The 144,179-nt window shown below is 44.0% G+C and overlaps 1 protein-coding gene, 1 long non-coding RNA gene and 1 other non-coding gene across 5 annotated transcripts; 1 reads left to right on the forward strand and 2 right to left on the reverse strand.

The window, feature by feature from the left end:
- Positions 1–4,491: 4,491 nt before the first annotated feature.
- LOC746953 (uncharacterized) lies at positions 4,492–17,112 on the reverse strand. Its single transcript, XR_008539668.2, has 4 exons — positions 16,953–17,112; positions 14,890–15,011; positions 12,983–13,139; positions 4,492–5,745 (listed from the first exon to the last, which is right to left on the reverse strand). It is a non-coding gene; the product is annotated as an uncharacterized LOC746953 (long non-coding RNA).
- A 139-nt stretch (positions 17,113–17,251) lies between these two features.
- On the forward strand, positions 17,252–118,153 carry BLM (BLM RecQ like helicase). 3 transcript variants are annotated; one of them, XM_054667945.2, is made up of 23 exons: positions 17,312–17,412; positions 24,018–24,127; positions 47,356–47,457; positions 49,333–50,033; positions 51,751–51,910; positions 54,787–54,914; positions 60,107–60,239; positions 60,554–61,215; positions 62,931–63,122; positions 65,266–65,384; positions 66,880–66,993; positions 69,103–69,201; positions 69,408–69,556; positions 84,080–84,186; positions 86,184–86,344; positions 92,216–92,411; positions 95,734–95,924; positions 99,750–99,897; positions 106,200–106,399; positions 106,846–107,038; positions 111,815–111,937; positions 113,895–114,096; positions 117,792–118,153. In XM_054667945.2, the coding sequence occupies exons 3-23, from the start codon at positions 47,360–47,362 to the stop codon at positions 117,967–117,969; spliced, it is 4,254 nt and encodes a 1,417-aa protein (XP_054523920.1). In that variant the 5' UTR covers positions 17,312–17,412; positions 24,018–24,127; positions 47,356–47,359; the 3' UTR covers positions 117,970–118,153. The 3 variants fall into 3 exon arrangements, with proteins under 3 accessions (XP_510594.5, XP_054523920.1, XP_063650418.1); XM_510594.9 differs by lacking the exon at positions 24,018–24,127 and having other exon boundaries at positions 17,252–17,412; XM_063794348.1 differs by lacking the exon at positions 24,018–24,127 and having other exon boundaries at positions 17,316–17,412; positions 59,937–60,239.
- LOC112205659 (small nucleolar RNA SNORD18) lies at positions 55,219–55,288 on the reverse strand. Its single transcript, XR_002939757.1, has one exon. It is a non-coding gene; the product is annotated as a small nucleolar RNA SNORD18 (small nucleolar RNA).
- Positions 118,154–144,179: the final 26,026 nt, after the last annotated feature.

Genomic DNA, 144,179 nt, shown 5'->3' on the forward strand with positions numbered 1-144,179 from the left:
ATGAGACCACCCACACTATGGGGAATGTTATGAACGGAACACTTGTGTCCCCCCCCAAATCACATTAAAGCCCTAACCCTCAGGGTGATGGTATTTGGAGATGGGGCCTTTGGGAGCAACAAGGGCATATGGGAGCCCTCATTATGGGATTAGTGGCGTTGTAAGAAGAGACACAAGAGATCTCTCTCTGCACCACGTGAGGAAGACACAGTGAGAAGGCAGCCATCTGCAAGCCAGCAAGAGGCTCCTCACCAGAAGGTAAACTGCCTAGCACCTTGACCTTGGACCTTCCAGCCCCCAGAACTGTGAGAAATGTTTCTGTTGTTTAACCAGCATGTGTATGGTATTTTATTATAGTAGGCTGAGCAGACCGAGACAGAGAGCAATTGACTTCACTCAAGTCTACTGATTTAAATGCGAATTTCTTTTTTATTTTGTTTTTGTAGAGACAGGGTCTTGCAGTGTTGCCCAGGTTGTTCAAAACCCGGGCCTCAAGTAATCCTCCCACCTTGGCCTCCCAAAATGCTGGGATTACAGGCATGAACCACCAGATCCCACCTAAATGCTAATTTCATCCAAAAACACCCTCACAGAAACACCCAGAATAATGTTTGTCCAAATATCTGGGCACTTGGCCCAGTCAATTTGACACATATTAACCATCACAGTATCCTAAAAAGGCACGGAAACTGACAGAACCAGGCATCTCTGGAATTGGGAGTGAAAGGAGGTCCAAAATAATGAGAACTGGGTGAAAGCAGTTTGAGATGCAGCTAGATCCTGAGATCCCCTCACCCACTCCACACTTATTAGCAACTGCCCCTCCCTTGTCTCCAAGAAGAGGCATTAGTACCTACAGATGGTAAAATAAAGGTCTGTGGACTGAGGAAACCAGGCATAGTTGAGGATGTGAGTACTGTACCAAAAATAAGGGTTTAAGTGACTACTGCTATTGAATGTTAGATGCTGAGTCCAGCTCTATTCTCCCACTGGGCTCCCTGAGCATTACCAGGAGATTGGAACATTTAAAGAGGCTTCTCTGGGGAATCAAAGCGGCCTGAAACACCTAAATAAAGTGATCCTGGAGGTATCCCAACATAGGGCCTCCCCAGGGCACATGATAGTGACAAGCACAATTCGTAAGCCCTACCCAACTTCCCATTGGTCTTTAGTCCCTCTCTTATAATGATAAGACAAGCAAATATATCCAGATATTTGATATTGTTCCACGGACCTCTGAGGCTTGCCGTATTTTTCTTCAGTCCTTTTTTTCTCTGTTTTTCAGACTGGATCATTTTTCTTGATCTGTCTTTAAGTTGCCTATCTTTGTCTTCTGCCTTCTCTATAAGAAGTAAAGTCCATATTAAATACTTTTTGTTTCAGTTATTATACTTTTCAGTTCTAGAATTTCTTTTTTTTTTTTCTTTTTTATTGATCATTCTTGGGTGTTTCTCGCAGAGGGGGATTTGGCAGGGTCACAGGACAATAGTGGAGGGAAGGTCAGCAGATAAACAAGTGAACAAAGTTCTCTGGTTTTCCTAGGCAGAGGACCCTGCGGCCTTCCGCAGTGTTTGTGTCCCTGGGTACTTGAGATTAAGGAGTGGTGATGACTCTTAACGAACATGCTGCCTTCAAGCATCTGTTTAACAAAGCACATCTTGCACCGGCCTTAATCCATTCAACCCTGAGTGGATACAGCACATGTTTCAGAGAGCACAGGGTTGGGGGTAAGGTCACAGATCAACAGGATCCCAAGGCAGAAGAATTTTTCTTAGTACAGAACAAAATGAAAAGTCTCCCATGTCTACCTCTTTCTACACAGACACAGCAACCATCCGATTTCTCAATCTTTTCCCCACCTTTCCCCCCTTTCTATTCCACAAAACCGCCATTGTCTTCATGGCCCGTTCTCAATGAGCTGTTGAGTACACCTCCCAGATGGGGTGGTGGCCGGGCAGAGGAGCTCCTCGCTTCCCAGTAGGGGCGGCCGGGCAGAAGCGCCCCTCACCTCCCGGATGGGGCGGCTGGCCGGGCGGGGGGCTGACCCCCCCCACCTCCCTCCCGGACGGGGCGGCTGGCCGGGCGGGGGGCTGACCCCCCACCTCCCTCCCGGACAGGGCGGCTGGCCGGGCAGAGGGGCTCCTCACTTCCCAGTAGGGGCGGCCGGGCAGAGGCGCCCCTCACTTCCCCGACGGGGCGGCTGGCTGGGCGGGGGGCTGATCCCCCCACCTCCCTCCCAGACGGGGCGGCTGGCCGGGGGGGGGGCTGACCCCCCCACCTCCCTCCCGGACGGGGCGGCTGGCCGGGCGGGGGGCTGACCCCCCCACCTCCCTCCCGGACGGGGCGGCTGGCCGGGCGGGGGGCTGACCCCCCCACCTCCCTCCCGGATGGGGTGGCTGGCTGGGCAGAGGGGCTCCTCACTTCCCAGAAGGGGCGGCCGGGCAGAGGCGCCCCTCACCTCCCGGATGGGGCGGCTGGCCAGGCGGGGGGCTAACCCCCCCACCTCCCTCCCGGATGGGGCGGCTGGCCGGGCCGGGGGCTGACCCCCCCACCTCCCTCCCAGACAGAGCGGCTGGCCGGGCAGAGGGGCTCCTCACTTCCCGGTAGGGGTGGCCGGGCAGAGGCGCCCCTCACCTCCCGGACAGGGCGGCTGGCTGGGCGGGGGGCTGATCCCCCCACCTCCCTCCCAGACGGGGCGGCTGGCCGGGGGGGGGGCTGACCCCCCCACCTCCCTCCCGGACGGGGCGGCTGGCCGGGCGGGGGCTGACCCCCCCACCTCCCTCCCGGACGGGGCGGCTGGCCGGGCGGGGGGCTGACCCCCCCACCTCCCTCCCGGATGGGGTGGCTGGCTGGGCAGAGGGGCTCCTCACTTCCCAGAAGGGGCGGCCGGGCAGAGGCGCCCCTCACCTCCCGGATGGGGCGGCTGGCCAGGCGGGGGGCTAACCCCCCCACCTCCCTCCCGGACGGGACGGCTGGCCGGGCCGGGGGCTGACCCCCCCACCTCCCTCCCAGACAGAGCGGCTGGCCGGGCAGAGGGGCTCCTCACTTCCCAGTAGGGGCGGCCGGGCAGAGGCGCCCCCCCCACCTCCTGGACAGGGCGGCTGGCCGGGCAGGGGGCTGATCCCCCCACCTCCCTCCCGGACGGGGCGGCTGGCCAGGCGGGGGGTTGATCCCCCCACCTCCCTCCCGGACGGGGCGGCTGGCCGGGCGGGGGGCTGACCCCCCCACCTCCCTCCCGGACGAGGCGGCTGGCCGGGAGGGGGGCTGACCCCCCCACCTCCCTCCCGGACGAGGCGGCTGGCCGGGCAGAGGGGCTCCTCACTTCCCGGTAGGGGCGGCCGGGCAGAGGCGCCCCTCACCTCCCGGACGGGGCGGCTGGCCGGGCGGGGGGCTGACCCCCCCACCTCCCTCCCAGACGAGGAGGGAGGACGCTCCTCACTTCTCAGACGGGGTGGCTGCCGGGCGGAGGGGCTCCTCACTTCTCAGACGGGGCGGTTGCCAGGCAGAGGGTCTCCTCACTTCTCAGACAGGGCGGCCGGGCAGAGACACTCCTCACATCCCGGACGGGGCGGCAGGGCAGAGGTGCTCCCCACATCTCAGATGATGGGCGGCCGGGCAGAGACGCTCCTCACTTCCCAGATGTGATGGCGGCCGGGAAGAGGCGCTCCTCACTTCCTAGATGGGATGGCGGCCAGGCAGAGACGCTCCTCACTTCCCAGATGTGATGGCGGCCGGGAAGAGGCGCTCCTCACTTCCTAGATGGGATGGCGGCCGGGCAGAGACGCTCCTCACTTTCCAGACTGGGCAGCCAGGCAGAGGGGCTCCTCACATCCCAGACGATGGGCAGTCAGGCGGAGACGCTCCTCACTTCCCAGACGGGGTGGCTGCCAGGCAGAGGCTGCAATCTCGGCACTTAGGGAGGCCAAGGCAGGCGGCTGGGAGGTGGTTGTAGCGAGCCGAGATCACGCCACTGCACTCCAGCCTGGGCGCCATTGAGCACTGAGTTAACGAGACTCCGTCTGCAATCCCGGCACCTCGGGAGGCCGAGGCTGGCGGATCACTCGCGGTTAGGAGCTGGAGACCAGCCCAGCCGACACATCGAAACCCCGTCTCCACCAAAAAAATACGAAAACCAGTCAGGCGTGGCGGCGCACGCCTGCAATCACAGGCACTCGGCAGGCTGAGGCAGGAGAATCGGGCAGGGAGGTTGCAGTGAGCTGAGATGGCAGCAGTACCGTCCAGCTTCGGCTCGGCATCAGAGGGAGACCGTAGAAAGAGGGGAGAGGGGAGAGGGGAGAGGGGAGAGGGGGGAGGGGGGAGGGGAGAGGGGAGAGGGGAGAGGGGAGAGGGGAGAGGGGAGAGGGAGCTCTATCTACCACACAGTCCTCCAGTTCTAGAATTTCTAGATGGTACTTTGCTATAATTGACATTTATCTGCTTGGCGGTTTTCTTTTTTTTCTTTCTTTTCTTTTCTTTTCTTTTTTTTTTTTTGAGAAAGAGTCTTGTCGTGTCACCTGTGCTGGAGTGCAGTGGTGCAATACCGGCTCACTGCAACCTCCACCTCCCAGGTTGAAGAGATTCTCCTGCCTCAGCCTCAGTAGCTGGGATTACAGGTATGCGCCACCATGCCCGGCTAATTTTTGTATTTTTAGTAGAGAGGAGGTTTCACCATGTTGGCCAGGCTGTTCTCAAACTCCTGACCTCAGGTGATCCACCCACCTCAGCCTCCCAAAGTGCTGGGATTAGCGGCTTGAGCCACCGCACCTGGCCTAATTATTTAAACATATTTTCCTTTAATTCTTTAAACACATTTTCCTTTAGAATTTTGAACATATAATAATTTCCTTAAAGTCTTTGCTAAGTCCAGCATCTGGACCACCTTGTGGTCAGCTTCTATTGATTGTTGTTTTTGCTATGGGTCATATTTTTCTGTTTCCTTGTATGTTCAGGAATTGTAGATTGTGTCAAGGACACTGGATGATACATTGTAGAGGCTCTGGATTCTGTTATCTGCCTGACCTCTATTATCTGCTTTGCTCTCAACTGGGTAGCAGCCTCTCTCTGGTAACCCTCAGGTAGTCTTCCCTACACATGTACAGCCCAGTTTTCAGCTAAGAACTCATGAGAAAGCCGTGGTGTGGATCTCTGCCTCCCACATAAGCAGCTCCATTCTCTCCAGGGCCACGACTTATGGACTGCAGCGGTTTCGGCAGCCCTTCACTCTGATCTCTTCTCAACACAGCAGGGCATCCCTACTCTGCCAGAATTCCAGCTTGCTATGCTGCAATTGGAAAGCTGTCGCCAGCAGAGAGACAGAGAAATTGTGGGAAACATCTCATCAGTGATCTTGGGGATTACTGTCATGCACTGCCTGTTGTCTATTGTTTGAAAATGGTTGCTCATAGCTTTTGGGCAGTTTCATGGTTGTTTAAGGCAGAAAGGCTAATCTGATAATAAGAATTCCATTATAGGCTGGGCCTGATGGCTCACGTCTGTAATCCCAGCACTTCGGGAGGCTGAGGCAGGAGGATTGCTTGAGACCAGGAGCTCAGGACCAGCCTGCGCAACATGGTGAAAGCCCGTCTCTACAAAAAATACAAAAATTAGCTGGGCGTGGTGGTACATGCCTGTGGTCCCAGCTACTTGGGAGGCTGAAGTGGAAGGATCACTTGAACCCAGGAGGTCAAGGCTGCAGTAAGTCGAGATGGCGCCACTGAACTCCAGCCTGGGCAACAGAGTGAGATGCTGTCTCAAAAAGAAAAAAAAAAGAAAAAAAATTGTATTACAGTTGGAATCCTTACCTGATATGTTTTTCTTTTCTTTCTTTCTCTCTTTTCCCTTTTTGAGACAGGGTCTTGCTCTGTGGCCCAGATTAGAGTGCAGTGGCATGAGCTTGGCTCACCACAGCCTTGACCTCCTGGGCTCAAGCAATCCTCCCACCTCAGCCTCCGGAGTAGCTGGGACTAACAGGTGCACACCACCATGCCTGGCTAATTTTTTATTTTTTGTAGAGACAGGGTTTCCCTACATTTCCCCGGCTGGTCTTGAACTCCTGGGCTCAAGTGATCTGCCTGCCTTGGGCTCCCAAAGTGCCAAGATTACAGCCATGAGCCACTGCGCCGGCCTTGTTTTTATTTTCTTCTAGTATCCTCCCTTCCCCCCGCCTTCAGCCATTTAAGCAATCTATGTGTCTATTGGCTCAGATGAGAGATGAAATGGTAACAAAAGTTTCTGAAAGAAACTAAACCTATTCTTAATAATAGGTAATAATAGGTAAAGTTCTTTAGGGAGACCAGATTAAAAGCCCCTTAAGCAGTGGGAGACAGAAGTGAGGCACTGATATGAGAGAGCAGTGACAAGGTGGCTCCAAGAAAGAAAGGCCTGAGGCCCTGATTCCTGGGCTGCATGCCAGGGAACAGCAGGACCCCAGAGATGGCACTGCATATAGGGTGTTTTGGTTGGCAACGCCACAGGCACTCTAAGATGTCCATGCCCTTGTTTGACACTGAAGCAACAGAAAGATTCCCATGGCCCCCAGGCTGTAAATAGAAGTGGAGGGAGGATGCCCCAGATTTGAAGAAGGCATAGGCACAAGAACAGGCCACTTCTGTGTGACCTATGAGGAAAGATGATTATAAGGAACAACTGCCCTCCAACTCACACCTTGGCACAAGGTAAGACCCTAGAACTCACGCACCATCCAGCAGGAAGGAAAGAAAACTCCAAATTTTGGGCCAGGCATGGTGGCTTACGCCTGTCATCCCAACCCTTTGGGAGGCTGAGGCGGGAGGACAGCTTCAGGCCAGGAATTTGAGACCTGCCTGGGCAACACAGTGAGACCTCTACAAACAAACAAACCTCACATATCTAAGATTAATTTGCTGTTATCTAGCAGACTGGGAACTCAAAACACACGTGAAGTCATTACGTTAAAATAGTTTGTTGCACACCTGATTTGGCAGACTGAGATTATGTTATTATAATAATAAAGGTCACCATTTAGAAGGACTTTACTGAGTTACATCCACTGTCTCATTTAATCTCATCTCATTTAATGGGAGTCTATTCCCTCATACTCCCTGTGATGATTCCTGTAACATGGTAGATATGCATGCCTGAGGAAAAATTAATTTTTCATAGCTGGGTGCAGTGGCTCACATCTATAAACCCAGCACTTTGGGAGGCCAAGGCAGGAGGATCGCTTGAGGCCAGGAGTTCAAGACCAGCCCTGGCAACATAGCGAGAACCTGTCTCTGGAAAAACAATTTTTTTAAATTAGGGGGACATGGTGGCATGTGCTTGTACTCCCAGCTAAACAAGAGGCTGAGGCAGGAGGATCACTTGAGCCTAGGAGTTCAAGACTACTGTGAGCCATGATTGTACCACTGCACTCCAGCCTGGGCGACAGAATGAGACCCTGTCTCCAAAAGTAATAACAGCAATAATAATGTATATTTACTCTATACCAGGCATTATACCAAGGGCCTTACGTCACTTAATCTTCATACTAAACTTATGAGACATGTATTACTATTTCTATTTTACAAATGTAGAAACCAAAATTCAGAATTGTAAAGTGAGTGTGGTATTTAGATTCAAATCTGGTGGAAGCTTTATTTTATGTTACTTGCAATCTGTGAAGAAAAAACTAGATCCAAGATTCTAACAGGAATTTATATAATATGATTACAAAATGAGTTTATTTATAATTTAAATAAACAAAATTCCCTTTTATTTTCTACAACAAACATGCTAAGATTATGTGAGTAATCTCCTCGGCTAAATATTGTATTCTAGGGAGACATTAAACAAGAACTTCGTAGTTAACATTGTTCTTTCTGTTTTATCTTTCTGTACTTACAGACATTTTCTTTCTTTTTTTTGAGACAAGAGTCTCGCTCTGTCACCCAGGCTGGAGTGAGGTGGTGCGATCTCCGCTCACTGCAAACTCCACCTCCTGGGTTCAAGCGATTCTTCTGCCTCAGCCTCCTGAGTAGCTGGGAATATAGGCATGCGCCACCTCACCTGACTAATTCTTGTATTTTTATTAGAGATGGGGTTTCACTATGTTTCCCAGGCTGGTCTCGAACTCCTGACCTCAAGTGATCCACCTGCCTCAGCCTCCCAAAGTGCTGGGATTACAGGTGTGAGCCACTGTGCCCTGCCGACTAATACTTTTTTATTGTATGCCAAATACTGTGTATAAAATAACCTTAAAGGTCAAAGTTAATAATATTTTTCTCTGAATGGTTGACTCTATTTTCTGTTGGCCCATGTACCTCAAAAGAATGATAATTCTATCCAATCAGAAATTGAGCTGATTTTGGAAGAGTTACGGCTTTACTTAGATGTGGTCCACCTCTGTTTTTAATTATCTTGAGAGAGTGAGACCTGTCATGTATTTTTTGCAGGCCCCTCCCTTCAGAGGGACTCCACATTCCAAACTAAGAGACTGCAGATCTTACTCTGCCTTTCCAGCCTAGGTCTCGAGCTTAGCAGCTCTTGGCCCCCAGTCTACCCCAGCACTCAGCAAATATCCCATGGGAAAAAAAGCCTCTTATCTAGGCTCCTTTAGACTCTAATCTGTTAACAATAGCCTGAGAGGCCATCAAAAGTTCAGTGTAAACCACACTCAATCTTCAGCTTTGACAAATGCACCCAGGGAGAAAAATGACCAGCAATCCCAGCTCACCTAGCAATGGGCTCTTCTTTCTCTGATCCCACTGCTCTCTGATGTTCTTATGTCTTTAAAAATAGGACTTGGGCCAGGCGCAGTGGCTCACACCTGAATCCCAGAACTTTGGGAGGCCAAGGCAGTTCAAGACCAGCCTGGCCAACATGGTGAAACCCCATCTCTACTAAAAATACAAAATTTAGCTGGGCATGGTGGCACACACCTGTAGTCCCAGCTAGTCGGGAGGGTGAGGTGGGAGAGTCACTTGAACTCAGGAGGCAGAGGTTGCAGTGAGCTGAGATGGCGCCACTGCACTCCAGCCTAGGTGACAAGAGTGAGACTGTCTATAAATATATACACATGTGTGTGTGATTTGTATAATTTATCCTTTTTTTGTATGTGTGCGTTTTTGTTTTTCTGGTTGTTGTAGCAGGAGTGACAACCTACTGATACCTACTACATCCTACTTGGAAGCAGAAGTTCCTTGTAAATAACAACGTATATTCTCAGAAGAGCGTTGTTCTTACCACTGAATATCTCAGACTGCTTCTAACATATTCTTAGAAAACATAACAAAAGGCAGACTATGTATAACTTTAAGTTTAATTGAGATCTTTCTCCACCTACCTGGTCTCTTAACAGTGTTCTTTGTTTACTTTGCTCCTGAGTGGTTAGGAGTGTAAATATCTTACTAGCACAGTACATTGAAAATTCAATGTATTTGCTATAATAGGATTTGTTCTTCCTAAGGGCTTTATAAAATAAACCTCGAGTTTTTTGTATTTTTAAAAGTCTGAGCTGGGCACGGTGGCTCACACTTGTAATCCCAGCACTTGGGGAGGCTGAGTCAGGAGGATTGCTTGAGGCCAGGAGTTCAAGACCAACCTGGACAACAGCAGGACTGTCTCTACAAAAAATAAAAATAAAATGTCTGTATTTAATATTATTGATAGGTAACATTCTCACATGTTCAAATGTCAAAAAATATGAAAGGGTATACAGTGAAGTATTTCTTTTTTTTGAGACAGAGTCTCACTGTCACCCAGGGTGGAGTGCAATGACACCATCTTGGCTCACTGCAACCTCTGCCTCCTGGGTTCAAGCAACTCTCCCACCTCAGCCTTGGACTAGAGGCGCATGCCACCATGCCCAGCTAAATTTTGTATTTTTAGTAGAGACGGGGTTTTGTCATGTTGGCCAGACTGCTCTCGAACTCCTGGCCTCAAGTGATCCGCCGGCCTCGGCCTCCCAAAATGTTGGGATTACAGGTGTGAGCCATCACGCCTGGCCACAGTGAAGTATTTCTATGACTCGTTCCTCCATCTACCCAGTTCCCACTCCCAACAGGTATTCATGATTATTAGCTTCTTATTTATTAGAAAAGTTTAAATGAATATGCTAGCTGACACATATCCGAATCATTTCCCCCCGTTCTCTAAATAAACATAGCATCCTATGGCTACTGTTTTGCAGTTTGCCTTTTTTTTAAAAGTATAAACGGGAATTAATTGGCTTATATGACTGCAAAGTCCAGGACGTGGCTGCCAGTACAGCAGGATCCAGGGCCTCAGACAATTAATTCCACCAAAACCCAGCTTCTCTCCTTCTCTTGCCTGCACTCTCCTCTCCGGTGGCTGCATCCTCAGGCAGGCTCCCCTCCTAGTCCCACATCCAGGATGACATCTTAACAGTTTGATAACTCCAACAGAAAGGGCACACCTATTACCACATTCCCGGTAGATTCTAGCCAAAGTCCTGTGGAGGGCTCTCATTGGCCCAGCTGGAGTCATCAGGCCAAGCCAGTAGGATATACTGATTGGCCAGGCTGAAGTGGCAGGGCCACCCCTGGTGTTCCAGGCTTGAGAAGTCAGTCCCACATTGGCATGAGTTTCCTGGCTGAATTGAGAAAAGTGGCTCTCCAAAGCCGTGCCAGGGTGCTGTGAGTGGATGATTTTCCCCAGGCAAAGATTACAGATGTCTACTGCAAAAGGCAGTGTTTTTGATGTCTTTTTTTTTGGCTCTTTCATGCCAGGAAGCTGCTATTATGCCAAATGCATCTGTGGCTCAGGCCATACAGGACCAAACGAAAAGCCAAAGTTGTTTACATCTTTCCTATGATCTTGTTTTTGTGGGCGCCCAAAAAATTATATTACAAACCCTCCAACTAGTCCCAAGTCCATACCTCTAACTACCCCCTTTTTCTAACACAAAGCCAGTATTTCCCCTGCCCTAAATTAACCCAAGGCTAGGTACTACAGAACCCCTAGAGATACCGCTAATCTCCAAAACCCACCAGAATTATTCAGGCCAGCCAGTCCCAAACTTTCCCTGCACTGCCTTGCCTTTCCTGCTGAAACGCTAATAAAGGTTCTGGTTTAAGCTTTCCCTTCACTCCCTTCTGCCTCCTGACCAAACCTGGTGCTTCTCCTCCATGTGGCCCTGCATGGCGTGGTGTGTCCCTCCTCTCAGGAAATGTGGATAAATCATTCCTTCAAAGCCACTAGTCTCTCTGTCATCAGTCAGTCGCTTCTATAAATTAAAATCCTACAGGTACAACTGAGAGAGGGGCTGCTGCGACTGAGTTTTCAGTCCTGGAAAACCACACTTTTTTTTTCTGTCTCTGCAAGGCTTTGGCAGTCTCTCCTCTCCACCCCCTTATTAATGCTGGCCTCTGTTTCACAGGTACCGCTCTACACGAGCAGGTGCAAATTATCACTGATGGGGGAAACATGAAACAAAGTCAGATGCCTCCAGGGACACGTGAGAGGCCACATTTGTTTCAGCCTATTGTTCTCTTGAGGGAATGTGGGCCCTGTGATGATGCTAGATCTTTCTTTTCTTTCGTACCTTCCTCTCTTCTTCCCTCTCTCCTTCCTTCCCTCCTTCTCTCCTTCCCTCCCACCCTCCCTCCCTTTCTTCTTTCCTCTTTTTTAAGAAAAACTGAAAATCTATTTCTGTTTTGATTGGAGCTTTTGTGTGTGTGTAAAATATGTTGTGTGTGTTTTTTTTCCCACAGCAACTGCTTTTTTTGTGTGTGGTAAAATACGTATGAAATAAACTGCCATTTTAACCTTTTTATGAGTAGAACTCAATGGCATTAATTGCATTCAAAATGCTGTACAGCCATTGCCACTATTTCTAAACTTTATCATCCCCCCAAATGGAAACTATGAACCCAGTAAGCAATAATTCCTCATTCTTCCCTCCTTCCTACTCTCAGTTCCTGAAATCTCTAATCTACTTTCTGTCTCTATGAATTTGCCTATTCAAAATCTTTCATATAAATGGAGTCAGATCGTATTTGTTTTTTTGTGTCGGCATATTTGACTCAGAATGTTGTAGCATGTGTCAGAGCTTCACTCCTTTTCATGGCCGAATGATACTCCACTGTATGGATATACTACTTTTTTTTTTTTTTTGAGATGGAGCCTCGCTCTGTCGCCCAGGCTGGAGTGCAGTGGCACGATCTTGGCTCACTACAACCTCCACCTGCCAGGTTCAAGCAATTCTCCTGCCTCAGCCTCCAGAGTAGCTGGGGTTACAGGAACACGCCACCATGCCCGGCTAACTTTTTTGTATTTTTAGTAGAGACAGGGTTTCACTATGTTGGCCAGGCTGGTCTGGAACTCCTGACTTCAAGTGATCCACCCACCTCAGCCTCCCAAACTGCTGGGATTACAGGTGTGGGCCACCGTGCCCAGCTTATTAGATATATCACATTTTGTTTATTCATTCATCTGTTAATGAACATGTGGGTGAAATATGTCAATTTTTACTTGTTGCAAAAACAAAACACACCTTTTTTTTTTTTTTTTTTTTGAGACGGAGTCTCGCTCTGTGCCCCAGGCTGGAGTGCAGTGGCGCGATCTCAGCTCACTGCAAGCTCCACCTCCCAGGTTCATGCCATTCTCCTGCCTCAGCCTCCCGAGTAGCTGGGACTACAGGCCTGTGCCATGACACCTGGCTAATTTTTGTATTTTTAGTAGAGACGGCGTTTCACCATGTTAGCCATGATGGTCTCAATCTCCTGACCTCGTGATCTGCCTGCCTCGGCCTCCCAAAGTGCTGGGATTACAGGCATGAGCCACCACGCCTGGCCAAAACACATCATTGTTAAATAACTCCTCAGGCTACCCTTCTCTATGGGAAAATGCAGAGTAAATCAAGCAGATTTTTAATAGCAAAATGGCCAAGGAAAAAGCAGGATAGAGACAACGCAAAGATACAAACAATCTACCAAATTAATAAAGCCACTAATGTTACTTAGGCTCAAACAGTATCCCCCAAAGTGAGAGGCTGGATACTCACAACTCGATAAAGGGTGACATTCAACTGATATTGTTGCTGTCTCACATGGCCTTAATCATCTTATTGCTTTTGTCTTCACTGTTCTTCAATTTTGTGCCCTTCTCTAGTGCCAGCCATTGTGGTAGGCCCTGAAGAGCACCCTCATGGAGAGCATATTCTGTAGAGGAAGACAGGCACACTAATAGTATCAACACAACCAATACAAATGCTGACTGATGTTATGGGAAAACCTAGGAGGGATACACAGGCAGATTTGGAGGATTAGGTAAGGCTTTCCAACTTCCCAACTTCTCCAACAACTTGCAGAGAAGTTGTCCTGAGACCTGAGAGATGAATGAGAGGTATGATTTGGAGGCAAAGGCCAGGAAACTGGAAAGACTATAAAACACCTTGAGGAAATGACAGGAAAATGGGGATGAGGGACAGATGACATATGAGAGGAAGCAGGGACTCAATCGGAGTTTGGTATTCACCTTGAAGGCAAATGGGAGCTGCTGGAAGGATTCTGTGTGTGTTTTTTTTTTTTTTTTGAGACAGATTCTCACTGCTGCCCAGGGTGGAGTGCAGTGGTGTGATCTCAGCTCACTGCAACCTTTACCTCCCACCTGGAAGGTAGATGTTAGCGTAGGGTGGTGAAAGGCTTGTGCACTCATCTTAATCTTAAATATATACCTTGGCCAGGCAAGGTGGCTCACGGCTGTAATCCCAGCACTTTTGGAGGCTGAGGCTGGCAGATTGCCTAAGGCCAGGAGTTTGAGACCAGCCTGGGCAACATGGCAAAACCCCATTTCTACTAAAAATACAAAAATTAGCCAGGCGTGGTGGCATGTGCCTGTGGTCCCAGCTACTCAGGAGGCTGAGGTGGGTGAATTACTTGAGCCTGGGAGGTGGAGGTTGCACTGAGCCAAGATGGCACCACTGCATTCCAGTCTGGGCAACAGAGCCAGACCCTGTCTCAAAAAATAAAAATAAATTTTAAAAAATTGAAAAAATACATATCTCAATGATTGTATGTATATAATGATTTTATATATAAATGATTTATATATTACTTTATATATATTAAATGTCTATATAAGATAGATATGTAATTTCCAGCACTCCATAAGATTTCCTTGGGGAGCTTCCTCATCTACCTCTGCCTCCAGGGGTAACCTGGTATGCACTATATACTCTTTTTTTTTTTTGAGATGGAGTCTTGCTCTGTTGCCCAGGCTGGAGTGCAGTGGCGTGATCTCGGCTCACTGCAAGCTCCGCCTCCCAGGTTCACACCATTCTCCTGCCTCAGCCTCCTGAGTAGCTGGGACTACAGGCGTCCGCCACCATGCCTGACTGATTTTTTTGTATTTTTTAGTAGAGACAGGGTTTCACCGTGTTAGCCAGGATGGTCTCAAATCTCCTGACCTCGTGATCCAGCCTCCTGAGTAGCTGGGACTACAGGCGTCTGCCACCATGCCTGACTGATTTTTTTGTATTTTTTAGTAGAGACAGGGTTTCACCGTGTTAGCCAGGATGGTCTCAAATCTCCTGACCTCGTGATCCACCCACCTCGGCCTCCCAAAGTGCTGGGATTACAGGCGTGAGCCACTGCGCCCGGCCCTATATACTCTTTTATCTACCTCTTTTTGTGCTCAGCATAGTGTCTGAGCTTCATCTATATTGTATGTACCAGTAGTTCATTCTCCTATTACTTTGTAATACAGAAAAAAACTGAAAAAAGCTTTGAAACAGTCTAAAACAGATTACTGGGGCCGGGCATGGTGGCTCAAGCCTGTAATCCCAGTACTTTGGGAGGCCAAGGCGGGCAGATCACCTGAGGTCAGAAGTTCATGACCAGCCTGGACAACATGGTGAAACCCTATCTCTACTAAAAATACAGTAAATTAGCCAGGCGTGGTGGCACGTACCTGTAGTCCCAGCTGCTCGGGAAGCTGGGGCAGGAGAATCGCTTGAACCTGGGAAGTGGAGGTTGCAGTGAGCGGAGATCACACCACTGTACTCCAGTCTGGGTGACAGAGCAAGACTCCATCTAAAGACAAACAACAAAAAAATGATTACTGGGTGTCATTGAAAAACAAGGTGCCCAGCTGTCCAGCTTACTTTTCTAGGATGTCTGATTCTATGAAGACTCTAAACCTTTCACTGTCTTTGAGCTACAGAACAACTATACAAACTATAGACGCTTCTTGTCTATAGAAATGCAAATTGTGGCCGGGCACGGTGGCTCACGCCTGTAATCCTAGCACTTTGGGAGGCCAAGACGGGCGGATCACCTGAGGTCAGGAGTTCGAGACCAGCCTGGCCAACATGGTGAAACCCTGTCTCTACTAAAATACAAAAAGCTAGCTGGGCATGATGGCGGGTGCCTGTAATCCCAGCTACTCGGGAGGCTGAGACAGGAGACTCTATTGAACCTGGGAGATGGTGGTTGCGGTGAGCCGAGCTCGCGCCACTGCACTCCAGCCTGGGCGGCTGAGTGAGACTCCGTCTCAAAAAAAAAAAAAAAAAAAAAGAAATGCAAATTGTTTTCAGTAGAATGCAATTGATTACTAAGCTGTGGATTTCATCAGTTCTGCCAGTTTTTGTATATATTTGTAGTTATTTCATTATTCTTCATTTGACTATGTGTGTGGTACTTTGAATTTTCCATTGAAGCAGTTGTAATCTTTCTGGATATCTCATTCATTAATGAGTTAAATAAAATCTCTAACATTTATTTTATATCTGTATTATATTTGATATTAAAATTATTCTTCAACAGTAGTATACAGTTATATGAATAAGCTGCAATTTATCTATTCATCTATTGGTGGACATCTGGGTTTTTTCCCTTTGGCTATTATGAATAAAGCTGCTATGAGTCTTTTGGTGAATAAAGGCATTCATTTTTTGGGGTAAATATCTAGAAATGGGATTTCTGGGGTATAGGGTAGGGGTAAATTTAATTTCAGTAGAGACTGATGTTTCCAAAGTGGTTGTACCATTTTACACTCCCATCAACACTGTATGAAAGTCCCATTTCTGCATCTTTGCAACTAAGGGAATTGTCAGTCTTTTCATTTCAGCTATTCTATGGAGTGTTTAATAGTATCATATTTTGGTTTCAATTTACCATAGAAGATTTTCAGGAGGGAGGTAACTTGAACAGATTTTTACATTTTAGAAAACTCTTTCTGCGTATTATGTGGAGAATGATTATTTGTATACCAAAGTTCATAGCAGCATTATTCACAATAGCCAAAAGGTGGGAATAACCAAGCATCCATTTATATGGATGAATGGATAAACAAAATGTAGTATACATGCATAATGGAATATTATTTAGCCTCAAGAAGGAAGAAATTCTGATACATGCTACAACATAGATGCTCCTTGAAGACATTATGCTAAGTGAAATAAGCCAATCAGAAAAGAGCAATTATTGTATAATTCAATTTATATGCGGTACCTAGCATTTACAGACAGAAAGTGCAATATCGGCTATAAGGGGTTGTGAGAAACGGGTAACGGGGAGTTACTGTGTAACAGGCAGATTTTCTATTTGGGATAATGAAAAAGTTCTGGAGATGGATAGTGGTGATGGTTTCACAACAATGTGAATGTACTTAATGCCAGTGAACTGTACACTTAAAAATGGTGAATTTTATGTTAGATAGATTTTATCACACACACAAAGAGGAGGGAGGGCGGGAGGGAAGGAGAGAGGGAAGGAAGTAGAGAGGGGAGAAGAGAGGAAGAAAGGAAAGAAAGTAAGATCTGGCAGCACAGGGCCCACATTCCGGCGTGTCAGCAATAGGCTGAAACAGAAGCATGGTTTCTCACGTGTCCATGGAGGCATCTGAGTGTGTGCCCACTTTCCCGGTTCAATGACAATTTGCACCTGCTCGTGTAGAGGGGTACGGGTGAAACAGAGACCAGTATTATTAAGGGGATGGAGAGGAGAGACCGCCAAAACATCGCAGAGACACACCGTCGGAGCCAAGAGAATGGGGTGCAGACGCCTGGCTTGGCCTGTGGGAACTGGCAAGTCTCAGCTCTCAAACGCCCGGGCTTTTCAACCCGCCACAGCCGGGTTCCAGCTGCCTACTTCCTTTAAAGCCTTCACCGACTCTAAAACACCAAAAACAAAGACCCAACTAGCGCCGGAAGCCCGAGAGGTAACCGTAGTCATCTGACCCTCCCGTCCGGACTCTGATTGGGCTTTGGAGATACGCGTCCCTCCCGGCGCTGTACGGCGACCCCGCCCCAGCAGCCTGAGGGGGCGGGAACAGATGTCGGAGTGCGACAGTATTGGTCGGCTTCCCCAGGAAGCAGCCAATCGGAATAGGCAGGCTTCCGGCGGGAAGTGAGCCAGGGCTTGGCGCGGCGGCCGTGGTCGCGGCGCGGGAAGTTTGGATCCTGGTTCCGTCCGCTGGGAGTCTGCGTGCGAGGTGAGTGCCGCGCGCGTAACTACGAGTCGGTCCGCATTGAGCTAGCCCTGCTCTGGCGGCCCGGCCCGGAGCTGGAGGCCGCTCGGGTTCTTCCGTTTCCTGCACTGGTTCGCCTCGGCCCGCTGAGTCCTCTAGTCTGGCCAACATCCTGAGAGGACAGCAGATACATAAATACGTTCCCAAATGGGGAAATAGAGGCCCGGGGCGGGGGCGAACTCTGCCAAGGTCTCCCGGGGCGTCGGAGGCCGAGCATGGGCTAGGACCTGGCATGTTCTTGCCCATGTACTCCAGTGCCTAACATGATGCCCTGCACAGAGTAATCCCAGCCCAGACCTCTGGCACTACTACCTCCGTGTCCCTCCTGAGGAACAACGAAAACACTTCGTACTTTTTCTGTGGCCTTCCATAATCACGAGCTGGGCTACTCTTGTTTTTGAGTGTCTACTGTGTGCCATGTTCCTGGCACCCTTGATCTTACAACTGTAGCTTTACGATATCCCAGCAAAGCGAAGTGCTTAAGAATACTGCATCAGATTGCTTGGGTTCGAATTCTGGCTCCTTCACATTTAGCTCTGTGTCTACTGCACGTTACTGAAACACTAAGTGTCTTGGTTTTCGTCTGTCATATGGGGGAAATGGTCTCTTCTACTTCCTGGCGTTTTGTTTGTTAGGATTAAACGACTTAATATATGCAATAATAAATGCTTCGAAGACTACCTGTTACATAGTACACAGTAAGGGTTCTGTTATCATTACCCAGAGAAGCGGATGAAATTGTCCCCATTTTAGACATGGAGAATCTGAAGCACAAAGAGGTTGTCTCTGTACAGAAAGAGCATTTGGTGATTAAGTGCTAGAGATACAGGATTTGAACTAAGAGCGCCTGATTTTAAAGTATGTCCCACGACATTAGGCTTTCTCCTATACCCCTCACCTGGCCTTAGGTCACACAGAACTTTAGGTACCTCATGGCGTGAGATGGAGCAGGTGACTGACAGCTCCTTGTGCCACCCATGCAGATAAATAACACTGGTGTGCCACTGTCAAGATTAAGGGACAGGAATTCGAGAGACTGCATGAGAGATCAGAAGATGAAGAAGGGGGTAGGCAAAAGTATTCTGTTTGGGGAATAGTAAATAGAATTAATTAAATCAACATTTTGTTAGCTGGGCTGCTTATACTGTCAGACAGTAGCTTATAATCTACTGGGAGGAAATGAAATTTCTGGGTCCTGTGTCACTTTCAATGCCACTCACCATGACAGGTACCTTATAAGTATAGTTTACAGTCCTATCAGTAACCTGGAGAAGTAGTTATTTCCTTCGTTTTACTGAGGAAACCAAGAGTTAAAAAATCAGGAAAAGTGTTAGATGTGCAGTAGAACATCATCATGCTGGGAAGTTCTACACATCCGCTTCAGGACAGGTAGTATTACCTATGAGCAGGAAGGGAAGGGAAAAAGGTAAGGGGAATGAGTGATAGTTTATTGTTTTGATTTTTAATTTTTTATCTGTTTTTTCCTTTTTCATAGTCATTCCTGGAATGAGTGAGTTTGTTTTTGTTTTTGTTTTGGGGGGATGGAGTCTCGCTCTGTCGCCCAGGCTGGAGTGCAGTGGCGCGATCTTGGCTCACTGCAAGCTCCGCCTCCTGGGTTCATGCCATTCTCCTGCCTCAGCCTCCCAAGTAGCTGGGACTACAGGCACCCACCACCACGCCCAGCTAATTTTTTGTATTTTTAGTAGAGACGGGGTTTCACTGTGTTAGCCAGGATGGTCTCGATCTCCTGACCTCGTGATCCGCCTGCCTCCGCCTCCCAAGGTGCTGGGATTACAGGCGAGCCACCGCGCCCGGCCGTGAGTGAGATTTTAAATATATCTGAAATGTGGCCAGTCACAGTGGCTCACACCCATAATCCCAGCACTTTGGGAGGATGAGGCGGGCGAATCACCTGAGGCCAGGAGTTCGAGACTTGCCTCACCAACATGGCGAAACTCCCTCTCTATAGTAAATACAAAATTATCTGGGCGCCTGTGGTGGTGTGCGCCTGTGGTTCTAGCTACTGGGGAGGCTGAGGCACGAGAATCGCTTGAACCCAGGAGGCTGCAGTTAGTCAAGATTGCACCACTGCACTCCAGCCTGGGTGACAGAGTGAGAGTCCATCAGTCAATCTACCTGAAATGTTTTATGCCTTTAAAAGAGAGAGAATAGGGCCGAGTTTAACTTTTTAAATTTGGTTGGTGGGTACATGGGTGTAATTCTATTTTCTGTATCTTTATGTAAGAAATATTAAAAATTAAAAGATATACATATATATTTTAATTTACATATATATGTTTTTTTTTTCTAAGAGAAAAATGGATAGAATAAAGAGGTCCAAGATAATCGTAGAATAATCCTAGGACTTCAGTGCTGAAAGCACTGAAGGGTCTCCACTACCTGTAGGATAAAATCTAAACTCCTTGGCATGATACCAGAGGCTTTTGAGCATTCTGTATCTCTAACACATACTATTCTACCTCAGCCTTTGTACCACTAGTTCATAGACTACTCTTCTTCACAACCTCAGTCCTGTCTGTAAAGTTCCCCTTGTCCTTCAATATCCAATTCAGTGTTCTTTGAAAAGCTTCTCTATCATTTGCCTGTTTTTCCTTAATCTGGGAAGCCATAGTCTTTTAAGAAAAGACTTGATTGTCAGACTTATCTCGTTGCATTGTAATTATTTGTTGACATGTCTATTTTCTGCTAGTCTATAAGCTCCTTGAAGGCAGTAATAATGTCTTTCCCATCTCTGTACTTCAGTGCCTACCATGATGCCTGGCACAGAGTAGTCACTGTAGATATTAGCTGAATGAAAAATACAAGTTGAAGACAGAGAGTGGAAGTTCTTGGAGTTATGACATATGGACTTTGTTCTCTGGAATGACAGGGAACTATTGAGTTTACTTTGTTTAAAAATTCCCGTATTTTATTGAAACATATTCTCAATGTCAAGAAAAATATTCCAGTCCTAATCCTATCTTTCAAACACTTGAACTATTTTTATTTTCCATGAGTCCTTTCCAAATTTCAGCTATAAAATTAGTTATACAGATTTAGCTATACAGATTTCTTAGGTAGCTGTAGCCTTAATGTATTCGTAACTTAGTGTTTTTCTTTTTTCTTTCTTTTTAAACCTGACACTTGAGGAATTTTTTTTTTCTTTTCTTTTTTTTTGAGATAGGGCGCACTGCAGCTCCAACCTCCCGGGCTCAAGTGATCCTCCCACCTCAGCTGGGAGTACAGGGGTGTACCACCATGCCTGGCTAATTTTTGTATTTGTTGTAGAGACGGGCTTTTGATTTTTTGTAGAGATAGGGTTTCGCCGTGTTGTTCAGGCTGATCTCGAACTCGTAGACTCAAGCAGTTTGCCCACGGAGTGCTGGGACTACAGGTTTGAGCCACCGCACCTGGCCTGCTTTTTTTCAATATTAAATTATTTCCTGGCTGGGCGCAGTAGCTCATGCCTATGATCCCAGCACTTTGGGAAGCCAAGGTTGGGGATTGCTTGAGCCTGGGAGTTCAAGACCAGCCTGGGCAACATGGCAAAACCCCGTCTCTACCAAAAAATAAAATAAAAATCTAAATAAATTATTTATTTTAGTGAATCAGTCTTCATGCTTGTCATTTGTCTTATAAATTTTCGCAGTATTCCTCTCTCTTTGGTTTAATAGGTATGAAATGATGCTCCATGTTATTATTAGAAAAATTTCACAATTTTTTCATAGATTTACTTAGTGTCTGTATATTCTGGTGAGCTGTTGTGTTTATATTCCCTGAACATTTGTTCACTGGAACTGGATGTTCTTTATGTGTTTTTAATATTAATCATTTATCTGTTATTTGTTGCTAATTTTTCTTTTCTTTTTTCTTTTTTGAGATGGAGTCTCATCCTGTTGCTGAGGCTGAAGTGCAGTGGCGTGATCTCAGCTCACTATAACCTCCGTCTCCCGAGTTCAATCGATTCTCCTGCCTCAGCCTCCTGGGTAGCTGGGATTACAGGCACCCGCCACCACGCCCGGCTAATTTTTGTATTTTTGGTACAGATGGGGTTTCACCATGTCAGGCTGGTCTCAAACTCCTGACCTTAGGTGATCTACCCACTTTGGCCTCCCAAAGTGCTGGGATTACAGGTATGAGCCACTGCATCCAGCCTAATTTTTCTTTTAAAAATATTTTTATTGGCCGGGCACAGTGGCTCACGCCTGTAATCCCAGCACTTTGGGTGGCCTAGGTGGGCGGATCATGAGGTCAGGAGTTCGAGACCAGTGTGGCCAACATGATGAAACCCTCTGTCTACTAAAAATACAAAAATCAGCTGAGCATGGTGGCACATGCCTGTAATCCCAGCTACTTGGGAGGGTGAGGCAGGAGAATCACTTGAACCCAGGAGGCAGAGATTGCAGTGAGCCAAGATCACACCACTCCACTCCAGCCTGGCGACAGAGCAAGACTGCATCTCAAAAAAAAAAAAATTTTCTTTATTATGACAACCAAGATACATTTGTAAAAATATACATAATTTCGCTGGAAACCAAGAGTTAAAGTGGCTCACGCCTGTAATCCCAGCACTTTAGGAGGCTGAGGCAGGTGGATCACTTAAGGGCAGGAGTTCGAGACCAGCCTGGCCAACAGGGTGAAACCCCATCTCTTTTTTTTTTGAGACAGAGTCTCACTCTCTCTCCCAGTCTGGAGTGCAGTGGCGCAATCTTGGCTCACTGAAAGCTCCGCCTCCCAGCTTCACGCCATTCTCCTGCCTCAGCCTCCCAAGTAGCTGGGACTACAGGCACCTGCCACCAGGCCCGGCTAATTTTTTGTATTTTTAGTAGAGACCGGGTTTCACCGTGTTAGCCAGGATGGTCTCGATCTCCTGACCTCATGATCCACCCACCTCGGCCTCCCAAAGTGCTGGGATTACAGGCATGAGCCGCCGTGCCCAGCGAAACCCCATCTCTACTAAAATACAAAAATTAGCTGGCCATGGTGGCCCATGTCTGTAATCCCAGCTACTTGGGAAGCTGAGGCAGGAGAATCACTTGAACCTGGGCAGCGGAGGTTGCAGTGAGCCTAGATCAGGATCACGCCATTGCACTCCAGCCTGGGCAACAGAATGAGACTCTGTCTCAAAAAAATAAAATAATTTTTAAAAAGTTACATAATTTAAAGAATAGTTACAAAGAAATTACAAAGTTTAGTTATGCATAAAAATTATATTGTATTCATGGTAAATTGAAGACTCATTATAAAATTATAGTTACACATAACTATCATCTAGATCAAGAAAGAAATAGAATATTACCAGGATCCCAGGACCCCAGAAGTGTATCTTTCTGATACCTCCTCCCTATGTTAGGGATAACTATTGTCCCAATTATGTATTTATTTATTTTGAGACGGAGTTTTGCTCTTGTTGCCCATTCTGGAGTGCAGTGGCGCGATCTCAGCTCACTGCAACCTCTGCTTCCTGGGTTCAAGCAATTCTCCTGCCTCAGCCTCCCAAGTAGCTTGGATTACAGGCTCCTGCCACCATGGCTGGCTAATTTTTTCTATTTTTAGTAGAGACGGGGTTACACCATGTTGGCCAGGCTGGTCTTAAACTCCTGACCTCAGGTAATCTGCCTGCCTCGGCCTCCCAAAGTGCTGGGATTACAGGCATGAGCCACCGCTCCTGGCCCTATTGTCCCAATTTTTGTGATAATGCTTTTCTTGTCTTCATAGTTTGCCCTGATCTATGCATCTATAAATAATATAGTTCAGTTTTGCCTGGTTTTGAGCTCTGTAAATGGGATAATACTATATGCATTCTACTGAGTCTTTCTAGTTTGCATTATTATGTTTGTGAGATTCTTCCACATTGTAGATATAGTTTTTCTTTTCTTTTCTTTTCTTTTTTTTAATAGTAATTTTGGCTGTGCATGGTAGCTCACTTCTGTAATCCCAGCACTTTGGGAGGCTGAGGAAGCAAGATCTCTTGAGGCCAGGAGTTCAAGACCAGTCTGGCAACAATGGGAGACTTGTCTCTATAAAAAATTTAAAAAATTAGTTGAGCATGATGGCATGCACCTGTAGTTCCAGATTCTCCAGAGGCTGAGGCAGGAGTATCACTTGAGCTTAGGAGTCTGAGGCTGCAGTGAACTATGATTGTGCCACTGCGCTCTAGCCTGAGTGACAGAGCAAGACCTTGTCTCTAAAAAAACATTTTTTTAAATTGTTTTTCTTAACCTCTTAACAGAGTTTTACATGTATAGTACCACACAGCCACAATGTTGTATGGCAGATCTCTAGAATGCGTTCATTTTGCATTACTGAAACTTTATACTTTTTGATTAACAACTCCCCATTTCCTGAAAGCCCCTACCCTGGCAACCACTGTGCCCCTCTTTGCTTCTATGAGTTTGCCTATTTTAGATACCTCGTTGCAGTGGAATCATGTAGTATTTGTCCTGTGACTGGCTTACTTCACTTTGCTTAATGGCTTCAAGGTTCATCTGTGTCATCTCATGTTGCAGGATTTTAAAAAAAATTTTTTATTATTTAACTTAATTGTATTGTATTTTATTATTTTTCAGACAGGGTCTTGCTCAGCTATCCAGGCTGGAGTGCAGTAGAATGATCGTTGCTCACTGCAGCCTCTAACTCCTGGGCTCAGATGATCCTTCTGCCTCAGCCTCCCGAGAAGGTGAGACTACAGGAGTGCACCACCATGCTTGGCTAACTTTTTTATTTTTTGTAGATACTGGGTCTTGCTTTGTTGCCTAGGCTGGTCTCAAACTCCTGGGCTCAAGCGATACTCCTGCCTTGGCCTCCCAAAGTGCTGGGATTACAAGCATGAGCCACTTCATCTAGTCGATTTTTTTCTTTTTAAAGGCTGAATATTTCATTCTATGCGTATACCACTGTAAAGAAAACTCCATTTCCTCTCTACTCTGTACCCATATAATAATTCCTCACTTCTGTCACCAAATGTGTGGTGTTTTTTTTCCCCACAATAGTTCAGTTCTTTAGCAGACACTCGGTGTCCTACATTTAGCTCAGGTCTGACACTAACTGCCAGGTGTTAGTGCAGACCCCATATGTTAAGTCCTCCCTGTCCACCCCCATTCCAGACCCCCCACTTCAGACTACAAGCACAAGTGGTAAGTCCTCCACATTCAGTCACAGAACAGTTTCCTTACTAGATTATCAGCTTATTATAAACAACTCAGAAGCAGCCAGCTGGAAGAAATACACAGGACAAGGTATGTGGGAAGGGGTGTGGCACTTCCATGCCCTCTCCAGGCACACCAGCCTCCCACCATCTCTACATGTTCTCACCAACCTAGAAGCTCCCTGAGCCCTATCCTTCTGGGTTTTTACGTAGGCCTCCTTACCTAGACATGATTGATTAAATAATTGGCCATTGGTGATTAAGTCACTCCACAGCCCCTTTGTCCTACCCAGAGGAAGTTTTGTTTTGTTTTTTGAGAAGGAGCCTCACTCTGTCGCCCAGGCTGGAGTGCAGTGGTATGATCTTGGCTCACTGCAACCTCTACCAGCTGGGTTCAAGAGATTCTCATGTCTCAGCCTACTGAATAGCTGGGGTTATAGGCGTGCACCATCATGCCTGGCTAATTTTTGTATTTTTAGTAGAGATAGCATTTTGCCATGTTGTCCAGGATGGTCTCAAACTCCTGACCTCAGGTGATCTGCCCGTCTCGGCCTCCCAAAGTGCTGGGATTACAGGCATAAGCCACTACGCCCGGCCCCCAGAGGAAGGTTTTATTGAATTAATTACAAACTGATAGGTCAAAGAGTGTATATGTTTTACCTTACTATGTAATACTAAATTGTTTTCAAAAGTGCTTGCACTCCCACCAATGTATTAGATTTTCCGTTGCTCTGCATGCTGGCTAATACTTTATATTTACATTTTTATTTTCCAATCTGGTATATTCATGTATAGTAGTATTTTCTGGTAGCATTCATTTCTCTGATTATTAGTGAAGATGAGTACCCTGATGTGTTTATGGGCTATTTCCTCTTTTTTACAGTCCCTTTTTTTTTTTTTTTGAGGCGGAGTCTCACTCTGTTGCCCAGGCTGGAGTGCAGTGGCACCATCTCGGCTCACTGCAAGCTCCGCCTCCCGGGTTCACGCCATTCACCTGCCTCAGCCTCCCAATTCCCAAGTAGCTGGGACTACAGGCACCCGCCACCATGCCCGGCTAATTTTTTTTTTTTTGGATTGTTTTAGTAGAGACGGGGTTTCACTGTGTTAGCCAGGGTGGTCTCAATCTCCTGACCTCGTGATCCACCCGCCTCGGCCTCCCAAAGTGCTGGGATTACAGGCGTGAGCCACCGCGCCCAGCCTACAGTCCCTTTTTTTCTGTCTTCTCTATTGAGTTGTCTCTGTTTTATGTACATATAAACATATTTATATATAGTTATCTACATTTTTATGTATACGTACATACACTTGTACATAGGTATAGCAGATATCTTCTACTTTGGCTTTTTAAGTGGATTTAACATAATTTTAGTCAATGATTTTTTTATTTTTACATTTCTTTAAAGTGACATAATTGTACCCCAACAATTTATGGGGTACATAGTGATATTTGGTACATATACTGTAATGATCAGATCAGGGTAATTAGCATATCTATCATCTTAAAACATTTATCATTTCTTTGTGTTGGGAGCATTCAGTGTCCTCCTTCTAGCTATTTGAAACTGTATAGTACATTATTGTTAACTGTAGTCATCCTGTAGTGCTACAGAACACCAGAACTTATTCTTCCCATCTAGCTGTAATTTTATATTCTTTTCTTTCCTTTTTTTTTTTTTTGAGATGGAGTTTCACTCTTGTTGCCCAGGCTGGAGTGCAATGGCAGAATCTTGGCTCACTGCAACCTCTGCCTCCTGGGTTCAAGCAATTCTCCTGCCTCAGCCTCCCAAGTAGCTGGGATTACAGGCATGCGCCACCATGCCTGGCTAATTTTGCATTTTTAGTAGAGACGGGGTTTCTCCATGTTGGTCAGGCTGATCTCAAACTCCTGACCTCAGGTGATCCACCCACCTCGGCCTCCCAAAGTGCTGGGATTACAGGCATGAGCCACCACACCCAGCCAATTTTGTATTCTTTAACAAATCTCCCCCTACCCTTCCCAGCCTCCGGTGTCCTCTGTTCTAGGTTTTACTTCTATGAGAGCAACGATTTTTAGGTTCCACATATGAGTGAGAACATGTGGTGTTTAACTTTCTGTTCTTTATTCCACTTAACACAATGTCCTCAGGTTCCATGTTGCTGTGAATAACAGGATTTTATTCTTTTTTATGGCTGAATAGTATTCTGTTGTATAAATGTACTATAATTTTTTTATTCATTCATCGCTTGTTGAACACCTTGGTTGATTCCATATCTTGGCTATTGTGAATAGTGCTGCAGTAAGCATGGGGGTGCAGATGTCTCTTTGATATACTGACATCTTTTCCTTTGGATAAGTGTTCAGTAGTGGGTTTGCTGAATCATATGGTAGGTCTATTTGTAGTTATTTGAGGAACTTCCATACTGTTCTCCATAGTGGCTGTACTAGTTTATATTCTCACCATCAGTGGAAGTGTAAGAGTTCTCTTTTCTCTGCATCCTCACCAGCATTTGTTATTTTCTGTCTTTTTGATAATAGCTTTGTTAACTGGGGTAGGATGATACTTCATTGTGTTTTTGTTTTTGTTTTTTTAATTTTTAAAATTTTTTGTAGAGACGGAGTCTTGCTGTGTTGCCCAAGCTGGTCCTGAACTCCTAGCCTCAAGCAATCCTCCCGCCTCAGCCTCCTAAAGTGCTAGGATTCAAGGCATGAGCCACTGTGCCTGGCCCTAATTGTGGTTTTGATTTGCACTATTTTTTTAAACATCTTTTATTGTGAATTATTGTATGTTATATTTCATAGATATAACTTGTACATGAATGAGCTAATATAGTAGGCCTGAAACTGTTACCGTCAGAAAAGCCTGCTGGCAAAATTGGTCCCTGGCTGTGTCTGAGAACTTGGCTTTTGAAACCTTTCCTACACTGATCAGGTTGTTTTGCCCACTGTGGCTACAGTGGGCACTAATACCTGTTTTCCTTCTGAGAGTCTGAAATTTTGGTGGGAGGAAGGTGCCTAAGTGACCAGCCCTCAATAAAACCCCTAGATTCAGAGTCTCTAACCAGCTTCTTTTGGGCAGAAACATTGCACACACATAGCTGCATTTTCACTGAGAGAGCGTGCACTTTCTCAGGGGTTAGAGAGCATTGGAAGCCTGCACGTGAATTCCTACAGACACTACCTGATGTGTTTTTTTTTCCCTTGCTGATCTGGTTGTGTATCCTTAAAGTGTTGATGATATAATAAATGTTAGCTGTGAGTACAACTGTACACTGAGTCCCATGAGTTCTTCCAGCAAAATATTGAACTTAGCTATTAAGTTCCTCCAGAAAAAAAAAAAAAGCTGGAATTTTGATTAGAAATGCATCAAGTTATAGATGAGTTTGGGGAGAATTAGCATCTCAATATCGTCTTCCAATGTGAATGTGGTTCATATGATTGTTTCCTCCCTCCTTGACTTCTCTTAACGACTTTCAATTTTCTTTTCTTTTTTTGAGACAGGGTCTTGCTCTCTCACCCAGGCTAGAGCAAGTGGTGCAATCACAGCTTACTGCAGCCTCAACCTCCTGGGCTCAGGTGATCCTCCCACTTCAGCCTCCTAAGTAGCTGGGACCGTAGGCACATGCCACCATGACCAACAAATATTTGTATTTTTGTAGAGACAGGGTTTTGCTGTGTTGCCCAGGCTGCTCTCAAACTCCTGGGCTCAAGTGATCCGCCCACCTTGGCCTCCCAAAGTGCTGGGATTATAGGCATGAGCCACTGTGCCCGGCCCAATTTTCTGAATAGATATCAAGGACATAATTTGTTAGATGTATTTTTAGGTATATATTATTTTCTTTAAATTTTTTTTGAGACAGGGTCTCACTCTGTCACCCAGACTGAAGTGCAGTGGCGTGATCTCAGCTCACCGCAACTGCCGCCTTCCAGGCTCAAGCGATTTTCCTGCCTCAGCCTCCTGGGTAGCTGGGATTATAGGCACGTGCCACTACTGCCACCACGTTCAGCTAATTTTTATATATTTAGTAGAGACGGGGTTTCACCATGTTGGCCAGGCTGGTCTCGAACTCCTGACCTCAAATGATCCACCCACCTTGGCCTCCCAAAGTGCTGAGATTACAGGCATGAGCCACTGCACCCGGCCGGGTATTTACATTTTTGATGTCATCTTAAAAAGTTTTCTGACATTTTATTTTTTGTTTATTGATGATATAGAAAAACAATTTATTTTTGTATATTGACCTTGTCTCCAGCAGTCTTCCTAAACACACTGTCTTAGTTTTCTATAGCTGCTGTAATAAATTACCATAAACTTAGTGGCTTAAAACAACATAGAGGCCGGGAACATTGGCTCATGCCTGTAATCTCAGCAGTTTGGGAGGCCAAGGTGGGAGTATCGCGGGAGCCCAGAAATTCGAGACCAGTCTGGGCAACACAGTGAGTCCCTGTCTCTGTTTAAAAATAACAATAACACACGGTAGCTCACACCTGTAATCCCAGCACTTTGAGAGGCCGAGGCGGGCAGGTCACCTGAGGTCAGGAGTTTGAGACTAGCCTGGCCAACGTGGCGAAACTCCATCCCTACTAAAAATACAAAAATTAGCCAGGCATGGTGGTACGTGCTTGTAATCCCAGCTACTCAGGAGGCTGAGGTAGGAGAATTGCTTGAGCCCAGGAGACGGAGGTTGCAGTTTGCCGAGATCGCGCCACTGTACTCCAGCCTGGGCAACAAGAGAGAAACTCAGTTTCAAAATAAATAAATAAAATAAATAAAAACAACAACAACATAGATTTATTATCTTATAGTTCTGTAGTTCAGAAGTCTGAATGGGTTTCATTGGGCTAAAGTCAAGGTGTTGGCAGGCTGCATTCCCTTCTGGAGGCTCAAGGGCAGAATCCATTTCCTTCCCCTTTTCAGCTTTTAGAGACTATTCGTATTCCTTGACTCTTGGCTTTCCTCCTCCATTATCAAAGCCAGCAACTTTGAGTCCTCCTGAAGTTGCCATCTTTCTGGTCTGTCATCTTATTTCCTCTTCCACTTAAAAAGACACTTGTGATTGCATTGGGTCCATCTGGTTAGTCCAGGATAATCTTCCTATTTTAAGGTCAGCTTATTAGCAGTCTTAATTCCGTATGACAGTAATTCACCTTTGTCATGTAACCAAGCATATTCACAACATCCAAGGATCAGAATATAGACATCTTTGGATGGGTATGGGAGATGGGGATAGTGGTGGTGGTCACATTATTTTGCCTCCTGCATTCACTTAAGATTTTTTTTTTTTTTTTTTTTTTTTTTGAGACGAAGTCTCGCTCTATCGCCCAGGCTGGAGTGCAGTGGCGTGATCTCGGCTCACTGCAACCTCCGCCTCCTGGGTTCAAGCGATTCTCCTGCCTCAATCTCCCAAGTAGCTGGGACTACAGGTACGCGCCACCATGACCACCTAATTTTTTTCTTATTTTTTATTTTTAGTAGAGACGGGGTTTCACTATGTTGGCCAGGCTGATCTCGAACTCCTGACCTCGTGATCCACCCACCTCGGCCTCCCAAAGTGCTGGGATTACAGGCTTGAGCCACTGCATCCAGCCAAGAATTTTAATAATTTAATCTGAAGATTCTTTTAGATGTTCCACACACAAAATTATAGCCTTTATGAATATTAATGATTTTACATCTTTCCAGTTAACACGCCTTTTATTTATTGTTCATGCTCTACTGCTCTGGCTTGGACTTCCAGTATATATCAGATAAAAGTGTTGATAGTGGGCATTCTGGAATTGTTCCTGATCTAAAAAGAAAAGTTTCCTAAATTTCACCTTACTGTATTCTCTCTGTCAGGTTATAGAAGTTCCTTTCTATTCCTGTTTGATAAGAGTTGTGTTTTTTTGTTGTTTATTTTTGAGATGGAGTCTTGCTCTGCCACCCAGGCTGGAGTGCAGTGGCGCAATCTTGGCCCACTGCAACTTCCGCCTCCCGGTTCAAGTGATTCTCCTGTCTCAGCCTCCCAAGTAGCTGAGACTAGAGGCTGCGTTACCGCGCCCAGCTAATTTTTGTATTTTAGGTAGAGACAGGGTTTCACCATATTGGCCAGACTGGTCTCGAACTCCTGACCTTGTGATCTGCCCGTCTCAGCCTCCCAAAGTGCTGGGATTACAGGTATGAGCCACCATGCCCGGCGTGATAAGAGTTTTCATTATGAATGGATTTCACTGTGAATGGATGTTTGATTTTATCATATGCTTATTCTAGAAGTCTTGAGACAGTGATATGGTTGTTCAGCTTTAATGTTGTGGTGAATTATATTAATTGATTTTTAAATGTTGAACTACTTCTGAGTCATTTTTTAGACAACACAACTTGGTCTCGGTATTTTTTATTTTATTTATTTATTTATCCTTTTAGACAGGGTCTCACTCTGTTACCCAGGCTGGAGTGCAGTGGTGTGACTTCAGCTCACTGCAGCCTTGATCTCCCAAGTCATCCTCCCATCTCAGCTTCCCAAGTAGCTGGGACTATAGGCAAGTGTCACCATGCCCAGTTAATTTTTATAAATTTTTGTGGAGATGAGATTTAATCACACTGCCCAGGCTGGTCTCGAAATCCTGGGCTCAAGCAATCCTCCTGCCTTGGCCTCCAAAAGCGCTGGGATTATAGGTGTGAATCATCATGCCCGTGGCTCTTGGTATATTTTATACATGGCTAGATTTACTTTGCTAACATATTGTTTGGGACTTTTGCATCTACATTTATGAAAAAGAATTAGCCTGGAATTTTTCACTGATGAGTTGCCCTTACAGGACTTAGTATCAGAGTTATGCTAGCCTCACAGAATGAGTTGGGGATTTCTATATTTTGGAATCGTTTATGTAAAACTGGAATATTTTACTGCCATAAGTGCTTAGAAGAACTCACCTGCGCCACTCTGGTCTTGATGCTATCTTTGTGGGTAGATTTTTGACCATCAATAGGACTTCTTTAATGGTTATAAGGCTATTAGGTTTTCTGTTTATTTTTGAGTGAGTTTTGATAAGTTAATTTTTAAGGAATGTGTCCATCTCATCTAAATTTTAAAATTTATTGATGCAAAGTTGTTCATAACAGCCTAATGTTATCTTTTAATGTCTATAGCATATGTAATTAAATCTCATCTTTCAATCTCTTCTTTTTTGTCTTTTTACAGAACAAACTTGGTTTATTGATCCTCTCTATTATATATCTATTATTTTTTACTCTTAAAAATTTTTTTAAAAATCCATTTATTTATTTATTTTGAGACCGGTTTATGAAACTGGCTAATTTTTGTATTTTTGGTAGAGATGAGGTTTCACCATGTTGCCAAGGCTGGTCTTGAACTCCTGGCCTCAAGCGATCCACCTGCCTTGGCCTCCCAAAGTGCTGGGATTACAGGCATGAGCCACTGCGTCTGACCCTCTTCTCTTTAAAACTGCCTCCCTTCTATTTTCATCAGGCTTATTTTTTCAGTTTCTTTCTTTTCTAATAATTAGGGTCATCCATTTTCTTGTAACTACTTCTTTAGTTGCATATTACATATTTTTATGTGTAGACTTCCATTATTCAGTTTAAAGTATATTTGAATACTCACTATGATACCTTACTTGACTGATGGCTTATTCACAAGTATATTTCTTGATTTTCAATACAAAGGGGTTTTCTAGATCTCATTTTCTTTATTTTGAAGTTTTAAAAATCTACAGAAAAAAAAAACCTACAGAAAAGTTGAAGAATTAGTGCAGTATATCATCTTCCCAAGTAAACAATTTACATTCATAAAAATAGTTCATATATTAGGTAACAAGGAAAACATTAGTAATTTCATAAAGTAGAAATATTATAATTATGATCACCATGCAACAAAACTAGAAATTAAAAATGAAATTTATAAAAAAGCAGAAAGGCCCTTCCATCTGGAAAATTGAAAACAACTATTGGAGGTAACAAAAACAGAAACTGAAATAAAGGATTTCTGAAAATTAACGAAATGAAAACACAGCATATCAGATTCTTTAAAAAAAAAAAGGTAAGGCACTAGTCAGGGGAAAATTTATAATCTTCAGTACATATTATAAATGAAGAAAGGGAAATAATGAAGTAAATTCCAAACTTAGAAAGTTAGGAAAAGAAAAACAAGTAAATCAAAGGAAAGCACAAGAGAATAAATAATAAAGATAAAAAGAGAAATTTGTAAGAGAACAGGAAAACATCTGATTCAAAAATTAAGATTTTTATCTTGGCTGGGCGCAGTGGCTCACGCCAGTAATCCCAGCACTTTGGGAGGCCGAAGCAGGCAGATCACGAGGTCAGGAGATCAAGACTATCCTGTCCAACACGGTGAAACCCCGTCTCTACTAAATACAAAAACTTAGCCAGGCGTGGTGGCATGCACCTGTAATCCCAGCTACTCAGGATGCTGAGGCAGGAGAATTGCTTGAACCTGGAAGGCAGAGTTTGCAGTGAGCCGAGATCGTGCCACTGCACTGCAGCCTGGGTGACAGAGTGAGACTATGTCTCAAAAAAATTAAAAAAAAAGATGTGTATCTTGAATTGTTTAATGAAGCAAATAAATTAGCCTAATAGAAATTACAAATATACAGAATAAGAAATGGTAAGTGGTAAGTAACCACTGACACAGGATAGTTTTTATAACAGGATTAATTTGTGTACCTTTACGTAAACAAATTTGAAAACTAAAATGAAATGGATAATTATGTGTGAAAGTCTAGTTTACCAAAATTGACTCAAGTAGATGTTGGAAGTTAAATAGCTCAATTTCCATTGAATAAGTTTTTAAAGTTATGAAATAACTATCTCACTGAAAAATAAAAAACATGAGGTCCAAATGGTTTAACAGGAAAATTCTACTACATTTATGGAGTCCAAATAATCCTAATGCTAAATAAATTGTTTTAGAACGTAGAAAAGAAGGAAAACTTCCAAATTCTTTATTTTCTAAATGGCTTGGTATTGTAAATGCTGATTTAGTTGTCTGTCTCCAGTTGTTGAAGGGCTGAAGTGAAATAAAGTAAAACATCTTAAAACACTTTTTAGTTCTTAGACCCTCTTTTTTAAAGTAGCTTTATTGATATAGACTGCACATATTTAAAGTATACAATCTGTTCAGTTTTGACATACACACATCATCACCATAATTCAGTTAATGAACATATCCATCACTCTCAAAAGTTTCCTCATCCCCCTTAATTCTGCCTTCTTGCTCTCCTCTTGCCGGTCAACCACTTATCTGGTTTCTGTCACTGTAGAATAATTAGCATGTTCTAGGACTTTTAATAAATGTTATAATACAGTGTGTATTCTTTTGTATCTCACTTCTTTTACACAGCATAATTATTTTATATCGGTTTTTATGAAGCAAGTATAAAACAAATATTTAACATAAAAATTAAAGGTAGCACAAAGAAAATTACAGATGAATATTATGTATAAAAATTATGTAAAAATTCTAAATAAAATACTACCAAACAGAACAGAATCCAGCACTCTATTACAAAAATATTAGCTCATCACCAAGATGTATACCAGGAATGCAAAGATGGTTTAACATTAGAATCATCAATGTAATTCACCATATTAATTAACCTAAGGAGAACAGTCATATATTTACTTTTATATATGCTGAAAAAGGCTTTGACAAGATTCAACACCAATATATAGTAAAAACTCTTAAGAAATTATATTATAATCAATACTTCTTCTTTTTTTTTTGAGATGGAGTCTCACCCTGTCGCCCAGGCTGAAGTACAGTAGCATGACCTCAGCTCACTGCAACCTCCACCTCCCAGGTTCAAGCCATTCTCCTGCCTCAGCCTCCCAAGTCGCTGGGATTACAGGCGCCCACCACCACACCTGGCTAATTTTTGTATTTTTAGTAGAGATGAGGTTTCACCATCTTGGCCAGGCTGGTCTCAAACTCCTGACCTCAGGTGATCTGCCCACCTCGGCCTCCCAAAATGCTGGGATTACAGATGTGAGCCACCATGCCTGGCCAATCAATACTTCTTAATGATGGTATTCTCTCTCTCTCTCTCTCTCTGTCTCTGTCTCTCACACACACATACACACATGCGCACATGCGCACACACACACACACACACAGAGAGAGAGAGAGAGAGAGACTTTATTCCTAAATCCTGTATTTTATCTAATAGGAAAATACTAGAGGCATTTTTACTAAGATTGAGAAAAAGATAGAGATACTCACCAACTCCACTTGTATTTAACATTGTACTGGGGGCTTAGCCAGTGCAGTTAGATAAATCAATTAGAGGCACAAGATTTGGAAAATAAAAAGTAATATTGTCCCTACTTGCAGGTGATATGGTAGTGTGTCTGGAATACTGCAGAAAATCAATAATGAAACTAACTAAACAGAAAAGGAATTTTATAAGAATATGCAAAAATCAGTAGTCTTCATATACACAACAAGTTTGAATATATAATGAAGGGTAAAATCCCATTTACAGCAACAAGAAAAAGAGAAAATATTTAGGAATTTAAAAACATGTAAAACCTAGGTGAAGAAATCTTTAAAACACTTCTGAATAACAAAAATAGCCTTAAACAAATGAAATCTTTTGTTCTAGGACAGGACAACAACATCATAAAAGTGCCTAAGTTAATATATATATGTATATATATATATACCTAAGTTAATACGTATACCTAAGTTAATATATAAATTTAATGCAATCTCAATATAAATATCAACAGAGTTCTGGCACTAGACAAGTTGATTCTAAAGTTCATATAGAAAAATAAACATATAAGAATAGGAAAACAGAAGAGCTACAAAGAGAAAGTAGACTTCCAGATATTGTAACATGTTGCAAAGCTTCTATCATGAAAATATTGTGGTATAGACCAATGGTATAGAATGGAAAGTCAATAATTAGTCTCCTAAACACATGAAGAAATTTAGTGTATGATAAAGGTAGTTCTGAAATTATTAGGGCAGAGATGGACTCTTTAATAAATAGTGCTGGGACAACTTGTTAGCCACTTGAAAAAACAAAATTATATCTATACTTTATATCAGACGCAGGAATAAACTCCAAATGAACCAGAAATCTAATTTTTTTAAAATTACCTACTAGAAGAATACATAGATGAGTTTTCTGTAACCTGGATGTGGAGAACAGCAATAAAAGAGGGGGAAAAATTGGCTACATTGAAAAGCAAATTCTTGATTACAAAAATGAAAAACACCATAAGCAAATTTAAAAGATAGATGAGAAACCAGGAAAAAAATCTGCAAAATACATTTTAAAGACCTACTATCCCTAGTCTAAATTGAGAGAAAAAAATACTAAAATTTGGTTAAAAAGGCAGAATACATGAGCGGATACAATTTTTAAAAAAGATTCAAAAACCATCCTTAAATATATGAAGAAAATATTCAGTTTCACCTAAACAGGAAGTGTAAATTTAAAGCTGCACTGAAATACCATTTCTCACCTATCAGCTCTGCACTAATTAGAAAGCTTCACAAGAAGCCCCATTGGTGAGGCTGTGAGGAATGCAAACTTGTAAAACCTCCTTTGAGGGAGAAGTTGGCAATCCAGCAGACTACACATGCATTTGCCCTTTGACCCAGCCATTCCACTTGTAGAAATATTCCCTAAAGATACATTTTCTTTTCTTTCTTTCCTTTTTTTTTGAGACAGGGTCTTGCTTGTTGCCCAGGCTGAAGTGCAGTAGTGTGATCTTGGCTCACTGCAGCTCAAACTCCCAGGCTCAATTGATCCCACCTTGGCCTCTGGAGTAGCTGGGACCACAAGTGCATGCCACCACGCCTTACTAATTTAAAAAATTTTTTTATAGAGACGGAGTCTCACCATGTTGCCCAGGCTGGTCTTGAACTCCTGGACTCAAGCAATCCTGTCTCTGCCTCCCAAATTGCTGGGATGACAGGTGTGAGCCACCGTGCCCGGCCTTACGTTTTCAACAGTAGGGAAATATGAATGCACAAAGTTATTTGTTGCAGCATTATTTGTAATTGTAAAATATCAGAGAATACCTTAAATGTCCATACAGGAAATTTGTTGATAAATATCTACACAATGGAGTACTGTACAGCTGTAAAGAAGAATGAGGAAAATCTTTGCAAACGGGTGTAGAGTGATTTCTAACATATGAATGGAAAGCGTACATACAGTGTGCTATTTTTTATGTAAGAAAGAAGGGAAAATATGAGACTCTAATGTCTGCTTATTTTGCAAAAAGAAAAACAGGAAAGATAAATCAGAAATTATTGAAATTGATAACCCACAGGAAGTAGATGGCAAAGGATGGAGAGGGAAGAACACCTCTCTGTGGGGAAAAACAGTCTTTTATGTAGTTTTAACTTTTAGAACTATGTAAATGTTTTATATATTCAAAAATCAAATCCACAAGAACAGTACAAACACAAACTAATCTAATTCAAATGATGAATGTAATCACCCTGAAGGTGAGGTGGGACTGACCAATCAAGTAACTTTTGAATATAGTACTTTAATTATGTACCCTTAATCTAAAGAAAGAAATGCAACTGAATTTTGAGCTCTTCTTAGTAGGTTTTTTTTTTAGTGACAGGAGTGTAGCAATTTGAAGTTACTTCCTATAGTTTCAGATTGAATAAATGAATAAATATATGATGGTTTTTTCTATGAATTTTAAGATAGATGGATAGATCAATGGATGTATAGATGTAGATACAGAAATAGATAGAAGTGTTTATATTTCCTAGATCTGTCTACTAAAAGGGCCTAGGAGCAATGATATGCAAGAAGCAGATCATATCTGATGGCCAGGTCTTAGATTTTAAAGATTTTTCCTCATTAAAATAAATGAAGGCTGTTTGGGGAAATGGTGATTCTATGGCTGAAGCAGGAAAAGTAAACGAAGACCATGAATGTTGTGCCAGGTAATAAGAAAGTGCCTGATGGGAACACTTTAAAGGACAGAGGAACCAATGGATTAAAGAAGAAAACAAGAGACATTAGAGTATATCTTGAGACAATGAAAACGAAAACACAACATGCCAAAACTCATGGAATACAGTGAAAGCAGTACTAGAAAGGAAATTTATAGCTACAAATGCTTACATTAAAAAAGAAAGATCTGAAATCAACAACTTAACTTTACACTTAAAGGAACAGTAAAAAGAACAAACCAAACCCAAAGCTACAGAAACAAGGAAATAATAAATATTAGGGCAGAGATAAACAAAACAGAGACTAGAAAAGCAGTAGAGAAATTGACAAAACAGAATTGATTCTTTGAAATGATAAAAAAATTGATAAAACTTTAGCCAGATGGACTAAGAAAAAATAAGACAAATTACTAAAATCAGAAGTGAACAAGGGGACATTATAACTGATTTACAGAAGTAAAAAGATTTATAAGAGAATATTGTGAGCAAATGTATGCCAACAAATTTGATAACATAAATGAAATGGATAAATTCCTCAAAACACATAACCACCAAGACAGAATCATGAAGAAACAGAAAATCTGAACAGACCTATAACTAGTAAGGAGATTGAGTTAGTAATCAGGTATCACCCAACAAAGAAAAGCTCAGGGCCAGATGGCCTCACTGGTCATTTCTAACCAATATTTAAAGAAGAATTAAGTCCAATTTTCCTCAAGCTCTTCCAATTAATGATATATTTGATAAAGGGTTAATACCCAGAATATATAAAGAACTCCTCAGTACTTTGGGAGACTGCCGGGACGGGAGAATTTCTTGAGCCTAGGAGTTGGAGACCGGCCTAGGCAACATGGTGAAACCCTGGCTCTACAAAAAATTTAAAAATTTGCCAGGTGTGATGGTACTTTGCTGTGGTCCCAGCTACTCTGGAGGCTGAGGTGGGAGGACCACTTGAGCCTGGGAGGTCGAGGCAGCCGTGAGCTGTTGCACTCCAGCCTGGGTGACAGAGTGAAACCCTGTTTCAAAAAACAAAACAAAACAAAACAAAAACTCATACAGCTCAACAAATAACCCATTTAGAAAATAGAGAAACGACTCGAATAGACACTTCACCAAAGAAGATATACAAATGGCCAATAAGCAAATGAAAAGATGCCTATTATCACTAATCATTAGAGAAAGGCAAATCAAAACCAGGAGATAAGACCTCACACCTGTTAGAATGCCTGTTATAAAACAAAACAAAACAACCAGAAAATAACAAGTGTTGCTGAGGATGTGGAGAAATTAGGATGTGGAAAAATGGGAAGCCCTGTGCATTATTTATAGCAATGTGAAATGGTGCAACCACTGTGGAGAACAGTGTGGTGGTTCCTTAAAAATTAAACATAAATTACCATATGATTCAGCAATTCTCAAAAAGATATTTGTACACCCATGTTCATAACAGCATTATTCACAATAGCCAAAAGGTGGAAGCAACCCTAATGTCCTTGAATGGATAAGAAAATGTGGTATGTATCTACAGTTAGATATTATTCAGCCTTAAAAAGGAAGGAGCGGCCAGGCGCGGTGGCTCACACTTGTAATCCCAGCACTTTGGGAGGCTGAGACAGGCAGATCACAAGGTCACAGGTTCAAGACCAGCCTGGCCAACATGGTGAAACCCCGTCTCTACTAAAAATACAAAACAGAAAAATTAGCTGGGCTTGATGGCAGGCACCTGTAATCCCAGCTACTCAGGAGGCTCGGGCAGGAGAATCACTTGAACCCGGGAGGCAGAGGTTGCAGTGAGCTGAGATTGCGCCACTGCACCCCAGCCTGGGCAACAGAGCAAGACTCCATCTCAAAAAATATTAATAATAATAAAGGAAGGAGCCTGGCATGGTGACTCACACCTGTAATCCCAGCTACTCCGGAGGCAGAGGTGGGAGGATCATTAGAGCTCAGGAGATTGAGGCTGCAGCGAGCTCTGCACACAGGAAATTCTGACACATGTCTCACAACATAGATAAAGCTTGAGAACACTGTGCTGAGTGAAATAAGCCAGTCCCGAAAAGGCAAATACTGTATGATTCCACTTACAGTGTGAATACATTATGATTCCCATACTGTATGAGTCTGCTGATGACAAACTATTGTTTTTTTGATAATCTGGAAGTGTCTGTATTTCTTGTGGCTTTTTAAATAACAGCTGTATTGTTTTTAAATTATTATTTGTTTATTTTTTTGAGACAGGGTCTTGCTCTGTTGCCCAGGTTAGAGTGCAGTGGTGCAATCACAGCTCACTGCAGCCTCGACTTCCTGGTTGAGCAGTCCTCCCACCTCAGCTTCCCAAGTAGCTGGGACAACAGGCATGCACCATCATTCCTGGCTAAATCTTTTGTATTTTTTGTAGAGATGGGGTTTCACCATATTGCCCAGGCTGGTCTCCAACTCCTGGGCTCAAGCGATCCCCCCGCCTCAGCCTTCCAAAGGGCTGGGATTACAGGCATGAGCTACTGTGTCTGGCCTGAATGACAGGTCTATTGAAATACATTACACATATAAAATTCACCCATTAAACTGTACAATCCAATGGCTTTGAGTATATTCACAGTTATGCAACCATCACCGCAATCAATGTTGGAACATTTTCATCAGCCCACAGAGAAATTTGCATACCCCTTGCCATCATCCCCAAATCCTCTCATCTTTCCCAACCCTAGGCAATCACTAATCTACACTGTATCCATGGATATGCCTATTCTTATACATTTCATATAAATGGAATCATACACTAGTTCATCTTTTGTGGCTGGATTCTTTCACTTAACATAATGGTTTCAAGGCTCATCATTATTGTAGCATTTATCAGTACTATATTTTTTTGTATGGCCAAATAACATTTTGTTGAATGGATATACACATTTTATTTATCCATTCATCACTTGATGGACATTTGAGTGGTTTCTGAATTTGGCTATTGTGAATAATGCTCCTGTGAACAATTTGTGTACAAGTATTTATTTTGAGTACCCATTTTTCACTCTTTCACATATATAGCTAGGAGTGAAATTGCTGGGTTACATGGTGATATGGTTTGCCTGTGTCCCCATTGAAATCTCATCTTGAACTGTGGCTCCCATAATCCCCATGTGTCATGGGAGGGACCTTGTGGGAGGTAATTGAATCATGGGTTTTTCCCATGCTGTTCTTGTGAGAGTGAATAAGTCTCATGAGAGCTGATGGTTTTATAAAAGGCAGTTCCCCTGCACACACTTTCTTGCCTGCCACCATATAAGATGTGCCTTTGCCCCTCCTTTGCCTTCTGCCATGATTGTGAGGCCTCCCCAGCCATGTGGAATTGAGTCCATTAAACCTCTTTTTCCTTATAAATTACCCACTCTCAGGTATTTCTTCATAGCAGTATGAAAATGGACTAGAACACGTGGTGACTATGTTTCATTTTTTGAGGTACTGCTTGACTGTTTTCCAAAGTGGCTGTGCCATTTTAGAATCCTACCAGCAGTGTATGAGGGTTCTGATTTCCCCACATTGTTGCCAACACTTATCTGTTGCTTTTATTATAGCTACTTTTTAAAAATAACAGCTTTATTGAGATATAATTCATATACCATGAAATTCACCTTTAAAAACCTAGTGTACAATTCACTGCCCTTGATTTGTGAAAGATATTTTTTCTGGGAAAAGAATTCTGGGTTAATTTCTATCAGCACATCGAAGATATCATTCCACTGTCTTTTGATTTTCGTTTTTGCTAAAGAGAAATCAATTTTTTGTCCATATGGTACACTGATATATTTGGGTGTGGATTTCTTTTTATCTCTGCTTGGAATTTTTTGGCTTTCTCAAATCTGAAGGTTAGTGTCTTTAATTAGTCCTGGAAAAGTCCCAGCTGTTATCTTTTCAAATATTAATTCTTCCCTATTTTCTCTTCTTTCTGGAACTCTGGCTAGATTTATGTTAGACTTTCTACTCTGTCTTCCATGTCTCCTAACTTCTCATATTTTCCATCTGTTTTCTCTCTCTGTGTGTGCATCTATTAAGTCAAAAACTATGAAGGGTCTGAGATTTTACCCTACATTTATCCTACATTTATAGCTATATTTATCTTTAACCACTTTTCTGAAGTTCTAATTATCTATTGTTATGACTGATTTTCTTTGGGTTGTGTTGGTATATTATCAAGTTGTCTACATATAATGATAATCTCATCTCTTCTAGTATTTCCTTTTTCGAATATTTTTGCATTGGCAAGAGCATCCAATATGGGAGTGAAAATGAGAGAACAATATTGTTTTTGCTGTTGTTTTTAATGGATTCACCCCTAGTGTAAAATGTATGGTATTTGTTGGTTCTAGATTTTAAACACTTGTAATTTTGTGTTTTAATGTGTTTGTTAGACATGGTTTGAGTTTTATTAGATGCCTTTTCAAAAATGCATTGATAATACATACTGTATGATTCTATATATATGAATCAAGAAGTTTAAGAAACCATGAACGAAGAGAACATATGACATAAAATTCTGTCAAAAATCTCTCTTTGTCTAGAAATTGTGTTTGATGTTTAATTTTATCAGAGAACAGAAAGTTGCTTGCCCCAGTGCCCCAGTTAAGGTAAAGCTGAGGTTCATAAATACCTCAACTTAAAAAAATAGAAAAAGTAGATTTTTTGATTGTTCTTAGTTAGGCTCACCACCTTTGCCCCAGGGAAAGTAACTCCTCCCCTTTGAACAGTCACTGAGTGAGGCTTACAGAGCGAGGCTCTGTTTTTCAGGAACCACCCCCTAAAATCTCCACTTTTAGCAGAAGACTGGAAACAGAAACATCTAAATGTTACTTGGCACTGAATGTCTTGGAGTAGTCTTTTTGGCAGTCTATCCCTTGATAGACTGAAATAGCCATCTTTGACAACAAAATGAATAAAAAGTAAGGTTTGACCTAGTCTTAATTTTGATAGATCCCCAACCAGTAACTTTAGTGTCACTTATTTCAAAGAAAAGGCACTCTTTTTTTCTGCTGTGTTTTTCTCCATCCCATGTCTCTCTCTCTCTCTCTCTCTCTTTTTTTCAAAGGTTTATTGTGTTTACTTTTATTCTTTTTTTATTTTTGAGACAGGGTCTCTGTTGCCCAGGCTGGAGTGCAGTGGGGTGATCATGGCTCACTGAAACCTCGACCTCCCGGGCTCAAATGATCCTTCCCACCTCAGCCTCCTGAGTAACTGGGACTACAGGCATGTGCCACCTCACTCAGCTAATTTTTGTGTTTTTTTGTAGAGACAGGTCTTACTTTGTTGCCCAGGCTGCTCTCCAACTCCTGGGCTCAAGCGATCCTCCCGCTTTGGCTTCCCAAAGTGCTAGTATTACAAGTGTGAGCCGCCGTGCCCAGCCTATTTGAAAAATTCTTAATAGCCAGTTTTAAAGGTAATGCTTGAAGCTTACATTTCCTGTGACTTTTTTTTTTTTTTTTTTAAAACACAGGGTCTCACTGTCACCCCAGCTGGAGCAGTGGCACAGAATTGCTCACTGCAGCCTCGAACTCCTGGGCTCAAGGGATCCTCCCGCCTCAGCCTCCCTGAGTAGCTGGGACTGTAGGTGTGTGCCACCATGCCTGGCTAAAGATGGGATCTCCCTGTGTTGCCCAGGCTAGTCTCAAACTCCTGGGCTCAAGCCATCCCCCCGCCTCAGACTCCCAAAGTGCTGGGATTATAGGCGTGAGCCACCGCTCCTGGCCTGCTTATTTATATTCTTTTGTAATGGCATGATAACTTCTTTCATATATGTAGGAGAACATTTTAATCATTTTCCAGATTGAACTTGTGATTCTTGTGGTCATTCTAATTCATAGGTTTATTTTTTTAGTTTCTGGTTGCTCATTGCACCCAGAAATTGTTCCTTTTGTTAATATTGTGAAACTTCACTAGCCTCAATTTATTTGTTTTCAGTTAATTTTTCTCCTTTATCACTGGTCTTTGTTATTGTGGATGAACAATTTTTTTTAAGAGATGGGGTCTCACAGTGTTGCCCAGGCTATAGTGCAGTGGCTGTTTACAGGTGTGATCATAGTGCACTACAGCCCTGAACTCCTGGGCTCATGCAATCCTCCTGCCTCAGCCTCCTGAGTAGCTGAGACTACAGGCATGTTGGTGAACAATTTTCTTTTTGTGTCCAACAATTGTATCGATATTTTGATGGAGTATGTACAGAAGAGACACCCTTATGGTTCTTAGTACTCACCAACTTCCTAAAAGCATTCCCACTGAGGATTTTGAGTAAGAAAATTATGTACTCATTACCATACTTCAGAATATGATTCTGGCTGGAGGGTGCTACCTCATGAGGAATAACCAAAGAGTAGTGCATTTTAAAAGCAGGAAGAGGTCCCCTGGAGTTAAGGTTGACTGCATGCTAGCTGTGAATCCATAGTGTAATCACTACAGTTATAAAATAGTTAATCAAACAATTGTACTCCTGGGATGGCTAAGTAGACATATAAAACCATGCTGTGGAGTAATGTAGGAAATCTCTTATTAAAATATCATGGCTAGTTTTGATCCAAAAATAAGTAAGTTATGGAAGGAATGTGGGAAAAGGGTAAGTAATGATGCCATAGACCACTTTGTTCTGCTTAGTGTCGTAAGACTGAAGATCTGTGTACCTCTGCCTCCTTGTCAGTAGTCTACTTTGTTGATGTTGAAATTCTGAGAGGGCAATAGTCTGACTTCACTCTTTATCACTTCATATTTATTCATGTGGGAAAGACTCCCACATTGTACAGGACCTTGAAAAGGGGATGCCTCAACGAAAGATCAAGGCTTTTATTTTTTATTTATTTATTTATTTTTTGAGACAGAGTCTAGCTCTGTCACCAGGCTGGAGTGCAGTGGCACAATCTCGGTTCACTGCAACCTCTGCCTCCCGGGTTCAAGCAATTATCCTGCCTCAGCTTCCCAAGTAACTGGGATTACAGGCACATGCCACCATGCCCAGCTAATTTTGTATTTTTAGTAGAGACAGGGTTTCACCATATTGGCCAGGTTGGTCTTGATCTCCTGACCTCATGATCCGCCCACCTCGGCCTTCCAAAGTGCTGGGATTACAGGCGTGAGCCACCGTGCCCAGCCAAGATCAATACTTTTAAACTGGATTCCAAATGGTGAGGTGCTGTAGGAAATGCAGAGATTAAGGTCTTAAAATATTCTCCATTAAAAAGAATCAGGGAGGCTGGGCGCGGTGGCTCACACCTGCAATCCCAGCACTTTGGGAGGCGGAGGCAGGAGGATCCCTTGAGCACAGGAGTTCGAGGCCAGCCTGGGCAACATGGTGAAACCCCATCTCTACCAAAAATACAAAAAAATTAGTGGGGCATGGTGGTGTGCACCTGTGGTCCAGCTGTGTGGGAGGGTGAGGTGGGAGGAACACTTGAGCTGGGGAGGCGGAGGCTGCAGTGAGTCACCACTGCACTCCAGCCTGGGCAACAAAGTGAGACCCTGTCTCAAAAAAGAAAAAGAAAACAAGAATTAGGGATGCTTGATGAAATGGCCAATTCCAAATCTGGTGCAAAAAAATGCATAAGGTAAGCCTGGAACATCTTTTGAGAGGAAAGAAGCTCTCAATGACTCATAAGGTTAAGTCATAAGGACTGAAGAGCCCGCCTGAAAAGACTCCCACTGGCCAAACATGAATCAATTTGAGAATCAATAAGGATGATCACTGTATTGGATTGAAACACACCTAATATGTTTAATCCATGAGTTCATAATGATACTGAAAAAAAATTCATCACTATTTGAAGGTGGTGAAAGAATGAATATCATTTTTATTTATTATTATTAATGTATGTAAGGGATACAAGTGTAGACTTCTTTTTTGTTGTTTTTTGAAACAGGGTCTTGCTCTGTTGCCCAGGCTGGAGTGCAGTGGCACAATCTCAGCTCACTGCAATATCTGCCTCCTAGGCTCAAGCAATCCTCCCACCTCAGCCTCCTGAGTAGCAGGGACCACAGGCCTGCACCACCATGCCAGGCTAATTTTTTTATAGTTCTTTAGAGACAGGGTTTTGCCATGTTGCCCAGCCTGGTCTCAAACTCCTGGGCTCAAGCGATCCGCTCACCTCAGCCTCCTAAAGTGCTGGGTCTATGGGCATGAGCCACTGCTGCCAGCCACGTGAATATACTGTATAGTAGTGAAGTATGGGCTTTTAGTGTACTGCATCATTATTTTGAAACTTACGATAAAAGTCTTACAGCTGGCTACGCATGGCTCACACCTGTAATCCTAGCACTTTGGCAGGCTGAGGTGGGAGAATGACTTGAGCTCAGGAGTTCGAGACCAGCCTAGTCAACATGGTGAGACCCTGTCTTTACCAAACATTTAAAAATTAGCTGGGTTGTGGTAGTGTACACCTGTAGTCCCAGATAACTCAGGAAGCTGAGGTGGGAGGATCACTTGAGCCCAAGAGGTCGAGGCTGCAGTGAGCTGTGATTGAGCCAGTGTACTCCAGCCTGGGCAACAGATCAAGACCCTGTCTCAGAAAGAAAACAAACAAACAAAAGTATTCCTGCTAATGAGTGAAAGAAGTAATAACAGAATCTAAATGTCACCATTTTGGAGGTGGACTTCCAAAATGGTGGAGTAAGGACCTCAGGGTGTATGCATAGCTGAAACAATATTGGATGAGTTGATAATTGTTGAATCTGGGTGATAGGTATGTAGGGATTCATTCCTTCCATCTACTTTTTTGGGGGTAATAATTAAGATATAATTCAGATGCCAATGTGAATTATTCAATGTTTATTAAGTAACTAGCTATATTACCTAAAGCATGTTAAAGAGGGAAAAGAAGCAGAAATAATTCCTTCTGGAGAAAATGGGACAAAAGCTGTATTATGATCATGCTTATAAACATGAAGATTTCTCAATTGGGTGTAACTTAGTTTCTTCTAAATTCTGCTTTTCACTGTTATCTAAAGTCAAGATGGTTGATAGATATGGGTTAATGAGTGGAACACGGCTTACGTGAAACTTCATATTTCTAGAAATATCGTCTAGTGTTAACCCTGCCTCCTAAGATATATGCTATAAAATAAAAGTAGATGTCTAGTAAAGGTAGGGAAAAGGGTTTATGGGGTTATAACTATCAGCTAAAGTGAGGATTTTTTTAACTATGCATGGATTACAGCTAGGATCTTCCTTTAGCCCCAGTAATTTTAAGGTGGTTTAAGCTGTTTGTTATCCTGGGCTATAGCTCAGCATTACCACAGCTTGTTACACAGAGATATAAATGTGCTTGGTAAACGTATTCTTTCAGGTTGAAACTAGATGATTATGAAGCATAGTATATTGCTGGTAAACCTTTGCTCTCATTGGTGGTGGTGTTCCTCCTTTCCCCAGTTCTGCCCTTCTGCAGAATTCAGTTATTCATTTGTTCTTTGGGCTTTCCGTGTGCTTTGATCATTTCCTCCCACCTCGCTCCCTTCCAGCTTCCATTTATCCTTCTAGGCCAGGTCCCATTTCTCTAAAAGCCCTTTCCCAATAATCCCCTCCCTAATGTCTTTTGTACTTATTTTAGCATTGTGGTGGAAGAGAGGGGGAACCTGGTTATTTTGTTATTCAAGTGAGCCTTCGGTTAGTTGAAGATTATATATTTCAAGTGTCACTAGTTGTAAATGTCAAAACAGTCTATTGACCAAAAAAAAAAAAAAGTCCTATTACTCTGGGCACAGTTGGAACAATGCCTGTTTGAATCAAGTCCTTCCTCCCCTCCAAAAACATTGTGATTAATGCAAAGTACCTAACTCCACTGATTTCTTTTTCCCTCACTTTTTAGGATTATGGCTGCTGTTCCTCAAAATAATCTACAGGAGCAACTAGAACGTCACTCAGCCAGAACACTTAATAATAAATTAAGTCTTTCAAAACCAAAATTTTCGTAAGTGTTTTGATTGGTTTGCTGTCACATAGGCACTAACTTACCACATTGTACACATGAGATATCTTCTCTCTAAACTCCCTCATTGTACAGATGAGGAAATGAAGCTGAGAGATTCATTGATTTTCCCACTTTGCCAATTAATGGTAGAGTATGTTTTAGCAGCACCAGGTGAGATTGTGTCTCATCTTTGCATGGTTCCTGGCACATAATATTTGCTCAATAAAGATTTGTTGAGTAAATGAATAATTGATCTTGTAAATTTGGGCAAATAAGTGTTTTTTAAGTTTTGGGGTTTTTTTTGTTTTGTTTTGTTTTGTTTTGTTTTTTCTTCTGAGACGGAGTCTCGCTCTGTCGCACAGGCTGGAGTGCAGTGGCACGATCTCGGCTCACTGCAAGCTCCGCCTCCTGGGTTCACGCCATTCTTGTGCCTCAGCCTCCCGAGTAGCTGGGACTACAGGCACCTGCCACCACGCCTGGCTAATTTTTTTTTTTTATTTTTTAGTAGAGACGGTTTCACCTTGTTAGCCAGGATGGTCTCGATCTCCTGACCTCATGATCCACCTGCCTCGGCCTCCCAAAGTGCTGGGATTACATGCATGAGCCACCGTGCCCAGCCTTTTTTTTTTCTTTTTTGAGACGGAGTTTCCCTCTTCTTGCCCAGGCTGGAGTGCCATGGCACAGTCTTGGCTCACCACAGCCTCCGTCTTCCGGGTTCAAGTGATTCTCCTGCCTCAGCCCCCCAAGTAGCTGGGATTACGGGCGTGCACCACCATGCCTGGCTAATTTTGTATTTTTAGTAGAGACAGGATTTCTCCATGTTGGGCAGGCTGGTCTCAAACTCCTGACCTCAAGTGATCCGCCTGCCTTGGCCTCCCAAAGTGCTGGGATTACAGGCGTGAGCCACCACGCCGGCCAAATATTTTAATATAATTTTATATACTTTCGAAGAACAGTTTATAAGGAAACTACAGCTCTCCAGTTCTGCCTCTCCTCTAAGCTATACTCCAGACTCCTTCTAATGATATCTAATAATAATTTATATTATAAGTGATGCTTTTACCAGGTTGTAGACTCTGTTCTGGGTGCCTGGCTTTGAAGTCACCACTGACTTTGAGATCATTAAATCCAGCAGATAGCCACGATTCCTGTGTCTTTTACTTGTCCTGCAGATTTTAACGGAGTTAGAAGTTTTTAACTCTTTTTTCCCCTTTAAGTTCTTATCAGAGTAGCAAAAAGTAGCCATATTTGAATCTCTTCCGTTTTTCTTTTTTCTTTTTTTTTTTGAGACAGTCTCGCTCTGTCACCCAGGCTGGAGTGCAGCGGCACAGTCTCGGCTCACTGTAACCTCCACCTCCTGGGTTCAAGCTATTCTCCTGCCTCAGCCTTCTGACTAGCTAGGGCTTCAGGCATACACCACTATGCCTGGCTAATTTTTTGTGTTTTTATTAGAGATGGGGTTTCACCATGTTGGCCAGGCTGGTCTCGAACTCCTGACCTCAAGCGATCCACCTGCCTCGGCCTCCCAAAGTGCTGGGATTACAGGCATGAGCCACTGCACCCGGCCTCTTCCCTTTTTCATTTATGCTGTCACCCCGCTCTGGAGATGCTATTAACTAAGGACTACTAGCCTGAGAAGTAAAGCAGTGGGAATGACCTCTCAAAGCCAAATAATTAGCCTCTGAATGGGAAGGACCAAAGAACGAATACAATTTAAGTTACCTGATAAATTTAAAATCCAGAGAGATGGATTCTTTGCTCAGTTGGGATACAATTAATGTAACCTGTGTGAATTAGTTTAAAAAATTAGTTTTGTAGAGTTGGGGGGTTTCTTAAAATGGATCCATCTAATCTAGTTTTTCCATTATTTTTCAGAGGTTTCACTTTTAAAAAGAAAACATCTTCAGATAACAATGTATCTGTAACTAACGTGTCAGTAGCAAAAACACCTGTATTAAGAAATAAAGATGTTAATGTTACCGAAGACGTTTCCTTCAGTGAACCTCTACCCAACACCACAAATCAGCAAAGGGCCAAGGACTTCTTTAAAAATGCTCCAGCAGGACAGCAAACACAGAGAGTTGGATCAAAATCATTATTGCCAGATTTCTTGCAGACTCCGAAGGAAGTTTTATGTACTACCCAAAACACACCAACTGTAAAGAAATCCCGGGATACTGCTCTCAAGAAATTAGAATTTAGTTCTTCACCAGATTCTTTAAGTACCATCAATGATTGGGATGATATGGATGACTTTGATACTTCTGAGACTTCAAAATCATTTGTTACACCACCCCAAAGTCACTTTGTAAGAGTAAGCACTGCTCAGAAATCAAAAAAGGGTAAGAGAAACTTTCTTAAAGCACAGCTTTATACAACAAACACAGTAAAGACTGATTTCCCTCCACCCTCCTCTGAAAGCGAGCAAATAGATTTGACTGAGGAACAGAAGGATGACTCAGAATGGTTAAGCAGCGATGTGATTTGCATCGATGATGGCCCCATTGCTGAAGTGCATATAAATGAAGATGCTCAGGAAAGTGACTCTCTGAAAACTCATTTGGAAGATGAAAGAGGTAACAATTATTTTATCTTCATTTTAGTATGTTCATTGTACTTTTTTATTCAAAGCTAGCCATTGGGAATAGTCATGAATATATAGAGCTTTTGTCCTTAAGGTTGTTAGGGTCTTTAGTGGTGCTTTTTGAATAATCTGTTGGCCACATTTTTGAGGCAGGACGTACTGATGAAATGGAAGGTTTTAGTCTGCTAATATAATTTCCAGGATAGCTCTGTGATTTTATACATGAAGAAAATACAGGAGTTTCCCCTTGTCCACAGCTTTGCATTCTCTGAGGTTTCAGTTACCCGCAGCCGGCTGAGGTCTGAAAATATTGCATCACTTCTCTTGCGCTTTGGGACCATTATTAAGAAAACACAAGCCCTGCGATACCGCGACAGTCAATCTGATAACTGAGACCACTACTAAGTGATTAACAGCAACCCAGGTGGACAGATCAGGTCGGGGCAAGATTTTATCACACTATACTCAAAACAGCTTGAAACTGAACACTTATGAATTAATTTATTTCTGGGATTTTCCATTTACATCACAATGCCTACATCATTCACCTCTCTTCATCTCATCATATAGGCATTTTTTATCATCTTATATCTTTACAAAGGAAGGGTGAGTAGAGTAAGATATTTTGAGCAAGGGAGACCACAGTCAAATAACTTTTATTGCAGAATATTGTTATAATTGTGCTATTTCATTAGTTGTTCACCTTTTGCTGTGCTTAATTAATAAATTAAACTCTATCATAGGTATGTATGTATAGGAAAACACATAGTACTTATCGGGTTTGATACTATCCGAGATTTCAGGCATCCACCGGGGTCTTGTCACATATTTCCTGAGGATAAGGGGGGTGCTGCTGTAAGATCCATAGAGGTTAAAATGGTGGTTAGTGGTAAATTGGAAAATGAAACTAAGCCTTTCTACTGTAATTCCTTTATGGCTTGTTGCCACCTAATATTGATGTATAATGTGCTCTAATTGCACTATTAAAGTATTATAAATTACATTCAAAGTTTTTCCTGGCTAGATCTTGTAATTATTAAATGTCCAAAATTGAGTAACTGAGATTACCCACATGGGGAAGTAACTCACCTTATGAAGCAGTTGCAAATATGAGAGTAAAATTTTTAAACCCCTGAATCCCATTAAGGTTACTCTAGGGTGAGAGAGCACTGAAAAGTGATTGACGATGAGCAAAACTAGTCTCATCAATGATGCCTCTGTTTCTGAAGGGAAAATTTGTTAAAAGATAGACAGCAACAATTTGGGTTGTGTTTTCCCACATAGTCCAAAAGAGAGACTTAAATAACTGGGAAACTTTGTGGTAAAGATGATTTGTACAAGCAGCCGTGTTTGTGTTATTATCAGACTTATCTGTTGCACTTTACCCTTATTTAAATATGAGTGAAAAGTTAAAAACTAGAAACGTCAATAGCAAATACGTGTTTCGTAATTAACCAGAGACAGACATGAAAATCCCTAAGCAAATCTTCGGCCTCAGTCGAGCATTCACTGGACTTAATCCAGTTGACTCAATAATAATCATTTATGAATAAATAAGCCAACATTAGCGTGTAAAGGGAGAGGATCCATACAAAGTGGTGTGATTGTTTGTGACTTGCCAGAAGCACTCATTCTTAATCGCTCATGCCCTGTTCTTTCTGTCTCATTAGTGGTTAACAAATCTATGTTTATCAACTGTTTTACTGTAGATAATAGCAAAAAGAAGAAGAATTTGGAAGAAGCTGAATTACATTCAACTGAGAAAGTTCCATGTATTGAATTTGATGATGATGATTATGATACGGATTTTGTTCCACCTTCTCCAGAAGAAATTATTTCCTCTTCTTCTTCCTCTTCAAAATGCCTTAGGTAAACTAGCTAAATAATTAGCATTATTATTTGTTTCTGGGATACTTTAAATTGTTTAATTTAGTTTATAATATCATTTCTATATAAAAGTATTCTGTGCTTTGTACAATTATTTTACATTCAAGTGAAAGCCTCAAAAAAAACCCTGTTTATACATTTAATTGGTTGCATTCTAAAGATGAAGTCCCATTATGATTAATTACATGAAACTTCAAACAATTTTAGGTAGTTGATTTTTTTTTTTTTTTTTTGAGGCAGTCTCGCTCTGTCACCCAGGCTGGAGTGAAGTGGTATGATCTCGGCTCACTGCAGCCTCCACCTCCCAGGTTCAAGTGATTCTTGTGCCTCAGCCTCCCAGGTAGCTGGAACTACAGGTGCACACCACCATGCCTGGCTAATTTTTTGTATTTTCAGTAGAGACGAGGTTTTGCCATGTTGCCCAGGCTGGTCTTGAACCCCTGAGCTCAGGCAATCCACCCGCCTTGGCCTTCCAAAGTGCTAGGATTACAGGCATAAGCCACCTTGCCTGGCCTTATATAGTTGATTTTGACATAAGGAATATATTTCTAAAAATATTATATTTCCAAACCTGACCTGAACTGACACAAAGCTAACCCATTATATGGGAAGTGAATTAGGACATTAGTACTTTTAAAAAAAATCCTACAGGATAGAACTGGCCATTGTATTTGTTATTCACTCAATTTTAGCAAATTGGTGACATGATTATTGTTAATTGGTAGTATTACGAGAAAAATAGATACTCCACACGACTCATCAACAGCTTAAATTGCTAAGTGTCAATGTTACCTTCGTCCTCATCCCAGTCTCACTCTCAGACCAGTTGAGTGGTAGAGTATAATATATACTAAACTGAGCAAAAGTTTATATAGAGTCTCAATTCTAAACCAGCATTCTCATTTACCAGGTGAAACAGCTGAGGCCCAGGGAGGAGCAAGGAATTGCCCAGGATGATACAATGAATGACAGATGGACTCAGATCCACTGTAGTGCTTTCCCTGGTGTCATACTGATTCCTTGTTGAATGCCTGGCTTTTGTCTTTACTCATTAAAAATGTGTATTACGCAAATAATATAATCATTTTAACAAGGATTCTAAATAAGAAGGAAGGAGCACTGCTGGGTGCGGTGGCATGGTAGTGGCCCATACTCCCATCTACTCAGGTGGCTGAGGCAGGAGGATCCCTTAAGCCCAGGAGTTCAAGGCTGTAGCATGCTGTGATTACGCCTGTGAGTAACCATTGCACTCCAGCCTGGGCAACATAGCGAGACCCTCATCTCTAAAAAATTAAAAAGAGAGAGAGAAGGAATACTAGTAGTCCCACAATTCTGACTGTTTTCTTTATCCATCTTCAGTTTTGATACATGTGTGTTTGATTTCTGCATTGTTGTAATCAACATGTAATTATAATTTTATATTCTACTTTATTTCTCTTAGCATTATTTCTAAATCATTTTCCAATTGCTACATATTTAATTCCTTTTAATGGCTACATAATTTATCAAATTGTCATACCATAAATAAATTTACCTAGAGTCTTAGCAATTAAAAAAGCTTATTTTACAAAGTATTTCCAAGGTAGACTCTCTTTGTACATTTCCCATTGTAACTTAGTATACATATGTGTATATATTATAAAACTGAAATAGAATTTTCACAATATTTTTTGTGCAATGCACAGCTTAAATTCTATGCTACATTTTATTTCAGTTTTAAAAAATACTGGTTGTAACCTCTGAATTTCAGAAGTCAAGTGGTCAGACAGTATATAACAGAGAAGAGAGACCTGTTTTTCAAACTCCTCTTTTCCAAAACCTCTGTAGCTGGCCCTCAAGATTCTCCGTCTTCTGGCCACAATTTACCTTTTTCAGCTTTATCTCCATGTATGCCCTTGCAATAACCCAGTGGTTTTAATGAGTCAAACCAACAATCTAGAAAGCATATCATTTTCTTTAATTATGATGTTATTGTTTAAAAAATAATATTAAAAAGTTACACTGTTTTGATTTAGTTAGAAAGTTGCATTCCAAAATTCTTCTTTAGGAAAATACAGTTGATTCCCAGATGTCAAGCAAATAGAAATGTCCTTTTTAAAATCTTTCTTTCATAGTCTGACACTTTCCCCATACTTGTCATTCAGTTTGCTTAAATCTTATCTCCTTGGCAAAGCCTTCTAAAGTTCCAAAAAATGTTACCTTTCTTTGGATTTCCACAGCATCCTCTCTTTAACACTCATTCAGTACTAATTTATTTTGTTATTTGTAAAGTATTTTTTCTATGTAATCAGACTGACCAGGTTTATATGTTAATATGTTTTTGTATAATCTGTGTGGTGAGGTAATTATATATGCAGACACACAAAAACACATGTACATATATTTGCACAATAAGAGAAGTCCAGAAAAAGTGCTTTGAAATCTCAGAAAAAAGAGACATTAATAATCACTTGCTGGAGAAGTAATGCTTTGGCTGTGGCTAGAAGAACAGGTGTGATTTGGGTACGAAGAGATTGGAATGGCAGGTTTTCCAAATTGAGAGGATCAGTGGCAAAATCCCCAAAATAGGCAATGCAGGGCTTATATGAAGAATGTAAGTGGTACAGTATGACTGAAGATTTGTGTTACTGAAAGGACATAATCGGAGATAATGTTGAAAAGGGCTCTTGGGGCCAGAGGAGGGACAACTTTGAGGACCAGCTAAAGAAGTTTTATAATTGAGGAAATTTAAAAAACTACTTCTCTTTTCTGTTATATATTGTCTGATCAGTGGTAGAAAAATATTAAGGGTTTCAAAATTTTACATTTATTGAGTCTAGCCTGTAGTATGATTGGCTTAACACTTTTTTTATTTGCAGTATGTTAAAGGACCTTGACACCTCTGACAGAAAAGAGGATGTTCTTAGCACATCAAAAGATCTTTTGTCAAAACCTGAGAAAACGAGTACGCAGGAGCTGAATCCAGAAACCAGCACAGACTGTGACGGTACAAGCAATATTTTAGACATACCATGTATTTCAACTACTTACTTTTGAAAACAACGTAACACAAAGATTGTGTTTTGAACCTGTGGCTGTATGTTATAAAATGGCAGATTTGTAGTCTCTTTTCTTCTAATGTCATAACTTTGTTCACTGGTTAGCCAGCATTTGCCTGAACAACTCATGAACTCATGCTCTCACAAGGGCGTTCATTCCCTATTTTGAAAATGCTACTTGTTAGAAATCATCTCTCATACTGAGCCAAGATCTGCAACTTTAATTCTAGGAGATTTTTAAATTTTTATTTACAAATGAGAACTTCCACAAAATCATGTGTTTCAGAAACACGGACCACAGAGCGTAATCTCATCATAATAGAGTTTTTTCCCCCCCTTGACTAAATATTATTAGGTCTTTTAACTCTCCTTGCTAGAAATTGCTTTCTTGACCTTTCATCCTCCGGTTCTCCCTTGTATATACTCTGAGTCTAGGTCTGGGTCTTGATGTTCATTTAAAGCTAAATACTTGTTTGCTTGTTTTGTTTCTAATTCATTTTTTATTTTTTATTAAATATCTAGTGTAAATAATCGGATAGCAGTGCAAGACTTTGATAAACAACAGTCCCCCTTCCCACTCTTGGTGTCTGCTGCTCAGAGGCACCTTCAGTCTGAAAATATACATCCTCCTGTAGACATTTTTCTGGCATTATTTCTTTTTACCTTCTTTTTCTCTTTTTCACTCTTCCTGGAACTTCTATGATTTGCATGTTAGACTTCCATTAATTATCTTTTCTATTTTTCATCTCTTGATTTTCTACTTTTTAGGATATTTCCTTGATTATATCTTTAACTCTTCTATGGAATTTTTAAATTTCTATCAAGGCAATTTCCGAGAGCTCTTCTTTGTTCTCTGAATATCTCTGTCGTGCATTCGAGTCTGAGGCCTGCTGGGCTTTTTTAGCGACGTCTGCATGCATGTGCAGGTCATGTGTGTAGTGTTCTCTGTGTGTTGTTTTTGTTTCCTCCAGTTTTTTTGTGGTTTATTTTGGACTCAATTTATTTTAGAGATATTCAAGAGGTAACTGATGTGCTGGGCGCTGTTATAAAGTGCCTTACAATATTAACTAATTCAGTCATCACAATAAACTACCTCAAACTTTAAGGTAGTTTCCTTTTTTTTTTTTTTTGAGACGGAGTCTCGCTCTGTCACCCAGGCTGGAGTGCAGTGGCACAACCTCGGCTCACTGCAGCCTCCGCCTTCCAGGATCAAGTGATTCTCCTGCCTCAGCCTCCTGATTAGCTGGGATTACAGGTGTGTACCACCACATCTGGCTAATTTTTTGTATTTCTAATAGAGACAGGGTTTCACCATTTTAGCCAGGATGGTCTTGATCTCCTGACCTTGTGATCCGCCCACCTCGGCCTCCCAAAGTGCTGGGATTACAGGCGTGAGCCACCGCGCCTGGCCCACTTTAAGGTAGTTTCTGTTATCCCCATTTAACAGATAATGAAACTAAGGTACAGGAGCGTTAAATAGTTACACACCGTCATAGAATTAGCCTCAGAGCTAGGATCTGAACACAGCAGTCTTGAGGCTTTTGAGTTTTCATTGATAACAACTGCATTATACTGTCTCTGTATCATTAAGTTACACTAATAAAATGGTTAGCTAGAACAGGGGCAAGGACAGAGTTCTACAGCATGTCAATAGAGGCTTCCCTCTTGGCTTACAACAGTCCATTCATCACCACTTCTTGTTCAGCTAGTTACATATCTGTCTTCAGACCATGTTTCTGTTCTTTATCCATGGAGACACAAAAGACTTGACTATGTGACTCCACAAAGTGAGAGGTGTGAGGCAGCAAGAAGGAATGGGTGGGATATTGACTCTAGAGTGCTACAGACCTGTAATAGAAACCTGTCTCCTCCTACTCTTGGCTACGTGACTATGGCAAATAGTTAAACTTCTCTGGACTTCAGTTTTTTCTTCTATAAAATGAGGAGAATGATATCTACCTTGCTGGGTAGTTGTCAGGATTCAAGGTAAAGTGCCTAGTACACTGCAGGCCTTTCATAAATGGTAACTATTGTTATCTGCCAGTCTAATAATCCTTTTAAAAAAGGAAATACATTAAGACGGATGGTTTGTTTTTATGAACTTTTGCTAACTCTATTATTGTTTCCTCCCCCTTAGAGCTCACAAAGCAGCTATTTGATAACAGGCTGTAGAATTTTGCTTTGAATTTACATCAAATCACCAGCCTGTAGTTTTTGGCAATCACTTTCAAATTTTTTGAAAATTAGAACAATGTTTGTCTGTCCTCACTTTCCATCAGTTCTCTTATTCACTAGATGCCTCACACACGTGTCAGTGACAGGGGCTCTGAGATCCTGTTTGCAGGTTTCCTTTGTACTCTGAGGTATAATCTGTCTAGACAAGGAGTCTTGGGCTAGTCTCTGATAGCTAGGTACCCCCTTTTATCTCCCTCTGAGCCTGTCTTGGCTTTCAGTTCCATCAGACCATTGTGTATTCTCTTTCCAATCTGATGCTTGTTTTCCTTGCAGAGAAAACAGAAGTAAGACAGGAATTCAGCAATTCCATTTTACATCTCATACCTCACATTTCTCTCAGTCACCAGAAGTCCAGATTTCCCAGGCCATTCTTGTGCAGATGCCCCTCCTCACCCTGCCATCTTCACTCCCTGTTCTGTCCTCACTTCCTGTCCTTCCTGGCTTGTAAACCATTTAACTGACTGCTCTGTCAGCAATGTCCCTGTAGCCTCATCCTCTTCTCTGATCATTTTCTTCCCCTTCTTTCTCTAATTGTTTTCTGAGGATATGTACTGTTTCCCCTGCAGCCCACCTAAACTGTTTTTTACTCTCACAGACTTTAGGCCTGAGAGGTGGCAAAGGCATCTGTTGTCCTTGCTTCCTATTGCCATTTTTTTTTTCTTTTTTTCATCTTTTTTTTTTCTCGCTCTGTCACCCAGGCTAAAGTGCACTGGCGCAATCTCTGCTCACTGCAACCTCTGCCTCCCAGGTTCAAGTGATTCTCCTGCCTCAGCCTCCTGAGTAGCTGGGACTACAGGCATGCACCACTATGCCCAGCTTTTTTGTATTTTTATTAGAGACAGGGTTTCGCCACGTTGACCAGGCTGGTGTCGAACTCCTGACCTCAGGTGATCCTCCAGCCTCAGCCTTCCAAAGTACTGGGATTACAGGCGTGAGCCACCATGCCCAGGCGCAGTTGAGGTTTTAGATGAAGGAAAGGGCCGGCACGGTGGCTCACGCCTGTAATCCCAGCACTTTGGGAGACCGAGGTGAGTGGATCATTTGAGGTTTAGGAGTTCGAGACCAGCCTGCCCAATGTGGCAAATCCCCATCTCTAATAAAAATACAAAAAAGCCGAGCGTGGTAGCGTGTGCTTGTAGTCCCAGGCACTCAGGAGGCTGAGGCAGGAGAATCACTTGAACCGAGGAAACGGAGGTTGCAGTAAGCCGACATTGCACCACTGCACTCCAGCCTGGAAGACAGAGCGAGAATCTGTCTCAAAAAATAAAATAAAATGAAACCTCTACTGCTTTGAAATTCTATTTATTAGTTATGGCTTAATTTTTAAAATGGGAGTGGGCTGGCAGGATTCAGTTGTTCAAACATCATATCAGGAGTTGCTCTCTCTCTCACTTCCCTTCTCTCTCCTCTCTTCTGTCCCATCTCTCCGGGTCAAACCTCCATTTCTTTCTACCTGCTTTCTACTTTTCCTTTGTATCAATCTTATTTGAAATCTGTCTTTCTTTATAAGGTGACAGAAATGGCCACCAGAATCATATTAAGCTTGGAAAAAGGGAGGTACTTTTTCCCAGTCAGCCCTAAGTATTTCCAGAGTTAATTTTCACTGGGCTGCCTTGTGTCAGATGCCTACTGAGGGAGTGGGAAGGGTAGGTCTAATAGGAAATCTTGGTGCTATACTGTTACCATTAAAGGGAAGCCTGGATTCTAGGCAGATCAGAACAACAGGTAGGGCTCTTGCCTGTCCAACGCTGAACAATACACTTTGTGTTGGCACAGTGAGCTTTGCACATGAAGTTAGTTAAAAATAAAATCATAGTTAACTGATAAACCTTTGTTCCAGCCAATGACCTTGCTTACCCCAAGAAATATTATTTATTAAATATTATGAAATTAAATGAAAACAGTTATGAGCTCTTATGATAAAGCGTAGAGACAACCCAATTTCAAGTTAATTCACAGGAACATATTAGGACAATATATGGTTGTTTATGATCTTGTTTTTACACTGCTTCACATTTTACATATGTGACTTTCAAAATCTTAAGACTTGGCTGGGCACAGTGGCTCACACCTGTAATCCCAGCACTTTAGGAGGCCAAGGCGGGAGGATCACTTGAGCCCAGGAGTTTGAGACCAGCCTGGGCAACATGGCAAGGCCCTGTCTCTACAAAAAATAATTAATTTTAAAAAAAAAAAGAAGAAGATGTGTTGTGTTGCTGAGCACAGTGGCATAGGCCTGTAGTCTCACCTACTTGAGAGGCTGAGGCAGGAGGATCTCTTGAGCCCAAGAGTTTGAGGGTTCAGTGAGCAGTGATTGCACCACTGCAGTTTAACCTGGGCAACAGAGCCCCTTTCTTTCTTTTTTTTTTTTTGAGACAAAGTCTCACTCTTGTCCCCCAGGCTGGAGTGCAATGGCACGATCTCAGCTCACTGCAACCTCCACCTCCCAGGTTCAAGCGATTCTCCTGCCTCAGCCTCCTGAGTAGCTGGGATTACAGACACGCACCACCATGCCCGGCTAATTTTTATATTATTAGTAAAGACGGGGTTTCACCACATTGGCCAGGCTGGTCTCAAACTCCTGACCTCAGGTGATCCACCCTCCTTGGCCTCCCAAAGTGTTGGGATTACAGGCGTGAGCCACCGTGCCCAGCCCCACTTTAAAAAAAAAAAAGAAAAAAAAAGAAATCAAGATCTTAAGACTTTTTTTTTTTTTTTTTTTTTTTTTTTTTTAGTGACAGGGTCTCACTGTGTTACCCAGGCTGGTCTTGAACTCCTGGACTTAAGCAATCCTTCTGCCTTGGCCTCCCCGAAGGGCTGGGATTACAGTCATGAGCCACCACGCCTAGCCAAGACTTTTTTTTTTTTCTCAAAGAAAAATATTAACAACATAATTATTTTATAGCTAGACAGATAAGTTTACAGCAGCAGCTTATTCACGTGATGGAGCACATCTGTAAATTAATTGATACTATTCCTGATGATAAACTGAAACTTTTGGATTGTGGGAACGAACTGCTTCAGCAGCGGAACATAAGGTATCTTAATTTTCCCCCTTCTGGAATATATCTGATTATATTTCTACCACTCTAAGTGAAAAATGGACAGGGCAAAATGTTCAGGCTTTCTGGCCTGGAAATGGCATAAGGATGATCATCATGCCACTATGTTTTTGATTTGTTTACTTTTCAAACCACTCCTTTAACATTCGTATTCATGTTTTTAAGATTGGGAAAAAAGCGAACATATTTTGCTACAATTTCTATTTGGTATGAAAACTACAGATTTGCTTTTGTGGCCTACCAGAGTAAACTACTTATATTTAATACGTTGTTCTCTTTTCTCTCTTCAGAAGGAAACTTCTAACGGAAGTAGATTTTAATAAAAGTGATGCCAGTCTTCTTGGCTCAATGTGGAGATGCAGGCCTGATTCACTTGATGGCCCTATGAAGGGTGATTCCTGCCCTACAGGGAATTCTATGAAGGAGTTAAATTTTTCACACCTTCCCTCAAATTCTGTTTCTCCTGGGGACTGTTTACTGACTACCACCCTAGGAAAGACAGGATTCTCTGCCACCAGGAAGAATCTTTTTGAAAGGCCTTTATTCAATACCCATTTACAGAAGTCCTTTGTAAGTAGCAACTGGGCTGAAACACCGAGACTAGGAAAAAAAAATGAAAGCTCTTATTTCCCAGGAAATGTTCTCACAAGCACTGCTGTGAAAGATCAGAATAAACATACTGCTTCAATAAATGACTTAGAAAGAGAAACCCAACCTTCCTATGATATTGATAATTTTGACATAGATGACTTTGATGATGATGATGACTGGGAAGACATAATGCATAATTTAGCAGCCAGCAAATCTTCCACAGCTGCCTATCAACCCATCAAGGAAGGTCGGCCAATTAAATCAGTATCAGAAAGACTTTCCTCAGCCAAGACAAACTGTCTTCCAGTGTCATCTACGGCTCAAAATATAAACTTCTCAGAGTCAATTCAGAATTATACTGGTAAGTTTAAAATAAATTGAATGCTTATATGAAAACAAAACTGTCCCAAAATAGGAATTATATAAGAAAAACCATAGCAAATCATCATTGCCTGAAAACATTGTTGCTATGCAAATTTCTACTGATGATATGAATTACAAATCACAATTTCAAAAGCAAGTTGCTCTTTTGTCTCTATAGCAGCTATAGTTTTATAAAATGTGTAATTATAACCTATTGTAGTACGGCTCTAAAGTCATTACAAATGTGATGTGCCTTTGAATTAACATTTTTTAGTTCCTAAAACAATAAACTCATGAGGGCCAAGTTTTTAATGATTTTGGGATGGGCAAAAGCAAAAATGGATTCGCATGCTAAAAATGTATTTTAGAATTCTGTACTGATGAGAATCGATTAATACAAAGTAGAGAAGCATGTTTTATGTGTTAAAATGTTAAAATATAGGGTAGTCTATAAAGGATATGAAGTCAGGAGTGTCTTAAATCAGTCAAACTACTTCTTTGGGCCTAAGGGCTCACTGCATGCCATGTGCTATGTTGGGCGCTGATCATTTAAAGATGAATAACAAATACTAAGTAGTTCCTGCCCTCCTGGAGCTCACAGCTTAGTGAGAGAGAAGTTTTGAGAGGAATGAAATTAGCCACTGTTAAGGCTCTGGAGAAAAGCCAAAAATAATTTTAAAACCTTACATCAACCCTATAAAGTTATCAAAAGTATTTTTTAGCTGAAATAAGTTTATAAAGTACAGCCCTCCCTATTTTTGCCATTGATGACTTAATACCACGGAGGTTGTTCTTACAGTTACGCTGCTGACCTTTAAAACAACGATTAATGGATTTATTTTTGTATCATGTTAGAATGTGTCATACTTGATGTTTGCAATTATCTTGAGACAGTTGAGTGTTGGGGTTAGTGTAACTGCCAGAGCTCCGTGAGTACCTCTTGTTCTCTGTGCTGAACCAGAGTTGCGACAGCCAGGCTGCAGAGCAGGGGCACGTGTGAGAGATGTTATGAAAGAAGAGCCTGAGGAAGCTCAGATGACTCCAAGGTTTCAGACACTGATGACTGGGAAAACTGTGACACCAGTAACACAAACAGGGGAGTCAGGAGGCAGAGTCAGATTTGGAGAAAAGCTGAGAAGGGCTAGTTTAAGTCTAGAGGTTAAAGTGCTGGTAAGTCATTCACGTACCGATGTCTTGCAGACAACGGGAGCTGTGTGCAGGACTGGAACTTAGGAGGGTGTCAGTTGGGTCTTAAGAGAGGTGTAGGCATTTGCTGCACACGGGTCATGTTTAAGATCATAGGACTAGGAAAGCTCCAAAAAAGAATGTCTACAGAGCCCAGTCCCAAATATCTGAAAGACTCCCTCCCCTATTTATGGGGCAGATGGAGGAAGTAGAGCCAGGAAAGGGAATTTAAAGTGAGTAGAAAACCATGATTGTCTTGGTGGTCATGGTTGGAGGAAGGGAGAAGAGGAAGGAAAGAATAAAAGTAGTGGTAGGTGCTGTAGAAAAAGTCAAGGAAATACTTGATTTGGGCCTTTGGCAAGTTTTTGGTGGCTTTGAGACTTGTAGGGAAGGAAAGCCAGTAAAGAGTTTAAGAACTGTGCTGCAGGGAAACGTGTGCCAGTGATTCTGCAGGGCAAGGGAAATGCTAAAGCTGTACTTTCACTGTATTCATGTACTGATTTTTCTTAACGTTGATTATTTTCCTAGACAAGTCAGCACAAAATTTAGCATCCGGAAATCTGAAACATGAGCGTTTCCAAAGTCTTAGTTTTCCTCATACAAAGGAAATGATGAAGATTTTTCATAAAAAATTTGGCCTGCATAATTTTAGAACTAATCAGCTAGAGGCGATCAATGCTGCACTGCTTGGTGAAGACTGTTTTATCCTGATGCCGACTGGTATGTATTTTTAGAAGTGAATTGGCAGGAATCCATTGGCAGATGTTAAATGAAAGCTCTTTAATAGAAATAAAAAGACCACCTACACAGTATTTCTATCATTTAGGGACCTCTTAAACCTCCCGTACCATAGTGAGAAAGCATATTACTTTATATCCTTTGTTCTGGTTGTTGACATCATGAAGTTTATAGCCCTGTAAGATTTTCAACTCGAAGCTCATTGTGTTGAACTGATCTAGAATTTTTCTTTGGGAATTTTTCTTTTTTCTAGTCTAAGCAATTTTGGAAATCAAACAGAAAAATCGCTGTCAGAGACCATGACCATTTCTGGCAGTTTATTTGCAACAATCTGGTGTTGCATAGTGGTTAAATCATATATGCATATATGCATAGTGGTCCATCAGCTATGGACCAAAGGCCTGGACTTAAAGAACAGCTCTGCTGCTCAACAGCAGTGTGGCCACATGCAAGGCACTTTACTCCCTGGGCCCATTTTCTCATGTGTGCAATGGTGATAGCAGTAAAGTACCTGGTTCACAGAGTGGCATGAGGATTAAATGAAAATCATTTAGCACGATATTGTGTTGGCCCCACTTTAAAGAGTCTAGGACATTCATTGTGCTGTTAAAGCTTATGACAGCTGTTCAATGATTTATAGTCATTCACATGAGAATATTAAATCAACAGGGCAGAGCGCAAGGAGAATTTGCAGTTTCAGTACCTATGTGTAGTCCTCCCTCTGTCTATCACCTGACTTGTGACCTTTAGCAAGTTAGCTAGTGCTGTCATTATTGTATAATGTTGACTGGGCATCTGAACTTTTTCATCCTGGTTTTTAGATTTAGATAGCCTTGGCTTAATAATCAGCATTTCAATTTTTATTAATTTATTAATCACTCTGTGCCTTCCTTTCAACCCTATTTTGGTGTTTCAGAACTCTAACACTGGAAAAAACCTTGGCAATGATCTAATCCATTGATTTTTTTTTTCCAGGGCTTCCCATTGTCCTTTAGGGTTTCAAGAGGGCATTTTTAAGGTCCTTCCACCCCAATTTCAACCACTTGTGAGAGAGAGATATATATAATATATAATTATATATAATATGTATATTGTATTGTATATAATATGTCTATTATATATAATTACAATATAGATATAGTACGTGTGTAAATATTCCAAATAAGGTTTATTTTATTTTTATTTCTTATTATTTTTGAGACAGGGTCTCTTGATCTGTCACCCATGCTGGAATACAGTGGTGCTATCACAGCTCACTGCAGCTTCAACTGGGTTCAAACAATCCCCCCTACGTTAGCCTCCCAAGAAGCTGGGACTACAGGCATGTGCCACCACACCTGGCTAATTTTTAAAATTTTTGTAGAGATGGGATCTCACTGTGTTGCCCAAGTTGATCTCAAATTCCCTGGGCTCAAGCAGTCCACCTGCCTCAGGCTCCCAAAGTGATGGGATTTATAAATAATAAAAGTAAATAAACATTATATAGAAAGTAATTATTTTAATCCTAGTGTCATTTTTAGAGACTCTTCTACTACTAGAAATAAAAACTTTACTGTATTCCACTACATTTTAAGTTTCCTGCCCTAATTCTTGCCTTTGCTATTATATATGTCTATATAAGATGTCCTAGGCCGGGCGCAGTGGCTTGTGCCTATAATCCCAGCACTTTGGGAGGCTGAGGCAGGTGGATTACCTGAGGTCAGGAGTTCAAGACCAGCCTGGCCAATGTCTCTACTAAAAATACAAAAATTAGCAGGATGTGGTGGTGCATGCCTATAGTCCTAGCTACTGGGGAGGGTAAGGCATGACAATTGCTTGAACCTGGGAGGTGGAGATTGTAGTGAGCTCAGATGGCACCACTGCACTCCAGCCTGGGCAACAGAATGAGACTCTGTCTCAAAGACAAAAACAAAAACAAAAAAAACACTTTTTTTTTAAAGATCATTTTTACACATTATTTAAATTGCCTAAATATAATAGTTTGAGTCATTTGAGTATGGCAAATTGTTGGCACCAGGGACAATATGCCTTGGTGTCCTATTAATGATATGATTTATTTTGTAACTTTTACATTCATGCTCTCAAGACAGAACCTGACAGATATTTTTTCATTGTTCTCTTTCAGGAGGTGGTAAGAGTTTGTGTTACCAGCTCCCTGCCTGTGTTTCTCCTGGGGTCACTGTTGTCATTTCTCCCTTGAGATCACTTATCGTAGATCAAGTCCAAAAGCTGACTTCCTTGGATGTAAGTTATAAAAATACTAATAAAAACACGCCTTAGAAACAATTAAATTTCAGTCCTCTGGATAACCTTTTTATTAAATAGTTCATGATTTGCAAAAAATAAAGCACAGCAGTTAAATTTGCAGTTGAACAGAAGTCTGAAAATTTGATACAGATAACCTGTAGTTCAATCTGATTTTATTCTACAAGAATGTATCTTAGTAAGAACTTTTAACCAATGCTATTTTTTGCTGATGTAAATTTTTTTAACTAATAGAAAATCATTTCTTTTTTCAGTACTGCCAGGTCGGCATAGTTCTCTTTCCCTTATATCTTAAAGTGCATACACACATGCATGCCTGCACGCATATATCTTTTTTTCTCATGGCTGAGTTTAAGGAAGTAAATGAATGCATTCTACCTAACTCTTCACATTGTAGGTGGGGGTGGTGGCTCATGCCTGTAATCCCAGTGACTTGGAAGGCAAAGGTGGGAGGATTGCTTGAGGCCAAGAATTCAAGACCAGCCTGGGCAACACAGCAAGACTTTCTCTACAGAAAAATAAAATAAGCTGGACATGGTGGTGAAAACCTGTGGTCCCAGCTGCTTAGGAAGCTGAGGGAAGAGGGTCGCTAGAGCCCAGGAGTTTGAGGCTGCAGTGGGTCATGATCATGCCACTACAATGTAGCCTTGGTGAAAGCGAGACCCCGACTCAATCACATTGTGATTAAAAAGAACTGTTTTAAGAGTTATGAGTCACCACCCCTCAATAAGACCACTAGTTTGGTTTTCTTCCAAAGAATGTCTTAGTGCAGTGGTGGTAGCCATTGTTCAACCATTTGTCATATTATGGCCCCTTCGTTGTCATTAATCTTTAAAACCCTGAAATACATTTATCTAAAAAAAAGATGCCATACAGTAGGACTGGAATATCTTGTATACCAAATTCATATTTATCTTATTTACAAAGATGAAAAATAAAGCAAGAAAAGGAAATAAATAATGAGAAGACCATTTTGTGTTATGCTTTTTTTTGTTTTGTTTTGTTTTGTTTTAAGACAGTCTTGTTCTGTTGCCCAGGCTGGAGTGCGGTGGTGCAACCTTGGCTCACTGCAACCTCTGCCTCCCAAGCTCCAGCAATTTTCCTGCCTTAGCCTCCTGAGTAGCTGGGATTACAGGCACCTGCCACCACGCCAGGCTAATTTTTGTATTTTCAGTAGAGATGGGGTTTCTCCGTGTTGGCCATGCTAGTCTTGAACTCCTGACCCCAAGTGATCCACCTGCCTCAGCCTCCCAAAATGCTGAAATTACAGGCGTGAGCCACCACGCCCTGCCTGAGTTACGCTTAATAAGGGTTTTTTAAAATGTATGTACTTACATACTTGTTATATTGAGATATGTATTTCCTTTGATAGGTTTGATATGTGACTAATAAAATATTTATAAAACCTAAGGACAAATGTAATTTTGTCAGGTTAATGTATAAAATTGAAATTGTTTACTACTTTTATACTTAGATTCCAGCTACATATCTGACAGGTGATAAGACTGACTCAGAAGCTACAAATATTTACCTCCAGTTATCAAAAAAAGACCCAATCATAAAACTTCTATATGTCACTCCAGAAAAGGTTTGTATTTATATCATTATTTTAAAATATATTAAAGACCACTAGAATACATATATTTTTAAGATTTTAACAAAATTTTGTATACGTAGTGCAAAGAATTTTTATACAACTTTCATCCAGAAACCCCAAATGGTAACATTTTACTATAATTGCTTTGTATTCTCTCTCTGCATATATTTTCCTGACACATTTGATTGAAAATTGCAGACATGGTATCCTTTTAAGCCCTAAGTACTTCACTGTACATTTCCTAAAAACAACGTATTCTCTCATATAACCTCAGTACAATGATCAAAATTAGGAGATGTACATTGATGCAGTACTATTACTTAATCTGTAAACCTTATTCTCGTTTCACTAGTTGTCCCAATAATGTCCTTTATAGCAAAAGAAAATCCCAGATCATGCATGCATTCCGTTGTGCTTCTCTGTAATCTTGTAAACAGTTTCTCTCTCTTAATATCTTTCGTGATTTTGACATTTTTGAAGGCCAGTCGTTTTCAGAATTGTCCCTCAATTTGAGTTTATCTTGCTTCCTCCTGCTTAGATTCCCGTTACTCCTTGAATATCACAGAAACAGTGATATGTTCTCATGCCCACTGTCAGGGGGCACTTGATGTCGATTCGTCCCATTACTGACAATGTTAGTTAACTGATCGCTTGGTTGTGGTAGTGTCTGATAGACTTCTCTGCTGTAAAGTTACTCATTTCTTTTTGGCCTTTGTAATTAGTAGATATCCTGTTGTGGGATGCTTTGAGACTATGTAAATACCCTACTAGTGATCAGAATTTTACCCACAAGTTTTAGTATCCATTGATGATTCTTCCCCAAATCAGTTACTACTGTGATAGATATAAAATTATTTTTTAAATGTAGTTGGTGTTTTGCCATAAGGAAGAGTTTTCCTGTTGGTTACACTTTTTTTTTCTTTTTTTTTTTGAGGTGGAGTCTCACTCTGTCACCCAGGCGGGAGTGCTCGGCTCACTGCAATCTCAGCTCACTGCAACCTGGGTTCAAGTGATTCTCCTGCCTCAGCCTCCCAAGTAGCTAGGAATACAGGTGTGTGCCACCATACCTGGCTAATTTTTGTATTTTTAGTAGAGATGGGGTTTCACCATCTTGGCCAGGCTGGTCTCAAACTCCTGACCTCAGGCGATCTGCCCACCTCAGCCTCCCAAAGTGCTGGGATTACAAGCGTGAGCCACTGTGCCCAGCCCACAAATTTATTGATACTAGCATGAACTCGACTTCTTAATTTATTCAATGAGTTACATTCAATTATCAAGTATTTTGATGTTCTAATTGTCCTACATGTGACCAGTGAGACATCTCTCTCAAGCTGGCTTCTCTGTCCTTTTGACATGTGCCGGTCAAGATGTGAGTGCTACATGTGCTCGTTGCTACTGAGATGTCATTGCTTCTAGGCCTTGTTATGAAGAGAGCTATAAAATATATAATTTTTCCCCCAGCCAACACGCATCCATATAACCCAGATATGTAACCCTGTTGCCAATGTAAATGTATGGTGGCCCTCAGATGTCTTGAAGCACACAAAAGTTTGAGAACCACTAACCTGCTAAATAAGCTCTTTGCTTAATGTTGGTGAACATTCTAAAATTTGATCTGCTATTTTCTATTACTTCTGCTGTTCTCTTCATAGATTGAAATAAGAACCAATTTTATATGGAGGTGACAAAATGTTTTTGTTTTTGTTTTTTCGAGACCGAGTTTCGGTATTGTTACCAGGCTGGAGTGCAGTGGCACGATCTCGGCTCACTGCAACCTCCACCTCCCGAGTTCAAGCGATTCTCTTGCCTCAGCCTTCCTGAGTAGCTGGGATTACAGGCATGCACCACCACGCCCGGCTAATTTTGTATTTTTAGTAAAGGTGGGGTTTCACCACATTGGTTAGGCTGGTCACAAACTCCCGACCTCGGATGATCCACCCACCTCGGCTTCCCAAAGTGCTGGGATTACAGGCGTGAGCCACCGCACCCGGCCTTATGGAGGTTTTAATACAGCTTAAGTTGTGATGGAATTTGAAGACCACAGAATCATAAGGTGATGTGTTTCAGTGTTTTTACATGTCTAATATATTTCTGGCCTAGATCTGTGCAAGTAACAGACTCATTTCTACTCTGGAGAATCTCTATGAGAGGAAGCTCTTGGCACGTTTTGTTATTGATGAAGCACATTGTGTCAGTCAGGTAAATACTGTTTTTTATATCCGGAAATACCGATAAATACATACTACCAACAATATATGTATTTACTGAATAAAAACCCACACTGAGTGAATGAGTCTCCTATTTTACTGAAGAATAAGGTAGTTCTTAATACATTGAGCAGTGTTGGCTTTTTATAGAAGGAAGCTCGAAGTAGTCTGAAAAGCAGTATTTTTTTTTCCAACTAGTGGGGACATGATTTTCGTCAAGATTACAAAAGAATGAATATGCTTCGCCAGAAGTTTCCTTCTGTTCCGGTGATGGCTCTTACGGCCACAGCTAATCCCAGGGTACAGAAGGACATCCTGACTCAGCTGAAGATTCTCAGACCTCAGGTGTAAGTTGTTGCACGTCACGTATTTGAGAACCCTGGGGCAGTGACTGCCAGAGCTGCTACATGTTAGAATCACCTGTGGCGCTTTAACGCCACCACCCCACCCCCACCCCACCCCCATGCCCAAGTTGTAACCCGATGGCAGCTAAATCAGAACGTTCGGGGCTGAGAGCCAGTATTTTTTTTAAAATCCCCAAGTGATTACAATGTGCAGCAGAGTTTGGGAACCAGAGTCCTAGGGCTTTTCTTCACTTACTGAAATTAAAACTCCTTTTCAGTACCTACTTTGGAAGTAGGGATAAATTGCATGCCATATCTATCATCCCTGGTATAGTCCCAGTAATAAATTAATTTTTACTTATCTAATTTTGGCTTCCATATATCCTAGAGTATACTTCTTGAAATGAAAGATGACCCTGCTTTGTCATTTCCCCCTAAGGTCCCAATTGAATCCAGGATGTTGAAAATAGTCCAGATATTATGTCGAATAGCTTTTTTACTTTGTTTTCTTCTCAACAACAAAATGCTTCTTGTTGCCACCACATCCATAATTCTTCAGTAACAAAATCTACTATAAAAGAAATCCACCCCCACTTTTTTTTTTTTTTTTTTTTTTTGAGACGGAGTCTCGCTCTGTCGCCCAGGCTAGAGTGCAGTGGCCTGATCTCGGCTCACTCCAAGTTCTGCCTCCCGGGGTTCACGCCATTCTCCCACCTTAGCCTCCCGAGTAGCTGGGACTATAGGCGCCCGCCACCACACCAGGCTAATTTTTTTTGTATTTTTAGTAGAGACGGGGTTTCACTGTCTTAGCCAGGAGGGTCTCGATCTCCTGACCTCATGATCCGCCCACCTTGGCCTCCCAAAGTGCTGGGATTACAGGCGTGAGCCACCGTGCCCGGCCAATCCCCACATATTTATCTAGGCTGTACTGGATTATTTTATACTTCTACCTGAGTTTGTAGAGATATGGATTCTTTGGTAGGTTTATTCACTCAGCAAATATTTATTTAACAACTGTTGTGTGCCGAGGTTAAAGTATTTTTTTCTTCTGATTTATTAGTGTGCACTTTCGTTTCAGATGTAAACATTAACGTGGTATGCCTGAAGGAGTAATGACTGAATTGGATATTGAGGTGAATTTTTAAAGCACAGCTTTTGTTCATTTGAAAATAAAGACAAGCTGGTGCTATAAATATTATAAGCAGTGAGAACAGCAACAGTATCTCTTAGAGGGTTATGAGAAGAACTGAAGGTTCCTTACGAAGGAGATGAATGGGTCATGAGATTAAGATAGCTACAAAAGCTTTTGCAGGTTAAACTGGCAGCTTCTAAATTATCTGATCTAAATCAAGGAATTCAAGCATTTTGGGTTTCTTCCAGCCTTTAAGTTGTTTGGTTCCAGCCTAGAATTATTTTATTGCTAGTAGCACTGTTATATAGCACTAATGACCATACTCAAGTGCAAGGATTTTAGAGTCCTCAGAATTTTGTGTGTGTGATCACAAAGTTTGGAATGGAATATTGTAATTTAATCTCACTTGCAGAGGAGTATTTGTATTAAATTTGGGGAAAAATATTTTGCTTCTATAATTGATATGCATTATAATGCTATATTTAAGATGTCATATTAGGCTGGGTGCAGTGTCTCATGCCTGTAATCCCAGCACTTTGGGAGGCCGAGGCAGGTGGATCACCTAAGGTCAGGAGTTTGAGACCAGCCTGGCCAACGTGGCGATACCCCATCTCTACTAAAAATACAAAAATTAGCCGGGCCTACTGGCGTGTGCCTGTAATCGCTGCCACCCAGGAGGCTGAGGCAGGAGAATTGCTTGAACCCAGGAGGCGGAGGTTGCAGTGAGCCAAGATCACGCCACTGTACTCCAGCCTGGGCGACAGAGTAAGGCTCTGTCTCAAAAACAAAAAACAAAAAAAAGGATGTCATATTATACTTTAGATTCTAATAAATAACCTATTTGCAAGTAAGTACTTCTGTAAGTACTACATTGATCTATAATTTTTTTTTTTTTTTTTTTTTTTTTTTTGGAGACAGGTCTTACCATGTTGCCATGTTACCCAAGCTGGTCTCGAACTCCTGGGCTTAAACAGTCCTCCCGTCTCAGCCTTCCTAAGTGCTGAGATTCTTCTGTCCTCTTATGCCAGATGTAATCTACTGTTCTTTTAGATCAGTTACATCAATGGCAAATGCCTATAGTTAAATGATAAAAAAAATTTCTTTTCCTTTTGAATGGCTTTTTGTAAGTATAGGATTTGTGATTTATGTTTGAGTAAACAGTGTACATATTTATTTATTTATTTAGAGGCAGGCACCTTGAATCTGTTTTCTTAGTACTGTGGGGAAGAGATCTGCCTGGGAAAGCAAGCTTGTGGATTTCCAGTCTCCAGCACTTGGTACATAATTGGCACTCAGTAATAATCAATAAATGAAAAATGTGAAGGAATTTGGGTAAATGTAAAAATGTAGGCATGTCTGTTGACTCCTTAATGTGTTTGGCACTTCTCTGCATTTGGAAGTAGGAAATTTTAAGGAATACTTTCTGGGACTCTTGTTTCCTGATCTTTTCTGCCAATAGGCCCTGGTTTGGATTAAATTTGCTCAACTGCTGCTATGTCGTGGCCCTGGCGAAGTCAGGTATTCCTAAGATTGAAGCCACAGCCCCTGTGCTGCTCTCCTCCTGCCAGTCTGTAATAATATTCTTCCTCTTTGGGAAATACAAGGCACACAAAAAAGGCTTTATTCCATTTCCTTAGGGCCTTAAAATATGAACTGGAAGAGAGCAAAGAGACAGGCACATAGAGTTAACTATAATAGAACACTAATAATAGCTAACACTTACATATCCAGCCTACTCAGTGTGCCAGGCACTGTTGTCATTTTATGTGTATTAACCTCCTTGTCCACACAAAAGCAAGGTAGGTACTCCTATTTTCCTCATTCCACAGGTGAGGAAATTGAGGCACAAAGAGACTATATAACTTCATATGCCTAGCAAGGGTTGGAGTGAGAACTGAAAACCCCGGATAGCTGGTTTCAGAATCCTTTAAATACTAGGTCAAATTGCAGAAAGAAGAAAGCAGTGATTTGAGATGTAAATTACAGCTGCAGGAACTGAAGAAGACAAGATAAGCTAGAACCCCCAGTAACAGCTGTTACGAGGAGGGGTCAGATCAAGTTTTGTAAAGGCACTGGGCATTGTAGGAGGAGTAGTTTATTTAAAAGCATAGGCTGGGCATGGTGACTCACACCTGTAATCCCAGCACTTTGGGAGGCCGAGGTGGGCGGATCACCTGAGGTCACGAGTTCAAGACCAGACTGACCAACAAGGAGAAACCCCGTCTCTACTAAAAATGCAAAACTAGCCGGGCCTGGTGGTGCATACCTGTAATCCCAGCTACTGGGGAGGCTGAGGCAGGAGAATCACTTGAACCCGGGAGGCGGAGGTTGCAGTAAGCCGAGATCGCACCACTGCACCCCAGCCTGGGCAACAAGAGCGAGACTGTCTCAAAAAAAAAAAAAAAAAAAAGATAAAAGCGTAGACAGCAGCCGAGCGCAGTGGCTCATAGCTGTAATCCCAGCACTTTGGGAGGCCAAGGGAGACGGATCACCTGAGGTCAGGAGTTGAAGACCAGCCTGGCCAACATGTTGAAACCCCATCTCTACTAAAAATATAAAAATTAACCAGGCGTGGTGGTGGGCGCCTGTAATACCAGCTACTTGAAAGGCTGAGGCAGGAAAATTGGTTGTACCTGGGAGGCAGAGGTTGCAGTGATCCAAGATCATACCACTGCACTCCAGCCTGGGTGATAGAGCAAGACTCCATCTGAAAAACAAACAAACAACAAAAGGCTTAAACAGCTGTATTGAAATAAAATTTACATACCATAAAATTCACCTAAAGTTGACACTTCAATGGCCTTTTTTTTTTTTTTAGTTTATAAGGTTGTGCAGCCATCACCATTATCTAATTTTAGAACATTTTTGTCTCTGTTGAAAGGGAGAGTATACCCATTAGCAGTCAATTCCTACTTTCTCACTTTCCCCATTCTTAGGCAACCCCTCATCTACTTTCTGTCTCCATAGATTTGCGCCTATTCTGGACATTTCATATAAATGGAATCACATAACATGTGGCCTTTTGTGACTGACTTCTTTCACTGAGCATGTTTTTAAGGTTCCTCCATGTTGTAGCCTGTTTCAGTATTTCATTCCTTTCTATTTTCAGATAATATTCCATTTTATGGATCCTATTTTCTGTTTTATTTACCCATTCATCATTTGATGGATGTTCAAGCTGTTTCAATGTTTTGGTTTTTTTGAATAATGCTGCTGTGAACATTTGTGTAGAAGTTGTTCTGTGGTCATCAGTTTTATTTCTCTTGGGTTGCTGGGTCTGTGGTAACTGTATGATTAACCTTTTCAATTCAGGACTACTAAACTAAGTTTTCAAAGTGCCTCCATCTTTTTTTTTTTTTTTTTGAGGCGGAGTCTCACTGTGTCACCCAGGCTGGAGTGCAGTGGTGCAATCTCGGCTCACTGCAACCTCCACCTCCTGGGTTCAAGCGATTCTCCTGCCTCAGCCTCCTGAGTAGCTGGGACTATTTTTGTATTTTTGTATTTTTCTAATTTTGTATTTTTAGTAGAGATGGGGTTTCACCATGTTGGCCAGGCTGTTCTCAAACTCCTGACCTCAGGTGATCCACCCGTCTCGACCTCCCAAAGTGCTGGGCTTATAGGTGTGAGCCACTGCACCCGACCGCCTCCATCATTTTATATTACCTTCAGCAGTGTATGGGGGTTGCAGTTTTTCCACATGCTCATCAACACTTGTTACTGTCTTTTTTTATTACAGCTATATGAAGTGGTAGGTGAATGGCATTTTAGCAGGCAAAGAGTGAAAATTCAGGGCTGAAGTTTCTGTTATAAAAGTACAGGTCAGGCCAGGCTCGGTGGCTCATGCCTGTAATCCCAGCACTTTGGGTGGCCAAGGCGGGTGGATCACCTGAGGTCAGGAGTTGGAGACCAGCCTGGCCAACATGGTGAAACCCCATCTCTACTAAAAATACAAAAATTAGCCGGGCGTGGTGGCATGCACCTATAGCCGCAGCTACTCGGGAGGCTGAGACAGGAGAATTGCTTGAAACCAGAAAGCGGAGGTTGCAGTGAGCCGAGATCATGCCACTACACTCCAGCCAAAAAAAAAAAAAAAAAAAAAAAAGTACAGGTCAGGCCCAAGGAATGGTGAATAATCCATTGGATAAGTGGAGAAACATAGAGAAGGGATGACCCTGACAAGGTGGCTTGAGGCCAGATCGTGGAGGGTCTTGCATATAACGATGGTAAAATGTTTGGACTTTATTCTTTTGGCACTTTAACCTGGGAAGTGGCTTGATCTGAACTGTGTGGATGAATGATAACCCTGGTAAGAGAATAGAGGAGAGGATGAGTGAGAGAACAGAAAGTTAGAGGTAGAGCAGCAGCCCTTCAGGAACCTATTGCCTGTTGCAGTCATTGAGGAGAGATGATGCTGGTGGAAACAGCAGAAGTGGAAGGAAGAAACAGAGTCAAGAGAGAGGGCAGGAATGGTAACTAAATGGAATGAGAAAAGTGGATACAGTTGAAGTTTATACTAGTTCCTGGGGCAGGTGCCTAGAACCATTGACCATAAATGGAACGGAGGAAGGAAGATGAGTAATAAATTTGATTTTAGATGCATGATGCCTGGGATGTTTAAGGGATGAGTGGATGACCACGATAGCCATCTTCATACCTTCTTTGGTCACATGTACTTCCTGAAAAAATCCTGGAAAACTATGTACCTCCTGCATATATACATATATGTTTTAAATATATATATAATATATATGTATTATATATGTGTGTGTTTTTATTTTATATATATATGTGTGTGTGTGTGTGTGTGTGTGTGTTTTAGACCAAGTTTCGCTCTTGTCGCCCAGGCTGGAGTGCAATGACACGATCTCTGCAATCTCCACCTCCCGAGTTCAAGTGATTCTCCCGCCTCAGCCTCCTGAGTAGCTGGGACTACAGGCACTTGCCGCCATGCCCGGCTAATTTTTCTATTTTTAGTAGAGACGGGGTTTCACCATGTTGGCCAGGCTGGTCTCAAACTCCTGACCTCAGGTGATCCACCCGCCCCAGCCTCCCAAAGTGCTGGGATTACTTGAGCCACCACGCCCGGCCATAAGCATACATTTTGATTGAGAATGTATCTCTTAATGAGATAGGCCTTTTGTTTGTTTGTTTGTTTGTTTAAGAGATGAGGTCTCGTTATATTGTTCAGATTAGTCTGGAATTCCTGGCCTCAAGTGATCCTCCCACCTTAATTTTCTAAATAGTGTGGACTACAGGTCCACACCCAGCTAGGACTTTTGTTGTTCACTTAGTTGACATATCTGGACGAATTGGGTCCATTTATATTTCTTATTTTTATGGATGTAAGCACTAAGAAATATTGCTCACATAAACATGTAGATGGGAATGGAAGGCATTTTTTGTAGCTGTAACAATTATTTGAATTCCTTCTGATGTATATGCCAAGGTTACGTAATGATCAGTCATCAAAAATTATTTTTAATTATCTGTCAATTGACAACTCAATTAGGTCTTTCAAATTTGTGGTAAGCAAAGAATTGGAAACTCTCTGGGAAAATAAGCAAGATCAATCGTTATTCACTTTACTTTTTCTAGGAAAAATACCCTAAAAAAAAGCTTTACCAATACTTACCTAATGACTATTAAGTAGTCTTATTATTCTTTCAACAAGAATCTTGTTCCCTGTATCCAATATGTATGGAAGAGTTGGGGAAATCAAAATACTGTTAGTTTCAGTATACCTTTCCAATATGATATTTTTGACAAAATACTTTTATTGTGTGATACGCTTTTCTAATAACTTTTTTGTTGTTTTTTGAGACAGGGTCCCAATCTTTCACCCAGGATGGAATAAGTACAGTGGTGCGATCTCGGCTCACTGCAACCTCTGCCTCCCAGGCTCAATTTATCCTCCTGCCTCAACCCGCCAAGTAGCCAGGACTACAGGCGTGCACCACCATGCCTGGCTAATTTTTATGTTTTTTGTTTGTGTTGTTTTTTTCGTAGAGACGGAGTTTCACCATGTTGCCCAGACTGGTCTCGAACTCCTGAGCTCAAAGGATCTGCCTGCCCCGGCCTCCCAAAGTGCTGGGATTACAGGCGTGAGCCACCATTCCCAACCATATTGTGTGACATACTTTTAAATAGAGTTTTGTCAAAACTGTGGCTATAGATTAGCTCTTTCCAAAAATGGGAAATGACCACCATATAACCTAATTGGTAAAGCCAGTCTTTATTGCTAAATTAGACTTCTTTTCTTTGTGGGTTTTGTTTTGTTTTGTTTTGTTTTTGTTTTTGTTTTGGAGATGGGGTCTTACTCTCACTATGTTGCCCAGGCTGGTCTTGAACTCCTGGGCTTAAGTGATGTTCCTGCCCTAGCCTCCTGAGTAGCTGGGACTACAGGCACATACTACCATGCCTGGCTGGCTTCATTTTCCTTTTCTTTTTTGAGGGGGGTGGGGGGAATGGAGTTTCACTCTTGTTGCCCAGGCTGGAGTACAGTAGCTCACCGCAACCTCCACCTCCGGGGTTCAAGTGATTCTCCTGCCTCAGCCTCCCAAGTAGCTGGGATTACAAGCGCCCGCCACCATGCCCAGCTAATTTTTTGTATTTCTGGTAGAGACAGGGTTTCACCATATTGCGCAGGCTGGTCTTGAACTCCTGACCTCAGGTGATCTGCCCGCCTCGGCCTCTGAAAGTGCTGGGATTAGAGGCGTGAGCCACTGCACCTGGCCTCATTTTTCAATTCACATAAACTATTTAGTACACATCCCATGACAACTATTGTCAATTCCAAAAGCAACAAGCTGAGCTCTAATTGACTTTGTTTCCTCACACAACACTTTGAAAAGACATGAGTTTGACACCCCAAACAGGATAATATTTACCATTTTAATGGTAATATGCAGCAGAACCTTAGACAAGAAACAGTAGAATCTAACTTTTAAGAAAACTTTATTAAAATGTAATTCACACACTATAAAATTCATCCATTTAAAGGGTACAATTTAGTGGGTTGCTTTTTTTCTGTATTTTCACAGAATTGTACAACCATCCCCAATATCTAAGTTTAGAGCATTTTTATCACCCCAGCGAGAAACCTGGTACCCATTAGCAGCTGCTCCCCATCTTCTCCCTCTTGTTTGTGCCCGGCTTCTTTCACTGAGCATAGTTTTCAAGGGTCATCCGTGTTGTAGCATTGGTCAGTAAGTACTTCATTCATTTTTATAGCTGAATAATATTGCAGTGTATGAGTATTTTGCATTTTATTTATCCATTTATCAGCTGATGGGAACTGTCTGTAACTAGATATTTGGTAATTCCAAACATCTTATTTTCCAACAGGCAGAGTAAGATTTGTTACATGTAATAAACTCCAAGGGTCTATTAACTTTTTCATTATAACAAATTGTGTAAATATTGCTTTCAGTTAGTTACCCACAGTCCTTTTGCAGTAGAGATAGTTGTCTTGGTTTTAATTGGATTCGTGATCTACAACTTTATGTTCTAATCTCATGTCATTTTTATTATTTTTAGTAAAAGTAATTTGTTTGACTAAATTAACTGGTAAACAGTTCTGAGCTTTTTCAATTGTGTCTACAAATTTTAAGAAATTCAGATTATGTGCCAGATGTTTTTAGTAACAGCTTTGTTGCGGTATAATCCACATACCATACAATTCCCATATTTAAAAAGTACAATTCAAAGTTTTTAGTATATTCAGAATTGTACAACCATTGCCAGAGTTTTAGAACATTTCATCACCCTCCAAAAACACCCATGCCCATTGCTGTTCAATCTCCTTTTCCCCTCACATCCCCATCCTGCCAGCCCTAGGCAACCACTAATCTACTTTCTATGTATAGATTTGCCTACTCTGGGTATCTCGTGTAAATAGAATCATCCAATATGTGATCTTTTTGTGACTGTCTACTTAGCATAATGTTTTCACGGTTTATTGGTGAATAATATTCCATTGTATACGTATATGACATTTTATTCATCAGTTGTTATTGGGTTGTTTCCATTTTTATTTTTTACTATTATGAATAATGCTGGTATAATCATACATGTATAAATTTTTGTGTGGACATATGTTTTCATTTCTCTTAGGTATATGCCCAGCAGTGAAATTATTGGGTCATATAGTAACTCTATGTTTAACCTTTTCTTTTTTTTTTTTTTTTTTTTGAGACGGAGTCTCACTCTGTAGCCCAGGCTGGAGTGCAGTGGTGCGATCTTGGCTCACTGCAACCTCCACCTCCCAGGTTCAAGTGATTCTTCTGCCTCAGCCTCCTGAGTAGCTGAGACTACAGGTGTGCGCCACCATGCCCAGCTAATTTTCGTATTTTTAGTAGAGATGGGGGTTTCCCCATATTGGCCAGGCTGGTCTTGAACTCCTGACCTCGTGATCCGCCCACCTCAGCCTCCCAAAGTGCTGGAATTACAGACATGAGCCACCGTGCCCAGCCTATGTTTAACGTTTTAAAAAAGAACCGTCGCACTGTTTTCCAAAGTGGCTGTGCCATTTTACATTTTCACTAGCGATGTATGAGGGTTCTAATTTTTTCATATCCTCACCAACACTTGTTTTTGTCTCTCTTTTTGACCCAAAGATTTTTTTAAATTAATAAAACACTTTTCTGAAAATAAATATATTTTTTTAATGTGGGAAAAAGCAATAAGGCCATTATTATGCCCAGTCACCATAGCATTCCTATCAGTGGGGAGACTCATGCACCGTTTCCAACTTAAGCCCAAATCAACTCAAATGCATTTTAAGATTTTCTTCATCATTTGTATTCCTAGACAATTCTTAAATCTACTACCTTTTTTGCCACAATCTGCTACACATTCTGCGTTTTCAAGCACTAAAAGGACTCTAGGAGTTTTTTGCAAAGAAATGCTGTCATAAGAGTGGTGGTATCAAAGTATTGTTTAACGGTAGTCTCAAAGACTTTCAGGGTAATGCATTCTGTGATTATAGAGATGAAAGAAACAACATCATAAAGTGAAGGTCATCTTCATTCCCACCACCTTATTCTCAGTATATCTAAAATCAGAACATCCTAATAAGGGCCAAAATACTTTGTTCCTAGTTATTCTTCACCCTTAACAGAAATAAGTAAAACACCTAAAGATATGAGGCCCTCCTACCAAGGATTTCTAGTGCTTTAATTAAAGAAAATTTCACCTACACTCATACTATTTTTCAGTTTGCTTTGTTTGGTGTCCTGGAGGTTTTTACATCCTGGAACAGTGCACAGTGGTAAAATTCAGAATGGATGAAAAGTAGGATTGGTTTGTTTGTTTTCAGGAAGTGAGGCAATTGTAAAAGGGAAAAATGGGAAAGGCGAAACAAGCAGGATGTCTTTTTTTTTTTTTTTTTTTTTCTTTTTAGACAGAGTCTCACTCTTCACCCAGGCTGGAGTGCAGTGGTGTGATGTCGGCTCACTGCAACCTCCGCCTCTCAGGTTCAAGCGATTCTCCTGCCTCAGCCTCCTGAGTAGCTGGAATTACAGGCACGTGCCACCATGCCTGGCTAGTTTTTGTATTTTTAGTAGAGACAGGGTTTCTCCATGTTGGTTAGGCTGGTTTCAAACTCCAGATCTCATGATCCGCCCGCCTTGGCCTCCCAAAGTGCTGGGATTACAGGCGTGAGCCACCGCGCCTGTCCAGGATGTCTTTTTTTTAAATAGAGACAAGGGTCTCACTTTGTTGCCCAACTGGTCTTGAATTCCTGGGCTCAAGTGATCCTCCTGCCTTGGCCTTCCAAAATGTTGAGATTATTGATGTGAGCCACCGCCCCTGGCCAGGATGTCTTGTCTGTGGGAGCATTCTCAGATCAGTCTTATGAAAAAGGACAGCCAGCCCTTCGTATCTGCAGTTTCTGCATCTGCAGATTCACCCAACTGTATATCAAAAACATTTGAAAGAAAAATAGTTTCTGAAAGTTTCAAAAAGCAAGATTTGAATTTGCTGAGCACCAAGCGCTATGCTGTGTCCACATGAATGAAGTGATGTGTAGGCATACTCTGCTGTATCCTCCCTCCAGGACAGAAGGAAAATGTCACATAGTTACTGACAGTACAGTGTAGCAACTATTTACATGGCATTTATTTAATACATTGTATTGAGTATTATAAGTAATCTAGAGATGGTTTAAAGTGTACAGGAGGATGTGCATCGGTTATATACATATACTACACCATTTTATATCAGGGACTTGAGCATCCTTGGATTTAGGTATCCGAGGAGGCCCTAGAACCAATCCCCCATGGGAAACCAAGGGATGTGAAAATTGAGGGTCTGAATTTGTTTAAGATGATCTTTGCTCATGTATACACAGAAAGTCTTTGTGAACCCCTAGGAGTGTATGCATCCCAATTTTAGACCACTGGTCTAAAAAGATATTGAAATGTGGTTTAGAACTCTGAAAAGAGGTCTAAGGTGAGGGCAAAAGCTGGGACACATGGGACTGAAATTTGGGTGCTGTTTAAAGCAGTGAGAGTGCTGAAGGAGATAATGTAAGAGAAGAGAGCCAGATGTCTATGGGGTGATTCTCACTTAAGGAGTGAGCGAAGGAAGAAGAGGCGGAAGTGGAGAAACCAGTGATGCAAGGGAGAAAATCCCATGGGAATATAAAGTTGTAAGACAAGAGAATTTTCAGTAAGGGTAGCAACAGTGTAGAATACAGGCCAGGCGCGGTGGCTCATGACTGTAATCCCAGCACTTTGGGAGGCTGAGGCGGGAGGATCACCTGAGGTCAAGAGTTCAAGACCAGCCTGGCCAACATGGCGAAACCCCATCTCTACTAAAAATACAAAAAATTAGACGGGCGTGGTGGTGGGTGCCTGTAGTCCCAGCTACTCGGGAGGCTGAGGCAGGAGAATCACTTGAACCTGGGAGGCAGAGGTTGCAGTGAGCCGAGATCGCACTACTGCACTCCAGTCTGGGGGATAGAGCGAGATTGTCTCAAAAAAAAAAAAGAAAAAAAAAAAAAGTAGACAGAGAGGCCAGAGAGAGCAAAGTCTGAAAGAAGACCAATCTTTGCATATACCAAATGCAGCAAAATCACTTCTGCCTATTGCATGGGCCCATCTAGTTGGATTTAGATACAAAAACAGAAAGCCAGTGGTTTTATTCCTCATCTTTTCTTCCTCTGATCCTGTATACAGGCAGTCCCCGCGACACAGGTTACTGCAGTTTATGGTCTTTTCTTCTGTCTACCCAGGCATGGAGATGTCTTTGTGCTCTATCCTTACCATGTTCCACAGTGTTCTCTCTCCTTCTGTGGGCTGGACATAATTGAAATGTGGAGCAATGGGGGTACCTGGAGGGCAGGACCCTATAACAATTCTGTCACCTTTCTTTAGTTTTAAAAGCCTTGAAAAAAAAAATTGGCAGAATGATAGAGGCAAAATTGAGAATAGAAAATAATGATAATTGAAATTGAATGTATAGTTAGTTGGTTGGGAACATAAGTATCTTCTGAGAAACTTGCCATTGGAGGAAAAGAGAGAGGTTGATTAGAACAGAGGGTCAACAGAGGCTTTTCTTGGAAAGGGTGGTCCTAGAACGTATTCAGAGACAGAAGAAAAATTCACAGAACAGACTGAAAAGACAAGAGAGGAGATAATGGAGAGAACAAGCTCACTGAGGAAGTGGGAGGGAGGAAATGGGGCAAGAATGGTAGACCAGAGGAAGAGGAGGAGCACATCTGTCTCAGAGTCAGCCACATTTTATTTGGGGCCAAGAACAAAAATAAAGTGACCGTGATCAGTAGGGCTTTAACTCCTGCTGTCCTGCAGTTAGCTCTTTATGTATCCCGGGGTGTCCAATCTTTTGGCTTCCCTGGGCCATATTGGAAGAAGAACGATTGTCTTGGACCACACATAAAATACACTAACTGGCCGGGTGTGGTGGCTCACACCTGTAATCCCAGCACTTTGAGAGGCCAAGGTGGGCAGATCACCTGAGGTCAGGAGTTCGAGACCAGCCTGGCCAACATGGTGAAACCCCATCTCTACTAAAAATAACAAAAATGAGCTGGGCGTGGTGGCGGGCACCTGTAATTCCAGCTATTCAGGAGGCTGAGGCAGGAGAATTGCTTGAACCCAGGAGGTGGAGGTTGCAGTGAGCCAAGATCACACCCTTGCACTCCAGCCTGGGTGACAAGCGTGAGACTCCCTCTCAAAAAAATAATAATACACTAACAGTAACAATAGCTGATGAGCTTTATAAAAGAATCACAAAAAATCTCACTGTTTTAAGAGAGCTTATGAATTTGTGTTGGACCACATTCAAAACCATCCTGGGCTGCATGTGGCCCGTGGGCTGCGGGTTGGATGAGCTTGAGTACCTGGTCAAAATTTGGGAACATTGATGGCCTAAAAATATGTATATTTCCTGTATGATTTCCTTAATATTTTAAATAATGTTCTAACCATCTCTGCTTTTAGTCAGCCTCATCTTGGAGTCAAGAGACTGGGCTCCTGACTTACTTTGTCTTTCTATATGTTTTCTCTTCCACAATCCTAATTTTTTATCATCTAGTCCCATAAACATTCCCTCTTTATCACCATTCTTTTCTTTAACCCTTAGCCTTACTTCCATTTCAGTGTTCTATTGTGTAAGCTGCTAGTGACAATATTCAACTTAAGACTACTTGGTAGGCTGGGCCCGCTGGCTCATGCCTGTAATCCCAGCACTTTGGGAGGCCAAGGCAAGTGGATTGCTTGAGGTCAGGAGTTCGAGACCAGCCTGGCCAACATGGTGAAACTCTGTCTCTACTAAAAATACAAAAATTAGCTGGGCGCGATGGTGGGCATCCATAATCCCAGCTACTTGGGAGGCTGAGGCAGGAGAATGGCTTGAACCCAGCCGGCAGAGGTTGTAGTGAGCCAAGATTGTGCCACTGCACTCCAGCCTGGGCGACAGAGTGAGACTCTGTCTCAAAAACAAAAAACAAAAAACAAAAAACAAAAAAAACCTACTTGATATTAGCTTGGGCTGCTATGACAGAATACTGTAGACTGGGTGGCTTAAACAACAGAAATTTATTTCTCTTGGTTCTGAAAGCCAGGAAGTCCAAGATCAAGATGCTGGCAGATCCCATGTCAGATGAAGTCCCTCTTCCTGGTTTGCAAGTGATAGTATTCTCTTTGTATACTGACATATGCAGGTGGGGAGAGCCAGCAAGGTCTCTACTTATTTTTGAGCACTTATCTCATTCATAACTCCACCCCTCATGACCTAATTATCTCCCGGAGGCTCCAACTCCTAATACCATCACATTGGGGGTTAGGATTTTAGGGGGACACATGTAGTCTATAACAATACCTAAAGTCATATTTTCTCATAATAACTAAATTTTATGTTTGGGGCTTTTTTAGGTTTAGCATGAGCTTTAACAGACATAATCTGAAATACTATGTATTACCGAAAAAGCCTAAAAAGGTGGCATTTGATTGCCTAGAATGGATCAGAAAGCACCACCCATGTGAGTACAGCCGTGTGATTAGCTGTCTAGAAGTAACAAATGTCTTTTTAGTACCACAATAAGATATATAAAATTGCATATTAAACATTCCTTTTTGCATTATGACAGCACTAACTTGCCCTTTATAGAGCAGACTATTGCAGCTCTCTCAATTCTGGAAATTATAAAATCTCATTTGGTTTAATAACAATAAATTCTAACAAAAATATATTAAATACTCCCTCCTACACACGTATATTATAACTTTTGGTTTCAATGTCTTCCCTCAGGCTTCTATCAGTGTTTGAATTATACAGCTTTTTGTTTTAGTGCCTTGTCCCAAGCCTGTCTGCCTTTGCATTATGTTAACTAAAATGAGATTCTGAAATTCATAGTAGTTTTCCATGTAACCCCCTTTCCACTTTTCCATGGAGAATATTTTTGGTATTTCTATTTTATTTTTTAGAAATTAGTATACATATTTGTGTGGACAAATCAGTCAGTAGAGATCTACCAAGAAAAAGTCAGTGATTTCCCCGCTCAGACTCACCTCCCCCAGGCAGCTAATGTCAATAGCTTCATGTGTATATCTAGACCTTTGGCTCAGTCACAGAGAGATGACTTTTCCTTTAATATCTTTTAATTTCCATTTCTAAAAATAACACACATAATAATAAATATAATATATGCTCATTAAAGAAAATTTATATGGCCAGGCACTGTGGCTCACGCCTGTAATCTCAGCATTTTGGGAGGCCGAGGTGGGTGAATCACTTGAGGTCAGGATTTCAAGACCAGCCTGGCCAAAACGGTGAAACCCCATCTCTACAAAAATTATCCAGACGTGGTGGCACGCACCTGTAATTCCAGCTATTCTGGAGGCTGAGGCAGAAGAACTGCTTGAACCCGGGAGGCAGAGGTTGCAGTGAGTTGAGATCGTGCCACTGCACTCCGGCCTGGGCAACAGAGCAAGACTGTCTCAAAAAACAAAAAAGAAAATTTAGAAAGCAACAAAAAGAAGAAACAAAAGACAAACATCACTCAATGAGCAAAATCACTGTTATGTTATTATTAATTTCCAGTATTTTTCTATGCATTTTTTTCTGCTAGCATACTATATACGTTTCTACCATTAATCTACTTTATATATCATGAGCATTTTCCCATGTCTTTTAAAAACTTAGAAAACACTTTTGATAGTTACAGTATATTTTATTTCACAGTTCCCTGTATTTGTTTCCCTAATGTTGCTCAGTAAAATCTTTGTAATTTTTAAAGTTTGAAGTAAAACTTTTGTTTATGTCCTTGTATCACTTTATTTCCTAATTTCCCAGAAGGAAACTGAGTCAAAGGTATTTCTAAGACTCTTGATACATACTGCCATATGCTTTTGACAAAGTTTGTGCAAGAATGGCTTTTTTTTTTTTTTTTTTTTTTTTTTTTTTTTTTGAGGCTGAGTCTCACTCTATCTCCAGGCAGGAGTGCGGTGGTGCGATCTCGGCTCACTGCAACCTCTACCTCCTGGGTTAAAGTGATTCTCCTGCCTCAGCCTCCTGACTAGCTGGGATTACAGGTGCCTACCACCACACCTGGCTGATTTTTTTTGTATTTTTAGTAAAGATAGCTTTTCACCATGATGTCCAGGCTGGTCTCGAACTCCTGACCTCAAATGATCTGCCCTCCTTGGCCTCCCAAAGTGCTGGGATTACAGGCATGAGCCACCGCGCCCGGCCGAGGATGGCTTTTTTATACCCACATGTATCTAGTGTGAAGTAGAGCCCAGAGTTCATCCAGGTCCACCTCACGAGTCATTAGCAGCGACAGGATTAAAAGCCACATCTCATTTCCAGCACACATGAATTCCTTGCTTGAATTATTCACGTGTGTGGTCTTCCAGCAGTATAAGAACACTACGGGAGATCTATTTATGGTTGATATATTTCTGAAAATGTAGTGTAAATTGTGTTTTTGTTTATGTTAAAAATTCTTGTTTCTCAGTACTCTTGGTTTCTTGGCAGATGATTCAGGGATAATTTACTGCCTCTCCAGGCGAGAATGTGACACCATGGCCGACACGTTACAGAGAGATGGGCTCGCTGCTCTTGCTTACCATGCTGGCCTCAGTGATTCTGCCAGAGATGAAGTGCAGCAGAAGTGGATTAATCAGGATGGCTGTCAGGTAACATTTTTAAAGATAAACAAATAATAGAAATAATATTTTATAGCATATAACCAAACATGCACATGTAGAATGCAAACTGTTTTTACCTTGAAGGTAGTAAACATCAAAATAAGACTGAAATTTAAAAAACAGATTTTCTTTGAGACTTTAAAGTTGCTTTTTCTTTCATAAAAAAAATCTGCTTGAGATATAATTCACATGTCATAAAATTTATCCTTTCAAAGCAAACAAGTTAGTACTTTTTAGTTTATTTGCAAAGTTGTGCAATAATCATCACTATCTAATTCCAGAATTTTTGATCACCATAAAAAGAAACCTCATACCCAGTCACTTCCCCCACCCCCTAATGCCTGGAAACCACAAATCTACTAACTACTGCTAACCTGTTTCTAGAGTTTATTACTCTGTACATTGCATGTAAATAGAATCATACAGTATGTGGTCTTTGTGACTTTTCTTTTTTTTTTTTTTTTATTTCCGGAGACAGAGTCTCACTCTGTCGCCCAGACTACAGTGCAGTAGAGAGATCTTCGCTTACTGCAACCTCTGCCTCCCAGGTTCAAGTGATTCTCCTGCCTCAGCCTCCTGAGTAGATGGGATTACAGATGTGCGCCACCATGCCCAGCTGATTTTTGTATTTAATATTTTTAGTGGAGACTCGAACTGGTCTCGAACTCCTGGCCTCAAGTGATCCACCTGCCTCAGCCTCCCAAAGTGCTGGATTATAGGCATGAGCCACCTCGCCTGGCCTGTTTGCTTTTATTTAGCATAATTTTTTCAAGATTTATCCATATTTTAGGATATATGAGTACTTCATACCTTTTTATGGTCAGATAATATTCTGTTATATGGATATAACACAGTTTGTTTATCTACTCATCAGCTGGTTAGACATTTGGCTTGTTTCGTTTCTTTTTTTTTTTTTTTTTCTTTTTTTTTTTTGAGACAGGGTCTTACTCTTTCATTCAGGCTAGAGTGCAATGGCATGATCTCTGCTCACTGCAGACCGTACCTCAAACAATCCTCCCACTTCCCAAGTAGCTAGGACGACAGGCGCACCACTATGCCTGGCTAATTTTTTTATTTTTTGTATAGACGAGGTCTCCCTGTGTTGCCCAGCCTGGTCTTGAACTCCTGGGCTCAAGTGATAATCCTGCCTCAACCTACCAAATTCCTGCGATTATAGGTGTGAGCCACCATCCCCGGTGTGTTTCTACTTCTTGGCTACTATGAATAATGGCTTTGTGAGCATTCACTTACAAGTTTTTCCACGGACATATGTTTTCAGTTCTTTTGGGTAGACACCTGGGAGTGGACTTGCTGGGTCAAATGGCAACTCTTTGTTTAACTTTTAGAGGAACTGTGAAACTGCTTTTCAAAGTGGCTCTGCAGTTCTGCATTCTTACCAGCAATGTATGAGGTGCCAGTGTCTCCACGTCTTCACCAATATTTTTTATTGTCCAGCTTTTTTAATGTGTTCGTCCTTGTGTGTGGGAAATGGTATCTCTTTGTGGGTTTTTTTTTTATTTACATGGAAGACCACACACGTGAATAATTCAAGCAAGGAATTCACGTCACCCAGGCTGGAGTGCAGTGGCGCAATCTTGGCTCACTGGAACTTCCGACTCCTGGTTCAAGCAATTCTCCTGCCTCAGCCTCCCAAGTAGCCGGGACTATAGGCACATGCCACCACACCCAGCTTATTTTTGTATTTTTAGTAGAGACAGGGTTTCACCATATTGGCCAGGCTGGTCGTGAACTCCTGACCTCATGATCCGCCCACCTCAGCCCCCCAAAGTGCTGGGATGACAGGTGTGAGCCACCACGCCTGGCCCTCTTTGTGGTTTTGATTTGCATTTCCCTAGTAACTAACAATATTGGGCATCTGTTTCCGAGATGAGAAATTTGCCGTCACCCAGGTGGGTGGGGAGGAAAGCTGAAAATACTTTAGGCATCTCTTTTTTTTTTTTTCTTTTTTTTTTTGAGACGGGAGTCTCGCTCTGTCGCCCAGGCTGGAGTGCAGTGGCGCGATCTCAGCTCACTGCAAGCTCCGCCTCTCGGGTTCACGCCATTCTCCCGCATCAGCCTCCTGAGTAGCTGGGACTATAGGCACCCGCCACCACGCCCGGCTAATTTTTTTTGTATGTTTAGTAGAGACGAGGGTTTCACCACGTTAGCCAGGAGGGTCTCGATCTCCTGACCTCGTGATCCGCCCGCCTCGGCCTCCCAAAATGCTGGGATTACAGGCGTGAGCCACCGCACCCAGCCTACTTTAGGCATCTCTTATTGTGGTAAATGCCAGCCTTGGATAGATCCCTCTAAATGAAAGGATGAATTTCAGCAAAACAACTAATAATTACTTGGAGCCAATGAAAAGTTTCAGCTCAGGAAAAAGTATTTACTTTGAAGATTCAGAGGAAAAATATCTCTCAAAATTGTTTTCTCTGGGAAAACAGAAAATTTTAGAGGATATCAGTTTAGTATCCCGAGAAAGATATAAGAAGACTTAATATACGTGAACTAGCAACAATTTCCATAAGATCACAGGGTGAGATGAAGGGAGAAATAAAAATCCAGTTTATGGCCAGGTGCAGTGGCTCACCCCTGTAATCCCACCACTTTGAGAGGCCGATGTGGACGGATCACCTGAGATCAAGGAGTTTGAGACCAGCCTGGCCAATATGGTGAAACCCTGTCTCTACTAAAAATACAAAAATTAGCCGGACGCGGTGATGGGCATCTGTAGTCCCAGCTACTCAGGAGGCTGAGGCAGGGGAATCACTTGAACCTGGGAGCTGAAGGTTGCAGTGAGCCGAGATCGTGCCACTGTACTCCAGCCTGGGAAACAGAACAAGACTCTATGTCAAAAAAAAAAAAAGAGGCCGGGCGCGGTGGCTCACGCTTGTAATCCCAGCACTTTGGGAGGCCGAGGCGGGCGGATCACGATGTCAGGAGATCGAGACCATCCTGGCTAACACGGTGAAACCCCGTCTCTACTAAAAATACAAAAAAATTAGCCGGGCGTGATGGTGGGCGCCTGTAGTCCCAGCTACTCGGGAGGCTGAGGCAGGAGAATGGCGTGAACCCGGGAGGCGGAGCTTGCAGTGAGCCGAGATTGCGCCGCTGCACTCCCGCCTAGGCCACAGAGCGAGACTCCGTCTCAAAAAAAAAAAAAAAAAAAAAAGAAAGAAAAATTCAGCTTATCCAAGTAAGAAAAACAAAACTAAGAGCAGAATTATATATTAAGACACAAATGGAATGACTCAGTCTCAGTGGAGACAATAGAATCAGTGATGTAGTGAGTAGCTTGAGAATGCAAGGGAAAAAAGAGATTAAAATGGGGTGGGATGGAAATTATCTTTGTTGACAAAAGGAGGTAAGGATTCAGCCTAAGAACAGTAAGTGTACCCAAGCAAGAAAGCAGGATAATTGAAACAGATAAGTGTGTTATAAATAAATACATAACAAATATATAACAAAAATAATAGGAGACTGTCTTCAGAATTGGAAGAAGGAAGACTAGGACTGAAGAATTTCATACCCAGCTCATTGTCATTTATGTTGAAACCAACAAAAGGTCATTTTCAGATATGCAAAAAGTTTAGAAATACATCACTCATTTGTCTTCACTGAAATACTGATTTTAGTCTTCCCAAATTAGTTTATATATTTAACCCAAATGCCAGTGTTTTGTTTTTGTTTTTTTTTTTTTTTTGGTTTTTTGTTCTTTTCCCTTTGATAAACTTTTTCTAAAGTTTGCCTGGAAGAATATTCAAGTGAAAATAACTAAGAGAGTTTGGCAAAAAACCTAATAACACAGGAACACTGGTTTGCAGTACGTTATAGGCAGATCAGTGGAACAGGAAAACATGTAAAAACAATACATGATAAGGAAAAAGTTTGCATGAAAGGGCCAGGCATGGTGGTTCACACCTGTAATCCCAGCACTTTGGGAGGCCAAGGTGGGAAGATCACTTGAGCCTAGGAGTTCAAGACCAGCCCAGGCAACATGGCGAAACCCCATCTCTACAAAAAATACAAAAATTAGCCTGGCATGCTGGTGCACACCTGTAGTCCCAGCTACTCGGGAGTCTGAGGCAGGAGAATAGCTTGAACCCTGGAGGTGGAGGTTGCAGTGAGCCAAAATCACGCCACTGCATTCCAGCCTGGGCAACAGACCGAGACTGTCTCAAAAAAAAAAAAAAAAAAGAATGATTTTTTTCAAGTGCTTTAAATGGTTATGTATAGTATAAATAATCTACAGTGGAGATATATATATATATATATAACTTTGATAAAAAATATGGTTAAAAAATAGTGAGGGGTTTATAAAAACCTAATTATTTCTGCTCTCAGACTAATTAGTCCTTACAGTCAGCATGTAATATTAGCCTACACCAGCTCGACAGACTTGATCTCGTTAGATTCATGAGACAGAATAAAACTTGGCCATTATTCTTCACAAAGAATGATTGTGGCTTGAAGTTTTAAAAGCGCAGAAATAAAGAAGGAAATCACAATTAAACAAAGCCACTTTTCCCAATTTCAAGAAATAAGAGCTTTCAGAAAGAGTTGGCAGCCTCGCATCCTCATCTGGAGGCTGCAGGCGGTGCCTCACAGCCCTGTGCCCGCCCTGATACTGGGAGATGCACCTGGACTTCATGGAACCCTGTGGGTCATGCTTCCGGACCTGTCGGCTGACACATCTTGCTGTGCAGCTTCTCCACCTGCTCTCCATCACTAGAAGCTACAATAGTCTTTCTGTTTCCAAGGAGATTTGCCTTGGATCAGAGTGCCATAAATGTAGATGGATAACTAACCGAGAGCGCAGGCCACTCACCGCCATTCCTGGTGTTGATAAATGTACCCCTTTACTGTCCACATACTCCAGAGCTTGCAGTTCCTTCCGCTGGTACTCACAGTTACTGAAATCATGTCATTAGTCTCAGTCTGCCTGCCAGATATTTCAGATGCCTTTGAAATACTGTTCTTGCAGTAGCAATTCATTTTTTTAAGTGCTAAAAAAAACTTGCAGTTTTATTTGTGAAGTGTAATTTTGCCTGGAGATATAACATTTTGGTCTGGGTTAAATAGCTCCTAAATTCTCAACTGAAATGGATATCCTTGAAAACTGATTTATCAAGCTCCTGAGAGTGAACTATCACCTTGCTTCCACTAAGTAATTTGTAAGGTCTAAGATCCGCAGTCCCTAGTGGTTTTGTTTGTTTGTTTGTTTGTTTTTTGGTATAAGTAGCTCTCAGACTTTTACCCACATGAGTTTCCATTAAAATTGTACAAGCTTTGACTTTAAATCAGCTGATGAATAGAAGGAGTTGATGTGTGATCAGCTGGTGCTATTGGGAAAACTGATGATAAGCAGTGGAGCAGGTAAGAACGTATTGTTCCTGAACCATTGGAGGAACTAGCAGCAATGACCTCTGAGGAGCCCTGGGAACACCCTGGAGCTCCTGAGCAACACGTTGCTTGTGATCACTGACCTGGATATCGTGACTGTGTGAGCAACACCCCCCACACCTCAGTAGCAAAAACAGAGAACAGTGGTAGCACATCGTGGGCTGACTGCAGTTGATTCTGGCTCTCTTACATGAGAATGCCAAGTCATACAAGAAAGTGCCTACCATGCTGAGCTTCTCTTTACCTTCTTGGGTTTTAATGGCATTGCAAGTTATCAGTATAAAAACTCATATTAGTTATACTAAATAGTGGGACCAAGTTAAGATATTAGGTTGTTATGTAGTGTGCATTTTAAAGTAGAACAAATGATAGAGCTTTTAGAAGCATCTGTTATGAAAATGTTCCTTCAAGTCTGTGCCTTATGAATCTAATAAGCTTTTGCTTTTATATCAGGTTATCTGTGCTACAATTGCATTTGGAATGGGGATTGACAAACCGGACGTGCGATTTGTGATTCATGCATCTCTCCCTAAATCTATGGAGGGTTACTACCAAGAATCTGGCAGAGCTGGAAGAGATGGGGAAATATCTCACTGCCTGCTTTTCTATACCTATCATGATGTGACCAGACTGAAAAGACTTATAATGAGTAAGCTGGGCTCCATTGTAGAGACATTCTGTCATCTTCGGCCTCATGATAGTAATCTACTCCTGCTATTGTGGTACTTCTGGTCCAGTTTTCCTTAAATAATCATAGAAAAATAGAGGTGTTTATACAGATTGGCAATTTTATTTTAGTTCATTTTTATTATAAAAGTGGTAAGTGCTTATTATGTAAAACTCAAATGATACAGATGTGTACAAGGCAGAAAATTTACAAACCATGCCTTGTAGTTTTGCCCCCAAAATAACTCTAGTTATTGGTTTCCTTTGTATCCTTTCAGACCCTATTTCTGCATGCATTCTTGCATGTAACACGTATTTCAAACATGCAGGAAGATAAAAAGGAGAAAATAATGAGCTGTCATATACGACCATCTGGATTAAGAAATAAAACACAATCAATCGAGCTGAACCCCTCCCCACCACCCCATAGCCTCTCTTGTCTCATCCGTCCTCTCCCATTAGAGGCAGGCAATATCTTGTATTTGGTATGTACCTTTTCCAAATGCACATATTTTAAAATATAAATGGGATTATATTATACATACTTTATATATATAATGACCCAATTTTTTTCAGTCAACAATAGGATGTAATTATCATTCCAATGAATACATACAGCCTGACTACCTAGAATTCCATAGTATGGTTATTCCATGGTTATTAAACTAATCGCCTCTTACTAGATCTTGTTTATTGTTTTTCACTGTTATCAACAATGCAGTATTGAACATCCCTCCCTATACAAATATCTTTGGGCATTTTTGCAGTTACTTATATAAGATTTTTTTTTTTTTTAAGACCAAGTCTCACTCTGTCACCCAGGCTGCAGTGCAGTGGCAGAATCTTGGCTCACTGCAACTTCCACCTCCCGGGTTCAAGCGATTTTCTCACTTCAGCTTCCAGAGTAGCTGGGACTACAGGCATGTGCTACCATGCCCAACTAATTTTTGTATTTTTAGTAGAGACGGGGATTTCACCATGTTGTCCAGGCTGGTCTCAAACTCCTGACCTCAGGTGATCCGCCCACCTCAGCCTCCCAAAGTGTTGGGATTACAGGCGTGAGCCACCACGCCCGGCCTTATAGGATAAATTTCTAGACTTAAACTTGCTGGGTGAAAGTAAATACATATTTTAGAATTTTATTACATTCTTTGCTCACTTTTCTCCTGGGTTGTGAGAGTTAAATATATTTCCTAAATATATGTATTTCTTCTGAGACCACTTTTTTTTTCTTTTTTTTTTGAGACGGAGTCTCGCTCTTGTTGCCTAGGCTGAAGTGCAAAGGCTGGAATGCAACGGCACGATCTCGGCCCACTGCAACCTCTGCCTCCCAGATTCAAGCAGTTCTCCTGCCTCAGCCTCCTGAGTAGCTGGGATTACAGGCTCCCACCACCACACCAAGCTAATTTTTGTATTTTTAGTAGAGACAGGGTTTCACCACATTGGCCAGGCTGGTCTTGAACTCCTGACCTCCAGTGATCTGTCTGCCTCAGCCTCCCAAAGTGCTGGGATTACAGGCGTGAGCCACCATGCCCAGCCAAGACCACTTTTAAATTAACTCTGTCAGAAGTACTGAGCGTGGGAAATGGCACTTACCAAGCACTGTGCCCAACACTGCATATATCACCTCATTACCTTATTTGTTCAAAACAACTAACTTGTGATGTAGAGGTACTCCCATAAAAAGTGAGCTTCGGAAAGGTTTTGTAACTTTTCCCCAGGATCACTGATATGGCAGGAGCAATAAGAGTCGTTGTAGTAGTAGTATAACAATGGTAATTATTATAGATAAGTGTTTATTTAGCACTTCCTATGTGCCATTCTAAATGCCTTACATGTATCATCAACTAATTTCATCTTCACAATAACCCTCAGAGATAAAACCTTTGCTTTCCTCATTTTACAGAGGAGGAAAATGAAATGCAGAACTAGTAAATGGTAGAGCCCTGACAGAACCCAAGTTTGTCTGATTCCAAAGTCCATGTTCCTTGCACTATACCAAAGTGATTCTCAGTGAAGAAAATGAAATATTTACACTTGGTTTGCCCATTTGTGTTTTTTTTTAAATCTGTATTAAAGCTAGGCCCAAACATGGCCAGGCATGGTGGCTCACACCTGTAATCCCAGCACTTTGGGAGGCCGAGGCCAAAAAAAAAAAAAAATTTAGGCCCAAACAATTTAATAGATATTTAAGTCCTGATAACAGCAACTATTTGGGGGGAAAAATACTCATAAACTGGAAGAAAAAAATAATATTTTTAAAAAATTATTTTCTTTTTTTTTTTTTGAGGCGGAGTTGTGCTTTTGTTGCCCAGGCTGGAGTGCGATGGCACGATCTCAGCTCACTGCAACCTCCACCTCCTGGGTTCAAGTGATTCTCCAGCCTCAGCCTCCCGACTAGCAGGGATTACAGGCTCGCACCACCACACCCAGCTAATTTTTGTATTCTTAGCAGAGACAGGGTTTTGCCATGTTGGCCAGGCTGGTCTCAAGCTCCTGACCTCGGGTGATCCGCCCACCTTGGCCTCCCAAAGTGCTAGGATTACAGGCGTGAGCCACTGTACCTGGTGTTAAAATTCTTAAGTAACAACAGTTGCTTACTGATGGAAAGTACGCCACTGCTGTTCTCACACATTGGAATCAAATCAGACACTGCCACCCTCATTTCCTGTTTCACATTGATTTTCTTGAGATACTTCTTTTTATCATAGCAACTGCCGAAAACCCAGCTTTGCAAAGATGAGATATTGCTAATAGGAATGTAGCACAATCTAATGTTAATACCATTAACTACCTCAAGCTAATAATTTGGATGATGTTCAACAGATGTTAGGCATTGCTGTGTTTCCCTTCATGTAAAATATTCTGTCTCTGTGAGTTCACCACAGCACCCCAGGGCTTGTTGGCACACAGTTTTGGAACCACTGGTGTAACTACTTTGACCTCAGATACTCAGAGAAGTGCATGGCCACTGCCGTAATCTCAGGCTCTGCTTCCTCAGGATGTTCAGTTCGGTGGATGCTCGACTGATAAATACAGCAAATATAAGTCAAACCATCATCATTGGGGATAATGAAGATTTGAAAAAAAAACAACCTAACATTTATTCCTATAATACTAAAATCTTGAGGATGAACATTAATACTCAGTTAATTATAATATAGAATGCCATGTTGACATAATGCTGTTAACAGTAATTTTCTTATTTAATATTTAAAGTTATATGAATCTATTCTAAATATTTCTATGATATGCTCTATTTTTCCCCTATAAGTATGTCTTACTATATTCTTCATCTCTTTTAGTGGAAAAAGATGGAAACCATCATACAAGAGAAACTCACTTCAATAATTTGTATAGCATGGTACATTACTGTGAAAATATAACGGAATGCAGGAGAATACAGCTTTTGGCCTACTTTGGTGAAAATGGATTTAATCCTGATTTTTGTAAGAAACACCCAGATGTTTCTTGTGATAATTGCTGTAAAACAAAGGTAAAAAAAGAAGTTTTAAAATTCTTTATAATTAAATTTTTTTTCTCTTACTTTAAAAATGTAGATACAAATTAGATTGCAAAAGGTGGTCTCTGACAGATTAACAGGGGAAAGACAGCTTCCTTCCAGTAGTAATTTGGAATGGAAACATTTAAAAAGTAATTTCATGCGGTATCTTTTCTTTATAATTAGCACCCTGTTAAAAAATATAATGGACATCAGCATATCCAGAATATTGAGTTTATATATGTGCACTGATGATTACAGAATATTTTAGAAATATTAATATGCAAACATCCAAAAAGATCCAACATGGGCAGGTAGAATATTTTAAATTTAATATATTAATGTTATTAATATAATACATTATATTAAAATTTTAATTGATTAAATTAAATATATTAAAATTGATGTATTAATATTTAATATTTTAAATATTTAATTAATATACTAAAATATCTCATTCTCAAAAGAATAATAACTAGTGTACTGTATGTTTGAATTCAAATCAATTACATTACTCTTTTTTTTTTAACTATAAAGAATAACAGTAACTGCTTGTGGATAAATTCACTATTATCTGTCCTAAAATACCCTTGGAAGGTTGTTAAATTCAGTCAATAGGTACTTATTTTACCTATCTTGGTAATTCTACATTTTAATGTCTACTGTAACCTACTGCTTACTGAGCATTTTTACGTTTGGTGTATTATTTACCTATCTGGGAGTATTAGAATTATATGTGCAAGATGCTGCAGAGCCACAAGTGACCATGGTATGGACCAATTCATAGACTGGAGTGGAGACCGACATACATGTGTTCATAGAAGTTTAACACTCTGGCTTGGCACAGTGGCTCATGCCTGTAATCCCAGCACTTTGGGAGGCCGAGGCAGGAGGATCACCTGAGGTCAAGAGTTCAAGACCAGCTTGACCAACATGGTGAAACCCTGTCTCTACTAAAAAAATACAAAATTGGTCGGGTGTGGTGGCCCATGCCTGTAATCCCAGCTACTTGGGAAGCTGAGGCAGGAGAATCGCTTGAACCTGGTAGGTGGAGGCTGCAGTGAGCCAAGATCATGCCATTGCACTCCAGCCTGGGCAACAAGAGCGAAACTCCATCAAAAAAAAAAAAAGTTTAGTACTCTCAGTAAGTATAGTTAAAAAATACGCAGCACAGGGCAGAGCAGAGGGTAGTCTCTCTCAGTGTGGAACTGGCAAATTCATGCCATCTCCTCCCACCCCACCCCATCCCATAAACATTGCTATCAGTTCCCTCATTCAACAGATATTTGTTGGGCTGTGTAACAGGCACTGTTGTAGGAATGTGGGATACATCACTAAACAAAATTAAAATCCCTGCCCTTGTGGAGCTTACACTCTAGCAGAGGGAGGCCAGTTACAAACAATATACACAATAAATATACGTGAAAGGATAAGAGCTGTGGTGAATGGCACAGCAGAGTAAAAAGACAGGAGGAATGGGTAGAGTGCAGGATGCAGTATTAGACGGGGTGGTCCTTGGAAGTCTAACTGAGAAGATGGGAGCTGAGGAAAATCTTGAAGAAGGGAGTTAGCTGGCAGCTCCCTGGATGTGAGCTTTCCTGGAAGAAGCTTTGGCTAGAGCAAAGGCCCTAAGGTGGGGGTGTGCCTGGTGTGTTCGAGAGATGGCAAGGGAGCCCATGTGGCTGAGCAGGATTAAGAGCCAGCGAGGGGGAGAGGTGATGGAGAGCCATAGCAGTCACTTGAGGGCTAGAGTCCCAGAGTAACTGGAGGCCTGAGTAACTGGAAGGATGGAGTTATCCTTGGCTAAGATGCAGAAGGCTGGTTGGCAGAGAAGATCAGGAGCTTGGTTTGGGTTACCTAAATTGGGAATCTAATATTGAATTACATATGAAGATTCAAAAATTCTGAAAACAGACTGGTGGCACATGGGTGATATTTAAAGCATGGCCATCAGCTGACAGTCGGGATAAGAGAAGGGATGGAAGAGAAAGGAGAAAGTATGAAATAGTTGTCTAGGACAGGGGTCACTAAACTTGCTTTTAAAGGGCCACAGCGTAAATATGGTACACTTCGCAGCCATAGTCTCTGTCACAACGACTCACAGCTTTGCCATTGTAGTCTAAATGCAGACATAAACAATAAATACACCAGTTTTCTAGTCATCTTCCATGGCTGTGTTCCAATAAAACTTTATGCACAAAAACAGGCATCCAGCTCCTGGGCCATAGTTTGCTGACTTCTGTTGTGAGAGAATGGAGGAATGATAGGCTAGGGAAGTATAAAGATAATGATTGCCTACAGCATTAACAGTCCATTCGAGCTTTGTGGCCACGTAGTGACAGTGAAAATGCCAAGTTCAGCCACATAGGTACAGGGACAGCATAGATGGAGAATTGGATCCATTATGTTTTGCCAGGTAATATGTTGAAGTGATCTAAGGGCAAGAGAGCTGAGGGTCTATGAGAGGTAGTGATTATAATGATTGACTGTGGAATTTCAGCTGAGTTAGGAGGACATCTGAGGTTGAGGATCAGCAGATGGGCATTCCCAGGGGATTGTTGGAGTCAGACTACCACATGGTATGAGTTGGAAAGATAGGATGTGGTGGTCTGAGAATGGAGGAGTTGCCATTATTAGTAAGCTTAAGGTAGGAAGTGTGAGTGGCTGATGTATGTGGAGGACAGGATCATTGGAGCAGAGGAGATCAAGAACCAAAAGACCAAAGTAAGAGGATCAGCTCTATATACCTAATCACCAAGAATTAAGGTAGATGGCCAGGTGCAGTGGCTCACACCTGTAATCTCAGCACTTTGGGAGGCTGAGGCCAGCGGATCACCTGAGGTCAGGAGTTAGAGACTAGCCTGGCCAACGTGGTGAAACCCCATCTCTACTAAAAATACAGAAAAATTAGTCGGGCATGGTGGCAGGTGCCTGTAACCCCAGCTACTCAGGAGGCTGAGGCAGGAGAATCACTTGAACCTGGGAGGTGGAGGTTGCAGGGAGCCGAGACTGCGCCATCGCACTCCAGCCTGGGCGACAAGAGTGAAACTCCATCTCAAAAAAAAAAAAAAGAAATTAAGGTAGGAATGGAGTGACAGGGCACTTTTTCTTGATGACTCTAGATAGGGCCTCAGAATCACTTGCAGTTGTTAGTGTAAGACCAGAAACCTGTTCATCTCCAGGTTATTGGTGTGTGCAAATGACAAGGATTAGAAGGTAGGGAGAGCTGCATACACAGAAGCACCAAGCATGATGCAGCTTTTTACACCTGTGAGTGGTCAGTATTGATGGTAGAGAGAACTAGGAGAGAGAAAGGCAAAAAGTCATCTAGTAACAGGGACTCTAAAAAGTGGGCAAAGTTTGGGGATAGCTGAAGGAAATGAGAAAGGAAACTGGCAGGAGATGATGAAAAGAGCGTTGACTGTGGCACCAAAGACCCCGGAGGGGTTAGAATCCGTGGATTTACGTGGCACCCCACAGGTTCCCACCCAGTATGTAACAGAGCACTATTCTAGGAGGCATGGAGGATTTAAATTGTGTGTTTGTGTATGTGTCTGTGTGTTACATATGTGTTTCTACCCACAGAGTGCTATCAGGTAGTTGAAAAACAAGACGTATCTCTGTGAAACAGTAACAACATCGAGTGGTAGTTGTTCTAGAACTTAGATAAGAATGAACATTTGAAATTTCTGTAGGTCTTGGTCTCGGTATTGGTCTGGAAATGGGTTATGATGAATCTACTATAGTTAATATTGAACCCTAGTAATCTAGGCATTGTTACCTTAATTATAGCAGAAAGTATTCTCTTTTTATTCATAGGATTATAAAACAAGAGATGTGACTGATGATGTGAAAAGTATTGTAAGATTTGTTCAAGAACATAGTTCATCACAAGGAATGAGAAATATAAAACATGTAGGTCCTTCTGGAAGATTTACTATGAATATGCTGGTCGACATTTTCTTGGGTAAGTCATCTGTTTTGAATGTTTGAGTTACGTCAATTGAAATTGAACATCTAAAGATTTATTACAAGTACATGGAAAAAAATCACTTTTGTCTATTTTCTTATAAAACTTGAGTTTCTGAATAAAACTTCTAAGTAACAAAAGAAAGTCAATTGTTATACTGTTTTATATAATGTATATGTCACTAAGTTGAGATGGTTTCACATACAAAGAAGAAAATAATAAAGCTTATGCAAGTTCATCTGAGTGAGTGGAATGTAACTATTAAAATGTCAGTAAGGAAATAAAATGAGGATTAGACCCATAACAGCATAGAGAATAGGAGAGAGACTATTATCAGATTAGTGCCTTAAAAATCTCTCAGGGGCTGAGCACAGTGGCTCACACCTGTAATCCCAGCACTTTGGGAGGCCGAGGCGGGCGGATCACCTGAGGTCAGGAGTTTGAGATCAGCCTGGCCAACATGGTGAAACCCTGTCTCTACTAAAAATACAAAAAATTAGCCAGGCGTGGTGGCATGCACCTGTAATCCCAGCTACTCGGGAGGCTGAGGCAGGAGAATCGCTTGAACCCGGGAAGTGAAGATTGCAGTGAGCTGAGATCGCACCATTGCACTCCAGCCTGGGCAACAAGAGTGAAACTCTGTCTCAAAAATAATAAATAAACAAACAAACACAAAAATTAGCCAGGTGTGGTGATGGGCACCTGTAATCCCAGCTACTCGGGAGGCTGAAGCAGGAGAATAGCTTGAACCCGGGAGGCAGAGGTTGTGGTGAGCCGAGATCACGCCATTGTACTCCAGCCTGAGCAACAAGAACGAAACTCCGTCTTGAAAAAAAAAAGATTAGGAAATGGATGGAAGCATGTTAACAAATAGAACAAAATGCAATAAAGCCACAACCCAAAATGAATGTAGGGAAGATTTAAAACAGAAAAGGTCCCATCAGCCAGGCAAAACCCCAACACTAAGCATCAGTCTGGAAGTCTAGAGGTACGAGAGGATAGGAGTGAAACCAGGGGAGCCAAAATTAGGAAGTGGGACTAGACATGGTGGCTCACACCTGTAATCCCAGCACTTTGGGAGACCTACGTAGGAGGATTGCCTAAGCCCAGGAGTTCGAGACTAGCCTGGGCAACATGGCAAAATACCGTCTCTACAAAAAAAAATTACAAAAATTATCCAGGCATGGAGGCACATGCCTGTAGTCTCAGCTACTCAGGAGGCTGAGGTGGGAAGGTTTCTTGAGCCCAGGAGGAGGAAGTTGCAGTGAGCCAAGATCACGCCACTGCACTCCAGCCTGGGCGACAGAGCAAGACTCTGTCTCAAAAAAAAAAAAAAAGAAAAATAGAAAACGTGCCCACAAAAGAACTGCATAGAATGCCTGGAATTGACTCAAGAACAAAAATAAATGAAGTGATTGCCTAAAGAGTAGAAGGGCCGCTGAATTAGGGGTCAGAGCCCCTAAGTGGCATTTGGCAACTGCCTGGCCTACCTAAAGTCTGGTCCCACCTACTTACCCTAAAGCAAACCTGACAATTAAATATCCCCATTCAGGGAAGGAATTTGGGAGGAAGTAAATCTAGATAGAAAATAACAGAAGAAACCCACCTAAAAAGTTTTACCTAGTCCCTGAAAGTTACATAGAAATGAACGGTAAAGGCTGAGCTTGGTAGTTCACGCCTGTAATCCCAGCACTTTGGGAGGCCAAGGTGGGCGGATCACAAGGTCAAGAGATCAAGACCATCCTGGCTAACATGGTGAAACCCCGTCTCTACCAAAAATACAAAAATTAGCTGGGCGTGGTGGCGGGTGCCTGTAGTCCCAGCTACTCGGGAGGCTGAGGCAGGAGAATCGCTTGAACCTGGGAGGTGGAGGTTGCAGTGAGCCAAGGTCGCGCCACTGCACTCCAGCCTGGCAACAGAGCGAGACTCCATCTCAAAAAAAGAAAGAAATGGACAGTAAAGAGGAAGACCAAATAAATAGAATATTTGTCCCTAGGTGATAGAAATAATTGAAAATAGTAGTTTGGGAGAGAGGGGAGAGAAGACTCCTTAGTATCGTCTTAAAGAGTTTTTAAAATAAAGACTCAATAATTGAATAATGGAAAAGAAATAAAAATGAGAAAGAGCTGTCAATTTTAAATGATTGACAAAGTAAATTTAGTGGAGAGGTTGGAAAATAAAGTCAAGAAAATTTAGGAACTGATCAAAATGATATATGGAAAATAGAGAAAGCATAGAAAGTATTAATCCTCAGTAGATGTAAAATCTGACAAAAATTTTGGAAATAGAAAATAAAGGGAATTATCAAACCAATGATCTAGGAAAACTTCCTAGAGTGGAAGAGATAAAAGTTTTGGATTAAAATGCTCACTGAATGCCAAATAAGATGCCTGTAAAAAAAAAAAAAAAAAAAAAAAAAAAAAAATTTAAGACATATGGCCACGAGATTTGAGAATACTAAGAGTTAAAGACATGTCAAAGAGGAAAAACTTTTCCTCAACCCTCTTAGGTTCAGTGATGGGGCCTGCAAATTAAACCAACAAAAAACAGATTAGCAAGGGAAAAGACAGATTTAGTCATGTGTGGATAGGAGTTCACAGAAAAATGTGGTTCAAAGGGGCAGTTAGAATGTGGGGCTTATATACCATCTTAATAGAGGAAGGGGAGAAGGAGGGGGGCACTTATGGAAAAACAAATGACTGTTAGGAAAGACAGATGGACTGTTAGGAGACCAGATGGGAGATACAAAGTTTTTATGACAATGTCTGTTTAAGTGTGGTGTGAAGTCTTATCTCTGTTTAAAAGGGTCAGCCTTCCCTGGTTTTTCCCAGGGAGGCAATTTATGACAACTGAGTTCTTTTGGGAGGCCCTGCTTTTTGGCAGATAAGAGATTTCAGATGCCTTCTGCTCAAAATAATTTTTATGCCACAGTGGCATATTCTGGACCCCTTCAGAGACAATTCTGAAAGCTCCGGAAAGAAAACAGGAACCCAAACCAGACTGACATCAGCTTAATATCAGCAATCCTGGAGACTAGCAGGCAAAGAAAGTGAGCACAGGTCGTGATTTGATAAGTGGTGGAACCCACCCATGGGTCCAGTGAAGAAAACCCATAGTCACAGTCAGGCAGCAGGGCCAGTAAGCAATCCATGCAGACTAACAAAAGTCAGGAGGAGGCTGGGCACGGTGGCTCACGCCTGTAATCCCAGCACTTTGGGAGGCTGAGGTGGGCGGATCACAAGGTCAGGAGTTCGAGGCCAGCCTGACCAACATGGAGAAACTCCGTCTCTACTAAAAATACAAAATAAGCTGGGCGTGGTGGCACACACCAGTAATCCCAGCTAGTCGGGAGGCTGAGGCAGGAGAATTGCTTGAACCCGGGAGGCAGAGGTTGCAGTGAGCCAAGATGGTGCCATTGCACTCCAGCGTGGGCAACAAGAGTGAAACTCCATCTCAAAAAAAAAAGAAGAAGAAGGAACAGGGCCCACCCAACGTAGAGAGAGAGTAAGAAAGGAATGGTTTTATTGATAACAGTGAAGAATGCAAATGTTACTTTTCAACCAAAAAAAAGGAGAGAGGCCCTTAGAAACTCCAGGGAAAAGATTATACAAGAGAGCAAGATCAAATATAAAACAAAGGAAGTTGTGGCCAGGCACAGTGGCTCATGCCTGTAATCCCAGTACTTTGGGAGGCCAAAGTGGGTGGTTCGCTTGAGGTCAGGAGTTCGAGACCAGCCTGGCCAACATGGCAAAACCTCATCTCTACAAAAAAATACAGAAATTAGCCGGGACTGATGGTGTGCACCCGTAATCCCAGCTACGCAGGAGGCCGAGGCAGGAGAATCACTTGAATCTGGGAGGCGGAGGTTGCAGTGAGCTAAGATCGCACCACTGCACTCCAGCCTGGGTGACAGAGCAAGACTCCATCTCAAAAAGAAAAGTTGTAAAAAAAAAAAAAAGTTGGTAAAATGTACAAAAAAGTCATCCATTTGACATGATGGGTAAACATTCTCCTTTTGGTTCCATAAGAGTCATGACATTGTTCCAATTAGGGAAGGAAATTTGTCATCATGTAAACAACGATTGAAATCAACATACAGACCTAAATAAGGTTACAGGACAGAACAAGATGTAAATGTTAATATTGATGATATAAAAGTAAAAGTACAATCGCTAAAAGTAAAAGAAGGCATACAGGGAAGGCTTGGGTACTAATAACATCTCACATTGTGGGAAGGGGTAGTGGTCAGAAGTTCTATTGAAAGTTAGAAACATAATTAGTACATGACCCAATAGTATCATATAACTAGCAAAATTCAGAGAAGAATAAAACAAAGTGGGGGTGGTATGAATGAGATAAAACCTCATCTTTCATAATAAAGGGGCAAGGACAATAGATAAATGTCAGGCTTTTGGACAGAAGGCAAGATTTCAGGTCCTTCTGTGTGTAGGTAACCACCTGAAGAGCTGAAAACAAAAACTGTTTAAAAAGCAATTCCCTTGGGGAAGGGAAGGATGAGTCAGGGGAATGTTGCTTTTAATTATAAACCTTTCTGTCTGGGTACAGTGGCCCATGTCTGTAATTCCAGCACTTTGGGAGGCCAAGACAGACGGATTGCTTGAGCCCAGGAGTTCAAGATCAGCCTGAGCAACCTGGCGAAACCCTGTCTCTACCAAAAATACAAAAATTAGTCAGGCATGGTAGCACGCACCTGTAGTGCCAGCTACTCCAGAGGCTGATGTGGGAGGATCACCTGCGCCCATGAGATCGAGGTGGCAGTGAGCTGTGATCCTGCCACTGTACCCCCAGCCTGGGCAACAGAGCAAGACCCTGACTCAAAAAAAAAAATTGTATTTCAGCCAGCTTTCTTAGTTGTCCTCAGCAGTAAGGTTGGTCCATACCATTCAGCCTATCATTAGCAGAACGGTAGTTCTGTTTCTGTAATGTGGCCTTTCAGGGATACAAATTACTTAAAGAAAATTTTGAATAATTCAGGATATATGGCCAGAAGCCATTTGAAATTGACAATAATATAATTATTTGGAACTCTTTAAAACAGAGCTAAAGCTTTACATAATAACCATTAATTCTGATTTTTATAAATGTCACAAGGTCTCTTAAGTAGATTGTTACAATAAAGTTGTGTTTATAATGAAGACATTAGCAGTCACAGCAGCTTATGAATGAAACAAAGGATCCAGCCAACTGTGGCTCTCGGCTAGTAAGAGAAAGAGGGAAGTGTGTGTACATATTCCTTTCTTCATCTCTCCCCTTGAGCATCTTATAGGGTGTTGTGCTTTTCTTTTAGAATTTGAATAGTCTTCATTAGTGAGGGTGACAAAAAGAATAGACTTAAATACTTGGATTATAAACTAGTAGCAGTTTTGATAACCAGGGCCAGGGATCGTATTTAGAAAACTGATTGTCAAAAATTGTTTGTAGCCAGGCTCAGTGGCTCATACCTGTAATCCCAATAGTGTGAGAAGCCAGGGTGGGAGGACTGCTTGAGGCCAGGAGTTAGAGACCAGCCTGAGCAATGTAGTGAGACCCTCGTCTCTACAAAAAAATTAAATATTATAAAATAATGTAAAGAGTGTCATTGGATTGTTTGCAACTCAATGGATAAATACCTGAGGGAATGGATGGCCCATTCTCCATGATGTGCTTACTTCACACTGTATGCCTGTATCAAAATATCTCATGTACTACACAAATATATACACCTACTATGTACCCACAAAAATTTAAAAATTAATAAATACTAGATGCACTTAAATATTTAAAATTTTTAAATTAGGTGGGTGTGATGGCCTGCACCTGTTATCTCAGCTAGTCAGGAGGCTGAGGCAGGAGGATCACTTGAGCCCAGGAGTTTGAGGCTGCAGTGAACCATGATTGCACCACTGCACTCCAACCTCCACAATAGAGTGAGACCCTGTCTCTAAAAAAAAAAAAATATATAGATAAGTAATGCACAGTTATCCTAATACATAGCACAGTGATAGGAAGCTATTATGGTTTATGTAAACTCTTTCTTTGATTTATTTGCTCCAATGTAATTTTGCTGCTGTTTTTTGTCCATGTGTATTGTAAAAAGATAAGGAAAAGTGCATACAACCATAGAAATTTTAGCGTTCTACTCAAATACTTTCATTTAACAGAAATGAGTGTCTGTGCCAGGGGTTTGTGATCTATTCCATCTGTCCAAACCTGTCCATAAATGACTTTTTAGCCTCTTCTATTTGAGGGTGATGATATACGTACATTTACTCATCTTACTTCCTGTATCTTCTTATCAGGGAGTAAGAGTGCAAAAATCCAGTCAGGTATATTTGGAAAAGGATCTGCTTATTCACGACACAATGCCGAAAGACTTTTTAAAAAGCTGATACTTGACAAGATTTTGGATGAAGACTTATATATCAATGCCAATGACCAGGCGATCGCTTATGTGATGCTCGGAAATAAAGCCCAAACTGTACTAAATGGCAATTTAAAGGTATAGTATTTTTCATGTTTATTTTATTATCTCACAATGAGTGAACCAAAATATATTATTGTGAAGTATAGTGTCTTTGTCCAAGCTTATAGATACTGAATTTATATATACTGTTCTATATGAACATATTCTGTTCTTCTTAAATTGGAAAGAGATCTTAAAATTCAACCCAAGTAATATGACACCTGTCAAAAGTAATTTAATGGGTTATCAGGTCACTAAATCTTTATATATTCATTAAAGAAACATTTATCAAGAGGCTATTCTATGCTTGACACTGGAGATACAAAGATGGAGAATGCACAGCCCCTGTTCCCAGTGGGCTCACTATCTGCATGACAGAATAGAATTACCCCCAAAAAATGCAATTAAGCATTAAATAAAGCCCCTGTATGGGTACAAGTGCACATATACCCACTCCTATGATTTGTTTCTCTCTCATAAAGGTAGACTTTATGGAAACAGAAAATTCCAGCAGTGTGAAAAAACAAAAAGCGTTAGTAGCAAAAGTGTCTCAGAGGGAAGAGATGGTTAAAAAATGTCTTGGAGAACTTACAGAAGTCTGCAAATCTCTGGGGAAAGTTTTTGGTGTCCATTACTTCAATATTTTTAATACCGTCACTCTCAAGAAGCTTGCAGGTGGGTACGCATGTATCCTTTGTTACGTGGCACAGATTAATAGGCCGAAAGTTAATCTTGCTAGGGAACTCCTTAAGTGATAAATATATCTCAGTGGTTTGTTTCTTTTTGGGGTTTGTTTTGAGACGGGGTCTCGCTGTGTCACCCGGGCTGGAGTGCTGTGGCGTGATCATGACTCACTGCAGCCTCAACCTCCTGGGCTCAAGTGATCTTCCCACCTCAATTTCCCAAGTAGCTGGGACTACAGGTACACACCAGCATGCCCAGCTAATTTTTGTATTTTTTCGTAGAGACAGAGTTTCACCATGTTGCCCAGTCTGGTCTCGAACTCTTGGCTTCAAGCAATCCTCCCTCCTTAGCCTGCCAGAGTGCTGGGATTACAGATAGGCGTGAGCCACTGAGCCTGGCCTCAGTTGTTTTAATTATTTTTATTTAATCTCTGGATTAAAATCTCAGAGAAACAATTGAAACTTATTCTTTTTTTGTTTGTTTTTGAGACGGAGTTTCACTCTTATTGCCCAGGCTGGAGTGCAGTGGCGCGATCTCAGCTCATCACAACCTCCGCCTCCCAGGTTCAAGCGATTCTTCTGCCTCAGCCTCCCAAGTAGCTGGGATTACAGGCATGTGCCACCACGCCCGGCTAATTGTGTATTTTTAGTAGAGACAGGGTTTCTCCACGTTGGTCAGGCTGGTCTCAAACTCCCGACCTCAGGTGATCCACCCACCTCGGCCTCCCAAAGTGCTGGGATTATAGGCGTGAGCCACCATGCGCGGCCGAAACTTATTCTTTTTTTTTTTAAGGACATCTGAAGACCATTGAATATTAAACTCATTCTTAAGATAAAATATGTTCTTTAACATATATATAGTACTTTGTTATATATGGTATAATGGTACCCTATGTATGTTATATATGGTATAATTTTAATTATAGCTCTGTGCCTATATGAAAAATACATATAATCAAAGTAAATGGTGGGTGCATGCCTGTAATCCCAGCTACTCGGGAGGTTGAGGCAGGAAAGTAGCTTGAACCCAGGAGGCAGAAGTTGCAGATATTTGTATATAACACAGCTAAACACTATAAGGCAGGCAAATAATCGGCACAAATAATGAAGTGATGTCTGGTTTTAGAAATTACAATGATCTGGCCGGACACGGTGGCTCACGCCTGTAATCCCAGCACTTTGGGAGGCCGAGGCAGGTGGATCATGAGGTCAGGAGTTCAAGACCAGCCTGCCCAAGATGGCAAAACCCGTCTCTACTAAAAATACAAAAAATCAGCCAGGTGTGGTGGTGGGTGCCTGTAATCCCAGCTACTTGGGAGACTGAGGCAGGAGAATCACTTGAACCCGCGAGGCAGGGTTTCACCATGTTGGCCAGGCTAGTCTCGAACTCCTGACCTCAGGTGATCCCCCTGCCTCAGCCTCCCAAAGTGCTGGGATTACAGGCATGAGCCACCGCATCCGGCCGGATTATTGTAATTTCTAAAACGAGACATTACTTCATTATTTGTGCTGATTATTTGCCTGCTCTGTAGTGTTTAGCTGTGTTATGTACAAATATCTGCAACCTCCGCCTCCTGGGTTCAAACGATTCTCCTGCCTCAACCTCCCGAGTAGCTGGGATTACAGGCATGCGCCCACCATTTACTTTGATTATATGTATTTTTCATATAGGCACAGAGCTGTGGATAATAAAAATCAATGTCCAAATCAGTAAAAAAAATTATTTCAATAAAAGCACTGTGTCATAGTTTAATTAGCAGAATTTTTTCTTCCTTAATAGTCCATAAAATAACAGTATCTTAATATAGTTGGCATCTTAGAGTCAATGAAATATTGTAATGACCAATTGTAATATTGTAATGGGCTGGGGGCCGTGGCTCACGCCTGTAATCCCTGCACTTTGGGAGGCTGAGGTGGACGGATTGCCTGAGGTCAGGAGTTCGAGACTAGCCTGGCCAACATGGTAAAACCCCGTCTCTACTAAGAATACAAAAATTAGCCAGGCGTGGTGGTGGGCGCTTGTAATCCCGGCTACTTGGGAACCTGAGGCAGGAGAATTGGTTGAACCCAGGAGGTGGAGGTTGCAGTGAGCCAAGATCGCGCCACTGCCCTCCAGCCTGGGTGACAGAGCAAGACTCCATCTCAAAAAAAAAAAAAAAAAAATCTGCAATGAAGAGCTAGTTTCCTTATGAAGACATTATGTTTTATGCTTCTTTGAATCTGGATCTAGCACACTGCTATGTCTTTAGTTAATAAATACTTACTGGTCTGAGTTATTTCCATGGGCAGATAGCCCAACCCAGAATTTCAGTAGTAGAGTTCCTGGAAAACAACGTCTTCATATAGTTGACCAGCTGGGCTATATTACCTTCCATATTCTTCTTCATAAAATCTCATAATCATCACCTTCTCTCTTCTTCATTCCCTCTCCTACCATAATCGGTCATTACAATATTTCACTGACTCTAAGATGCCAACTATATTAAGATACTGTTACTTTATGGACTATTAAGGAAGAAAAAATTCTGCTAATTAAACTATGACACAGTGCTTTTATTGAAAAATTGTTTTTTACTGATTTAGACATTGATTTGTATTATCCACAGCTGTGTGCCTGTATGAAAAATACATATAATCAAATTACCGTAGGTACTTATAAAAGTTCACATTCAAAGCCTGACTCTTCTGAGTCACTTTTTGACTGAGTCGTCCATGTCTTTGTTTTTCCCTATGTCATCACTAACATTCTCATTAGCCATAAGGCATTTCCAGAGTGTTCCACTATTTTCCCCAGGATTTAATCGAAATCTCTGTTATCAGTTCTGTTTTGAAGGTGGTGGTTTCTTGATGATACCAGAAGGTGTCAACAGAAGGTTGTACATCTCTCAGCAACAAAAATGTAATGCGGCCTCATCTACTTTGGGCATCTTCTTTCTTAGGTCACGTAAAGCACTTGGTTGTACTTGCGAGAAACTATGGAATTGGGGGCCTGTGTCCTCAGAGACAAATAGTGCCTGGGTTTTTTTTGTTTTGCTTTGTTTTGTTTTTTTGGAGATAAGATCTTATTCTGTCGCCCAGGCTGGGTGCAGTGGTTGAACACAGCTCACTGCAGCCTAGACCTCCTGGGCTCAAGTGATCCTCCTACCCCAGCTTCCTGAGTAGCTGGAACTACAGGCATGTACCACCATGCTTGGCTAGCTTTTTTATTTTTTTGCAGAGACAGGGCCTCACTGTTACCCAGACTGGTCTCATACTCTTAGGCTGAAGCAATCCGCCCTGTCTCAGCCTCCCAAAGTATTGGGATTACAGGCATGAGCTACCGCGCTCAGCCAGATAGTGCTTTTCTTAATACCAAATGTATTCCCTGCTACTCTGTTTCAGAACTTTTCTGCATTCACAATCACTTTTTTAATGCTAATCACAGTATAGTCTTTTTGAAGACATGTCGTGGCAGTTAGACTCAATACATGAGGTACAAACAGTGCAGTGACTTTGTTGACATGCTGACAGTACTAATAGCTATGACTAAGTTCTCACAAGCATGAGCAGTAACAACCGCAAGGCAGCTGCCATTTAGCCATCAGCAGTTCTAAGACATATCTTGACCTCAGGAATGCTAAATTGTGAAAAGGTGTGTGTCTTAGAATTGATGAAATTTGGTATTTTATGATATGTTATTTCTAGGCGATTAGTGTAGTTTCTTAACTGTCCTCCTTACCTCCAGCTGTGAATGTGATGTACATTTTAATCTTTCAAAACCTAGTAAAACTACAACAGCTTCCCAGATAAAGTATACATTTTATCAAGGGTCTACATTTCTTCCTGCCTCTCCTACTTCATCTTTCATTAAACCCCCTTCATAAACCTTCTGTTCTGTCCACAGTCTCTTGCTTTTCCTCTAAACATGGGAATGATGTGAAAATCACAGATGGGAAAGGATTTGAAATCCACTCTTTGCTCAGCTCAAATACATAGGAATGGTTACTCCCTCACTACCCAGAGCCAGTGCATCCGTCAGTCCTACAGAGCCAGCCTCCAAAACTCACCCAAGCTTGCTTCACTATGTCTCCACTACTGCATTCCAGTTCACTCCATCCTCACTCGCTCCTGCAGTGGCTTCCACCAGGCTCCCGGATTCTACTCTTTCCTTTACAGTCAAGTTCTTAAACAGCAGCCAGGGTGACCTTTAAATGACAGGCTTGTCTAGCTGCAAGACTGATATGCGACCTCTATGCAGAGGACTCAGCTGGCTGCTTGTTGCCTCAACCCACATGGGGAAAGAGTGGAGGAAGAAAAGTTTGTGCTGGAGGAAGTAACAATTTGGTTATGCCATCTAGGGTGGGGTGTACAAGTCTGGAGTGCAGAGAAGAGGCTGGAGCTGGAAATAGAAATGCAGCGTTCTCAGTAAAGAGAGGGCACACCAGTCTCAGCTAGATGAGTACTGGCCATGGGAACAGTGGGCAAGAGCAGATCTGCTCCACTCCACGCACATGGCACAGGTCCCACCCTCGGCTTCCTCCTGCCCTGGCTCTTGCCCTTGCTCTGCCCTGGCCTATGCCGCTGGAATTGGATGGTGGGTTCCTGCCCTCTGTGCCTGTCTGCTGCCTCTGAGGGGCTAACTTTGCCTTTTACAAAATTGGCCTGTGTTCCCAGTACCCTGCAGTTAGTTGGCACTTAGCAGACGTGTGCTGAATGCGTGAATGAGCCTGAATTCAGTGGGTTTTCTATGGGTGATAATTTAAATTCCTAATTTTATGCCTTTGCACAGAATCTTTATCTTCTGATCCTGAGGTTTTGCTTCAAATTGATGGTGTTACTGAAGACAAACTGGAAAAATATGGTGCGGAAGTGATTTCAGTATTACAGAAATACTCCGAATGGACATCGCCAGGTTAGTACACAGCCATGTGTGTTCTCTAAAAGCCTGTTTAATGTGAAGCGACTCGTCTCACTGAATTAGAAGGATGCAGTTTCCGGGTTGTGTGAATGCTTCCTACACCTCGTCACACTGACATCCAAGTCAGCCCCCAGTGGTGTGCCAGTCACCTCTGAGAGGACACTAGTGCTTATGCCCCCTGTGAGTGCCAGTTCTGAACTTACTCATAGGATCCAAAAGGGGACCTTTGGGCCCAGGGGTTGCTGGTTCCCGTAATGCAGGTGCTCAAGGGATCAGAGCCCTGGGTGCCCGTTCCAGATCTGCCACCACGTCATGCTGTGTGGTCTCTAGCAGGCCACCAATAGCCTCTTTGTGAATCAGATTCCTCCACCAAGGAAGGAACATGTTATCTGACAAACATGTCTAAAGATAAAATTTAAGACTAGTGTTTAAATGTTTTGGAGAAATGAGCATGCAGCTAGAATGTTATTATTGTTAGTCATTGATAGAAGCTGCCTGAGTGCATCATTATCAGACGTTCCCGGAGTCACGTTAGGCCTGTCCTGTGGCACCTCTAATCATGAGCTTCATCATCATTACAGCTTTAGAAATCATTGACCTGGGGGAAATGAGAACAACAAAGCATTTTGTTGTAGGAAATATTGAGAGCACAGAAGTCTTCTGCCCTCTGATAACATCACCACGTAATAGGACACAACAGACAGGCCCGGTTCAGTGTTCTTCCTGCTTCCAGACAGGCAGTGTGGGGGTCTTCCCAAGGATGATGGAAATGATGAGCAGGATGAGATAGTTCAAGTTCTCTCTTTACCCAGTCGCTTTTTTTTTTTTTTTTTGACAGAGTCTCACTCCAGGCTGGAGTTCAGTGGCACAATCTTGGCTCACTGTGCCTCCCAGATTCAAGCAATTATCCCACCTCAGCCTCCCCAGTAGCTGAGCCTACAGGCATGCACCACCACACCTGACTTATTTTTGTATTTTTTTGGTAGAGTTGGGGTTTCACTATGTTGGCCAGGCTGGTCTCGAACTTACGACCTCAAGTGATCCACCCACCTCAGCCTCCTGAAGTGCTGGGGTTACAGGCATGAGCCACCACACCTGGTCATGTTCTCCTAAATTCTTCTATATGGTAATTAGTCCATTAAAAGCCTTGTTCCGAATACATTTTGACAGTGAGCCAGGGTTGGAGCAGCCATGGTGGAGTCCTGTGCCCTCCATGCTGCTCCTGTAGGGTGGCCTGTAGGACAAGGCAGACCAGCCAGGAAATGGAGACTGGGTCCCCGTGTGACCTATCTATAGGGAGGTTTCATGCTTTTTGGGTGCCTTGGGATGCAAATACTTATGGAAATTACCATCTTCTTTGCAAATGTGTGCTTTCATGCGGTCTCACCTCCCGCATAATATGTGACATGTTCAGCCATATTGTGCAAAGACAAGTTTTTTTGTCTGTAAAGAGTAAAATAGGATCTAGAATTTTCTTATGTTCATTTACTAAGAAACTATTGTTCAAAGATGAGATACAGGACCGTTTGTTTCCCTTATATTGAGCTGATTTTTTCAGCACATTTAAAATAAGTAAAATTGCCTGCCATCTTTATAGCAGTTGATACTTTCTGAATTGCCTACCAGAACTAACTGCCCAATCAACAACAGGAACACAGGCCATATGCGACAGTATGAGCTAAACCTCATGTCTCTAGTTAACTTCAAGACTATCACAAATTTTTTAAATGAATTCTGATTCTCTTTTGTTAAAAATGAATTGCCATTGAACACTTTGGGGCTTTGTGAAGTAAAAAAAGGTTTGGTTCTTGCTGAATTGTTGAATCCATATGGCAGGGAAGCAGCTAGGTATCTGCTAAAATGGGCCCCTGCAGTGTGTCTCTTCATATACACTAAAAACACGTGGACCAGTGCGACATCACCTGTAAACATCTGCATTTTCCATTTGTAGCTGAAGACAGTTCCCCAGGGATAAGCCTGTCCAGCAGCAGAGGCCCCGGAAGAAGTGCCGCTGAGGAGCTCGACGAGGAAATACCCGTATCTTCCCACTACTTTGCAAGTAAAACCAGAAATGAAAGGAAGAGGAAAAAGATGCCAGCCTCCCAAAGGTCTAAGAGGAGAAAAGCTGCTTCCAGTGGTTCCAAGGCAAAGGGGTATGTTTTGTGACATCTTTTGCAATATAGGGGACAAGGGAAGAAAGGACAAAAGTGCAACAGCTCTGCCTTGCTTTGAAGGATTTATTAAAATAAGCCATTATTAAATATTGCTAATGGAATGACAGTTGTTAATGGAGTGACAATTAAGGTTTGATCCAAAACAAAAATATTTGCTTCAAGAAACAACAAAAAATAGTTGCTTCAGATGTTTAAAACATCTACTGACTAATAGTTATGACTAAAGTTTTCTTTCTTTTTTTAATCTGGGGACAAAGTCTGGCTCTGTTGCCCGGGCTAGAGTGCAGTGGCGCAATCTCGGCTCACTGCAACCTCTGCCTCCTGTACTCAAGTGATCCTCCCACCTCAGCCTCCTGAGTAGCTGGGACTCCAGGTGTATACCATCACTCCTGGCTAATTTTTGTATTTTTTGTACAGATGGGGTTTCCCCATATTGCCCAGGCTGGTCTCAAACTCCTGAGCTCAAGTGATCAGCCCACTTTGGTCTCCCCAAAGTGCTGGATTACAGACGTGAGCCACCGCACTCAGCCTGACTAATGTTTCTTGTTTGCAAAGATGTCTTCCATGTTGATCTTCCCTTAGATATTTGTTTGCCTGTTTGGGATGATTGCTCTTCTTAAGAGACTTTTCCACCTAAAATACTATAAATCATACACTAGCTGAATAAATAACAAAGGGTTTTGTGTCCTCGTGGCTTTTACTATTCTGTCAGTACTTGCTCCGCTGCTTTTATTGCTGCAGAATCCCATGGATCTCCACCTTGAGGCACGTGCACACTCCCTGCCTTTCATTAACACCTGGGAGAATCGACCTCCCAGCCTTTGCAGGGGTAGTGAGAAGAAGCCACAACAGAGAAACCAAAAGTTTAGTCAAGCCAGGCCTCTTTAGGGGTTGCGTAAATGGCTTCTGTCTTCCCCTTCCCACGTTTTCCTGGGCCGCTCGTCTGGGACATGTCTGTTCTGGGCGCTTTCTGCACACCAGGGGAACAACAAAGACAGCATGGTCTGATATGTGTGATGATCTTGGCAGTTTCCTTCTTTCTTCATAATTGCATTGTTTCTGACAGCCCCTTTTCGATTTTCTGCCAGGGCACCCTCTGCCTTCTGGCTAGTAGGTTAGGCCTGGCAGGAGGGAGACCATTCCATCAGTCTTGAGAACTTGACCCCAAAGTAACTGTATATTGTAACAGAGTTGCTTGCAGAAAAAAGAAACCAAAAAAATGTCCACAGTCAACTTTTGCAAGCTGTTGTGTTTTCTTTTGCAGTTTTTCTACCTCTTGTCCTTCTGAGTAATAAAAAACAAGAACTGAGTGGGGAAAGAGAAAGGAAGGCAGACATTACCAAATTGTCATTTTCTTGTTAAGTCCATAAACAAAATCTTGTATGTGCTAATCCTCCTGCCAGAGTACCGAAATGAAAGGCATTAGAAAACGTTAGTTTAATTTTGTGGTTTTGAGTGCGCAAGTGATCAGTAAGTGCTCCTCAGTGAGAACATTTTCTTATTTCCATCATTTATTCCTCCACTTTGGGAAATACTCATTTCCTCAGTAACTCACACAGAGCTGGAGACCTTAAAAGGCATCTGGCCCAACACCCCGGGTTTTTGAAGAGGAAGCTTAGGCCTGGCCTGGGGAGGGCTTATCGGAGGACAACCCTGCCCGGTCTCAATTTCAAAGGTAGAAGCAGACACTGGCCTGCCCACACCTGCCCGGAGCACGTTCACTTCTGCATGTTGTCTGTGGAGACTCCTAAAAAACACGCATGGTCTCCCATCTCATCTTTATGTATTAGAACAAAGCAAACCATATTGCTATTGGCTCCCTTATTTAATTTTCACAACTTTTGTTTGTAAGAGTGAAGCACTTTGCAGCATCACCTGGAACCTAATCTGATAAGAAGCAGTAAAGCTCACACTTGTACCCATTTCCATGCTTGTTTTCAGTGAGCCTGGGTGTTTAAGATGGGATTTGTTGTTGTTGTTGTTATGGAGTTTCGCTCTTGTCACCCAGGCTGGAGTGCAGTGGCACCATCTCGGCTCACTGCAGCCTCTGCCTCCCGGGTTCAAGCTATTCTCCTGCCTCAGCCTCCCAAGTAGCTGGGATTATGGGTGCACGCCACCACGCTGGGCTAATTTTTGTATTTTTAGATGGGGTTTCACCATGTTGGCCAGGCTGGTCTCGAACTCCTGACCCCAGGTGATCTACCCACCTTGGCTCCCAAAGTGCTGGGATGACAGGCGTGAGCCACTGTGCCCAGCCAAGATGGGATTCTTTTTTAAGCCCTACCAGCTAAAGCCAGTGCACTGTGTGACTTTGTGTTACCCTTGGAGCAGCCTCTTTTTGCTCCACTCTCCTTTCCACCGACCCAGTCTGCTCCCCGGATTGAGAGTCCCTATGCAGTGAAAGAATAAATGTGGCTCTCTGCCAGCAACCTCACCTCCCCACCCTACCCTCAGAGTTTCACATCTTCAGAACAACACACAATGAACCAGTTGTGTTCTGGGCTCTCTGAGTGGGAGTAAATGGATGGCCCAGGTGAAATGGAGGCTGCTGTTGGCAGATTCATTCTGTAAATCAACATAAACAGCAGATTTTCTCTCTGGGCTTAATTTCTCAGCAGGAAATCAGCATAGGGAAACTTCAGGCTGCATCTCTGCCAGTCTAGCAGATCTCTGCCAGTTCTGCAGTAAAACTGCCTTGGAGCCAGAGTTTAAGTCATGGAGCTCCACCAGAATGTCATTACCCACAGGCTGTGACCCTATACCCTCAATTCAGACGGGAGGCTACTTGTATGCCCTGGTGCCATGGAATTAATGTGGGGCCTGACATCAGCCGGTTACAGAGCAGCAGGAGAGGCTTCTGCGGGTAATGCTGCCCACAGCCATCACTGTAAACATGCCGGCCCCGTGGTTTTGTTTGTTTTTATTTCATTTAGGGGTGGGAAGGGAGCTGTTATCTTAAGGTCTGCAAGGAAAGTGAGATGCTGGAAGGACTTGGTAATCGGCTCTGGCGGCTTCTTCCTTGGCTTTAGAAGGCAGCGAGTGGGAGGGAGAGCTGGCAGATCTCTGGGTGTAGGCAGGTGAGCCAGGGAGCTGCTGGACATGGTCCTAACAGAAGGCCGCATCTGCAGCCTTCCTGGGGCTTCCTGGGGCTGGCCAGGAAGACGCCCAGCTTTGCCACTCCTGGCCACCCAGCTCCACCCCATGCATGCTCACCCCACAGCTGCCTTGCTCTGGACTGTGCAAGTCCAGTCATTCCGGGGTGCCTGTCAGCAGGGAGCTGGGGCCTTACAGCAAGGTGTTTCACCTCTTTTATTTGGTCAGAATAGATGAGGACACGTGGACCTCAGCTCCTCTCGCAGGCTCTGGTTGTAGGCTGCCGAAGGTGTGGGTGGAGAGAGGGGCGGTGGGCTGGTCACAAGTCAGAAAATTAAGAAACAGTCCTGCACATTTCAGAAAGACAAATCCAGAACAAATTTATATGAAGGGCCACGGTCCTTTATTCCATAAGTAGTAAAGGAAACTTACCTTACCTAGGGGGCTCGTAGGCAGAAAATGCACGAGGACACATTAGGCCCAGGGAAGTGGTATTGTAGCTCTGTGCAGGTTGAGAGGAAGAAGGTCATTCATTTTTGGTTTCATTTAACATTTTGATTTTTTTCTTTGTCACATTTCAGGGGGTCTGCCACATGTAGAAAGATATCTTCCAAAACAAAATCCTCCAGCATCATTGGATCCAGTTCAGCCTCACATACTTCTCAAGCGACATCAGGAACCAATAGCAAATTGGGGATTATGGCTCCACCGAAGCCTATAAATAGACCGTTTCTTAAGCCTTCGTATGCATTCTCATAACAACCGAATCTCAATGTACATAGACCCTCTTTCTTGTTTGTCAGCATCTGACCATCTGTGACTATAAAGCTGTTATTCTTGTTATACCATTTGAAATTTTTACTCGTCTCTATTAATATTTAAATAAATGCTGGGGGGGTGATAGTTCTTCTTTTTAAAATAAACATTTTCTTTTGAATAAGCATGTTTTGCTGCCGCTGCAAGTGTTGTGGCCGTTGTTTCTCAGAACGTCTGAGGCAGCAGCTGAATCATCTCAGTGCAAGAGCTTCTGAGCATAACACGAAACCCAGAAGCCAAAGGAAGAGCCACGCGTGGGCCCTTGTGAAACTAAAGCTTTTCGTGTAAGACAACACAAACAAAATTAAAAGACAAATGACGGGGAAAAGAGGAGAAAATATATTACAAAGGATTAGTATCCATCATACCAAATACCCGTGAACCAGTCAGAAACATCCCAGGGGGCAGGTGGACCAAGGATGTGAACAGGCTAGTCTCAGAAGAAGAAATACACATGATCATGGCCCGGCACTGTGGCTCACGCCTGGGATCCCAGCACTTTGGGAGGCCCAGGCAGGTGGATCACGAGGTCAGGAGTTTGAGACCAGCCTGCCCAACATGGTGAAACCCCGTCTCTACTAAAAATACAAAAATTAGCCAGGCGTGGTGTACAGGCATGCCTGTAGTCCCAGCTACTCAGGAGGCTGAGGCAAGAGAATCGCTTGAACCCAGGAGGCGGAGGTTGCAGTGAGCCAAGATCGTGCCACTGCACTCCAGCCTGGGTGACAGAGCGAGACTCCGTCTCAAAAAAAAAAGAAATATACATGCTCTGCAAATATGTGAAAAAGGTCAATCTCCATGAATAAAAATATGATAAAACCATGTGAGACCATTCTTTTGCCTACAAATTATCAACACTGGATAATATCCCAGTATTTGGGGTCAGCGAGAAAGATTGGCAGATTGGGTGGATGTATGTGGCAGTTGCTGTAGTCCTTTGGTATTGTGGTGGCCTCGTTTTTCAGGATGCTCCATAATGGGCCAATTGGCCCCAGCATCTTTGGTAGGATTTTGGCCTCTCTTGCCTGAACTCCAGTGGCCCCATTTTCGGAGACATGCGTTTCTCAGCTGTAGGTCACCTTTGTCTGGGTGCCACGCAGCGAGGAAGTGGCATAAGACAAAACACACACCTCGGCCTGCCCTTTGTGTGGTGTTACCTGTGACGTTACTCAGGAGGGTGTAGCTGGGAAGACCCTGCCTGTGCCAAAGCCAAAGGTGTGAAGAGGGGGTTGATGGGAAGCCGTGTGGCCTCCGCCTGGGGACTCAGTCCTGAGAGGGACCCTGCACCCACCCTGAGGACCCACCCTTGTGGTAGCACACTGACTTCCTGCCTCCTCGGCTGCCTGTGAGCCCCAACTGCTGCCTGTGGGCTTTTGGCTCCGTGTTTAATGGGGGGGACTGGCCAGGCGAGTTTGCTGAGGGCTGAGTGCCATTAGCACGGATGCGTTCCGGATCTGACATTTTCAGAGGTCATCCTTCTGGCCAGAAGAACCTTCTCTGTGCATGAGAAGTGGAAAGGAGACAAAGTAGCCAGAAGTTGATACCCCTGGGGTAATGTCCCCAGCATGAGGCGACCTTGGAGAGTTGCTGATCCAGCCAAGGCATCTGGCAGGAGGCATGTCCATTCCACCTGCTGCAGCAGCTCTGGCCTTGGTGGTGGGGGTGGACTCTGGCACAGACAGGTCACCGCTGGGCTCTGACCTCATCCACTCGTTCCTTCTGGAGATGGAGCTTATCCCTCAGGGTCGCGGGCTGTGCCTCCAGGAGCTCCCAGGGCTGTGGGGGAACAGATGAAAATAACGTGCATGGGGCCTGAAGGTGGAGAGCAGAGCCATGTGGGGCCCACACTACCTACAGCCCTTCCCCATGTCCTGGGAAGATGACAGGTTGACCCACCCCTGCCTCCCAGCAAGGAACCTGAGGCCTAGAGACCTCTGATTTGCCTAAGCTCAAATGACCACAAGTGGCAGAGCCAGGCCCCACACCCAACTCTTGAAAACATTCTAGGTTGGAACAGGCTCTGCTCAGTTTCTCAGGACCCGGGAGCAGGCACAGAAAATGCAAGCAGCCTCCTTCCTCCAGCTCATCTTCCAGTCCTCTCAGACCCCCAGGGAAGCTCTGCATTCGCCCAGCGCAACCCCAGGAGGGCAGGAGCAGGCAAACTTTCCCTGAACTGATGCCAAGGCTTTGAAGCCAAAGACGGGTCCATGATACAGCAAAGCTGCTCTGGGCTGGGCCCTGCTGGTGGCCCTCCATGGGCACAAATCGCCACCACCTGGGATAGGAGAGGGCACAAGTCCACCAAGGAGTGCCAGCCTGGGACCCATCATGGGCCCATCCTCCCCTAGGTACACGAAGGCCTGACTCTCCCACACTCACTTGCCACCCTTCTGGAGGGCACAGGCAGGATTGGAATCTGGCTCTGTAGCTGCACATATGCCCTGCTGAGGCCCTCACACTACAGAACGCTGGCAGGCAGGCCCTTGCTCACCTCCAGGGACAAAGAACCCACCACTCTCAGAGGAAAAGAACAAGCACGGAGAGCCCCTCACCCCACCGGCTCCGTGCCAAGGGCTGTTTTGGGAACTCAGGTAATTCACTTCTTCCATCCCTCCCGCAGCCCTGGGAGGCAGGCACATGATGTTGGCCTTTTTTATGCAGAAACCAGAATTCAGAGAGGTTATGTAACTTGCCCAAATCCACGCAGCTAGGAGGTGGTAGTAAGTAGGGTAACACACATCTCGATTTGCCCTGGAGTCCCAGTTTACATCCATTGTCCTGGTGTGATAATTAACACAGTTTATTTTCATTCTCAAAAGTGCTCCAGTTCAGACAACAAGTTCAGTGGCATCAAGAATCTGAGCTCTTTCCCTGAACTATCCAACCTCTTCTCCCAACCCCGCTTTCCACCCAGAGCCTCAGGGGCCACCTGCTGTCACCTGTTCGAAACTCCCAGCTTCTGCTGCAGGCTCCAGGGACAGAGGCTGCAGAATTATCAGCCAGCATCGCTGAGCTGTGGCTTTTCTCCAGAAGAGGAAGCGGAGGCTGTGGTCCAAGCCTTCTCGCTCTTCTTGAGAAACTGCTGCTTCTCCCACTCCTGCAGCCGTCTGGAACTGCTCTGAGGCCCCGAGGCCCACCCTGTCCTTTGGAGGCTCCCAGAGTCCCAGCCCGGCTCTTTCTCTGGCTGGGAGCTGCTGCCTGGGTGGGGAGCAGCAGGCAGCAGCTGTCAACCTCCCCCAGCCTGGGACCCGCCGCTGGCAGAGGCCTCTGGGCAGAGACAATGGGCGATGGGTCTTCTGTGGCAGCTGGGGAGGAATCCCCAGGGGCTCCAGCAGCCACTTCTCCCTCCGTGCAGCTGCCACAGCCCCGTGTGGCCTCAAAGCCAGGGCTCAGAGAAGCCAGCTGGTGGGGCGCACCCAGGGGACCCGAGCCTGGCCCAGACCCTGCTAGGTGCTCCAGTTCATGATGCAGCAACCACTAGGAGGCAGGGGCTCAACTCTGCAGCTGTGCAGGGCAGACCCAGGACTTCGGGGACAAGCCTCTCGGCATGCAGTAGGCTCCTGCTTTCCAAAACGCACTCACTCTGCTTCTCGGAAAGGCTTCTCGGCTGGCCCACGCTCCCTGTTGGCAGGAGACGAAGGAGGAAGGGAGAAAACCCTCCCTGGCTGGGGTGGGCTGTGTACCCTGCCCCACAGGGTCACCACTGGGAAGAAGGACAGGACAGGAAGGTAGACAGAAGCCAGAAGTAGAGTCCAGAAAGCCCCAGCCATGGTGAGGCGTCCCCGCACAGGCCTGAGGCTGTCCCTGCAGCTAGCCAAGGTGAAGGTCGAGGTTTTGGCATCGTCACACCTCAACTGTGTGGTTCCACGGCCCCACAGAGGGTTCGGTGACCCCTGGGAAGGTGCCGGGATGGCACTCTGATGGTCTCTAGGCTCAGATCTATTCAGGATGTGGGAGTTCACCCCAGAGAGCCTGTCTGTCCCCATGGGTCCCACACACAGGGCCTGTCACACACACAGGCCACAGGCGTCTGCCTGTCCTGGCCCCATCTACTCAGTCCCTGCAAGGAGCCACAAGGCCCCATGAAGGTCAGGCCCTGGCACCATGCCTGGGCCAGGAGTGGAGCAGAGAGCTCAGGTCCCTGCTTCCTGTAGGGAAGACTCTCCTCGGTAGGATAGAACCTGGAGCAGGGACTCTTGGGGTGGGAGGTGGCAATGGTGCCCCGGGAACTGCTGATGCGGAGTAAGGGTCTGAAGAGCCACCACTACCAGACCTGAAACACCCGCCTAGAAGGAAGGACATCAGAGACACTGAGAGACTCCTGGACTTCTGCCCAGAGCCCTACTCGGGCTCAGAAAGGGGTGGCCCCCTGCGCTGTGGCCCCCACCACTGTGGGAGCGTTGAGACGCTGTGACAGGGAGGCAGTTAACACTGCTAACCTCAAAGATGAACTCAGCAGTCGGCACCAGGGAGATCGGAGGTCAGCCCACGCCAGCCCCACCACAGACACCCGCCTGCATGGCTGGATGTGCATATGAGGACAGAGACCCGTGCGGCCACCGTCGCCACCAGGTCCCTTGCACCCAGTGAGAGCCAGTCTGGAGTGGGCGGGACCTGGCCCCTTCCTCAGCCATGGAGTGCCCTTGGCGAGTTCTGTGGCCTCTCAGAGTCCCAGTGTCTCATCTGCACCATCAACATGCCACTTGGTCCTGGCCTCCGGGGCTGCTGCAGCATCCTTTTGGTCAGATATTCCACAAACATTTCTTGACCAGAGCAGAGCTCCAGGCATGGTTCAGCCTTCAACCAGGGCACAGGCAGGGAGGGAAACGCCCCGGGGGAAGGAGAGAGCAGTGTTGGAGTAAGTGGGGTGAGGGTGAAGACCCCAGGGCACCTGGGCCAGCAGGAGTTGGGGAGGGTGCCCAGGAGGCTGAAACGGCCAAGTGACCTCCAGGCTGACCATCCCAGTGTCCAGCCACCCCCGCTGAAGCCACCCTGTGCTCTCCTTTGTGGTCCCTCCTCACCTAGGAAGAGCAGAAAGGACACAGCACCCACCCGCGGGACCCCTTTCCTGAGCAGAAAGTGCCCTGTGCCAGCCTGGCCACCGCCTCACTGTGAGGATATGCACACTCTAGGCTGGGCCACCTGGCTGTATGAGCCCTAGCCCAGCGAGCGGCACAATGGGGATGACCCCAGCACACCTGCCAGGACCCCCGCCCCACAGGGCCTGCCACTCCCTCCACAGGCCTCAGCTTAGGGTCTGCACCTTTGCCCCAGATCTGGGTTCCAGCCCCAGGGACTTGGCACACAGCCGGTGCCTAATAACAGCTTGTTGGATGGATAGATGAGCGGATGGGCGGGTGAGTGGGTGAAGGGGCGCTGTGAAGACATCTGTCTCATTGCCTTCTCATGGGAGGATAAGATAGGAGGAGGAGACGGGGCCTCAGGCTGGCAGGGCCTTAAAATCCTGCAGCCCCACGGCCAGCACCAGGCAGTGGGGATGGTGCCCCAGGTCACCGAAGTCTCCCTTGTTACTTCTGCTGGCTTCATCTGGACAAACAGAAGCCGCTTGCCAGCTGGCTTCAGTTTTCACTTAGATTTTCTTCTTCTTCTTTTTTTTTTTTTTTTTTGAGACAGAGTCTCACTCTGTCACCCAGGCCAGAATGCAGTGGCGTGGTGGCATGATCTTGGCTCACTGCAACCTCCGCCTCCTGGGTTCAAGTGATTCTCCTGCCAAGTAGCTGGGATTACAGGCGTGCACCACCACATCTGGCTAATTTTTGTATTTTTAGTAGAGACAGGGTTTCACCATGGGGGCCAGGCTGGTCTCACACTCCCGACCTCAGGTGATCTGCCCGCCTCGGCCTCCCAAAGTGCTGGGATTACAGACGGGAGTCACCATGCCCAGCCTAGGTTTTCTTTTCCTTTCTGTTTTTTATTTTTGTTGCTGTTGTTGTTGTTGTTTGAGATAGTCTTGCTCTGTGGCCCAAGCTGGAGTGCAATGGTGGGATCCTGGCTCACTGCAACCCCTGCCTCCTGGGTTCAAGCAATTCTCCTGCCTCAGCCTCCCGAGTAGCTGGGACTACAGGCGCGGGCCACCACACCCGGCTAGTTTTTTGTATTTTTAGTAGAGATGGGTTTTCACCATGTTGGCCAGGCTGGTCTTGAACTCCTGACCTCTCAGGTGATCCACCCGCCTCGGCCTCCCAAAGTGCTGGGATTACAGGTGTGAGCCACTGTGCCTGGCCTAGGTTTTCTTTTGCTTGTGTACCAATGTTTTTGGCTGGTTGGCGTCTTGTTTGTGCTGAAATAGCAAGCCAGTTTTCCTCACTTTGGAGCTGCATTGTCTATCATGTGAAGATGTTCATAACCACCAGTGTCTGCTTCTAGCTCTTTCCTATCCTTTGCTTCCGGAGTTTACTTGTGTGTGAGGAAGGCTTTTGTGGGGACCAAGGTACATGGAGCAGTTGGGAGGTGAAAGTTTGTCACTGGGTCCTACCTGTGCAGAATTTCAGTCCCAGCCGAGAAAGCAAGGGCCAGGGCAGTAGTTCTCAAACTTGTGTTAGCCTCAGTCACCTGGAGAGCTGGTTGTGGCATGGCTTCCGATGCAGCAAGTCTGGGGTGCGCCCCAAAGGTGTGCATTTCCACCGGGTCTCCTGGTGGTCCCGATGCTGCCAGCCCCAGGTGAATACAAACCACAGCTGCCGGGAATTTTAGCATTGAGGTCTTGGGCAAGGCATTCTCCTCTCCTTCATCCTTGGTTTCCCATCTGCAAAAGTGAGGGAGTAGGGTGCAGTGGCTCACACCTGTAATCTCAGCACTTTGGGAGGCCAAGGTGGGAGGATCACCTGAGCCTAGGAGTCTGACACCAGCCTGGGCAACATAGCAAGACCCCGGTCTCTACAAAAAAAATTTAAAAATTAGCCCAGCTGGTGATGTGCTTCTATAGTCCCAGCTACTCAGGAGGCTGAGGCAGGAGGATCTCTTGAGCCTGGGGAAGTTGAGGCTGCTGTGAGCCGTAAGCCATGACCATACCACTGCACGCCAGCTTGGGCAACAGAGTGAGACCCTGTCTCAAAAAAAAAAAAGTGAGGGCATTAGACTCCGTGATGGCTGTCACCTCCATCCTCAAGTTGGACAAGCCTGTCGGGGTGGGCTGGGGATCTGTGGGAGGGAGGGTGTTTGAGAATGTGGAAGTGGAACAGCCTTGCACGGGAGCTGTTTTCAGGAAAGGGACTCATGACAAAGCCAGGGTTCTAAGCCCCTTCCAACACCAAACGGCCTCTTAGAGAGAGACTCAGAACTTAAAGGGAGACTCGGCAACCAGGAAGCAAGTAGCAAAGCATCACTCCAAGCAGGCATTTTGCAGTGTATGAGAGGCAAAGGAAACCTCCTTTAAAACTCTGGAAACAAGCATAAACTGATATTTCCCAGGCCCTGCCAGCCTGGGAGTCAAATGAGGTCATGTTACCACCCAAATCTGCCTGAGAACAGAGTCCTGTCTCCCTGCCGGGCCAGGCAAATGCCACTTCAAGATACAGTCCGTTGAGAACCCCTAGACTGGGACCTTAGGCTGCAACGTGTGATGAAGGCTTTCTAGAAAAATGCAATTGCAGGGTTTGTCTAGAGCCCGCTTTTCTTGCCTGGGCCCCAGCAGGATCCAGTGGCCTGAGCGGGGAACAGACTCAAGTCCCAGAACAGGATGGGGGACAGCCTCACCTACCAATTTCCTTTCTATTCTTTTTTTTTTTTTTTTTTTTTTTGGAGACAGGCTTTCGCTCTGTCACCCAGGCTGGAGTGCAATGGCGCGACCTTGGCTCACTGCAACCCCTGCCTCCTGGGTTCAAGCGATTCATGTACCTCAGCCTTCCAAGTAGCTGGGACTACAGGTGCCAGCCACCACACCCAGCTAATTTTTGTATTTTTAGTAGCGACAGAGTTTCACCATGTTGGCCAGGCTGGTCTTGAACTCCTCACCTCAGGTGATCTGCCCGCCTCAGCGTCCCAAAGTGCTGGGATTACAAGCATGAGCCACCATGCCAGACCTGCAATTTCTTAGACTATTGAATGGCCCTGGAGTCAGATTGCTTGGGGTCAAAGGCCACTTTTACCACCTGCTGTGTGACCTTCAGCCCTTGAGCAAGTTATTTAACTTCTCTGTGCCTCAGGGAGCTCATAACAGCATTATACTGTGGGGTGGTGCCAGATCTGTCCCATAGACCCTGGCCAATGGATGAAATGAGTTCTCAGACACAGGTATGCAGCATAAGAGCAGCTGGGTGACTGCCTGGCTCACGTGGCCAGAGAGCAGTCCCAAGAAGCTGGAGCTGCTTGCTTTTATTCAGTGCAGGCACAATGCGGAAAACCTGGAGCCGACACGACCTGCAGGTAACTGACAATTACTGTGGCCAGGCACGGTGGCTCACGCCTCTAATCCCAGCACTTTGGAAGGTCGAGGCAGGTGGATCATGAGGTCAGGAGTTCAAGACCAGCCTGGCCAAGATGATGAAACCCCCACTCTACCAAAAATACAAAAATTAGCTGGGAGTGGTGGCACGCACCTGTAATCCCAGCTACTCGGGAAGCTGAGGCAGGAGAATTGCTCGAATCCTGCCGGGGTAGAGGTTGCAGTGAGCCGAGACAGTGATACTGCACTTAAGCCTGGGTGACAGAGTGAGACTCTATCTCAAAAAAAAAAAAAGGTATTGTTCCCCTTTCAGGGAACCTCACACCCGCATGATCAAAGGTCAGTTTCTGGACAATATAAACAAACAAGCCTTTTAAGATAAATTCCCCCACACTCCCTTGTACCTACTCCTTGCCCTCTGTCTCAGGGTTATAGAACAGCTGCCTTCAGTTATTCTCCCCCAGGGCTCTGCAAAACCTTCTGACCTTTCGGAAGGTTTGCATCCTTTCCCTATAGTTTTTCCCACCACTCTGACAGATCCCCCACAGGGTCGACTGGGGGATTATGAAGACTAAGAGGATAATGCCTGCTCAGCCCATAACGGAGTGTCTGGCTCTCAGTGAAGGTTATTGTACTGTAATACGTAGACACTGTATGTACTCATTGTTTGCTGCATATATTTGTGCAGAAGTTGATTGGTGAATAAACAGGACATCGTTTTCACTCAGTGGGTCTCAGCCATTCTCAACCTAATCCTTTTATGGAATCAGTCTCAAAAAAAGAAGCCTCCTTCAGGCATGGCTACACCCAGCTATCCAACCATAATGTAAGCATCCAGGTTTTGGAGCTCTAGAAATTGGCAGAACAGGTAGACAACACCCCATAATATAGGTCTCAATCCAGGCTCTAGGAACCCCTGGAAAATCCTGAAATAGATGTCAGAGGGTATCTAAACCCCTCAAGTGCATGTATTATTCTTGTGTGTCTCTGCAGATTTCTGGGAAAGGGACCACCATTTTTCTCAGGTTGTCAAAGAAGCCAGCAACCCCCGAAAGTTGTAAGATTCTGCCTCAGGGAAGATGATGCAGGCCTCAGCAGGTGCCCTCAACAGCACAGACACTCCCAGGGACACCCCGGGCACCCCAGGCACCAAAGCGCTGGGGCAAAGATGAGAGTGGCTCACTCCATATCTCCTTTGCTGAGAGCCAAGCCCTCTCCAAAGCCAAGAGAAAACAACAAAATCGGACGGCAGTGCACACTCAGAAGCATGAAACCCTGGCGAGGAAGCATCATTACAATTAGCCGTGACGACAGGCTGCCTATGATCTTAGGACGCACAGTGGTTCTGCGTCATCACAGACAGCAAGGGGTTCAGGAGGCGGCCGGTCGGCAGCGGACAGGACATGGTGAGAGGTGACAGCGTGCTGGCAGCCCTTGCAGCCCTCGCTCGCTCTCGGTGCCTCCTCAGCCTTGGCGCCCACTCTGGCCGTGCTTGAGGAGCCCTTCAGCCCACCGCTGCACTGTGGGAGCCCCTTTCTGGGCTGGCCAAGGCCGGAGCCGGCTCCCTCAGCTTGCTGGGAGGTGTGGAGGGAGAGGCGCCGGCGGCAACCAGGGCTGCGCGCGCCGCTTGTGGGCCAACGCAAGTTCCTGGTGGGCGTGGACTCGGCTGGCCCAGCACTCGGAGAGGCCGGCCGGCCAGCCCACAAGCCCGGGGCAGTGAGGGGCTTAGCACCTGGGCCAGCAGCTGCTGTGCTCGATTTCTCGCCAGGCCTTAGCTGCTTCCCCGCAGGGCAGGGCTTGGGACCTGCAGCCCGCCATGCCTGAGCCTCCTCCCCCTCCCCACCATGGGCTCCTGCGCGGCCCGAGCCTCCCAGACGAGCGCTGCTCCCTGCTCCATGGCGCCCAGTCCCATTGACCGCCCAAGGGCTGAGGAGTGCGCGCATACAGCGCGGGATTGGCAAGCAGCTCCACCTGCGGCCCCGTGCGGGATCCACTGGGTGAAGCCAGCTGGGCTCCTGAGTCTGGTGGGGACTTGGAGAATCTTTATGTCTAGCTAAGGGGTTGTAAATGCACCAATCAGCACTCTGTATCTAGCTCAAGGTTTGTAAACACACCAATCGGCACCCTCTGCCTAGCTCAGGGTTTGTGAATGCACCAGTCGGCACTCTGTATCTAGTTAATCTGATGGGGACTTGGAGAATCTTTATGTCTAGCTAAGGGATTGTGAATGCACCAATTGGCACTCTGTATCTAGCTCAAGGATTGTAAATGCACCAATCAGCACTCTATATCTAGCTCAGGGTTTGTAAATACACCAATGGACACTCTGTATCTAGCTAATCTAGTGGGGACGTGGAGAACTTTTGTGTCTAGCTCAGGGATTGTAAATGCACCAATCAGCACCCTGTCAAAACGGACCAATCAGCTCTCTGTAAAATGGACCAATCAGCAGGATGCGGGTGGGGCCAGATAAAAGAATAAAAGCGGGCTGCCCGAGCCAGCCGTGGTTGCCTTACACACTATGCAAGCTTTGCTGTTTGCAATAAAACTGGCGGCTGCTTGCTCTTTGGGGCCACACTGACTTTATGAGCTCTAGCACTCACCATGAAGGTTTGTAGCTTTACTCTTGAAGCCAGTGAGATTAAAAACCCACCGGGAGGAACAAACAACTCTAGTACGCGCCGCCTTAGGAGCTGTAACACTCACCGCGAAGGTCTGCAGCTTCACTCCTGAGCCAGCCGCACCACGAACCTAGCAGAAGGAAGAAACTCCGAACACTTCCGAACGTCAGGAACAAACTCCGGCCACGCCGCCTTTAAGAACTGTAGAACTCGCTACAGCACTCACCGTGAAGGTCTGCGATTTCATTCTTGAAGTCAGTGAGATCAAGAACCCACCAAGTCCGGACACAATGGGACCTGTATGCAGTCTATGGGGCAGTTCAGACCAAAGGGCTGGGCGTGGCACCACAGCTGCCCCGAGCCCTTGGCCTCTCTGAGCTTTTCTCTCTCACCTGAGAAATGGGATTTCAAGGAAAATGAGTAGCGGTAACTTACCCACCTTACTCCACGGTTACTGTGAAGCGCCCAGAAGAGAAGCCATGGATGTGGGCGACGCATTCGAGGTTAGCTTCAGAAGCAGCGGGCGCTGGGTAGCCACATTGACACCCGGTACTAGCGCTTCCTCCTGGGGGTTCCTGGGTCCAAGGGGGTTGTGACAGTCCTTGCCACAGAGATGCAGAGTCTGCAATGTCCAAATGTGCTTCGTGTGCAGTGGGAGCCTGGCAAGCTGTAACCCTTGTCATGATTCACGCGTCCCAGGGACACTTGGGGGCTGCTGTGGGCAACGCCCCACACCCCGCTTTTGGTCAGGGCTGTGCCAGCAGAAGGCTGGGGCTGGACAATAGAGGGGATGTTGGGGCCGGGTGGGAGGCGGGAAAGGAGAAGGAGGGAAATTTAGCAAGGAAAGAGCAGAAACGTCCCAGAGAAATTAAATTTTAGTTTCGTGGTGAACAGCTGGATCCTTTTTCCCATATCCTCACCAAAAAATTCCAATACAATCTTTGTCACCTTGTGTCTTGGATCTATTTTGAGCTCTCTCGCGGTTCCTGAGCTCCTGTGCTTAGAGTGCACCAGGCTCTGCCTTCCGGGTTCAAGTCATTTTTTTTTTTTTTGAGATGGAGTCTCGCTCTGTCGTCCCAGGCTGGAGTGCAGTGGCATGATATCGGCTCACTGCAACCTCCGCCTCCCGGGTTCAAGTGATTCTCCTGCCTTAGCCTCCCAAGTAGCTGGGATTACAGGTGCACGCCACCACGCCTGGCTGATTTTTGTATTTTTAGTAGAGGTGGGGGTTTCACTGTGTTGTCCAGGCTGGTCTCAAACTCCTGGCCTCGAATGATCCGCCCAATTAGGCCTCCTAAAGTGCTGGGATTACAGGTGTGAGCCACCGCGCCCGGCCTTGCGATTTTTGTATCTCAGCTCAGCTCTTCACACGAATTCATCCTCACAACCGCAGGGGATTGGGAGGGGTCCAGTAATTTTTCCCTTTTCACAGCCAAAGCAGCTGAATCACCAAGGCCATGAAACGAATGAGGATCTGCCTGATGTTCACCAGGCTGGCCCCTCCAGATCACTGCAAAGTGGGGCAAGATGAGAACAGGGCCAGGGGCTGATGACACCCAGGGCGCCCCAGCAGGACATCCTGGCCCAACTGCCCTCCAGGGTCCCGGTCAGAGGGCCAAGCTTTGCTGCTAGTCATGGCCCAAGTAGCCTGTAGCTTCTTCCCCGGATGGATGTGGGATCCTCCCAGAAAGGCCTGACCCGACCTAATCCCAGTCTCCCCACCTTTTCTGATACTGCTTCCTTACCTGGACCTCTCCACCCACTGTCCGGCCCACACTCACCACTGGGCTCAGCCCTGCTGGGACACTGCTGCCCGGATCGTGCGTGGATGGGGGCGGGGCAGGGACCAGGGGAGGTGGAGAGGTCACTGCTCCCGGGAGGGCTGGGAGTGGCAGTGAGCCGTTGGTCTGGCCATCCTCCCTCCGTGAGGTTCAAGATCAAAAGTTCCCATGGGAAGGCCACAACCATTTCTTCTGTGAGGCCCGGAAATGATAATGGGTTCCTCATACTAAAAGACTTTCCTGGCCAGGTGCGGCGGCTCGTGCCTATAATGCCAGCACTTTGGGAGGCCGAGGCCGGCGGATCACTAGAGATCAGGAGTTAGAGACCAGCCTGGCCAAGATGGTGAAACCTTATCTCTACTAAAAATACAAAATTAGCCGAGCGTGGTGGTGCATGCCTGTAGTCCCAGCTACTCGAGAGGCTGAGGCACGCGAATTGCTTGAACCCAGGAAGTGGAGGTTGCAGCAAACCGAGATCATGCCACTGCACTCCAGCCTGGGGGACAGAGTGAACTCTGTCTCAAAAAAATATATAAAAATTTAGCCTGGTGCAGTGGCTTATGCCTATAATCTCAGCACTTTGGGAGGCCGAGGTGGGCAGATGACGAGGTCAGGGGATCGAGAATATTCTTGCTAACATGGTGAAACCCTTTCTCTACTAAAAATAGAAAAAATTAGCAGGGTGTTGTGGCACATGCCTGTAGTCCCAGCTACTTGGGAAACTGAGGCAGGAGAATCACTTGAACCCAGAAGGTGGAGGTTGCAGTGAGCTGAGATTGCGCCACTGCACTCCAGCCTGGGCGACAGAGCAAGACTCCGTCTCAAAAAAAAAAAAAAAAAAAATTAAAATTAAAATTTTAAGACCTTCCTGCTCCCTGAAGTGGGCCACCCTGATCCCAGCCCCTAGGTCTGGAGTCACCATTTCCAGTTCTTCAAACCTGCCTGTTGCCGACATGCTGGGTGACCTTGGGCAAGTCACTTCACCTCTCTGTGCCTCAGAGGCCTCACCAATAGAATGACCCTCACTGGAAGCTGATAATCAAGTCCGCCCACCCACTTGGACATTCCAGGACTGTTCAATTTCAGTGCCATATAGACTTACATAAGCAGGGCTGCATTTCTTTAATTTGAGTAAAATGCAAATGCTCCTGGTGGATGAGTCTGCACTTCTCAACCCCAAGCCTGCTTAGGTGCATCACTTGGGCAGGAGGGAGAGGTCCCGCCCAGACCCACGGACCTCTGCTCTTGGGGTGGACAGGCCCTGGAGATTGGCATTTTGCAGAGCCTCCTGAGGAGGGGAGTTCAGACTTTAGAAGGCAGAATGAGGGGTGAACTCCCCAACCCCAATACCTGACCACATGCACAACAATGACAAATTTTTGGGAAAAGAGTGAGCCAACAGGCCAAGGTGGGTGGATCACCTGAGGTCAGGAATCCAAGACCATCCTGGCAAACATGGTGAAACCCCATCTCTACTAAAAATACAAAAATGAGCTGGCTGTGATGGTACGCGTGTGGTCCCAGCTACTCAGGAGGCTGAGGCAGGAGAATTGCTTGCACCCAGGAGGCGGAGGTTGCAGTGAGCCGAGATCTTGCCACTGCACTCCAGTCTGGGTGACAGAGTGAGAAGGGACCTCCAAGGCTATCGTGTTCAGCTGCTGGGGTGAGGAGTAGGGCAGAAGGGGCTGGGCACAGGATGTTTAGGGGATGACAGGACAGAGAAGACCTGTGGCCCCCAGCAGGGTGGCCTCAGCCGGGGGGACTTTCCCACCCACCTCTGCGCACTCAGGCTACCCAACTGAAAACAATGCAGCCTCAAAACTGCCCTTCTGCGGGGAAGACAGGAAGGTTCCCGTAGCAGAACAAGTAAAACGTCAGGAGTTAGCTAACCGAGCAAGATGAAAAAAACTTGCAACGCCTCCCTACACGCAAGTGCCAGGAAAGGGAAGGAAATCACACGGGCGCACAGCTGAAAGCCAGCAGAGCCAAGGACCTGAGCGGCTTTCTTGGAACTGATAGCTTCGCGCTAGACAAAAGTGAATGAGAATATGAACCAGGTATAAAAAGCACGAGCCGGGTGCAGTGGTGCGCGCCTGTCAGGCCCACCTGCTAGGGGGGCCAGGTGGGAAGATCACTTGAGCCCAGGGGTTTGAGACCAGCCTGGGCAACCTTGTGAAGCCCCATTTCTTAAAAAAAAAAAAAAAAGTTGAATGAAAAGAGCACAAAGAAGAGATGACAGGCCAGGCACGGTGGCTCATGCCTGTAATCCCAACACTTTGGGAGGCCAAGGCGGACAGATCACCTGAGGCCAGGAGTTTGAGACCATCCTGGCCAACATGGTGAAACCCTGTTTCTACTAAAAATACAAAAATTAGGCGGGTGTGGTGGCGGGCGCCTGTAATCCCAGCTACTCAGGAGGCTGAGGCAGGAGAATGGTGTGAACCCGGGAGGCAGAGGTTGCAGTGAGCCAAGATTGCACCACTGCACTCCAGCCTTGGTGACAGAGCGAGACTCTGTCTCAAAGAAAAGAAAAAAAGGAGAGATGACCAAAAAAAAAATATATATATCAGGAAATGCGAAGAAACTGCAGAGGGGAGGAAACGCATTAACCAAAACAGGACCATGACACATCCAAAAACAGAGTTACAACATAGTACATGCATCTGAAAAGCAAGGGAATAGTGTGGGAGAGAAACTTGAAATAATTGCAGTGAATTTAGAGAAAAAGACAAAACAATTAGAGAGAAAATGACCATTATGGGTCCCAGACCTTCCAACATCAGGGTGACTGCACTCCCTGAAGTAGATTATCCAACAACTGAAACAAAAAGCTATTTAGAGAAAGTCTTCCTGAAACAAAGAACCAACTCTACAGACTGCGAGGGCTTGACTACTCCAGGGAAGCAAATTCACAATGACCAACGTAGGAACATACTGGCTGAGTTAGTGAACTTTTTTTTTTTTTTTTTTCGAGACAGAGTTTCGCTCTTGTTGCCCAGGCTGGAGTGCAATGGCAAGATCTCGGCTCACCACCACCTCTGCCTCCCCGATTCAAGCGATTCTCCTGCCTCAGCCTCCCGAGTAGCTGGGATTACAAGCATGTGCCACCATGCCCAGCTATTTTTGTATTTTTAGCAGAGACAGGGTTTCTCCATGTTGGTCAGGCAGGTTTCGAACTCCCGACCTCAGGTGATCAGCCCGCCTCGGCCTCCCAAAGTGCTGGAATTACAGGCATGTGCCACTGCGCCCGGCCAAGTTACTGAACTTTAAGGATAAAGAAAAAACTCTTCAGGCACCTAGACAAAATGTCATTAAAGAATGGAATGGAAGTCTGGGTGTGGTGGCTTAAGCCTGTAATCCCAGCACTTTGGGAGGTTGAGGCAGGCAGATCACCTGAGGTCAGGAGTTCAAGACCAGCCTGACCAACATGGAGAAACCCCCTCTCTACTAAAAATGCAAAATCAGCCGGGCGTGGTGGCGCATGCCTGTAATCCTAGCTACTGAGGAGGCTGAGGCAGGAGAATCGCTTGAACCCCGGAGGCAGGGGTTGCCGTGAGCAGAGATCGCGCCATTGCACTCCAGCCTGGGTAAGAAGAGCAAAACTCCATCTCAAAAATAAATAAATTAAAAATAAAAATACAAAAATTATCCAGGCGTGGTGGTGCGTGCCTGTAATTCCAGCTACTTGGGAGGCTGAGGCAGGAGAATCACTTGAACCCGGGAGGCAGAGGTTGCAGTGAACCAAGATCACACCACTGCACTCCAGGCTGGGCAACAAGAGCAAAACTCTGCTTCAAAAAAAAAAAAAAAAAAGAATGGAATGGAATCTATTTCAATTTCATTATAAGGCTAAATGCTGATAGCCAGGCATGGTGGCTCATGCCTATAATCCCAACATTTTGAGAGGCCAGGACGGGTGGATCACTTGAGGTCAGGAGTTCGAGACCAGCCTGGACAACATGGCGAAACTCTGTGTACAAAAATACAAAAATTAGCCAGGCATGATGGCCAGTGCCTGTAATCCCAGCTACTGGGGTGGTTGAGTAGGGAGAATCACTTGAATCCGGGAGGCAGAGGTTGCAGTAAGCTGAGATCACACCATTGCACTCCAGCCTGAGCGACAGAGCAAGATCCCATCTCAAAAAAAAAAAAAAAAAAAAAAAAAGCGGCCAGGCATGGTGGCTCACGCCTATAATTCCAGCACTTTGGGAGGCTGAGGTGGGTGGATTACTGGAGGTCAGGAGTTCAAGACCAGCCTGGCCAACATGGTGAAACCCCATCTCTACTAAAAATACAAAATTAGCTGGGCGTGGTGGCGTGCGCCTGTAATCTCAGCTACTCAGGAGGCTGAAGCAAGAGAATCACTTGAACCCGGGAGGCAGAAGTTGCAGGCAGAAAGAGTGAAACTCCTTCTCAAAAAAGAAAAAAAAAAAAAAGACTAAATACTGGGAGAATTATGGTTTTAAAGTAAAAGTGTTAGAAACCTTGACAAAATCTGAGCGTGGTGGCTCACACCTGTAATCCCAGCACTTTGGGAGCCCAAGGCAGGTGGATCACGTGAGGTCAGGAGTTTGAGACCAGACTGAACCCAGGAGGCAGAGGTTGCAGTGAGCTGAGATCATGCCACTGCACTCCAGCCTGGGTGACAGAGCTAGACTCTGTCTCAAAAATAAATAAATGAAATAAAAATAAATAAACCTTGACAAAGTAAAAATATCAGCATCAAAATCAGAGCTGGGGTGGGCAAGAGGAAGAGGGAGGATGTTTGAGGAGAGTGGTCACCTTTTTTATCGCAAGAAATGACTGATCCTGCTCAAAGTGAAACATCTGAGTTTTTACCCCAAGACTCCAATGTCTTAATTAATTTCATAATCTTTTCTCTTAACCATGAGAAATTCATTATGAAGTAATAGCTCTTGTGGAAAGTAAATATTTATCTAAGATTCAGCAAGTTTTCTGGGTTTTTTTGCCTTTTTTTTTTTTTTTCAGATACAGGGTCTCACTGTGTTGCCCAGGCTGGAGTGCAGTGGCACAATCATGGCTCACTGCCCCTCTGAACTTCCGGGCTTAAGTGATCCTTCCGCCTCAGCCTCCTGAGTAGCTAGGATTACAGGCGGCACATGTTCCCACACCCAGCTAGTTTGTCTGTTTATTTGTTTGTTTGTTTGTTTCGAGATGGAGTCTGGCTCTGTCGCCCAGGCTGGAGTCCAGTGGCACAATCTCAGCTCACCGCAACCTCTGCCTCCCGGGTTCAAGCGATTCTTCTGCTTCAGCCTCCTGAGTAGCTGGGACTACAGGTGCGCACCACCATGCCCAGCTAATTTTTTGTATTTTTAGTAGAGACGGGGTTTCACCATATTGGCCAGGCTGGTCTCGAACTCCTGACCTCGTGATCTGCCCGGCTCGGCCTCCCAAAGTGCTGGGATTACAGGTGTGAACCACCACACCCAGCTGACACCCAGCTAGTTTTTAAAAATTTTTTTTGTAGAGACAGGGGTCTCACTATGTTGCCCAGGCTGGTCTCAAGCTCCTGGGATCCTCTCACCTTGGTCTCCCAAAGTGCTGGGATTACAGGTGTGAGCCATAGCACCTGATCTGTCTTTTTTTTTTTTTTTCTGTTAAACTCAAGTAAAATAGAATATATTTAGTTTAAAATAGAACTGGTACGGTGCAATCTAATCTAAAATTGTTTGGACTTACCTTTCTCTGAACTGCAGTGGCAGAAGGAGGGTGATCCCTTTTCTCCCCATGTAAAGGGTCATGACCGGCACCTCTATTACAAAAATCAAGTTAACAAGAGAAAAAAGAACAGGCTTATTACATGCACATGAGACATACAAAATATGAACTCAAAGAGGGGCCAGAAGGTTGAGGAGAGGAAAAATGGAGAAATGAATAGGCTCAGTGCTCAGACAGTGGTTAGCAAATGACTGTCTGGGAGCTGAGTGGGACAAGTTATGGGAAGGGGAGGGCGGAACTGCAAAGGAACAAAAGTTGGATTTGTTTGTTTGCTTGTTTGTTCTGAGACAGAGTTTCACTCTTGTTGCCCAGGCTGGAGTGCAATGGTGCGATCTCGGCTCACTGCAACCTCCGCCTCCCAGGTTCAAGCAATTCTCTTGCCTCAGCCTCCCGAGTAGCTGGAACTACAGGCATGTGCCACCATTCTCGGCTAATTTTTTGTATTTTCAGTAGAGATGGGGTTTCACCAAGTTGGCCAGGCTTGTCTCAAACACTCTTTACCTCAGGTGATCCACTCGCCTCGGCCTCCCAAAGTGCTGGGATTACAGGCATGAGCCACCGCGCCCGGCCAAGACAACCACAATTCTTTTATTGTTGTTGTTTTTTGAGATCTGAGTCTCCCTATGTTGCCTGGTCTGGTCTCAAACTCCTGGGCTCAAGTGATCCTCCAGTCTCAACCTCCTAAATAGCTGGGATTATAGGTGCATGCTGCTGTACCTGATTTTGCAATTCTTTTGGAAAGAAGCTTTCTTAGTCAGATAAGGAATTCCAGGAAGAGTCCCTCCCTCCACTCGGGGGTAGGGAGGGTACAAGACAAGGTTAGGCAGCTTTGCAGGCCGCTCAGCATGTCAGAGCCCCAGTCTGGGGTATCACTTTCTGATCCCCAGCCTTCCTATCCCTCTTCATCTCTCCAAACTTCTCTGTGTAGGTGGCATTCCCCAAGGTTAACACGAATAACGGGCTATAGTAAGCATGTACTGAGCACCAGAAGTTTTAGGTGCAGCACAGAACAGAGCAGATGAAACCCCTGCCTTCATGAAGATGTCATTCTTTTTCTTTTTCTTTTTTTTTTTTTTTTTTTGAGACGGAGTCTCACTCTGTCGCCGAGGCTGGAGAGCAGTGGCGCGATCTCGGCTCATTGCAACCTCCACCTCCTGGGTTCAAGCAATTCTCTGCCTCAGCCTCCCGAGTAGCTGGGATTACAGGCACCCCCCACCACGCCCAGCTAATTTTTGTATTTTTAGTAGAGACGGGGTTTCACCATCTTGGCCAGGCTGGTCTTGAACTCCTGATCTTATGATCCACCCTCCTCAGCCTCCCAAAGTGCTGGGATTACAGGTGCGAGCCAATGCACCCGGCCTGAAGATATCATTCTAATGGGAGGAGTTTGTTACTTCCTTCTTTGTACTTTTCTGAATTGCTTGTTTTGTTTGAGAGTTAGCATATATCTTTTTTTTTTTTTTTTTTTTTTGAGACAGAGTCTCTCTCTGTCGCCCAGGCTGGAGTGTGGTGGCATGATCTCGGCTCACTGCAACCTCCACCTCCCAGGTTCAAGCAATTCTCCTGCCTCAGGTGCCTGAGTAGCTGGGATTAACAGGTGCACGCCACCACGCCTAGACAATTTTTGTGTGTGTGTATTTTTAGTAGAGACAGGGTTTCATCACGTTGGCCAGGCTGGTTTCAAACTCCTGACCTCAAGTGATCCACCTGCCTCGGCCTCCCAAAGTGCTAGGATTACAGGTGTGAGCCACTGCGCCCATCCAGCATACATCTTTTTTTTTTTTTTTTTTTTTTCTTTTCCTGAGATGGACTCTTACTCTGTTGCCCAGGCTGGAGTGCAGTGGTGTGATCTTGGCTCACTGTAACCTCCGCCTCCTGGGTTCAAGCAATTCTCCTGCCTCAGCCTCCCAAGTAGCTGAGATTATAGGTACGCGCCACCATGCCTGGCTGATTTTTGCATTTTTAGTAGAGACAGCATGCGCCACCGTGCCAGACCATATATCATTTTTATAAAAACAAAGGCCGGGCGCGGTGGCTCCTGCCTGTAATCCCAGCACTTTGGGAGGCCTAGACGGGTGGATCACCTGAAGTCAGGAGTTTGAGACCAGCCTGACCAACGTGAGGCAACCCTGTCTCTACTAAAAATACAAAAATTAACCAGGCGTGGTGGTGGGCGCCTGTAATCCCAAATACTTGGGAAGCTGAGGCAGGAGAATCACTTGCACCCAGGAGGTGTAGGAGGTTGCAGTGAGCAGACATCATGCCATGGCACTCCAGCCTGGGTGATGGAACGAGATTCCATCTCAAAAAAAAAAAAAAAGAAAAGAAAAGAAAACAATTTACCTTCACACACTCATAAACACATCCACGGAGGATGATTCTTCTGAACAGCTGGAGTTGGGAAGCACTACATTTGAAGCTGGATGAGTCATTGACACTCTTGTGTAAACAGGGTTTTCAGGAAGACAGCGTGGGGACCTAGAGTCTCTGGAGGTCCCAGCTAAAGATAAGATTCCCTGCGGAGCAGCTGACCCTGGGAAGAGCTGAAAAGGGAAGCTGGTTCCCCTGGGTTTTTAGGCTCTCTTGGAAGGAACAACCATCCAGGCTATCTCATGAGGCGCTCTTGCCAGAGATGCTTGTCCCAGTCCTGATCCTAAGCCCCTGCCTCGTTGGCATTGGTGAGCCCCGTAAGCCCCATCCACTTCCTCCCCCTCATCACCCACCTATCTCTTAAGCAGGGCCCTGACTCCTGCCCCGTCCACTGTGCCCTCACTCTGGCCACACAGGCCTGCCCACTGCCTGGCTATTTTTTTTTTTTTTTTTTGAGACAGTCTCTCACCCTGTCACCTAGGCTGGAGTGCAGTGGCACGATCTCTGCTCACTGCAACCTCTGCCTCCCAAGTTCAAGTGATTCTCCTGCCTCAGCCTTCCGAGTAACTGGGACTATAGGTGTGTGCCACCATGCCTGGCTAATTTTTGTATTTTAGTACAGACGGGGCTTCACCATGTTGGCCATGCTGGTCTCGAACTCCTGACCTCAAGTGATCTGCCGCCTCGGCCTCACAGAGTGCTGAGTTACAGGCGTGAGCCACCACACCCAGCCGACCACTGCTTGGCTTTTGCAGGTGCTTTTACCTCCACCAGAATCTCCTTCTCGCCCCTAGGCTTCGAGGCCTCCTTTTCTGGAAGGCTTCCGTGACAGTCCAGACCACCTGGCTCTGCCTTGTTCCAGTGACTCAGAGGCTCAGAGCCGGCGAAGCCTTGGGGCCTTGCACCCGGGAGGCAGGAAGGCACACGGGCCCTGCCTACTGGGTGACCTTGGCCAAGTCCTTTGCCCTGGATGACTCTGTTTCCTCATCGGAAAGATAGGGGCATCATGAGCTGCTTGATAGGAATCAAGAAGATAACGTGTGAAATGTTAGCTATTTTTAGTTTCGGGTTTGTTGGAAAGAATGACAATGAGATGAGCTTACAGGAAGGGGGAATGAAAGGGGGAAATCAAGTCAGTAAGGGAAGAATGTGATAAAAAGCTTAAATGGAAATTTAAAAAACCTCACTTTTCTGGGAGGACGGAGGCTCCCTGTGGAGCCAGTTGAGGGTCTGTGGGGGTCACGGGGGCACCGTCAGACACTGTGGGAGATGCTGGACAGGGCTGGGTCCAGGCCTCCAGGCCCGGTGGGACCTCCCTTCTCAGCCCCCTTCTCTCTTTTTTTTTCCTTTGAGATGCAGTCTCACTCTGTCACCCAGGCTGGAGTGCAATGGCACAATCTCGGCTCACTGCAACCTCCACCTCCCAGGTTCAAGCGATTCTCCTGCCTCAGCCTCCCAAATAGGCAGGACTACAGGCATGTGCCACCACGCCCGGCTAATTTTTGTATTTTTAGTAGAGATGGGGTTTCACCATGTTGGTCAGGCTGGTCTTGAACTCCTGACCTCAGGTGATCTGCCCGCCTCGGCCTCCCAAAGTGCTGGGATTGCAGGCTTGAGCCACCGCGCCCGGTTCAGCCCCCTTCTCTTTCAGCTCAGTCCCCCCTGCCCCTGCAGAGCCTTGGGAAGTGTCACCCTACACCAACTCCACCAGCTCCTACGAAAGCACCCCCAAATCATACCCTCTAGGCACCGCAGCAAAAGCAGCTTCAGGGCAATCCCCCAGCACAACCTCACCCCTTCCTGAGACTGGTGGGTGAGCTGAGGTCACCCGCCGCTGCCAACAGGGCTGGGTAAATCTCGGGGCAGGCGGGGGCGAGGGCGGGGGCTGTCACCGCGGTGTTGCCTGACGCACCCTCCTCCCCAGCTCAGGAAATTGTGAGGTGAACTCTTCCCCTCCAGAGTGCTGTCTGCTGTGAAGGTGGCTCAGGCCCCCAACACACACATAGCAGGTGACAGGTAGGGCCCAAGCACTGGAGTCCCCGCTCCTCCCTGAAGACCTATCAGGGCATCTCTGGGACTCTGTTCCTGCTCTCCCTGCTCTGCACGCTCCCCCACCCTACAGTTCCCACGGGGCCAAACTTCGGTCAGAATCACCTTTATTGCACAGTCGCTCTGTACGCCAGGTGCTCATCACACATACAAGGTCGGTGGATTGTCCCCATTTTACAGATGAGGGAGCGGAGGCAGGGCGTGCAGAAGGGGCCACTCGTGGCCACGGAGCGGGGACTGGCAGGCCCATTGGCTTCAGCGGACTCCTCAGCCCCAGTGCCAGGCAAGGACTAGAGCCATGGAAAGCAGGGACGCTGAGTCTCTGGGGCGTTTGGGGCATCCCCAGCTGATGCATTTGTTGCAGCCTCTAGGGGCACGGAATAGGCAAAGTGCCCACATGGGGGTGCAAGAACTGATGCCCCCACCCCCCACTTTGTGAGTACACCCCATGGAACCTCGTTCTTTTTTTGAGACAGAGCCTCACTTTGTTACCCAGGCTGGAGTGCAGTGGCATGATCTTGGCTCACTGCAACCTCCGCCTCCTGGGTCCAAGCGATTCTCCTGCCTCAGCCTCCCAGGTAGCTGGGATTACAGGCATGCACCACCACGCCCAGCTAATTTTTGTATTTTTAGTAGAGATGGGGTTTCTCCGTGTTGGCCAGGCTGGTCTCAAACTCTTGACCTCAGGTGATCCGCCTGCCTCAGCTTCCCCAAGTGCTGGGATTACAGACATGAGCCGCTGCACCCAGCCCCAAACCTCATTCTTTTTATGGGGTCCCAGCACTCTATTGTATGGACGTCCAGAATCACCAATCCCCTACTGTTGGACATGCAGGTTATTTCTAGTCTTTTGCTAAGACAAGCAGTGTTGTGATGACTACACTATCCTACATCCCTTGGCATGTGGGTGTGTGTAGGATAAATGTTCTGGGCACCAGGCTCCAGCAGGCCCCACGAACAGGACTCTGGGCCTTATGCCAGGAGGGGGAAGATTCAAAGAGAGCCCCTCACCTGGGTCTGACCCAAACCCACACCAAAGCCAGCAGGTCATCCAGAGCTGATTCCCTGGGAAGCCTGCCCAGGAACCACCATCCGTCGGGCTTTCTTATTGTAAGAGCTTTTTTTTTTTTTTTCTCCTTTGGCAGAGCACAGCGCTGGGCTCCAGCCCTGATGCAGAGGTACAAAGCTCGTCTGGGCAGATTGTTATGCAAATCAAAAGAGGAAGCAGAGCTAGGGGAGCCGAGGTGCTCCTGCTGGGCTCTGCCAGGGAAGAAGCCGCAGTAGGAGCCCCTACGTAGGCCCTGTAAGAGGCCTGGCGTTCAGGAAAGGGCCCGCTGACCATCCAGTGCAGGGAAAGGAGTCCGGCTCTGGCCTCTGCCCCTCAGCTCCACCTCCTGCATTCCTAGGAGTTCTCCAGAGGATCTGATGGGAGCTCAGAACCGGTCCCAACAGGTACTGTGACGTGATGGCCATTTTCCTTCCCTTTACCACTGGGCCCCCCCTCCCCCCACTGCAGGGACGTCCCCTGGGGCGTCTCTGTGCCCATGCCCCATTGGGCGCCTCCTCTCAGCCCAGCCCCCTCCACATTGTATTGTCTCCTTAGCCGTGAGCTCCATGAGAGCAGGGTGTGCCCAGGTCACTGTTGTCTCCCCAGTGCCTGGCACAGTGCCTGGCACATCATAGATGCCCCGTGCTCCTACACCAACGAACTCCCCTGACAGCACCACATCCACGGGGAGCTGGGCCTCAGGGAACAAAGTGGTGCCTGGCTGAGGCACCCATGCAGGGCCTGTTCTTTTGTTTGAGACGGAGTCTCACTCGTTACCCAGCCCAGATTGCAGTGGCGCAATCTCGGCTCACTGCAACCTCCACCTCCTGGGTTCAAATGATTCTCCTGCCTCAGCCTCCTGAGTAGTTGCAATTATAGGCGTGCACCACCATGCCCGACTAATTTCTGTATTTTTAGTAGAGATGGCTTCACATGTTGGCCAGGCAAGTCTCAAACTCCTGACCTCAGGTGATCCACCCACCTTGGCCTCCCAAAGTGCTGGAATTACAGGCGTGAGCCACCGTGCCTGGCTCGGACTTGTTCTTGAGGATGACGGAACGGGGGTTTTGCTGTTAGGCCAGCCAACAAAATGGACAAGAAAGACGGGGGAGAGAAGTGAGATCCTTCCCGCCAGAGCCTGAGGCTGAGGCAGGCCATGCTGGGCCTCATGCTCCAGGCCAGCCTGGAGGAGCCCAAAGCCAGTTTCCTTCCAATGCTGCGTATATTACCCAGCATTCTTAGATGGAAAGTCCAGTTTCTTTTGCTTTTTTTGTGTGTGCACTTCAGGAATTTTTTAAGCTAATTGACTGAAGGGCTCATGTGCCTAGGAATAGCAATCCTAATAAGCTTTTGCGGAATCTCCCTGGTTTCAGACCAAGGCTGTGAATGTCCCAACTCACTTCTGTTCTTGGTGAGTTTTGCTTGTGTTTGTGAACGAGGTGAATTCATTAAACACAGCACTGGCCCCTGCCCAGTGCTGGCTCCCTACAATGACCACTTCAATTGCACTGACCCAGATGCAATGGATTCCACCGCAGAAGTGCATTTAACTCAAATGCAAACATAACTGGAAGGTGACACAAGTCCTGAAATCCCTGGTTGTGCAGACTCATCAATGCCTAGCCACTGGTCACTAGCATGTTTTCATTTTTCTCCAGCTCCCTCCACCCTTCATGAACAGGGGCTGAAAAATGTGGTCTGCTCTGATAAGGATTTGCGTCAGGCTACTGGCTGCTCAGCAGCCAAGAAGAGCAAGCCTCCAGGCCTCTGCACGCGTGCCTTCTGCCCGGTGAGCCTCTCACTATCGTCCTTCTAAAAGACACTTCAAAAAGAGGCAAAATCATGCCTTCCATACATATATTAAAAAAAGAATATGTGTTAAATATTTTATTCTACTCCTAAACCAATTTAAGGAAACCAGGCAGATGTTACAACTGGTTCAAATGAAATCCCAAGAACAGACACATTTAATAATCAGGAATATGGAAAAGAACATGCAAATGGGAGCTGGGCACAGCGGCTCATGCCTGTAATTCCAGCACTTTGGGAGGCCGAGGTGGGTGGATCACCTGAGGTCAGGAGTTCGAGACCAGCCTGGCCAACATGGTAAAACCCCGTCTCCACCAAAAAAAAAAAAAAAA

This window comes from Pan troglodytes, chromosome 16, assembly GCF_028858775.2.
Source record: "Pan troglodytes isolate AG18354 chromosome 16, NHGRI_mPanTro3-v2.0_pri, whole genome shotgun sequence".
Taxonomy (NCBI): Eukaryota; Metazoa; Chordata; class Mammalia; order Primates; family Hominidae; genus Pan; species Pan troglodytes.

Excerpts from the sequence above, each read along its gene's own strand:
- BLM (XM_510594.9), top strand. The coding sequence starts at position 47,360 with ATGGCTGCTGTTCCTCAAAATAATCTACAGGAGCAACTAGAACGTCAC. Across the intron at positions 51,911-54,786 it reads TCCTCTTCAAAATGCCTTAG|TATGTTAAAGGACCTTGACA; the intron begins GTAAACTAGCTA and ends TTTTATTTGCAG. Across the intron at positions 63,123-65,265 it reads TTTTATCCTGATGCCGACTG|GAGGTGGTAAGAGTTTGTGT; the intron begins GTATGTATTTTT and ends GTTCTCTTTCAG.